Below are 105,291 nucleotides of genomic sequence, written 5' to 3'. Positions count from 1 at the left end.
GAATATGAAACTGTGCAGTAAAGTGTAGTTAATACATTTGCTAGCCTACAGACAAAATTAATGAGCTAAATAAAAACAAGTGACAAAATGTATGTTGAGCACCACTTTGAAAATTCAAAACAAGTCTGGGCAGTTTTATTTTGAATTTCTAATGTTTTATTGGCATTGCTGACTCTGTACTGTCAGTCCTGTTAAAGCATTTACCTGTATTGTACTCTTCTCAGGGACCAATCTTTCCTCATAAACTGAGTTTGTCATAGCAACACGTCCTCTCATTGGTTATGAGAGGACGTGTTGGATTTGAACTTATTCTGTTGCTCTTATTTAGTCCCCATGCAAAAGGCCAGAGGGGCCCACTTATTCTAGTCATACATTTTATCACAAGTGAGCGCACTGAAAGGAAGACATCAAGAGAAGACAATGGGTAATGTGCAGATGTATCTGACATGATGCTGTACTTTGTGGTTTATGGGGTGGAGTAAATATTTCCTACATAATTCAGTTGCTTTCTGGGTAAATTTCACATCCACAAATCTAAATGGACTGGCTCCAAACCCTGCTTTCACTATTAACCTACCCTGATCTTCCTGCTGAGGAAGTGGACTTTGCAGTGAGATTATTTTGTAAACTGCAGTTTCCAAGGTCAAGAATGAACTTTTAATCTCAAGTCTTAAGCCAACATGGAGGGAAAGTCCTTCGAGTGCTACAATTACAATTCCATGACAAATGTACAGCTCTATCTGCTGAGGAAGGTAGTGTGATATGATCAAAAGCTCTAGAACAGTTACAGAGTGGACCTTGTGGTGAGATTGTTGTCAACCTGCTTTCATCATTGTGTTGTTCAGCAGTTTGGCACCTTAATTAGATGTGAAGAAAGACTTTCAATTAGTCTTCATTTAATTTAGATTAATTTGGTTTAATCTGAATTTTAATGAATGGACCTCAATGCATTTAACACACCTCCGTGACTACAAAGTTTGCACTTTTTGTATGATAGTTGCCTGTAAATAAAAACAGTCTTCAAACAGAAGACAGTGTACTAATGTGCACCCCAGGTCATTTTTTTCAAATAATACACAGTGTAGATTGCATTAATTGACAGCATGTCAAGGTGCCAGATTAAGCCTCGTGGCCTTTTCATCTGATTTCCCTGGGCATGCCGACGTTGAAGCGGTGAAGTAGTTAAAGATAGTTATGATTCCTACAACACCTGAATGCATCATCGGTGCAGGTGGCTCAGGGCGTGGCTTCATCTCAGTGTGTCAGGGACTTGTCTGCGCATGCGTGATCCAGAAAAGTGCGTTTTAGAATGATTACTGGTGGCCAGAGGAGAGGCAGATTATACGGCTCCACACAACTGTTGTTTTAATCCCCTGGGCGAGGAGATTTAGCAAAGAAAAACACTGGTTTTAAACCCAGCAGCCATATTGTATGGAAAAACGACGGAAAGACTCTTTTCAGAAAAAGTCGTTTTCTCAGATACCTCTGTCAAGACTTTTGAGGAGTTTAATTGTTTTTCTTTCTGGCGGTGGGTTTCTGCCGGACAGCTAGCTTGCCAGCTGGCTGAGGAATTCAGAGATTGGGACTGGTTTTTGAGCCATTTTACACAATATTGTGGTTGTCTCTTTGGTTTAAAGGTGTTAAATTAACCGTCTAAAACATGAAGGACCGATTGGAGCAACTTAGAGCGGTAAGTAGTGTCCAGGAAATGTTAAGTTTCCTTACAGCGTCTTTTTTTCAGTTTTGTCTCTCTGTACACTTCAATGAACCTCTGAAAAACATTTTATATGGAAGAAATGAGAGGTTAAGATTAGTAAAAAAAAAAAAATCTTTTTAATATTTTCACTTTTACTTAAGCATTTACCTTAAATTCTTGACACATAACATACTAACCATTTGAACCAATAGTGTACCATGTGATGACATTCATATGATGGATGTAGTAACACTGCAGGCTGGAAAGTGATTTGAAATGGGGATGTTAGGTAAAAGTAATTCAGACATCATTTTCCGTTTCTTTATATGCAGCCATGTTGTATGGTGTGACTATTAAGTGTGAGAGCTCTAACTTATTGTAATGTTGTGTAATTAATAGTGTAATTGTTATTAGTTGAAATGTATTACCAGATTTCATTTTAAAAGGCGCATATTTAGGTTGGTGCTCCTATAATATGATGTAGATCTGTACAAATATTAATATATTTACTCAGCCTTACCATTGGGTGGTCTCAACTGAAAATGAGAAAAGCTAAATCAATCTGTTTTCATTTTCACTTATTACCAGTTGCCATTAAAGCTGAAAAGATTAGTCAGTTATTTGGTTAGTTGATCTGCGGAAATTTAATCGGCAAAGATTCTGATAACCGATTAATCGTTGAAGTAATTTCTCAAGCAAAAATGTCAAAATTCTCTGGTCCCAGTGTCTCAAATGTAAGGATTTGCTGCTTTTCTCTGTTTTATATCAACGTTTATTGAAAATCTTTTGGTTTTGGACTGTTTGCTGGACAAAACTAGCAGTTTCAAGATGTCACCTTGGACAAATGGATACAGTATCTACAGTTGGGATGGACTGAACAAAATCCTCTATACCTTTTTGGATTTAGCCGTCACAGTCAGATTACAAATCTAATACAGCAGCAACAGAGAAGTCATTCGCAACAGAAACATATATTGTATTTATTCATAATTTCCCCATTCAAAATTGAGTTAATTGAGTCTCTGCACTTTGGGTGTGAGGCCTTGATCCAATTGTAAACCAAGTCGGGATGTGTTGCCATAGCCACCTGAAACTGCTGGCCAAATATTTGCTGTGTTTAAGTTGCTGAACTGTGGTATTCCCCATGTCTGTATCTCACAGCTGGCTTCTTTTCAGGTAAAGGAAGTACAGATACCAAGTGAAGTGGGACAGTCATTTGTTAAGTTAAGATCTGTAAAACTATGTTCTCTTGTCCTGGTTGGCTCCATCCCACTATTTTCTTCCAATCTTTACTCCTCTCTTTCCTTATGTTTCTTCTTTATCCACACTCACACACTGCCTTTACTTTCCTCCTTGACTCTCCTAATCTAATGTTTAACTTGCTGGCAGTAATCTAGGCTGTATATTGGTGTGTGTTCATGTGAATGTGGGCTCATGCCACCACCGGTGTGATCACATCACCTGATGTACTGAATTGTGGGAAAGAAGAGCAACAAGAAAGGCCCACTTGTAGTTTAACCTGGAGCTATGGTCACATGTGATAGCTTACACTGCATGCTGTTTAGTAAGCTTCAAATACATTTTCTTGCTCAGAGCATTTAAAAATACCAAGAACATAAGTTGATACTGTAGCCATGTTTGCCATATTTCATTACCATGAGCCAGACTGAAGGCTGACTTTAACTCCGTAGCAGGTTTCTATAATTCAGGCTTTCTGTTCCAGTTCCCTCGTGGGATTTTCAAATGTGCTTTCAGTCAAAGCAATATTCTCTTCAGTTTTGTGTGTACAGTGTTTCCTCACACTGCACTACAGGTGGGGCAGCAAAGTAATGACGGTACCCCACCAGGCTCAGATATCAGCACAATGAATGGGGGAAATTGTAAAGGAGCTAACATGGCTTCTTCTGTGGCACATGGAGTTTTTAAATCCCTTGTCAGATTTCAGCATTGCATTAGTCCTGACAGAGTATTTTGGCTTCTGTCACCATGCTGCTGTTAAATCTGGCCCCAGGTCCCTGTCCTGCTGCTGTGATAACCAAGTGGCTCATTTTATAAATCATCCCGTGGGGAAATCTAGTGCATAAGGCTGCAACTAACAATAATTTTTATTATTGATAAATCTTCAGAATATTTTCTCGATTTATAGTCTATAAAATGTCAAAAAACAGTGGAAAATAACCATCACAATTTCCCAAAACCTAAGAAGATGTCTTCAAATTGCTTGTTTTGATATTCAGTTTATTGAAATGATTACATATAACTATGAGAAGCAACAAATGACTAGCTTAAACTCTGGAAAGTTTGGCATTTTTGATTGAAGAATGATTTAAATGATTCATTGTTTATCAAAATAGCTGCAGATTATTTTTCTGTCAATCGACTAATTGATTAATTGACTAATCGTTGCAGCTCTACAAGTGTTACTTCACATTATTTGTACTCTATATGACTGACTTTTTAGCTCAGTTTAGCCTTCAAACACCCTTGTCTTCTTTCTCAACCTCCAAGTAAAGTGTATTGTCCAGTACTGTTTCGTCATTTATGATCCTCAGAGACAAAGTCTGACAGTTAAACACTTCCCAGTTTCTTTTAAGATGAACAGGAGAGATAGTGAGGTAGAGGGTTGGATATTCAACATGGCCATGGCTGGAGTCAAACTTGCTGGATTGTGTGTACATTTTGTGCATGATAATAAGTCATACAGGTCATAGGTAGTTATTGTGCTTGTATGAATATATGCTCAACATATATTTTGACATAGTAGAGGCTGATAGGATGAGCTCAGTGTTTGTACTTGTCATTGCCTTGTTGAGGGGAATTATGCAACATGGCATATGGTACTTTGTATGCAGAGCAAGCATAATGAAGTGATTTGAATAAAAGTAACACGCTGGCATCCAAGCTAAGAAATCCATCATCACTCATGCACTGATGTTGTATTCTATTTTTCTAATCTTGATATCTAGTTGTTCGAATGTTATCCAGTGTGTCTTTAAGGTTTTGATGATTACACAATCTTCATATAAGTAAGCATGAGATTATAGCATTTTGGTTCATGGTTCCCTATGTCAGTCAACATTTTGGCACAGTTGCACAGAGTGGCATTAAATCTAGTTTGTTCACAATTTGTTTAAAAAATAATGATTAGAGGATGGGTGTTTTTTTTCCCCGTGGCATTAAATAATATTGCAGAAAATGCTGTAAAATACTGGTTAATGTCAATTTCTACCGTACATGCATTCACTAATCATGAAGGGTTGCACTGTGTATTAAAACAACTTCCAACCCACATGTAGTGGTTAGAAACAATAAAAGTATGTAATGTATTATGAATAATATTTTGATCCAAGTGATAGAGCAAGCCTCATGTCTTCTAACAGTAATAGGCGTCTCCAAGTTGAGTCACAAGATGAGCAAGTGAGTTTAACAAGGAATGTTGTAGCCATTTTCTTTACGACTTAGGTTAAAGTCACTCTCTGACCGTTCCTGTCAGTATCAAACTGTTGTTACATAGAAGCAAGAGCCTGTGTGTGGGGCCTTTGTCTGTTTGGCTTGTTAAAGCATTTGTTGCACACGTCAGTCTCTTTCCCCTTATTTTTGCTGAATGAGAGACACTGGAAGGAAGTGACTGCTTGTTCTTATCTCACTACTGCAGAAATGCTGTGTGAGGGAGCATAATGTTTGGGCCAGAGTGCTACAGCTGTAGCTCACTGAGAGGCCTAAAAACAAGCAGTGTGCCAGAGTGTGTGTGCCCAGGGAACTCTCTGTTCACAACTGTTGTTAGTTACAGCAGCCTGAACCAAATAGGCTACATTTGCAATTCAAATTTTAGGTGAGGGGTAGAAGGTTAAAGACCGTCTAAAACTCAGCATTTGAACAGAAAGAATGACGTGCTTGCAAGTGCTGATTATTTTCATTACTGATTAATCTGCTGAATATTTTCTCGAGTAATAATTTTCTTCATAAAATAAAAATAGTAAAAGAAACGCCCATTATGATTTCCACAGCCCAAGGTGATTTATTAAAATGGTTTGTTTTATTTGACCAACTGTCCACGACTAAAGAAAAAAAACAAAAGAAAAAAACCAGTTTATTATCAAATATGACAAAGAAAAGCAGAAAATGTTCACATTTAAGAAGCTGGAGCCATCAAATGTTTGGCAGTTTTGCTTGACAAATCAATTATCAGTAGATGGCGATTCATTTTCTGTCAACCGACTACTCGATTAATCGACTAATTGTTGCAGCTCTAGCTCCAAGTTCCTTTTAAACATTGTATTGTGCATAGTGTAACCCAACAAGCAACAGTGTAACTCCTGTAGTGGCAACTGAAATATCAGTTCTTGTCTAGTGCAGGTGAGAGTTGGCTGTCAAATACCAGGTAACACAATATTTGAATCTCAGTAGATCTTTATTGCTTGCAAACAAGAGCAGCATTACACAAAAAGACAGTCTCTCTTCAGCTATTATAGTACTTTGGAAAAATGCACATATATTCATTGTAACAGCAGGAAGCACATGATTTCACTCAAGGTGTTATTGACATTGTTCTCCTCCTATCTTCCATCCACCAGCTGCTCCTTAATTGTCCCACATATCTCTGTTATAGCTGTTATGCTAAGATACATTAATAACTTTCTCAGAGCACACTGACGCAGGGAGAAGGGGGCTCTCTACGCTAAACTCTTTTATAATGAGCTTTCTCGTATTCAGTTTCACAAAACCTTCAACATTGTAATGTTATAACATAAAGCACGTCTATGTGTGTATTGGAAACACATGATTATAACAGGAATTTCCCTCCCACTCCCTGTACAAGTTAAAGATTAATTATAGTTAGAGATATTCTAGTGCAGCATAAGTTAAGTGTAATATTGATATTTATTGAGATTACTAGTTTAGAGATTGAGGCCGCGTCAGGTGATATCAGAGAGCAGGGAAGTCGACAGGTGCGTTGGCTAACATTTTCCAAGCCTTGACTTTGATCCAGGCTGACTTTCTCCAGGAAAGTCAAGTGCCCAGACTTCAGAATCTCAGTCAGCCATTACAAAACAGAAACACAAACTACTGCGTGTTTAGTCGTCCAGCAACAGTCCTTAGGTGCTCAGTGAAAACACATTTGTACAAGTACTTAAAAGGAGGAACAAAGTGAGCTTAATGTCCCTTGTTGCTCATTACTTCTGTCTTTTTTTCATCCATCTAACACTGTCACAGCATGCCCCTATGATGTCTGTTTACACTGTACCTTAGCTGTGGTTTCTTAAAGTCAGTTGAAAACAGGTTGAGTTCCTGGAGCCCGGCCCTAGTCCCTCACCATGTAAATATTCACCGGCAATTCTGAGGTCTTTGTGGCCAACCTGCGGCACTGCCCTGTGTTTACTGACTGTCCCTTGTGACATATTTATGACTTCATCAGAGTGAAGCTTTCTGCCAAAAATGTAGTCGGTGTCGGTTGATCAGGGTCAGACCTATATTTCTGGCTGATGTATCATGCTGAGCTGCTAACCAGGAAGTAGGGCTGCACAATTAATCTAAATATTATCGAAATCACAATATGCCTAAGTGCAATATCCAAATCGCAAAAGCTGCAATTATTTTATAAAGGTAAAATGTGTGACAAAACTGCGTTATAATGAAGCACTGTAGTGCTGCAGAGATGCCCTGGCCTATCAATCTTGCTCTCCAGATGGAAGAAAACACGTTTGTTTGGTACAGACCCCAACAAATGAAGTGAAAATGAAAATTGTGATGAAAAATGATCATTCCCACTAATTGTGAATCATATCGCAATCGCAATATCTGTCATATCTTTTTACCATATCTTGCAGTTCTATTAGTAAGTGGTAGTTTATGGTCTAAATAACTGTTCTGTGAGGTTTCCACTATGACAAGAAACACATTTCTAGAGAATCACTCAGTATTTTTGGACATGATTAGAACACAGTATTTTCACGAAATATAAGTCTTCAGAATTCTGTCAGAAATATTGGTATTGGCTATAAAAACTCAGACTTTATTATTAGTTTGTGTTTATATGTTTTTTAAGACTTGGGAGTAAGGCTTTGGTATCAAATCTCAATACTTTATGCGAGTGCTGACTGAAATGTATCCATTTGGCATTGATTGCTTTCTCAGATTCCTATTTGTATTTACTTGGTCTTTGACTTATTCTTGTTCTTTGATTCTTTAATTTCCTGGTTTAAAACATAATTTTACTCATTTTTAACTGTATTTTAAATGGGCAAAGTTCTTATACAGCTGCTCAGTGTTGTGACAGAATTAAAGAAATAGTTCATTTTGGGAAATATGATTATTCACTTTCTTGTTGAAAGTGATATGAGGAGATTATTACCACTCTCATGTCCGTACGGTAAATATGAAGCTACAGCTAGCAGCCGGTTAAAGACTGGAAACGGGGGGAAACAGCTAGCCTGGCTCTGCCCATAGGTAACAAAATCTGCCAGCACCTCTAAAGCTGACTAGTTAACACCTTTGTTTAATCTGTACAAAGTACAAATGACAGGTTGTGGTTTTACGGGTAGCTATGTCCCAGACAATTTTTTTAGCTGGGACCAGTAACTTCCTGGAGTCTCTACTTTGCCTGGCAACCTCACTGTAACGACAAAACGACAAGAAAATGGTCCTGATGCATTTGAGAAGTTTGGCTTTTTTTTGTTGTTTTTATAAGTCAAAGTAACATATTAAAAAAGTATTTTTTTGGTATCACTACTGAAATTCAGGTTTTGTATTGGCATCGGTATCAAAACTTTAATCGATACCTAGCCTTATATAGGAAATGGAGCGTTCACAAAGCATCAAAACACAAAAACCATCAGGCATGCTGTCTGTTGTACAAAGGCAGGGTTGTGAATGAGTTTTAAACTGGAACCTTGTGTTGGCCTCAGGCTGATTTTGTTTAACTTCTTGTTGTAATTTCAGTACAACAGTTGGATTGTTATCTGCTTTTCTCCTAAAGGCAAGGCAAGTTTGTTTGTAGAGCACCTTTCAACAACCAGGCGATTTAAGTTCTTTTATATAAAACCTAAAAAGGCATTAAGGGAAGATACAAAAGAACTCAAGGTGATTTAAAAAAAGACACATATATTAAAAGGATTTTAGATGTGTTCAATAAAATAGAAGATGAATAATAAGTAGTGGACATACATTTCTATACAGGCACACAGAGGTGTCTCCTTTTCTGTTTTTACCCTGGTGAACACAATCTGAATGAATCTGTAATCCAGAGGTGTTGATGACATGCTTTATACTTTGGGCTTTAGACTAATATGCAATACCCTTCACACGTTCTCTCTGGCCAGCTGGGACTGTACTAGTACTACTTTGATACATCCTTTACTTTTATCCTGTTAGACGTGTGATCAAGATGACGACGAGGTGGAGATTGCTGTGGACAACGCAGCCTTCATGGACGAGTTCTTCGGTCAGGTCAGTGTCACTATATCAGTGTATCGGTGTGTGGGGGCTGTACTTCTCTTACTTCTTCACTTGTATGTATGACGGCATGCATGTTTGTGAATGTCTTTTTTGTCATTTGAATACATTTGAGATTTAAGGTGTGTGTATGTGTGTGTTTGTTTCAGATTGAGGACATCAGGAACAGTATTGATAAAATTGATAACAACGTGGCTGAAGTCAAAAAGCTTTACTCGGTCATCCTATCTGCCCCCACATCAGATCAGAGTAAGATACCTTACCACTACCAGCTTTTCTTCCTGGACCTGCCCTTTTTTTCTCTCTTCGGCCAATGTATTCACCTCACCTTTCTCACTTAGGGTCATATGGGATGTTTTTCTTACCTAACCCTAACTCCTTACTAATGTTTCCTTTTACAAACTGTGTTTACTTGCATTTTTTGCATTCCAAATTGAATTAAGTCTGACTTTTGCAAAGAGGAACTCCAAAGAAAAGCCACTGATGGTTTTCACTTAAAAGTGAATCAGTAATCTACATTTTGTTGTATGTGATTTTCTTAAAGGAGCTGTAAGCGACATTCACTGCCACTAAATGTCGCACTGGAGCACCAGCATCTCAGACCAAAACAAACGGGTGCTACAGACCACCAGACTCCATTGAGGAAAAACACTAATTTTACCTCGCAGCTCATCGTAAAACACACTTCATTCATCCTGGACAGAAACAAAATAAAACTCACTTTGACAGTCTTTCCACTTTTCCAACAGTCACCAACTCTGGTTTGGTCGAAATAAATCCTTAATTCACCGAAATATTCTGACTCTAAGCCTCAGCCGCAAAACGGGCTGCAGTGGCTGCTTTGGACAAATGTGCCAGTCGAAGTACGTCCACTAAAAGTGCTTGTTTTTGCCACTGACAGGCTCAGATTGTTAATTATAAGTGTCTGACAACATTATGCAAAGGATCCCTACAGAGAGAGACCTTTTGTTAAACAGTAAGATCCTTTTTGTATAACCAGAAAAGGCTGTTTTATCGCTCTTGCCTGCCACCAGACTCCATTGGGGGAAAAAACAATAATTTTACCTCACAGACCATCGTTAAACACACTTCATTCAAACTCGACTGAAACCGGCCATTAAATCGCTCTCCTCACATAGTTTCTTCTAACAGCTTCACAGGGAGAGACTCACATGCACTAACATGCACATGCGGCCGGACCGGCTATATGAACAAAGCACAGAGAAGCTCTGATAACAACACACACAGAGGGGGTGTGATATCATTCTCTGCTCAGGACACCATATCTTTACATAGCAAATAGTTGTTTGCTGCTATATTAATGTTCAGAATCTCATATACAGAACCCTTTAAAAGAACATTATAAAATATGTCAATAAATGCAGCTTTGCTGGTTTGAAAACTTAAGAGCGAGAGAACTTAAGATCTTTCCCTAGCATGATTTTAAATGTTAACTTGTTTTGAGACCATTGTCAGTTTATTTGTACTTGCAACAAGTGTGGCTCTCTCACCGCATTGCAAACATCCGTAGCTGTTTATTGCCACATGTCTCTTCCTTCCCAGAAACACAGGATGACTTGGAGGCAATCACCAATGACATAAAGAAGATGGCCAACAATGCAAGAAACAAACTCAAGAGTGAGTCTGCCTACCACTACCACAGCTTGTCAGTGAGAATAATGGGGATGTTTAATGTTAAATGTTACTAAAGAATTAAACAGTTATGTGTAGTTGATTTTAAGCTGAATCACAAATCAGTCATTTGGATTGCTTCCCAGCCATCGAGAGGAATCTGGAGTCAGAAGAGCAGGAGAGGGTGTCAGCTGACATGCGGATACGTAAATCACAGGTAAATGATGTCCATCTGAAGTTAACACTGGTCTCACAGGAACCCTCTTTTCTTATGTAGAATGTAAGCACTTTTGATATTGCATGTGAGGACTAATTACTTATTATTTTGAGATCTTATATTTTTCCTCAAATTCAACAGGCTTATTGGCATGACCATGTTCGTATACAGAACTGTATGGATACTAAAAATTTACAATATATTCAAAGCATTGTTGAGGTAAAGGAAAGGAGAAGAGAAGAAAAAGCAATAGGCCTATGTGTATGTATGTAAGATTTCAAAATTCACAAAATAGAACAGTGCTTTTAAAACCTGACAGCAACAAATTTAACTTTTTTTTAAACTAATTATCATTATTGTTATTTAAAACATTAGCAAAAGTTTGTTTCTAAAAAAAATATGTTTGACGTGTCTCATGGTTCATACGTTTATGCCTGACTTGAGACAAATTGTCGGTACATCCACCAATATTACTTATGTGCTGATTCATTTTTTTCCCTGTTGTCTCCCAGCATGCAGTGCTGTCCAGGAAGTTTGTGGAGGTAATGACAAAGTATAATGAAGCCCAGGTGGACTTCAGGGAGAGGAGTAAAGGACGTATTCAGAGACAGCTAGAGATCAGTGAGTGACACCCACAGACATGGCCATAAAGTCATGTGATGGTCCCACCGTCGTCTTTGTCATTAACTTTTTCCTTTCCTTTCCAGCTGGAAAAGCAACAACAGATGACGAACTAGAGGAGATGCTGGAGAGTGGCAATGCTGCTGTGTTTACTGCAGGGGTAAGTGTGTGTGTGTGTGTGTGTGTGTGTGTGTGTGTGTGTGTGTGCATTTCCACTATTTTTAACAGTAAGCTAACATTCACTTCTGCCATGACACTGATAATGATGTGGTTCAAAAGCCAAGCTGTCAGTTGCTCAGTAAAACTCAAAACACCTTATATCAACTGGTTAAAGATTAGCTGTGCTTGTGATTTGGGCTCAAAGTCAGTTTTCTTTCTTGTGCATTCTTGAGTGCTCCAAACCTCCTTTGACATACAATCTAACAGCCAATGGGTAATTCTTTAAAAAAAAAAAAAAGCAGACTGAGGACAAGTAAAGATCAGGAAAGTTGCATTGCGAACTGGCCAACAAGATCACATCAAATGCACAAAGACTGTCTGCAAGAATGACAGATGCCTACTTTGGTGAGAAGGTATGACTCGACTTGACATTCACAGATTTGATAACAATTTAATATCTCACATGCCTTTTAAAACCTGGCAAACCTGACCATAAATGTAAATAGAAAGGGTAACTCATACTAATGTTTTTAATAAAGACGGTACTAAATATATATATGATTGTCTTTCTTTTCCTACTACAGTAAAGTGATCAATAATGCTCAACACATCTCAAAGTTTCAAAACATCAATGCTGAAAGTGTGGAATTTTCAGACTGCATTGCGTGCTATAATAAAATCTAATTAGGGAGTGCACCCAAAAAATGTGTGAGATGCACCCATTTCTTCTTTTTTATGATACGTTATCTCATATAAACAAACTATAACAAAGCACAACGAATCCAAACTGCACAGCACACATTGTAAGTCAAACATTACATAAACGCAAACAGTAGCACAGTGACACAGCATTAATCAGTTATGATTTACATACAAAAATTGAATCTATACATTTAAACATTTCATTAGGTTTAGTTTTCCGAGGTGGAAGGTCCCCTGTGGTAAATGGACTGCAAGTGCTTTACAACGTCACGCATACGCTCACACATGATGACAAGCGACCATGCAATACACTGGCCGGACCATTGTGAGCAATTTGAGTTCAATGTCTTGCTCAAGGACACTTTGACATGTGGACAAGAGGAGCCAGGAGTCAAACCGCCAACCCTGCAAATATTGGATTCTACCTACTGAGCCACAGCCGCCCCCCTTATATCTAAAATGTTTTTTGGTCAGTGAGCTAACACTGGCTGCCAGGTTTTATTAAATGAACTGTCATTTCCTTTTAAAGCAGCAGTGACTGCGGATTTTATATATTTCTCTGTATCACTACGAGATGTTTTAGCTAGCTGCCTTTTCAGCTAAGATGCAAACTTAACCAGATCATGGCCAATCCCTGCCACACTGATCAGACGAAATAAAGACAAAATATTAAATGTGACCCAGGGACAAATCCTCATTTAGACTCAAATGTGTTTTTTTTGTGCATGTCTGTCTGTGCTGGTCCTGAGTGGTAACAATAAGCCTCTCCTCTCTGCAGATTGTGGACTCTGGGATTTCTAAACAAGCCCTGAGTGAGATTGAAGCCAGACACAAAGACATTGTCCGTCTTGAAAGTAGCATCAAGGAACTGCACGATATGTTTGTAGACATCGCCATGCTGGTGGAGAGCCAGGTATAGTCCTCGTCCACCTGTCAGTTACTTTAGGAACTTCTCATCTATTTCATTCATTTATTCACTCTCTTTGCGTTCATCCTTAACCTTTCCCCACGGCTTTGTCTTCAATCTGGACTGTATCCAACTCTTTTTCTCCTGTTTATATGTCTTCCTATCTGACTGTCAATCTGCATCTGTCTCTGTTTCCTCTTTTCCAGCTCCATGCCTTTCTTACACCTCTCTTTACCCTCCTCTGCCACTGCCACCTCCATCTCCTCACCCAACATTGATGGAACCAACATAAATGCGTTTAGTAAGATGCACGAATAAAGCATCATTGTACGCATCAGGGCAGATGTCACTAGAATGAATACAAACACATATTGTTGATCAGTCAGTCACTGTATGTATGCTCTATATGTGCGTACATAAGTCTAACCACATATTTCTTGCTGCTTGCGCCATGCTTTCTGAGGGAAAGGCTTGTTTGAGGTAAGGGCCACACTCCTGCTGTTTGTGTTTTTTTTCCCTGGAAACTTTTTTTTCTAAACCCTTTTTATTTCCAGTTTTTAGTTTGAAGTGGTTTGTTCCAAAAGAAATTCAACAGTAAAATAAATATGAATGCTTCTCCCATGAAATTGATCCTGGCATTAAAAACATTGTAGTCATTATTGAAGCTGTCCGAAGACCTTCACTTGAGTAACAGTGGAGGTTTTGACAATATGATCACCAGAAACTTCAAAATATTGATCTGTGAATTTCTAATAGATCTGAAACCAGATGTATTACTGTATGTATTTAAACCAGTGTACTATACTTCTGCTCGTTAAGTGTTGCTCTGTATTTTACTGATTGTTGTGTTGTGTTGTTTTTCAGGGTGACATAGTAGACAACATAGAGCAGAATGTATCTAAGTCAGTGGACCATATAACAGTGGCTAAGGAACAGACCAAGAAAGCTGTAAAGTACCAGACCAAAGCACGCAAGGTAATGTAATTTAGCCAACTGCTGCACCAGTTTGCTTGTGACCTCTTCCTGTTTTTATTCTGCTCATTTTCTAGAGAGTTACACTTTTTTTGACACATTTACACCACACAGTGTGCATAGAGATCACACTCCCTCGCCCTGCAGGCACATTGCCTATCACACACAACTGTGGAGTTCTGTGTGCTTTGCTTTTTGTTTCTCTCTCTCTCTCTCTCTCTCTCTCTCTCTGTTGTTTTATTTATTTTCTTTTGATGCTTTTCATCACTTCTGACGCCGTGCCCCATGTTAGGGTGGGATGATTGAAAGGATTGAGAGCAACATGGACCAGTCAGTGGGCTTCGTTGAGAGGGCTGTAGCAGACACTAAGAAAGCTGCAAAGTTTCAGCAAGAGGCTCGCCGTGTGAGTGACAACAGTCAGGAAGAGCGGTTTCCCAAAAGCAACGGAAATCGTTTTATTTTATCGTTTAAAATAGAACAATCTTAAGGGTTTACAAAGAAGTGAAAGATAGTAAAATTAAATGGACTAAATTGGACGCCACAGGACAAAGATTGAGTCAGATCAAGTTTACAAGCCTGGCCTTGTATTGATTAAATAATACAATCTATGTGGCTCAACTTTTGCCGCAACACAATGTGATGTGTTCCTCTTTAACGCAAAGATGCTTTTGGGAAACCTGCCTGAGAACATGAAGACCATCCACACCATCAAGACCCTGATCTTCACCTTGATCCTTACCCGTGATGACCCCTAACCCTCCTACCTGCTCTGCCCCTCAGCCTCCACCACACTGTGGCCTGTGGACCCCCTGTGCTTTGACTGACCTGCCTAGCACCAAGAACCACAACCACCACCACCCCCTCCCACCTACTTACACACACAAACACACACTCATTTACAGCTTCCACACTCTTTTCTCTCTGTCCTTTCTCTTAAGCTTTAACCTTAACTTTGTCTTTGTTTACAGATGGCTCATGACTGCTGCGTTATTCTTTGGTTTGATATTGCTTGTTAGCTTCAGGTTGTTACCGCATGTGTGTGAAAATAACTTTTGTATTGACAGGTTAACATAAAGTCAGCAGTGTTGTGCCAAGACATAACTGGTTTATCAGACTTAAGCAAGATTGATGCACTGAGTTTGTGTGGTTACCAAGCTACAAAGAGAATACATGATATTTGATATGGCCATTGTAGCCATACTGTACATATTCCCTCATACAAAACTAAAACAAATACTATATAACATATAGTAGTAGATTCCATAATTGTTGGTCCTGATGGTACTGTATATACTTGGTTGTTCTCAACAGAAAGTGGTGATAATAGTGGTGGTTGTGCTGGTCTTGCTGGCCTTACTAGCTCTCATAATCGGGTTGTCAGTTGGATTGAAGCGAAGCTGATGAGCTATTTGAATAAGAGGAGAGCTAAGGGTGAGTAACTCTAGAGCAAATACCCTCTGTACTGCCACAATGGGTGTGGGTATGAAGCATGCTTTGGAAAAGGGTTTGCACTCTCTTTCCCTCAGGCTGTGTGTGTGTGTGTGTGTGTGTGTGTGTGTGTGTGTGTGTGTGTGTGTGTGTTTTCTTTCTATCCATCCAGAGGGCTTACTTGAGGTGTGTTTGTGTGTATTTGAAGTTCTTGGGTGTGTGTTTTTTATCCTATTCTGCAGCACTTGCCTCTGGTTACTGCTTAATAAACGAAGCAGTGCTAGTAGTGAGCGATGTTGCTCATGTTCCCCGTCATTAACACTGTTCTCCCTTTGTCTGTCTCTCTTTCTCCCTCTCTGTAGAAGGTGATCATTATCGGTGCAGTCTGTGCTGTGGTTGTTGTCATCCTCCTCATCATCATCCTCACCCAGACACTATAGCAGGGCCGCTGTCTAGTCAGTTTATTCATCATCCACACTCCATCCTATCCTCTATCAGCTGGTGCGCCAAAGAAAAAACTGATAGTGATCTCTCCTGCAGATGTACAACTCATCAATTAAAAACAACAACTGAAAGACTAGTGCTACATTAGACCTCTGGGGAAAAGAACATCTACAAGACTTGTAATAGTTATAAAAACGTTTTGACTTTTGTCCAATCAGAACAGCCCTTCCTGGTCTGTGAGGGTCTGTTTGACTCTCTCAGGTGGTTCGGACAGTTTGAGGATGCTCTGCTGCAAATGAGGAAATGAGACTGAAGCTGACATGAGGTACAATACGTATTGTATCTCTGCCAAGGGGAACGGGAATTGAAAAATACCTGATCATAACGTCACTCCAGTGTCACTAAACATTTCATTGTTCAACATTCGATGCCAAAGAATCAGCCTGGCAATGTTTGTCATCTGAAATGCATTTTCAGTAAGTCCTTGTGAAGCTTTGTAGATCACCTCCCGTATCATTATTTCTTGCCTTTATGAGCCTTGACACATTTTGTGATTGAAAAGCTAGCTACTGTATGTTCACTGTATTGGGATTTTGTTGGTTTTGGGGAGTTCCAGCACTTTCACATTTCAAAATATGTCTTATTTCTGTAATTAAGCGCAGATGATCATGTAAATAATAGTTATTATTTTGTGTGTTGTCGATATCTAGCCCTGAATATGGCTCAGTTTTTAAACTTGAAGAGGATCCGTGTGCTCACTTATGATTCTTCAATTCAGAGAGCCCAGTGGTTCTGATTTTAAATGTGAAGGATGGTGCTTATGTTTCACGGATAGGTGGAGCTAAGATAAGCAAACACTGCAACATCTGGGAGAAAGGCATGAATATTTGTTTTGTACCTTTACTAACCTGGTAAAATGTTAGCCATCCAACATTAGAAACACCTCTCAGTATAAGAGTTTAGAGTTCACCAGCACCACTAAGTACAACCTCCAAAAAGACCATTAAAGTTAAATCAACACATATCTAAAACAGTTTCAACAAAAGCTGAACCTTTGTGTTTTTTCTAGTTTTAGTACATATTTTCAGAAAACGTTGACTTGATCTGTCCCTGACGAAGCCTGATTTGTTGTATTATATAAATATATGAGAATGTTGTCAGTAAACCAAACTAAATAAAGGTAGGGGTTATTGCAGGGCTGTTGTATTAGACTACATTAGTTTTAGCTAGGTGTATCTAATAAATTGGCAACTGAGTTTAAGTCTACTTGGTCACCATCATTTAATTTGGCCTTTTCTTGGTAGAGTTAATGTGCCTAACTGACAGTTTATTGAACCACAGTGCACATGTTGTTACCCAGTGGCTTTAATATGACAAATAAAGCAACGGGTATTGACCACATCTAGGGGATTTGTAGTGCAAAGACAATTTGTAAAAACATCATGTGCATTAAGTGGGCCATCACTGGTTGTATGGGGAGCACTTGAAAGTGCGAGCCCCCCCACCTTGGTCTTTGGACCATGCAGTCTGCTCTTTTGGCTTCTGTCCTAAAATGTTCAACCCTAATGCTTGTATTTAAGCTTTTTTTTCTTAACACCACTTTAGCCATCAGCACAGGCTGCAACAAGAGAAAGAAGACAAAACTGAAGCTGTTGTACACTGTTTTAAATTAAGGTTCCAGTGATTTTAAAGGAAATTAAAGATTTTATGTTTTTTAATGACTGGTTGAGTGTTTCCTTGGGATCTCATGCATGTCTTTCCCTGCTGCCCTTTGTGAGTGACAGGATGTAAATATGTAACTGAATTTTTACACTTTTTGATAACTATGTTATGGAAGAGCTATGTGAGTGTTTGTTTTTTATGGATCAGTCAGCAGATTGTTGACACAACATGTTAACCACTGTGTTGCAACGTACAAGTGCAAGTGTCAAAGAGGAGGTAAGATAGTTTTTAAAAAAAAAAATCACTTTTCCTCTACACACACACACACACACACTCTCTCTCTCTCTCTCTCTCTCAACCCTGTGTAACCCTTTGTTCTCCTTTTGCTCAATCATTTCTTCCATAAATGTGAATAATCGCATTGTGTTTGGCTGCGTTTGTGTAGACTTATGAATTAAAGCCTAATTCCAATGACAGCTTGTGTCTGACAACTGTCTATGTTTGATTAAATCTACAGAAAAAGATGATGATTACATTGTGCTGTGCCATCATTGGAATCGTTGTGTTCTCCTATCTCTACAGCTTCTTCTCATAAAAGGTTTTACACAGGTAAAACACCTGCATCAGCCTGTAGCTCAGTGACTTCTGTTCTTTTACACTACATGTTGAATTAATGTCCTTTTTTTTGTCTTTGTGTAGTCTGTCTAGGAAAGAGGGTTTCAAGAAAAAGAACATTTCCTGAGGTGCTCCCCCTATTTTTACCCTGACCATTATTTGAATCTTTTAAAATCTAATAAAATATCAAAAAAATAAATTGAACCATATCAGTCCTGTGCACTTGCCCTTCTATTAATCATTTGACTTTAAATAATGTTCTTGCTGTATGAAGTGTTTGAAAAACATGTTATAAATGTGTAGATTTTTCTCAGTCTGCCTGGCTCAGTCAGCCAGATAATTGTGGACCAATCTGGTCGACTGTAGTCTACCGCCTCCTGGTGGTGCATAGAGGGGACAGTCATATTTAGAGAAATTAGAGAAATAATCAGGAAGTTAAGTGACTGAAATGAAGGATTAATTTTCACTTTAAGTAAAAATGCATGAAGATGATTTTTGTGCTGCCTAGGCTCCAAAAGTCCATTCTTGCACATACTTTATGCCCTGGTCAAGAAAGATCCAATTAAGTAGTATTTTCTGACTTGTTTGTTGTCATAATTTTAATAAACTGTGGTTGATTTTGTTGTGTGTGTGTGTGCTCTGTCTGTATACGTCTGTGCTGCTGAAATGCTTGTACTGATGGTCTTTTCTGTAACAGCGGATGTCGCTGCGCTCACTGGCTGTGTGTCAACCCAGTAAAGCCTGTTATGTAATAAAATGTTTCTGTGCGTTGTACCAAGTGTTGGTGTATGCTTCGCTTCCTGTGTTGGGAGGTTTAAACATGGCTCAGCTGTTTACATGGAGGGACCCATTCTGACTGGTTTTCTACAATCTTACACATTTTACATGGTATTTGTCCCTCATGTACTTTGAGTGAAAGCTACAGCAAATGTATGGCGATGCGCGACATAACATCCGTGTATGAAAGGATTCCGTGACCTCATTTCATCCCCCATCTCGCTCTTCTTCCTAACCGGGGGGGAGAGACATACAAGGGTGCGTTCGTTTTCCTGCCTCGTGTTTGGAGGATAATCAGAATTGGGGAGCCGTGATAAGATGAGATAAAACTACGTGTATTGATCCCCCCCCCCAGGAGGGAAAATTGCAGCAGCACAGTAATAGAAGGATAGGTAGGATACAGGTTAGTAGGGAAAAAATAGATATATACAAATACACAAACCAAGTTAGAAAAGCGACATGGTACATAAACCGAGACCAGTGTGCAGAAATGAAATGTACATGCAAAACCAAAGGTGAGATAGTACATACAGTATATTTAATAAATATGTATCTATTTTACTATGCATTCATGCAAAAAAATTAATCAAGCATAATGTGAAAATAATTTAAATGTGAATAAATAAATACAGCAGATGTGTACTATTAGCCTATATCTATCATCTATGTAGCTGTATATAAAACAGCAGTTAGAGTAGCAATATAGGAATAACAGTATAGGAATGATAAGACATAAAGTGGCAGTATGGTACACTGTTACACGGTAGAGTGATTCTATATTGTATATAATATAATATAATAATAATTCTAATAATAATGTGCTGGCCTTACTATAGTGGTCCTAAAATGCGATTACAGTTTTGAGGTACTTGTACTTGTGTGAGTGTGACTTGTACTGAGTGTTTCCATTGTATAACACTATATGTCAACATTAAAATGCTGCGTACATGCTAATGCGTCATTAATATATATCCATTTACACAGACAGTTATGCATAATGAGTATTTTTGATACTTAGTGGATAAGTATAAGTACATTTTGTTGCTAAAAGTTCTGTACTAAGTAAAACTTTGAATGCAGGGCCTTGTGGTGGAGTATGTTTATAGTGTGGGGTTTACTACCTAAATGATTTATTTATTCACCTACTGGAATTAGAACTGATGTAAAGTCCGTCCTTCAACCGTCAAACCAGCGAAGACAAACCAAGTACACTTGCATGTTAACATATTTCTAATCTTGTTTAAATAGCACATGCTGTATCCAATGAGAGTGGCTCTATGCTAATTTATTGGAGCAGTGGGGTAAATAGGGGGTGGGTCATGAGCTTTCTTTTTTTTTTTTGGTTTGTGTGTATGTGTGTGTGTTTTTTGACCAGCTGAAAATGGCGGCTCGAAGCGTCGAATCGTTCTAACTTTATCGCACAATAATAAACATAACAATATACACAGCTTTTATCACATAACATGGGGAGAAACTTTACTGAGAGGCCTCAGACGCTCTAGTTGGGAAACATTACTTTGACCACTACGGCTAAAAGGAATTAAAACGCAGAGGTAATGATAAAGAAGCTTACAACTGCCGTATAGATGCTAATGTCAGCTAGCTAGCTAGCATCAACGCTAGCGTTACGACTTATGAAAGGGATTGTCAACTAAGCTAGTTTACGTTAGCCGATAATGCCAGCTAAATAACGCCAGTAAATAGACACATTGGTTCGGAATATTCCTATTAAAATGTAGTTGCTCTAGTCGGCACTTGTCTTCATCAAGGGACGCATATTCAACGTAATTGTTTTGGGTTGCTAACCTTAGCTTGCTGGCTAAAGCAACACTGTTGGCTAGCGTTAGCAGGGCTATCTAGCTAGGCTCTACTCAGAGAGAGCTGTGTGTTTCTGTCTGACAGAATGTAAAAACACGCCGAAACAGTTAAACACCGATTGGCTATTTAATTGTAACTTAACGCTACTCCCGAAACTTTGTTTCTCTTCTAGAGATTATGGAGGATCCTCATACACGGTACAGCAAACGCCTGGTGAGTAACTTAACCAATCAGTTAGCTCCACAGAACACTTGTTTTATGTTAACATTGCAACTGTTAGGTGTTTTTATCCAAGTTGTGTATGTGAAGTTAGCCTTTTTCATGCTCACGAAGCAGTCTAGTGACTGAGAATCATTGCATTTGATTGGAATGGCCCACTTTCTTGTAGCGCAGTGTGTCATGGCAGTGGTCCTTTCTGTTTTGTGTGCCACCCTATTAACGGTAATGAACCTGTCTAAAAGACTTTGGGTTCAAGAGAAGGTCAAGTTCACTGTCTAACCTTACGCCATTTGAGCGGTGACCTTGCTTCACCTCCTTACAATCTTATCCCCTTGCTGTAAAGTCATTAACTCAATGCTTTCAAACTTCCCAGTGTGTACTCTAGGAGAGAAATAATCTTGATACTAGTGGTTGGGGCAATGCGATCAAAAGATACATTTCTAAATATATATATGTAGTAAAGCTTTTTCTGCCATTGATAGGTTTTGGAAAGCATGTCTAGGCCTATTTGTTTAACACACCAAAACTTAATAAAAGCACCCAATACATTGTTGCTTAATTATAATTAATTGATTCCCTTTGTTGTTGTTTTTATTACTGACTATGAAAACAACAGCATGGGCTGCTTTCATAATATTAAATTGTTTTCAGTTGAAAATTAATAGGTACTATACAGCCCTCAATTATGAGAGCAAGGAGCATCAGAGTTTAGATAATACCACATTTGTGTTAAAGGGATGGGGGTGGGGAGATCTGAAAGCGGGGGTGTTGTGCTTGATCCATCTGTCTAGCCAAGCAGTTCTGCATAGGTTGAATGGCAGGAGGGGAGTAAAAGGGGGGGCAGTGTGTGGAAGATTAACCTCTGCTATTGTAATGCTGTATTGTTTGGTTCCCACATGAACTGATGTGGTAGCTGACTAACTGATCAGCTTGGATTGATTTATTATGATTTTATCCTTGTCTTGGGTGAAAGCATTAGGTTTGTCACTAATGGCAGTTTTTGTTCCTTTTTACCGCTGAGATATAAGGGACAGCTCCTGTGGGTGTCACTTCATGTCTTAGCAATTAGACTCCTCTAAGAACATTTTAAAAATACATTATGCAAAGTTGCAGAGGGTTCTTGGATTTTTGCATCTGTGTTAGATTCAAATGTGCTTTCTTTTGGTTATGTATCAGAACCAGTCACTCAGTAGCTGAGTTTTTCATAGCAAGGGTACTTTGGTGAAAAATTATTGATGTGATATTAGTTGTTGCTTTCATGTTTGTCTTCCCAAGCATATCCCTTGAAGGGCATCCCTTTTTATTATGTAACTTTTTACATATGTGATCTTGACATCAGCATTGCTGTCTGTCTGATAGGCTGCCATAAAACAGCTTTGTCATGGCACTGAAATATCTTCAGTGCAGTAAGACATCCCACATTTCTCACTGCCAGTCATTCTAGCCCTCTCCTCCTGTCCTCTTTCTGTTGCTCATTACAGATCATATTGTTCATGTCTGTGGTAGAGGTTAACAGAAAGTCTTTTATCCTCAGCGTACAGGTACGCGGCGTCGCTACCAGGACGATGGAATCTCAGATGACGAAATTGAAGGGAAACGAATGTTCGACCTGGACGAAAAGCTGCAGTGTGTCAGGTTTAGCTCTGAGTTGATCAAACACATGGAGGGTAAAGGTGAGAGGTTTCAACTAGTACATCGAAAGAGATTCATTTCAATGAAACCATACCTGAACATATGTAATGCCATGAAAAGGTGATTAAGGCTAGCTGTTTGTTCTACGTGCTGTGTTGCTTGATACTGCAAATTTTTAACACTGTGTTGATCGGATAAAAGTGTCTCTGCCAATTCATACTGGTTCATTTAAGTTTTGTTGTCGTAACTTTGGGTTATCTATACAAAGCAAGTTTAGATTTTTGATGACTGTGTCACTGTGTCTGTGTTTGTCTCCTTTCTAGATTTCACATTCGAATACATTCAGAGAGAAGGGCTCAGGGACCCCATTGTCTTTGAGACAGCTGATGGCCTTGGCATACAGTAAGTCGCATTCTTTTACTGTTTAATCACAGATTACTCTTTTTTTTACATGCTATCATTTTTTTAGTGAAGATATATTCTAGTTTAGTTTTAAAGAATTTCCATGCAAATGCAAACAAACCTTGTTTGACTGTGCGTCTGCAGAAAAAAATGTAAAAAAATTAGGAATTGCCTCTCTCTTGCAGAATGCCAGACTCTGATTTCAGTGTGAGTGATGTGAAGTTGTTTGTTGGTAAGTTTCTGTTTTTCAATCCTTCATGGTAAATGGATTTACTTTTTGTACACAAAATGTAACATACCAAATGCCTGTCGCTGGTAGAGCTAGACCGATGCATTGGATGATATTAACCTTAATGCAGATATATCATATCGGTGAATATGCCGGCCGATAAGTAACAAGGAATTGCAGGAGGGAAATGCTAAACTATGTCTGAAGTAATTTAGAAACAGTGTGTAGGGATGGGCTGATGAACGACGCCATCGTCCATCGCTGATGGCTGACAGCCTTCGACCACTGAGCCCTCAACCATCGTAACATCGTGATTTAAAAGCCCCCCCCCCCTTTTAGCGAGTAAAATCTTGGTACTGCAAGTGCAATAAATGCTTCCAGAGTTAAAAAGCTAATAAGAGCAGTTTATCACTATGACTAGTATTTTTAAAACGTTTTTTATAATCATATGATCTGCTTAATGAGGTAACTTAAGCATAGCATTAACCGTTCCCGCTGCAGCTTTCAGACCGTGGTCGGGAAGCACAGGGAGGACTTTGTTTTCCTCCAGGGCTGAACTTGATGCTCACTTTTACCTGGGAAGCAAGTCGCGGGAACGTCTTGGGTATTGAGGAGCTGCAGCGTTTATTCATGGGCCAACTGTAACCTACACTGTACATTTACTGCCACTAGGCAACTTCACTGCTAACCTGTCCCTCTGCTCCGATCACCAACACACCTGTTTGTTCTGAGTGCAGTCACCGTCACTCTATCTCTCTCACCCACACACTCATTACGCACAGCCCCGTTCAAAGCAGCCACACTACTCTTATAACAAATAGGGAGGAAAAATAAAAAGACTGGGTGAGTAGCCCCCACCCACCCACCCACCCACCCCACCCCCCACCCCACCCCACCCCGAACAACGATGTCGCCGTCCATCCCGATGTTTCACTGTGGACAAGGTCATATGCCAATTTGGTAGACATCGCCCAACCCCAACTGTCATCATTACATAGTATGTCCACCAGAGAGCACTGACAAGTTGATTTTTCAACTGTAAAATGTCCCGCTCAGTCTGTATCTCAATATGTATCTATCACAATTAAGAATAAAAACAAAAAAACAAATCTAAGGGATCTGTATCAAGATTTTTGTTTGTTTATGTTAGGTGTTCATGTTAAAAACATTACCATTGGCTGATATATTGTTATTGGATTTATTGAACTCCCAAATATCAATATTGATATCTAAAATCCAATGTCGTTGCTGGGCATTTTAATCAGTTATAATTACACACAATGAGTATATAGTGTATATTAGGACAATTAATTTGGATTTAATTACAATGGTCTCAGTTGTTGAACCCCTTTTTAATTCTCTTACAGGTAGTCGACGCATTGTAGACGTGATGGACGTGAATACCCAGAAGGGAATCGAGATGTCAATGGCTCAGTGGCGGCGCTACTATGAGACGCCACCGTCAGAAAGAGAAAAACTCTACAATGTCATCAGCCTGGAGTTCAGCCACACCAGGCTGGAGAATCTGGTCAAACGACCGGCTTCGGTGAGAATGCACACAATTTCACACCTCAGAGTTTTACTACAACCCAGATGTGCACATTGATAGTGCAATTTTAGAACTCTTACTGTCCATACCTGTAAGTTACAAAAAAGGTGAATAACCAGAAAATCCCTTTTTACGCAGTTAAGAAAGATGGGCTGGTTCTCTTAATAATTTGTCTGCTGCTATGATGGCTATAGAGCATTGGCTTGTCGCCAGTCGCAGTAATAACATTTTGTCTACACACAGAAAGTGGTGTTATTTATTAGAAACAGTCTTGGGTTTGGTGCAGACAGTTTGTTTTATACCATATTTTTCTCCTAATTATCCAGGTGGACCTTATTGACTGGGTGGACAACATGTGGCCCCGCCACCTCAAGGAGAGACAGAGAGACTCCACTAATGCCATCATAGACATGCATTATCCCAAAGTACAGAAGTAAGTAAACTAGAGGCCTCAGAAATGTATCATATTTGCTGTGCTGTAGTTTATGTATATGTTTATTTCACACATGTTTTGGCAATGTTAACGTCTGTTTCCCATGCCCATAAAGCTCCATTGAATTTGAATTTTAGTTAAGATACAGTATTTGTTTTTTTATTGTTTTTTTAATTTTCCATTTCAACCTTTTACCCTGTTTTTATCTACACCAAATCCACATTGTGTTTTCTGTCCTTCCTCTACTTCTCTCAGGTACTGTCTCATGAGTGTGCAGGGCTGCTTCACAGATTTCCATATTGACTTTGGAGGCACTTCAGTCTGGTACCACATCCTGCGAGGAGGAAAGGTCAGTCGAGCGCGAGCCACACAAGAACCATAGATTTTAAGGTTTGGCTGCCTGCAGTGACCCAGTGGAAACTTTTTAGTCTTAATGAGAGACAGCGTAATGTGATCGTGGGCGAACACTCCATCTTGCTTTTTAACTTTCTGTTAACGTCCTATAAATGCATATTAATGCCACGGACATTTCTTTATGTATTTGTTGACCAAAGACTATATTCATGACCTTTACCCGTGACCCCTGCAGGTGTTCTGGCTGATTCCACCCACACCACAGAACCTGGAGATGTATGAGAACTGGGTTTTATCAGGAAAACAGGGAGATATCTTCTTGGGGGACAAGTGTCATGACTGTCAGAGGATAGAGCTCAAGCAGGGCAACACCTTCATAATCCCATCAGGTCTGTTACTGTAATATGGCAGTGACACATACAGATGTAGTATACACTGTCTCTACCACTACATGCCTCCAGCATCCTGTGTCTTGTATGTTCTAGGGTGGATCCATGCCGTGTACACTCCAGAGGACACGTTGGTGTTTGGGGGGAATTTCCTCCACAGCTTTAACATCCCCATGCAGCTCAACATCTACAGCATTGAGGATCGCACACGGGTGAGCAGCACCTCACATTCACGTATGTGACGTGTGACTTTAAATCTGGGCTGGTGTGATTGGCCCGACTGAATCCAGGACGGGTGGAAATCTGTTTGAATGGGAGAGGGGCCAGGCGTATCTGCCAGAGCAAATGAAACATGAGCTTGGCAGATTAATCTGGTTCCCAGGCTAGTATAACAGTCCTCTTGACACACATTGATGATTGCTTCAGGTTTTGTGGTTATGCAAGGCATGATTCAGAGTCTTATTCTGTGTAATTACTCACAATGGAAAAAGTCTAGTGACAGAATAATTTCTCAACAATGTGACTTTTTAATTTTAAGAAACACCCATAAAGCTGGGGATGCACTGATTATCTAAACTCTGGGTATCTGCCGATACTGAGTAACAATTCGATACCTGTGCTCTTTTTCTCAAATTTAAAATCTGTAAAACTAAGTGACTGAATTAATTTAAAGTCCCCTTGAAACCGCTAGCAGGGTGATATTTGCTTCCGCATATTTACGTGTTTCCTGTAAAAACAGGCAGCTAAGGAGGGACTTGTAGCGGATATTGATTGGCGTTTACAGTAGCCAATAGCGCTGAATGTGCGTTATGCCAGCTCCCCCACCATGCAGCGATAACAGACAATAGCTGACTCTTCCTGGATTGGGAACTCCTAGTGAACACAGCTGGACCGGGACTAAACACACCCTCCGAGGCGGACGGAGGCCAAACCTAACAGTCCTTTGGGAGACAAAGCAAAGAATTTTTCTGAATTTTGCTATAACTCAAGTTTGATTGTGCTGACACTGTCACTGCTCGGCTACAAATGATCAGCTGGGCAACAAAGTTGTGACAAATGCTTCTCATCAAGAAGAACTGCTCGTAAAGGGACAGTTCATTCCAAAATCAAAAATACATATTTTCCTCTTACCTGTAGTGCTATTTATCCATCTTGATAGTTTTAGTGCGAGTTGCCGAGTTTTGCCGAGATCGGCTGTAGAGATGTCTGCCTTCTTTTGAATATAATAGAACCTCAGACCTTGTTGTAAGCAGTTTCATGTAGGAATGGTAGAAAAAAAATGTTCCTACATGAAACTGTTTACAACAAATTGGTGGATTTTTTTGAGTAACTGGGTCATGATTTCTGGAAAGAGACAATGCTGTTGAATTTATCAAATGTATTTTTGGGGTGCTTTGAGCATGCATTTATGTATGAAAAACTTAACTTAAAGCAACATACTACACGTTATAGTCTTACAGTGGACTAAGCAGGGTTTTTAACATTTCCTGATCTGTTTCCGTCCTCCTCCTCTAGGTGCCATCAAAGTTCCGCTACCCGTTCTACTATGAGATGTGCTGGTATGTCCTGGAGAGATACCTCTACTGTCTGACCAACGTCTCCAACCTCTCTCCTGAGTTCCAAAAATATTCCCTAGGCATAGGTGAGGATGGACGAACACAAGAAAACATTGCTGTCCTCATTTGTCCTCATTTGTTTCTCTTTTTCACACAGACACATAAATGAATCCATCACTGACATGAATTTCAACCATCATGTCCCCTCTCTTTTCAGGACTGACCCAGGCTGACCTTGAAACCAATGATCACACTGGGAATGGCACCTCCAATGGAGTTCACAGTAGTGCTGAAAACGAGGAGATAAAGTTCAAGGAAGAAGTCAAAGAAGAAGAAGAGGTAGCTCAAGTTACCACACCTCAGCAGGTGCTGACTCCCTTTGAGCTGGAGGGACTGTGGAACCTCTTAGGGAAGCTGGAGGAGCTGCCAGCTCACAAAAAGTGTGTCCCCGCAGGCATCAGGAACGCTGCAGCCCTGCTCGAAGACATGAGGGTGGGTGTCGCCTAAGTCCCTTGTGGTGTTCATCTCGCAATGAACCCACTGGCTACACGACATTCAAACACTGCTTGTACGGTGCTGTGTCCATATTTCGTAGTCCGTATTAAATATTTTTTGTCTTACTATTCCTTTTCTCTTCTCCACTTGTCCAGGCTCTTCTGAAGGAGCATGCCAATGATAACCCCAAACTGTCCTACACTGGAGAGCCCATAGTCAAGTGGCCCGAAAGGGTGAGTAGAGAACAGAGAATTTTTACACACTTCCACTTATCTGGGAGTACATAACAGCATACTTCTGTGTAGAGATGATGAGATATATTTGTGAGCAGATGTGGTGTATTTAAAATTAGTGCTTCAATTAGTTTTAACCTTCTTTTCTTACTGTAAAATTGTTATTAAAATACACTGTCAGTGCCAGTAAGTGAGATAAAATGTTTTTGTTTTTTTTTTACTTAGCTGCTATTTGATGACTTTGAAAATATTGCATATTTTTTCACATTATATTATTGGTATAAATTGTCATCAATTATTAAGCCCATCATTCTGGCTCATTAAACAAGGCTAATGTTTTCTTTGTCTTTCCTGCTGATGTCCCTTATACAGCCAGCATGGTACCAGCCCCCAACTCCCCCTCCCCCTGTCCTTTACCGTCCTCGCCTGGGCCCCACTCTTCACAAGCCTTTCGGTCAGAGGTCCACCAAACGCTCCTCCATCTCTGCCCTTAGGCGCAGACGGGTGAGGTGCAAGCGCTGTGCTGCCTGCTGCAGGAAAGAATGTGGCACCTGCCAATACTGCCACGACATGAGGAAGTTTGGTGGGCCTGGACGCATGAAGAAGAGCTGTATCATGAGACAGTGTCTAGCGGTGAGTCGTCATACCCGTCATTGTCTTTGTATGCGTGGAACCAAATAATGCTGCCAATATACAGTGTGTGTGTATATATACACAGTATGTGTAAATAATATTTATATATTCCCCCAGCCTGCCTTGCCGAACACAGCGCGATGTGCCATATGTGGAGAAGGGGAATCCGATGAATCAAATCCGAGCACTCACTCGCTCATGGAGTGCTCAGTCTGCTCGCAGATTGCCCATCGTCAATGCATTAATGTAATCTGCTTCAGACATAGTGAAGGCTATAAATGAATACATTACCCAATAATTGCATCGTTTGTTTTGCTGTCTGCAAAGCTGCATTTGTTGGTCAGATTTTAAACTTTTAACTTTTATGTTTCAGGAACCTGGTGAGGGGAAGATCAATAAGGATTTGCCCAGCTGCTGGGAATGTCCCAAATGTTACCAAGGCAAAGACTCAGCATCAGAGGTACCAAACACACATCTTCCCACTCTTATTTGAACTATGTTTCTCTCTCTGTGTTCTCAGTTCACACTTTTTCCTTTCTCAGCAAAGTTTCCTTTTTCAATAACTTATACCAGTTGCCATATGTTTGATGTTGATACTCAAATTAGCAATGACACCGTTTCTTCTTCAACCCCACCTTCCATCCCTTCCTGTTCATTCCACGCCAGTCTTGCAGCGATGAGGAAAGTGGAGAGTCAGAGGGCTCAACCTCCTTGCCATCGTCCAAACTTGCTTACCGGGAAGGCATCGGTGTAGGTGAAGGGGTGAGACGAGGGAGACGTAGCAGACCCCCATCCAGACCCACAGCGCCACCACCTTCCCAGAAACTGCTACTGCAGCATCAACAGAACCGCAAAAGAGCAAGTGCACTGGAGCTCAGACTTAAGAAGAGGGTAAAGTGGAGATCTTAACTGGATTTAGATGAATTTTCCAATGTCTTAATGATCAAAAGCAAGTAGTGACAAATACTTTTTCTTCTGTACCATGGGGAAACCATGGTACAGAAGCATTTGGACAATTCAGCATGTCTGCATGTCTTACTTTTAGAAGCCTTAAAAATCTTCCAAGATTTTAATGCACTGACAATTCAGCTGGCCCAAGAGTAAGAAATCTACAGAGAGCCCAATTTTTTCTCTTTTGACATTGATTTTCATCTATTTTAGTCACTGAAGATCTTAATTAAAAAGTGTCTTTAAACTTGCAGTCACCCTGAAACTGGTTTGACAGATGCCACAGATATGATTCTTGGCACCTCCTCAGACTTAAAATAGTTGATAAAAACTATGTGTGTGTTTTTCTTCTGTTTATTGCAGATAAAACTGGAGCGCAGCAAAATCTTAACGGTAAGCAATTCACTTATTTCGGGAATGATTTTATATTGCATTTGAATAATACTACAATGGATATGTTGTATTATTCCAGGAGGTAGTTTCATCCAAACAACTTGGTTTGTCAAAGATGCATTTCAACCATAATGGTGTTTTGTTTTTTTTTGGCAGTTAGTTGTGAAACTTATGACCTTTTCAAAACCTTTTTTAGGTGCTATATTTGAAGGTATTGTTAAAAAGAAACAATATTGCTCATAGCACACTGTAGCACTGGAGTTAGTGTTTAACGCATGCATTATCTTGTTCTCATTTGCCATCCTTTTTGCCCTTTCCCTCCTAACAGAAACCGTCGTCTCTAGATCGTTCTCCCAGGCTGCTGGGCTCCAGGGTGCTGTCCCGGCTACGCTCTCCAACCAGCAGACTATCTCAGGGCAGAGGCCGGGGCTCCACCTGGACGAGTGGCTCCCCTTACCACAGCTCTCCAGGAGGGACCGGGTCCTTTCAGCAGCAGCAGCAGCAGCAGCAGCAGCAGTCTTCCCTCAGTCTGGTACTTGAGCCCAAGGGAGAGCCCCGCAGAGGGAGGGGCAGAGGGGTGAGGCTGCGGGGAGGAGGAGCAGGAAGAGGAATCAGAAGTGGTAGAAGCCATGGAGAGCTGGAGGAGGAGGAGGGGAGTGAGGACAGCAGCAGCAGCAGCACCAACAGCAGCAGCAGCGACGACGACGAGGAAGAGGATACGGGGCAGAACAGTGGCAGGGGGTTGGATAAAGAGAACCAGCCACAGTCGAGGCGAGGAGGACGAGCAGCCAAAGACAGAGAGGAGGAAGGGAGTGAGGTGGCCAACCAAAACGGTGTGGTATTGGATGAGGAGGAGGAGGAGGTGGAGGAGCAGGACAGTCAAACGGGGAGCAAAGATGGCTCATATCTTAAAGTGACACTCCAAAAGCCAACCAGGGCCAAGCGGGACCCATCAGCCATTGTCCCCAAATTAGAGGCTGTTGCCCCTCAAACTGCCACTTCCACATTACACAACCAGACCAGAGCCCTTGTCAGACCCCCCATTAGAAATTGCGGCCCCTGTCCTGATCAACACTCCAATAAGCACACACCACCACAAACTCGCAGTGGACACGCATACACTCGTACCTCCCACCCAGAGAGGCCGGAGGCCTCTAAAAGAACAAAGCCGAGCAGGCCGGCTAAACTGAGCAATGGCGCCTCCTGTTCTTCATCCTCTGAGCTTCCCCATCTCCGTATCCCTCTGTCCGCCCTGCAGGAAGGAGGGAGCGAGGCAGACCGGGAGAGCAGTGGGAGCGGGCCGGGCTGTGAGAGGGAGGTGTGGGTGTCTGTCTTCCGCTACTTAAGTCGAGCAGATCTCTGCGTCTGCATGGCTGTCTGCAAGAACTGGTACAAATGGTAAGACCTCTTAGCTTTATTAAGGATGGATTCCATTTTGGATCTGGTTCCTAGTCAGAAAAATACCTGTATTCCTTAAGCTCCAAGTCTCTTATTAAACCTTTTATCTCTCCTCACTTTTATAGCTGTAGCTAATTATGATTAATTCCATAATGGCTAAAATGAAAGGTTTGGCTGTTCTCTGGTTAATGTGCTCTCTGCAGCTGCTGTCTGTATTCTGCCAAAGATTGATTGAGTGAAAAGACACATCATTCTGTAACACCACTGTACACCAGTGGACTGTGTTTGTGTAGTTCAACAGACCACTGCCACTAAAAGTAGTGTTTCCGCCTTCTCAGTCAACAAAAGGTGATTAGACATCTTTGAGTTGTAGTTATCTTTTCTTTTAGTTTCTTGCAAATGTTAAAAGGTAAACCTAATTCAAGAAGGGATTCAAAAGGATTTGATTTTGATAAAATGCTATCAAACTCCATGCCTAATTTTTCTATCAAACTCTATAATGTTTATCCATGTAAAGTAGTGCGTAGTGTCAGTGGGTCATATTGCTCTGCAAATAGAAAGATGGATGTGTTCGTCATGAGTGTGTGCTTGTTTGTAGGTGTTTAGACAAGCGGCTCTGGGCACGGATTGACCTGAGCATCAAACGCACCATTACTCCTCAGGCCCTAACAGGCATCATAAAGAGACAGCCGGTCACGCTCGATCTCTCTTGGACCAACATTTCTAAAAAGCAGCTGAACTGGCTTGTTGGCCGCCTGCCTGGTACGTAAACACACATATGCACTCTGTCTTTTTCTTTCACACAATTTTTATTGAATTCCAATATGGTTATAGGTATAACCATAATAAATATGACACTATGAAACAAAGGAATTGTATAAATAAATACAGATTTTCATTTATAATTATTTTATGTTCATATAATTATTTCATAATGTCATATTTACTTTATTGGCCATTTTGGCGTTTCAAATGAATTCTGAATTGGTCATGTTTGCAGCAGTAAGTTGTGTGCTCTAACACATACATTAAACACACTGTATTTAAATCTTCTTTTGATTTTTGCAGGGCTGAAGGATCTGATGCTGGCGGGTTGTTCCTGGTCATCTATTTCAGCTCTCTGCTCCTCTGGTTGCCCTCTCCTCCGTTCTCTGGACCTGCGGTATGCAGACGGGGTCAAAGACTCCCAGATCAGGGATCTAGTCACCCCTCCAGGTGAGGAAAGAGTAGCCTCAGATGATGTTGTGCATATCGAGCAATCAATCTGTAGACTCTGTTGTCAATTTATCCAGCAATTTTTCTCTACTTTAAATCCCTTTCCTTCTCATTTAACTTGTTTTTTGCCCCTTTTTCTCATCAAACTCTTTAAAAAACAACCCCTCTGTTCCAGGCTGTGACAATCGCAGTCAGTTGCGGACCATGCAGTGTTTGCGACTGGCAGGTCTGGACATCAGCGACTCCACTCTGCGCCTGGTAATCCGCCACATGCCCCATTTAACAAAACTGGACCTTTCCCACTGCAACAGCCTCACCGACCACTCCATCAACCTGCTGACTGCAGTGGGCTCGTCCACCCGAAACACGCTCACAGAACTCAACCTGGGAGGTGAGAGATTGATGGGAATAGCCAATATGCGAGACACAAGAAACAGAACATGCACACACACACACACACACACATTAGTTTTGTTTCACTAGTATTGATGTGTCTGTGTACCTGTTTCTTTCCAAGGCTGCAGTAAACTGACAGACACGTGTCTGAAGTATCTCCGCCGCCTCTCTTGCATCTCACTGCTCGACCTGCGAGGCTGCAAAGGTGTCTCCCGCATGGCCTGTGAGGCCTTCATCTCCGAGCTGTCAGTCAACACGCTCTACTGCCTATCAGATGAAAAACTGATCCAGAGGATATCCTAAGACCCTGCCTCCTCTGACTGCAGAGGTGATTTGTGGTGCAAAGACAAGAGTGGATCCTGATGTGAATCTATGTGACACAAAGGACACGGACAGGCAGGGACGTTCACGTGCACCTGTTTCACGTAAAAGGAGGGGTGGGGTCTGAACTGGGAGTGCTTACTCACTTAACTTGTGTTGGTGAAAGGGGTTGTCCCAGTTGGAACAATGTTTCTTTTCAACGTTATATACATTTTTTTCCCCCGTGTACCTAAAAAGAGACTCAGGAGCTTTTTTTGTTTTTCTTTTGGGAATTAATAAAGCAAAACATTTTTTTATTATTTTTTTTAATTGCCAGGAGTGGGAGATTAATTATCTGTATTAAACTACACATCCTTTTGAAGTGCTCAATTCTTCTTTGGACAGATGCCGACTCCCATCACAAACTTCTGCCTTGACAAAGAGATAAGCCAAGACTTTCAGTTTCATCCTTGGGGTATAACTGCATTGCTCTGTTTGGCTTAAAGTCTCATTTATCATCTGATTTGCTTTCAGCTACATTTGGGTGCTCCATATAGATGGTTATTTTTTTGTCATATTCAAGACAGCAAACTTTGAGTTGTTTGACGACTTATGCTTTATGCACAACAACTATGCGTTGAGAATTTTTTATTTTTTAAGATGACTAAAGGTGACAGGTCTTTCACATCATTGCTTATGAAGTGAGTGACTGGAATGGCTTGTATTTACCAGTTGTATGCTCAGCTTAATAAGGCATTTGAGTGCATATGGTATACTTGATAAGTATACATGGACATTGAGTGGGTGTGGTTGTGTAAAAGGGTAAAAAGACAATGTGAGAAGGCAATCGACATGGCAACGAGACCTCACCCCAACAAAGGGCAGGTTGCATTAAGTGTCAGATAAATGGTGCATCTTCAAACAACCGTTAGACTTCAGGTGCTATTGTTTCCAAACTCCTCTTGCTTTGTTTTTGTACAGAGACAACATTTAGAGCAAAAGTGTTAATATTCTAGATGAAACTGCTCCCAACACCTCTTTGATACACGTTTTTTTCTTTTCATGGATGAAAAAATGTGAGTATGTACTTTCACTGAATTTCATGACCTTGTCAGTTTCAATGTAGAGATGTATGATTTTGTTGCGGGGGTTGCTCATTTCTTTGTTCCCTTAAAAGTGTAGTGGTTCTGTATCAAAGGTCTGCTCCCAGACGGATCTCCTGGCCATATCCCTTCAAATGAATATAAGTATATAAAATATATACTTTTGTGTAAATGTTTTCCTCTTTTCGATTATCAAAACGGGAATCCTGTAGCATTGTAATTATTTTCAGAACCCTTTTTCACTTTATGTTATTTGTGTTATTTTTCAAGAAAAATAAAAATTATAAACAATGGGTGTCATATTCTCACTGAAAGTGGGAGCGATGTCAACTGCACTACTAGTATTTTTCCTGTTGAAACCATAGTTTATTTGCAGTGTAGGATCAGATGAAATATCAGCTCCTCCATGGCTCCACCCAGCTTCTCTCCATAACCTGGAAATAAAGCGACGCCTAAATAAATAAATAAGTACCGCTGCTGCAGCTGTGAATAAACCTGCGTTTTGCACAGTAACAGCAGACTTTGGCCGATGTGGTCTGGTTTAATGATCGTTAGCCAGGCAGGACTGAGTGGCATCGGCAGCAGCTGTCACCAGCGTCGTATCGGATGCTCCCAAATCGAGTGACCTGGATGTGAAACTGGATTAAAGGCCGTATCTCGCTTTATTTTAACAGACCATAACAACCCTGCGATATAAACAGGGATGGTTGCAGTAGCAGCGGGGTAGCTAGCTAACTTGATCAGCCGGTGATTTCACCCATATTGAATCTATCCATCGTATAAAAAAAATGAGACTTGGGAGGTGCGTTTTTGGCCGACTAAATTAGTTGTCTTGCATTGTGAATAATGGAAAACAGGTGCCAAGAGCAGCAGGAAACAATGTTATTAGCCAGTTAGCTAACGTTAGCTCAGCTAGCTGTTAGTTATCCAAATCAAGTTAGTGGGCTGAGTTAGCTCGGCTAACTCAGCCCACTAATTTAAATAGGCACGCATAATATTTCTTGTCTGTCTGCTGCCTAACGTTAGCTACATTGATAGATTTGCTTAGTGACAGGTTTTTCCAGTGAAACACTTCTGGCTTTCAGCGTTTACCCATTTTCTGCTGTTAACTAAGCTAGTAGCTAGCTAACAAGCTGTGGTGTCACTGCAATCTGTTGGCTGCAGAAGTCATATTACAAACATAGCTTTACTACTGCTGAACTGTCAAGCGGACGACAACCATGGCTCAAGAAGCGTTTCCTCTGCATTTTCTGGTCTGGAACAATCAGTACCTGGAGCTTGATCGAGAGCTGCAGAAGAAAGAGGTAAGTCAGGAGGTTTATTTGGGGTTTTACAGATGCGTTTGTTGGGTCGCACTGCATTGCGCTGATGCTGCTCGTGTGTTTGTTTCTGCAGCAGGATGTGGAGCGCCTGGATCCGAGGGGGCGCACCCCGCTGGAGCTGGCTGTGTGTCTGGGCCACTTGGAGTCAACCCGGGTGCTGCTCAGGCACTCTGTAGACCCGACACACTGCAGCGCACAGGGTTGGACCAGTGAGTGATCTGCTGTGGCTCCCAGTTTCATGCCCCGAGGCTGCTGAGGGAATAACATTTAATGTCATTAAATGTGGATGTATGTTTCAGTCTTGCAGGAGGCGGTGAGCACCGGGGACCCTGAGCTGGTCCAGCTGGTGCTTCAGTACAGAGACTTCAAGCGTGCCACTGAGAGACTGGCAGGCATCCCAGAGCTGCTCAGCAAACTAAGACAGGTAAAACAGTTCATAGTTGACCATTTGGTTAAAAGCTTTGAGCCTCCAGGTCTTAAACTCTACCTGTTGCCCAGAGCAACACATGCGATCCTCAACCACGCCTCAAAGCTTTGGTAAATATTTGTGGAAAATGTTTTTTTTCAGTGGGGAACAACAAAGTTTTAAGCTGCTGTGTAAATGCTTCTTTATGTATTGTGTATGTTCCCAACATGCTCACAAGTCTCAAGCTTGATCGAATCATGATGCACAAACGTAAGAAGACATGGATATTTTGCTTTTGTTTGAGTACAAAAAAAAAAGTTTCCTTTGTCTCTTCCAGGCGCGGGACTTCTATGTGGAGATGAAGTGGGAGTTCACCAGTTGGGGTGAGCGTGTTTCATTAATGTGTTTTCACAGAGGTTCACTTCAGCGCCACTGTATCTGGACAGCGCTCCCAGCAGCAGCTGCCACTCAGAGGAGTTTGAAACACGTGACTGTTTACTCCAGTCAGTTTGAAACAGTGGCCCACTGTAACCCACTACAAATGGCCGATACCCCGCCCTAAAGTTGCAGCGGTATACTGGATTCACGGTATAAAACGTGGTCTGAAAATCAATGGTTATCATACCATATACATTTGCTTATCTACGGTGTTGAATTCTACCGTGTTTATTAAAAAAAAATTTCAAGTTTATATCAGGTTTCATGTCTGTCATAAGACTGTTCAACCAAATTAACCCTTGTGTTTTCATTCCTTTAAGGGTCATTGTAACTGACGATGATGATAATAATAATTGTGTGATACCGTGATGTTTTCAGAGACAGTTATCGTACTGTGAAAATCCCATACCGTTACAACCCTACTAATGTATTTGACAGGACTACTCAGTAATGTAATGTGCTTTCCTGTGTTTGCATTACTTTGCCTTCTCAAATCTGCAGAAGATGCTCACGTGAACAGTTAATTACATTTTGCAGCTTTATATTTGTAGTATCATCATCAACCAGTATTTACAATAAAGATCACAACATATATAACCTCAATACGTTAATGTGTATTCTTTACAATAACTAACGAATTAGGGCAAGACATGTGTTATGGTCAGCCATTGTTACAAGACCAATGTCTACAATTTCACTTTATATAAGTCCCAGTCAGTTTTTTAATAAAGCAGTGTAGCACAGAAAGTAATTAGTAATTTCCTGTTGACTTATAAATTGAGTTACAGTTTGATCTTATCTGTTTTATATCATTATAAATGGGATACTTTGGGTATCTTAGCTGTTAGTCCTTAGCCCCTTCCCTGTTTGGTTACCTCATTCTGTTTACCGCTTGGATTCTAAAATGCTTCTCTTCTTTTTCAATCTACCTCTCAGTGCCCTTGGTGTCGAAGGTGTGTCCCAGTGACGTCTACCGGGTGTGGAAGAGCGGCTCCTGCCTCCGTGTGGACACCACCCTCCTGGGCTTCGAACACATGACCTGGCTGAAAGGACGACGCAGTTATATCTTCAAGGGCGGGGGTGCGTATGCTCCTAGAACAGCATCACATGCATACAACAGAACAGGGGGCGATGGATGGATGAGTTTGTCATGAAAACTTTACTTGGACCCTGAAAGACTTAGAAACGTCTAAGGACCTTAGTTGAGGTTAAAATGTCCTCTGCCTTTCCTTTTCACCTGTGCGCTCCTCTTCTTAGACGACGGGGCCGTGGTGATGGAGGTGGACCATGATAAGCAGGTGGTGTACACAGAGCCACTCGTGTTGTCTCCCCGTGATGCGCCCTCCCTCCTGGCAGCCATGCAGCCGTCGCAGGAGAACACAGCCCAGAGACTCACGTCGCCCATCGTCTCCACGCACCTCAACACGCGCAACATTGCCTTTGAACGGTAACAAGCACATACTGTGTACAGATATACAAACTGGAATCATTTCATCGAGATCACACTTGATTTGTTTGTGTTTGCAGATATCTTCCACACCTTGCTTGCTTGCTTGAAATACACAAACACTGCTCACAACCTCTGTGCCATGAGCCCTTACTTTGTTTCTTTGCTTGCTTAGGAACAAGTCGGGAATCTGGGGATGGCGATCCGAGAAGAGTGAGGTGGTCAGCGGGTACGAAGCCAAGGTAAGTGACCCGGAGCCAACCCAGTCCAGATGGATTTTCAGAAGTAGCAAAGCTGGCTGAAACATGTAGTTCACACCATTTGGAAGTTAGTTTAGTACAATTTTCTGTGATCCAGTTTGATCCAGTTATCTGCTACTAAGAATTTTCTAGAAAAAAAACAATATTTTTTAAAAAATGTTTAAAGAAATGAACACAAGTAAGAATGCGTCTGAATGCAAAGAGAACTTTCGCATAAGAGAATTTTATGGTGTTTTTGTTATTCAGGATTGTCCTTTTTGAGATTGAAAATAGATTTTACGAGGGAGATGCAGACAAGAAAATCAAGTTCCAGACAAAACACAGTGACAATATGCTGTTTGCTCTGTCAATAGACCAAGAGAGACTCTTAATCCTTACACTACACCACAGTTTTACTTACCGCTGTTTACAACAAAGAAATGTATTTGTAACCCAAACAAATGTGTTGACATGAGCTTTGCTAAAACAGTGAAGTGTAAGACAAAAAAGTGTGTGTTCAAGAGTGTGTGTTTTTGTTTTTGTTTTTATTTTTATTATTTGTGCGTCGTCGTATCCAGGTTTACAGTGCCACCAATGTGGAGCTGGTGACTCGGTCAAGGACAGAGCATCTATCAGACCAGGATAAGTCGAGGAGCAAAGGTAAATACACCGACACAACAACACCCACACAGTAAGTCCTTGTGCACTTATAACTGTAGGGGTGGGGAAGTATTAACATGTCAAAACCAGTGTTATTAGGCCAAAGAATAACTGTAGAGAGTCTCCATAAATATAAGATTACGGTGTGAAAAATTATATATAAACTAAACACAATCATTCACTATGTAGTTCTTGTTGACTCACAGTACAAAGTTATGTTCCCCTCAATGTATTTTAATGTTGTTTTTGCTCCAGATGTGTCTCTTGCCTTCCTTGTAGAGCAAAAAATAGAATGAATTTACAGACTGATGATGATGATCTCCCTACATTATTCCCACTCAGGCTCAAAGACTCCTCTGCAGTCCTTCCTGGGGATTGCTGAACAACACACAGCTCATAATGGGGTAAGAGTCTCCACAGTACCTATGCATCACATCCACACACACACACACACACTCACCTCCCACACCACCTGCAGCTTACTTTGAACACAGTCACTTATAGATTTCTCTCTCTCTGTGTCTCTCTTCTGTCAGAGTAATGTGTCCCAGTGTGCCAGTCCTCACAACCCCACAGCTATCACAGCAGAGGAGTACTTCAACCCAGAGTTCAACCTGAACAGCCGGGACATCGGACGTCCCGTCGAGCTTACTAGCAAAGTCCAGAAGTATGATGCAGCCATGGAAACGCACAGCGTTAATGTTCATCACTTAAAGCTTTCTTTATGGACCAGTTCGCTCAAAGCGAAGGTTTTGCATCTTGTGTCCTTCTCTCTGTGTCATCTCCAGGTTTAAAGCGACTCTGTGGTTGAGTGAGAGTCACCCTCTATCCCTGGCCGAGCAAGTGACGCCCATCATCGACCTCATGGCCATCTCAAATGCCCACTTTGCCAAGCTGCGTGACTTCATCACCCTGCGCCTGCCGCCAGGCTTCCCTGTTAAGATTGGTGGGTATGAGAGGTCACACAGTGTGGGTCATTTCCTATGTGTAGCAAGAGTTTATTCTTACTGTATGTTTTCATTCCCACTGGTGCCACAGGAATAATCACCTTTTTTAATCTTTCAAAAACTCACTTTCTGCCCTCCAGAGATTCCCCTGTTTCATGTGTTGAATGCCAGAGTGACGTTCAGTAATCTGTGTGGCTGCGACGAGCCGGTCAGCTCTGTGACGGTCCACCAACCAGAGGGCTCTGAGGAAGCTGGTGACTGTTGACTCACACATACACACCAGTTATGAACTCAATAAAAGGACATAATACCGTAATACCTGATATATATTTCACTGTCATAGAATTCAAATATCAGCTGGTCCTGAAACTCATATTTTTACAGTAGAACAGTAGAGTAGATAATCTATCATAATGCAGAATAGTGTAATTATAATACGGTTTTGTCAAAGTGTTTTGGTTTAAGAATGTAATTTAAGGCAGGTGTAGTTGTTTCCAAAACAGAACACCAGTTTAAAAGTAATGAAAATATATATCTGCAGGTACAGTAAAATTGTAACTCATCTTCACCCAGGTCAGTCTCTCCCTCCCTTCCAATGTGAGGTGGACCCCTCGGTGTTCGAGCCCCCCGCAGATTACACCACCCTCGGCCCAGGCCGCAGCGAGCCAATGAGGGACGAGGATGACAACCTGTTGCAGTTCGCCATCCAGCAGAGCCTGCTGGACGCCGGCACAGAGAGCGACCAGGTCAGAGTTACGCGTCAGACATGGGAATTGATTCTTCCCCTTTTTATCCTTTCTCGTCATCTTCCAAAGTGTAACACCTCTTAAGTTTTTTGGCTGGTTCATTGCATTCTGACTAGAACTGATTAATTTCACTCTTGCTTTCGAGCATAGAGAAATTGCAGTGACCCAGGTGACATGTCAGGAAAAGTAACAAACTGTACCGGTCCCAGACAGAAAATGCTATTTTTGGTTCTTGCTTTTCTTCTTTTTTCTGTTTTTTCCCTAAACATTTTTATAATTTGGGTAAAAAAAACAGGGTTCCCTTACATCTAAAGCCAGTTGTGACACTTACGTGTGGTTTTTAGGTGACCATCTGGGAGGCCCTGACCAACAGCCGCCCGGTGCCCCAGAGCCCACTGTACGAGGAAGACTCTCAGCTGGAGAGGTGAGCTGACCTTCAGACTTTACATCTCTTGTTTCCTTTACAGGCAGCTTCACACTGCTTAAACTGCAGAGAAGCTTCTAGATGAACTCTACTGTTAAGAGTATATTGGCAATTTTTTTAGGCCTTTAGCAATAAATCCTCCATGAATTGAATAAGTCAATGTCAAGCACAGAAACCAGAGATGTACAGATAAGTAGGTAAATATTCTATATTGATTTTTTTCAATTTTCTGATTATTTTGTCATTTCTTGTAAGTTTGTTTCTCTAAAAGCTTTACTTTATGAACAGAGAATAACAAAAATAAGGATGAAGAATCAAATCCTAAATTTAGCAGAGCTTGAAGCTGTCATATAGACCTGTCTGTCAGCTCAATACAGTCCACCTCAGCCAGATAGTTGTTGTTGTTGTTTTTTTAAACTAAAAGAACATTCTTTTGTAGTTGTTGTAAAACCATCATGAGGTTTAACCCATGCTTATTCATAATTCTTTCTTATTCAGGGAAACCTGTGGCTTGTGAAGTAATTTAATTAAGCATCTCTAAATAGACTTCAGTGATTAGCTTTTTCTTTCCTCCTTCTCATGGGAACAGCAACTCCCAGTCGTCCCATAATGAAGCTCAGCAGTGAAACTTTCCTGTTAAAATACCTTTCTTTGTCATCAGTTTAAGTCTTAATATCCTTATTTCTTTCTTTTCTCAGGGCAATCCAGGAGTCCCTGTCCATCTCACTGGTCAGCAGAGAGGGAGAAGACACAGCCGACCCCAGACAGACCTACTCTGTCTCCCCACTGGACCCTACTGCCAACTCCCCGCTCTCCTACAGCACGGTGACTGATCCGCGGTTGTCGGGACACTTTGGTGTGGCGTCGAGCTTCGACGAGCAGCTGCGTATGGCCATGGAGCTGTCGTGCCGGGAGCAGGAGGAAATGGACAGGTGAGGCGGGAGCCGTCTGACATGCATGAGCTTAGCTGAGACACAATCGTCATGTTGGAATCAACTCGACATTGTGGCTACTGCTCATCAACGAAAGCTTGTTTGAGTGGTCCAGAGAGGGTTTGACACAGAATTGGAGCTATTTCAGACATCCAGAGGTTAGAGGTTAGAAGACTCTCAAGGGAATCTTTACCTTTTTATCCTGTGCATTCCCAGCATGAACTGGGCTACTGTCTATCACAGGACTAATATATATGTGGACAGAAAATCATCCACACTCATATTCTCACCTGTGGACAATTTGTAGTTGCTAGTTCACCTGACCTGCATGAGGAAACCAGAGGAAACTCAAACACCAGCACCACTGCGCACATTTTTTGTTTTGGAATGTATTAGAAAGCGGTTTTGAGTGGACTGCATTGTGTGGGCTTTAGAAAACTTAGGCTGCCTCCCTCTATTCCTCTTCATTATTTTATTATTTTTTTATTTCAACTGAGTGTGCACACATAGGCAGTGTTGCAGTCTGCTCTTTCATCTCAAACTCTGCTTTGACACCGTAGTGTGACATACAACATCTGCGACACAGTGGTATGTCAAAATCTCCCAACATCCAGATCCAAGGAAAGAATCTCTTAGTTGTTGTCTGTTCCATGTTGTTAGTCGTGTGCATTAATACAGAGATGCTGCAATAAAGGCATGTTTCGGACAAGGTCGTGTAGTGTGAGTAGTCCTGGAATTTGTGATGTTTGACTGTCATGTAGTGGAGTCTCTGCTGACTAATAATTGACTGCTTGAGGAAAGCAGTCAGATTCACTTGTGAAGTTTTGGAAACTTGAAACATAAAATTGGAAAAACAAGGTATTACTAATTTTCTTTCCCCTCAGCTCAACTTTCAGGGACAGTTTTGCCCGCTGTAATCTGTCACAAGGGTTGAATACTGGGAAATTGAGATTACAGTATTTACAGATAGTTCTCCCTGAAATCTACTTCCTTTTCCTGGAAAAAATACCCGCAGGAACCTGCACGTTACAACTAAACGTCCAAGATCAATGCTCCTGTGCTTCAGTCACTATAATAACACAGCAGAATTGCTTTATGCAACAGATTTTCCTTCGCTGCTACTGCACACTGGTCAGCACTGTAAAGTTGGTCAGATGCACCCATATAACCGCTCAGAGGAATTAAAACTGATGAGGATGTGCTGATAAATCAAACCATTCCGTATAGTCAGCATTGTGTTTTTCAAGTAATTATTCTAAAGTCACAGGACTGCCATTGTTTTGACTGACAAGTTTTGTGTCTTATTTTTTTCGTAGGCAGCAGAAGGAGGAAGAGGAGGAGCTGGAGAGGATCCTGCAGCTGTCACTCACCGAGAAGTAATGTCACAACAGCAATGGAGCAACGGTCTTCATTGGGGAACAATCCTCTTAATTTATTCCGTTTGATTTTTATTTTTTAAATCCTGAGATGTTAAGTTATTACAGATATTTTATTTGTCTCTCTCACACGAAGGCTGCTACAACAGAGTGTAAAGGACCAGAATATAAGAAGTGTGAGTGAAACGCAGGTGGGGAGGGGGTTAAATAAGAGGTGGAAACAGGTACTCTGAAACACACTACAGTGAAAGAGGAGACAAAAGGGAGATCGTCTTTGTTTTTCTTTTTTTATTGAATATTTTTCACAGTCTTGCTGTCTTTGAGTGATGAATGATCCTTAAACTTTAAACCTATAACATGATCCGTGATAATGATGAAAAATCTTAATGGAATAACTTATAAAAATAATTATAACATTGTACACATTTATGTTGGCTTACTCCTATGTGTGAAAAATAAAGAATAATGATCATCCTGGATTGTTTTTTGTTTTTTTTTTTGAACAAAGGGACAAACATAAGATTCACGTGTATCTATGTAGTTTTGTATTTTACAGTTTGATCATTCTTTCATATCAAAAATAGACAATAATTCTGATCTGTACAATAATTGGCTCAGGCAATTTTGACGTAATGTTCATTTTTACACTTTTAAACCAGTCATTGAGCAAAAACAGAAAGCATTATAACCTTCCAAAGTGAGACAAAAAACATCGATATCACTTGTAGTTGAAACTAGCGCTGCAATGATTTGTCGTAAAAGTACTCAGATCTTTTACTTAAAAGTAAAAATACTACAGTGTAAATATACTTGGTTGCAAGTAAAATGCATGCATTCAAACTTTTACTGAAGTAAAAGTACAAAAGTATTAGCATCAAGCTATATTTTAAGTGTCAAAAGTAAAAGTACTCATGATACAGAATGGCCCCTTTCAGAATAATGTTTATATTATATATATATATATATATATATATATATATATATATATATAATAAATATATATATATGTATCAATTATTGATGCATTAATGTGTTCTTCACACAAGGTGGAGCTAACTACTAATTTCCCCTGGGGATCAATGAAGTCTTATAAACCTATAATAATACATCATACTGTTGATAATATTTTGTATTATTTATCTGAATCTGCAAAGTAATTAAAGCTGTCACATAAATTTAGTGCAGTACCTCAAAACTGTACTTAAGTACAGTACTTGAGTAAATGTAGTCTACTTTGTTACTTTCCACCACTGTCTGCAGCTACTTGGTAATCGATCAATCGTTTTGAGTCGTTTTTCAAGCAAAAATGCCAAACATTTGCTCAAATGTGAGGAATAGCAGTTTTTCCTTGTCGTATATAAGAAATTAATCATCTTTGGGTTGGGTTATCTTTTTTGCTTATATTGGGAAATGCTTGTTTTTTCTTGCAATACCTCCACAACTATAGGATGGATTGGCAAGACATTTGGTGCAGACATTCATGGTCCCCAAAGGATGAATTGAGGTCAAAATTTTAGATTGTCCAATACTTTCCAATACTTTGTGACAAAATACGTACAAAACTAATGACATTCCCATCAGCCGTTGCTGTGCTTTGTGTTTAGTGCTAATTAGCAAATGTTAGCATAACACGCTAAACTAAGATGGTGAACATGGTAAACACCCACATGTTAGCATTAGTGTGTTAGCATGCTGACATTAGCATTTAGCTCAAAGCACTGCTGTGCACACACACTCACAGTGCTGCTATCATGGCTTTAGACTTTTGGTCTTGTTATTTCACATTTAACATGTAGCAAGCTGTACCTAACTATGCAACTTGTCAACATAAACACAGACAGTTTCAAGAGAGGTGGATTATTTTTTTGTGGAGTTTAATATGAGTGCTACCTGTCACATCTGTGAAGAGTGTGTTAACGCGGCCCCTCTGAAGAGAGAACAACCTGGTCAGTGGCCCCCAGTTAATTTGAGTTAGAGACCCCTGCTTTAAGAAATTGAGAACCTCTTTCCTTTTAATTTAACCGCCACACATTATTAACCTTATCCTGTGCATTTTTTGGAAAGATTTTCACAACACTTATGGTGCACCATAATCTCTTAACTGATGTTAAAAGTTAAACATTAAATTAGCAGACTTGTGAGAATTTTTTACCAATTTTTTACAGCCAAACAGTACATATGCCTCACATTGCTGCATTCTTAGTCCATTGTGCTGTACTTGAGCAGGATTTTTCAGCGGTGGGATTCTCATAGGTGGCAACTTCCTCCTCATCAGTTGCAGTGTAGATGACTTCCTTCCTTAATTTTAAAACTTCCCGAAGCTCTCCATCCAACTGAACTAGATAGACAAAAACATACAAATGTCAGTCATTTAGCCTTTACTTTCTCATACGTACACCTTGATATACAAACCTAAAACAGCTCTGATAAGTACTAATGTTAAAATAAATATTCACACTCATTCTCACCTAGCTTTAGTTTGTGATCATCAGGACTGTGATCATCAGGAACCACGTATTCACCCTCCACTGGCTTGGTTGGAGGGGGCAGAGGCTCCTCTTTGGTCTGTGAGCGCAGCATAGGTGCCACTTTTGCCTTGGGTACTGTTTTAGATGCAGGTGAGGTGAAGGTGGAGGTGATGCTGATGCACTTTGGAGCCGGCGACACATCTGTTTAACACACACATAAACATTGTTAGGAGTTGTGTACTTGCTGCTGAACCTGAGACTATTTGTAACAGCAGTGTTCCTCTCACCGATGTGAGTGTCGTAGGGCTGAGATGCCATGTAGGGATGGAGACGGTACTCTGTCTTTTCAAGGAAGTATTTAAGTACATCGTTCAAGGAGGTGACCGTCACCTACAGAGGAGAGGACACATACAGAAAAGCAAAGATAAAGACTAGGTTTAATGATGATTCAGATTATTTCTACTTGCATATGTTTAGGTTTCCTATACTGTGGCCACTGAACACTGCCCTTCCCTACTATGTTGGTGATCAAGGTATCCCAGATAAAAATATTTGAAATTTGTATAATTATACAATATTTATTACCAGTCATAATAAATAGAAACATTATCTACTTAGCATAGCCTGAGCTGGCTTAAGATTCAGCCTACACACTTTTAGTTCAACTTTCCAACATTGTGGATAAACAGTGTGGGATTTTGTGTCATTCAGTGGTAATTTGCTAGTAACACTCATCCACATGAACCTTTCTCACCATGCAGGGTGGACGTTTCAAGCATAATAACTAATAACTAAGATAAAAGGAACCCGATCCACACTCTGCTTTGCAGGACATAAGTACATGAATGCAGTGTTGTTTTAACAGCTGACTCGGAAGGATCTTAATTCCTACAAGCACATGACAACATGTTGATCATGTTCATGTCAATGGGACTTACTGCTGTCTTCAGTTCAATGACAAACCCTGAGTTTGTGGAGGTCACTCTGTAGTTCTTCATGACAGGCCCACTGAAACACGAGGAAGAGGAGGATTATTTTCTTACTTCTGACTGGTCCTTTGATAAACAACAACACATTGATTTTTTTTGTACGTTTTTGATATGAAATGTAAACAAATTGGAATGAGCAAAAAACAACAAGCACCTATTCGCATGTTCATTTCTTTATCAACCGTAGCATCTCGTGGTTCCTGATTGTCATAATAATTACATTACACTGAATTGCAAATGATTTGTATGCTAATGATTCTACAGCAACACTTGTTATATTTGGGTTGAGAAAAAAAAAATCTGCGCTGTGTAATTCAGATTTTACACAACAATGTTCAAATTAAATTCCTGTCCTGGTTAACCAGATGCTTCAAACCAAACGAGTATATCTGTCTGTCTGGATTGTCAGACCTGGGCGTCAGTTGTCTGAGGGTCAGGGCGTAGTTGTTGGCTAGGGTGGACGGTCGGAGGATGATGCCTCCACACTCTGGGTTTGCCTCCAACATTCGCTCAGCCTCCTGCCGAGTCACATTGAAGAAACACCTGCAGAAATTAAAGGGAAAAAAACAAACACTTCCTCATTCCAAAGTAAATGCATTTATGTTGTTTCAGAGGGCAAGGAACGAGGCACACACAACACGTTCATTGATTTAGGATAACAGGAAGGGCTTAACTGTCACTGACATCAAAAATACTCAAAAACCCTGTCTAATAATCACTTAGTGTAACTGTATTTGTTATTAGACAGACAGAAATAGCAGGAAGTGCTTCCGTTTGTCAGAAAGAGGAAGTAACGAGGAGGAAGAATCTGAAAAAGATCATTTCTGGAGACAGACTAACTCACGCAGGAATCTCAGGGTCGCTGTGGTCAGGGTCATCATTAGGCGGTGGAGGGGAGGGGGAGGAGGAGGCCGAGAGTAGGAAGGATGGTCGGGGTGGGAGGGGTGGCAGTGGCGTGGGGGGATTTCTTCTCTTCTCCTGAAGTAGGACCTCCTGCAGCAGCAACATCTGTCCAGGCAGCAACTGCAGCTTACTGGGGATCTTTTTCTACAAGGAAACCACCAATTTTACACAGTTTGTCACAGGTTAGAAAATGCATCCTGGTATGTTGTTGGTAAATGATTCTCTGAATTCCTCTGGGAAATGATCAAATGTATCATCTCTTCCAGAAAATCTGTGATATTGTAAGAAAACAAAAAAATATACTGTTGTTGACATCCAATTTGAGTTCAGGTTTAGCCTTTAAGAGCCGTATCCACACGCTGAAAATAAACTCACAAATATTTACTGACGCAGTCTTTCTGTCACACACATAACAGATTATCTGGATCTTTCGTTTCAGTTTGCAGATATCCCTGCTTCCTTGTTTGTAACCTTGGACATTTTGCATCAGTCTTAAGGGGAGTTTGGTCATAGAAGCATCATGAACCAAATGATTGCCTAATTATTAACCAGGATATACTTCCTGTTGTTTGTTATTGCTTTTTTAAGAGCACTCTGCAATTTTCTGTACCATTCGTAGCAACTGTACCTAGAGTCTATTAGACAGGCTCCCACATTAACCCATCAGAGTGTGTCTTTAAGTTTACACGTGTGTGTTGTATGTGTGTGTTTGCTTACTTTGATCACAGTCAGAATGTAACCCCTCCACTCCTCTCCTGAGTCAGGATTGTCCATCTGTACAGTTACATAAACAGCAGACATTTTGGTTATGTGCTGCTCACAAGAAAATGGCATTTGGGGTCAACGTGATTTTAATTTGCTCAAATAAGGTTAGAACTTGAAACCACAGTCCACATAATATTTAGAATGTCATTGTAAATTGAATTTTCTTGTGTGAATTCCATTCAGTTTTTTGAGTAGCATGGACCCGAGGCTGACAGCACCCTGAAGAAGAGAGAAGAAATCACTGCAACGCACCTTTAGCTGCACCTCCTCTGTTTGCAGGGTGAGAGTGAAGATAGTTGGTGCTTTCCTCTGATATGGAGAATCTAGCTCCATGGACTTCAGCTGCTCCAGGTCCAGCTTCTCTGTGTACTGAAAAAGTAGCCAAACAAAACAAAATGTGAGAATTATCACTTACCAGACTTATGCAGTAAAACATGTATAAATTGATCTAACATAGAAATAATAAAAACGAATATATGTTTCTGTTCTTCAGTGCACTCTGGCCTCTGTGTCTCTTTCACCTACTTTCTTATAGCGCTTCAACAGTGTTGCCTTTGTTTATAAGGCTTAACACTGTACATCTATTCTTAGGGAAACACATGTTAAATCCATCCATCCATCCATCCATTTTCTACCGCTTGGTCCCCGTTAGGGGGTCGCGGGTGACTGGAGCCTATCCCAGTGACTTCGGGCCTTAGGCAGGGCACACCCTGGACAGTGGCCAACTCGTCGCAGGGCGAACACAGACACAGACAAGGACAGACAACCATTCACTCACACATTCATTCAATACGGGCAATTTAGAGTTATCAATTAACCTACACATGCATGTCTTTGGACGGTGGGAGGAAGCCGGAGAACCCGGAGAGAACCCACGGTAACACGGGGAGGACATGCAGACTCCACCCAGAGAGATTGTGTGATGTTGGTCCGGTCCGGGAATCGAACCCACGAACCCACGATCTCCTTATTGGGAGGCAGGAGCTGTAGCCGCTCTGCCACCGTGCACCCCTCATGTTAAATCCACTGTTTAATTAATTATGTAAAAATGTTATTTTCTACATCACAATTTTGCTAAAACTTAAGCTAGAAGAGCAAATGAAACTGTTCGCTTACTGTATCCTGCGTGTCATTTTCGTACAGAAAGAGCGTTGCTCCTCGGAGCTCTCCGTAGTACTTCTTGAAATCCTGAAAATCACAGCTCTCATTTTGAATGTCTCTTCACACAGCCTTCACATTCACAAATGAAACAGAATTTAATGCAGTTTTAAAACCATGTATTGTCAATGTCAAGTTGTCTTTTATTATCTTATACACACATTCAGAGTCTTTCCCATCTTTGTCCGCACCTTCTCTTTGGTCTTTTTCTTCAGCAGGTGTCCAGAGTAGTAGAGAGGCAGATCTGTGATAGTTGCCCTCCTCTTGTGAACGACTCTGGAGTGTGCAGACATCATCCAGCAAATCTGTGTGCTTCTTCTGGCCTGGTTTGGTTCAGCTTTGACTCAGTTTAGCAGTAAAGTCATTAACGTTGAATAAACAGTTCACTTCAGTTGGGTCCTGAGAAAGTTCCTTGTTATTTCCTCGTATAGCTCTCAAAGCAGTGATATGAAATTCTTGAGTCGTTAGTATATCTGATATGATTATTGGTGTATAAACCTACACTGATAAGCTACTCCCCCACTTTTCCTTACTTCTAAGTGCTAATTTGATTCTGAGAATGAGGAAACGCTGCAGTGATTTATAAAGAAGGAAGTAGTTTGTATGAAATATCCCAGATAAAAATCCACTTTTGTACTTTGAACCTGAGCATCAAGACAGCTTTACACCATTCACTAAGAAGCAATGAAGCATGCAAGCATGTGTCTGCACACACACACACACACACACACACACACACACACACACACACACACACACACACACACACACACACACACACACAGATCCTCAGCCAAAACACACTCTGCCAGATTAATTATTTACATTTAACACGTGGTGTGAGAGCGATAGCAAAATGCACTAAAACAGTTAACCTTTTTAAGTCAACATTCAATCACAGTTTAGACTTTTGAATTCATGCAGTTTATATCATTAAATTGAAAAAATGTATACACACCCAGTACACACACACATGGACTTAATCCACACTGGTCCAGGTAGGGGTTGTGAGTTCAGCAGCTGGATAAATGTAGATGAAATTCATTATAACATCAAAGAAATGTTAGTTTTATAATAGATCTGTTATTTATATGTGATATCATAAACAAACTTACCATCACATTAAATTACAACATGCATCATCAAAACCACACCTACAATATTTTAGCTAAGAAGTTGTGCTGTAAAAAGTGTCAATTTGTAAGAAGGAATGAAAGAAATGAATTGTTTAATAACATAAATAGAAATATTGAGAATATATACAAGTATATAAAGTCTTAATGCAGTATATAAAGCCTATAAATATGAAGCCTTCATGAATAATTTAACAGTCATGATTATTGTAAAGTTTCACTCTAAACCTTCGCAGATACAGTATTTATAAAAAGATGCTGTATTGTAAACACCTGATTAGTTCACTAGTTAATATTTCTCTATTTTAAAGGGAGACAATGTAACTTTTGCTGAATAGAGGCCACAGTGATCACAAGTGACAACAGTTATGTGAAATGCTAGAACTTGTGTGTAACAGTAGAGAAGAGTCATAAAGTTGGCAAACTGAGCAATATCCATCTAATGTTTGCTAACATTAGCCACCATAAGCTATTGGTCATACCAGGTTGGTGTAAGGCTGTAGCTGTAAAACATCTGAGTGCACTGAACTGAGCAAGGGTGAGTTTTTTTGCTTATAAATTCAACTTTCATCTGTAAGAGGAAGAATGTGTTATTTCTTCTTTCAAAATGTGCACAGCCTTGCTTTAAAGCTTATTAATGATATCAGAGATTTTACATGTGAAATGACCTATTTATTCTCCATATAACATAATTTATATTTATCTATATAAATATAAAATACAAACTTATTTCACATCTTTGCAAGGGAAAACGAGCAGTAAAATGCCAACACTGAGAAGCATGCCATAAGCGTACACAGGACTGGTGGTTGCAAAAAACACAGCGTCACACATGTAATGGAGCAGCAGCAGAACACAGGACAGAAGGAACGACAAACAGTGACACAGCGGGGCCGCAGAAATGGAGATGAGCCACAGCAGGCCATTGATCAACCAGAAGAACATCTGGAGGAGGTGCAGGAGCAACCAAACCGTCCAGAGCAGCAGAGATCCCAACAACCACAGAACCTTGGACGGGAGAACGACATCAGCATCCTAAAAGACAGGGAAAGAGAGAGGAAGTCTTTTTGTCTTGTATCAGGAAGCTGTGAATGTTTTACAGAGTGTTTATTTTAATGTGAACTTACATAGTGTTGTACATCATTGTCTTCCTTTCCAACTGATCCTACTTTAATAAGAAAAAGGCAAACACACTCATAAGCAATCTCGTCTAAAATATCACAACATCCAGCAGACCTTTATGTGACATAAAGGTGCTATTGGCCATACATTGTAAGTTCATACTGTAATGAGCCATAAAGAAAAAAACTGTTTAATAGAGAGAAAACATTGGTCGGCTTTTTCATGCATATTGAGCTCTTCAATAAGTTGCTGTACATTAAGGAAATTCAGCTGTGAACTTCTTTCATTTAGCACATCCCCGATAAACATCCAGTTTTGTCACTTACTGAGGAACGTGAATGCCGGGAGGGAAAATAGCACACAGATCATCAGCAGACAGTTCTCACGGGATCTGTTCCTTCTCTGTGGTTCAGCCTACAGTGCATTTATACCAAAAGAGATTAATTTTTTACAACTCAATAATAATGATAAGTGTGATCAAATCAGTGATGAAATAATTAATGTAATAAAATAGATAACTTGTGTACAGGATCTTTACTATGACAAAAAAAATCTTGATTAATTAAATACATTTTCAAAACATTTTTGCATAACTATAACGAGAGGCTGTGTGTGCAGGGGTGTAATTCAAGATCCAGTGATTTGAGCTTGTTTTGAAAGCTCTGGGTCAATTAAATTTATCAACATCATCAAGCGTTTCTTTTTATTAATATACTGACTGTTTGCCATGTTGTGGTTCCTGTTCAGCTTCTGTCAGTCACGTACAGTGCACTACTACAGATGCAAAACTACTGATTTTATGATGCAATGACAACAACCTAAAAACTTAAAATTAGTCTTTCAGAGATTTGTTTTTAGTTATATACTTTTATTTTTACTTGTGTTTTGAAAAGTCTGTTTATTATTATTATTATTATTATTATTAATATTAGTAGTAGTAGTATTATTAGTATGATTATTATATCCCTGTTGGATTTAATTTGCCACTAGTGTATGTTACAATATGAAGTGGTTCACATGTATCCTTGTGAAGCTGGAGTATTGAAATGTATTAATAGTAGCTGTACTGATATTGTGTAGCAACCGTAAAATTAGTAGACTGATATTAATAATGGTACAGGTATTATAATCCCTGCAGTAGTGTCAGAGGTATCCTCAGTGGTCATAACCTACTGTTGACAGTCGCCACCAAAAGGCCTGTTCTGATAATAACATCATTATGCTGTACTGTATCTATTAGTTGCAACACCACCTGCATAAGCCATAATACTATATTTGATCTACAAACAGTTGCATAAAGCATATAATAGACAGTAGCTACTAGTAATAATAGCAGCAGAAGACCTTTTGCTTGATCTTACCTGTGAAACATGTGAAAAGAACTCGCCCTCTGCTGTCTGTCCACACTCCCTGCAGATGCTAATGATGTGAGCCAGACGGTGGTGGTCTTTGAACTCATCACAGCTGCTGGGTGATCGACACTGTGGACAAAGATCATCATCACCACCATCACCGGAGCCCCTCAGCTCGTTGAGACAGCAGAGTGGATGGCAGCTGCACATTGTCACTGCTGTGCATGACCATGAAGTGAGTGACTAAGCAAGTTTATCCAGTTTCTCCTCTGTGTGCCAACAGGGCTGTGAAAGTGAAACTAACTGGCAGAGCTGTGCCACCCAACTGGTGCTTTTGTGCAAACTAAGTGCTCCACATAATTCCCTTTTTGTGTGTGTGTGTGTCTGTTTTTGTTCAATGCCGTGAACAAAAACAGAATTTAAATATGTCCTCTTCCTGCAATAGTGTTCAACAAAGGGCACCTGTGTGGAGGAATGACTCAGCACACACAACATTTGCTCAGTAATCAGCTGATACTGATAGCTGATCTGTCTGCGGTCCATACCCGGTGCTTTGTTGCCTTTAATCTTATTGTCCTTAAAGAAATAATTCATTTGGTTTCATATTCAGCATCTTCTGTAGCCATGTAAAATAAAAATAAAATAAATACACTGGCTAATTAAAAAACTTTAAATGCTTTTGACTGCCTGTGTATATACACAGGGTAACTGAAGTCATTTAGAAACAACATTTTCATGATTATTTCAGGAGGCTGCACTGCACAGCGTGCAGCAGACACCTGGGTTAGGATAAGAGAGAGCAGGTGAAAATGACTTATTTAAAGCTTGAACAACACAAACCAGGGATTTAAAAATACTTTAACAGTTTACATGTTAGTTTCAGATGAATTCACTTTTTTAAGATGTTGATAGGCCTGGCTCATGTTATATCACAGAACACAGCCTGAGGTTGTTGGTCAGGTCTCTGCTGTTTTTGTTCTGTATAGACCAAAAATAAGAGCTCCCTTTTGGGTTGCCTGGCTTTGCACTTGTGTGACTATTCTCCTAGCAACCTCCTTGTCTCTTAGGAGAATTGGCTGCACAGAACTAATGCCTAAAAACAACTCATTACTGGGAGATTGCTGGAGGGTGAGCAGCCAGTTCAGTTTTGGTGTGTGTAAAAATATTTTAACAGCTCTGTGCAAACTTGCTAATAGTGTTGCCTATAACCAACCAAAGTACTGACAACTACTGCCCCCCTACTGATGCGAGCTTCTACTAGATTTGTTAACTAGTGATGATCTGCAGGAAAACAGATAACAGCTAAGCTTCTTTTTACTGATACCATTAACACTTTTACACTCTGCCTGAAACTCAACTTATTACACTTAATATGATATGTCTGCACTTTATTTACGTAATAATTTACTACTAATAATTTATTCATTAAATTTACTTAATTGTCATTCTCTTTCTCATTACTGTAATTCTATCCCTGCTACTTCTATCTAGGCTACTCCGTATATAGGCCTACACCACCTGTTGTAGGTCTGTCCATCCTGGAAGAGGATTCCCTCCTCTGTTGCTCTTCTTGAAGTTTTTCTCTTTATTTTTTCTCTCTTTTTGGTTTGTGCATGTGCTTGTTATGCACTCCTAGAAATAAGGGTTAAAAAAGGGTTCTTCCTGAGAGGCTAGGGTTACACCGAGAACCATTTGCTTCTGAAGAACCCTTATTGGAAGAAAGAGTTCTTCAAGGATTGTTGAAAGCATGGGTGTTAGAAGATCCTCACTCTCAATAATCTGTGTGACGGCCCACATTTCCCATCATGCCTAGTGCTGGACTGAGTAGTTTGTTAAGTTTGCTGTTTATGTTAAGTTTATGTTCCAAAATGCCAGTGTCACTTGTTGGTGTTTGTAATGTGTCTGTTCAGAACATGGTGGTCTATGTTGTTAGCCTAATTGTAATTTTTGTGCAAGTTTATAGTTTTAACCATTAGTGAGGAGGTTAAATGGTGGATGTTGCAAAGAGATGTTATACGACAACTCAACTAGTTAGACTTATCAGAGGACATTAAAAATAAATGCCCACCTCTATTACAAGCCAGTTTCAAATAAAGGTGATAAAGTACATAAAAGACCTGGGTACTACTTGAGAACATACAGTATGCTTATCATCTAGATGAAATCCTTTGACTATAAAAGGGGTTCTTGGTAGAAATTGCTAGGTTGGTTCTACTTCTCACCTTTAGAAGGTGGAAAGGTTCAGATAAAACCCCCAGAGAGGGTTCTGTGTGGAACCATTACACCATCGAAGGGTTATCTGTTGAACCTCTGTGGTTCTGGGTGGAGCCTTTCAGAATCAGAAATACTTTATTGATCCCCGTAGGGAAACTCTTTGTTACAGTAGCTCGTCTTTACGTCAGTGCACACAGGAGAAAGTACTAGAAAAAATAAACACTATAAAACAGGTCAGAAATAAATTAAGTATCCTGTCGGTATAAGTATAAGATAAACTAAGTGTCAAGTACCAAGTGGGTTTACTGGTTGGTGATGAAAGTACAGTTTAAAATACAATGTAACTCCTTATGTAATAAATAATATTAATAATATTAATAAGCGGAGGTGCATGTACTGTCGAAGAGTAGTTGAGGTATATAGTTTCAGTAGCAATAAATAAGAAAAAACTAACAAGGGGAAAACTAATATTGCACGGAGGTATTACACAGAAAGAACTGTCTGAAAGGCTTTATAAATGGTTCTGCCAGGAACCAAAGTGGTTCTCCTATGGAGACAAGCTGGTTCTAATTAGCACATTTATTTCTGGGAGTGTTGATATACACAGTAAAAACATTTGCCACCTTGTGTCTCTTCCCTACAAGCCTCCTATAGACTGATGCCTACTGCCGGCCACAGATTTCTTTCTCAGCGGTGTTCTTTTGACCCTGCCGGTCCCACTGGTGTCTCCCATCTCATCCTTTAATCCCTCATGCTGGAGGGGAGGCCAGGGAGACGCACACTAAGGAGAGAAAACAGTCTCTGTTCTCCATCACAGGGCCCCTAATGATGCTCCCCCTCAACCACTGGCTGAGGAGAAAATGGCCGCAGGGGTGACAGGGATGGGGGATAATATGTTGGACTGATGAAGCCTCTGAAACAACAGCATGTCTATGTTCTTTGACTCCAAATTATGTAAATAAAACATGAAAGGTGAGGTATGTCATTTCACTTTTATTTGAACATCAGTCAGGTTAGACATGATGTAATAATTGCAGTCAATCCAGTGTTGACATCATCTTGTTTTTGGCACTAAGGGGTTGATATTCTTTCTTCTGAGGTCTTTTGCAGCCCTGTTCATCTGTAATGACACGGGGGCCCTAAACAAACAAACAAACACATTAAAGCTGAACTCATATTAGACATAAGTGATAATATTTTGATGCAGACTGACCTAAGAGGTTATGATTACCTGGCAGGCTGGGGTGAAAGGTCAGGCTGGAGATAGAGGTCAAGCAGGGGTTAGACCATCCCCAGGCGTCATTACAGGAACATGGCTGGTCGTGGTAGACGCTGCAGGAGACGTCCCCTCCTGGAAAACAAAGCAGCCTCTGTCCAGGTTCACTTTTATTTCTCTTCCTACCTCCAGCCCCCTTCTGCAATCGTCACTTGTTCTAATTAGTAGAATGACAAAATATACGAGCGTGTTCCCAGGTGTAAGTACGCATATATCTATGCAATCTCCTTTTCTAATGGTTGCAGTGATGGAGAAGTGGGGGTGTAAGCGGGCCGGTAATGAGAGGCTGAGGCGAGGGGGAGGCAGGGAGGAGCAGAGAGCCTGCTGGCTGAGAGGACAGAAGCCTGGGGCGGTGAGGTGGATCTCCTGCTGCGGAGGTTGTTTCAGCCAGAGTAATATTAACACAGGACCACCAGCTTTACTCATCAGTCTGCTGTGTGGTCTGGTACCACAGAGAATCCACTGTAATCTCTGTGTCTGCTCTGCAAATGCATCCATCTACACAACATGTTTAATCTAGCGTGGAGTCTTACATTTTGTTTTACATAATTATTTAAATAAAATAAAGTGTATTTGGATTTCTCTTTGTTAGGTTTCCAAATCTGAAAGAAGCAGTAGCAGTAAAGTCGCAGTTAGACTAACATCCATTAGCATCTTGTATGATTCCCTATTGGTACATAACAATAAAGCACATTGATTTATTGTATCCCAACTGCCAAAACAGTACACTATGAAGAAAAGCACACATACATACTGTAAAGTATCTGTAGTTGGCAATTGAGATACAACTTGTAACTGTATTTAAGACAATGGAAAGTAAGCTAAATGAAATTCAGCCATTATTATTTACACCTGTGCTTTTTCTACTGTGCTTGTCAAAATGTCTTCTGTGAAAAAGGCCTATCAAGCAGAAACATATATATTCATATACACTTTAAAACATAGACAAATCCACTGATCACACTCACAGACTATATTACCTTCCTTATGTTTGCTGCTGCATTTCCTGATTCCCAGAATTCCGCTGATGGAATAGGTGGACTCGGAGGAATAGGCTGTTCCCATGGCAACAGGTGATGCTGATGACACTGCAGGGGCAGAGGTCGGTCTCAGGAAACATTAGAGAGAGACAGATAGACCAAGAGAGAGTAGAAGGAACAGACAAACTTACCAACTTCACAAGACTCAGACTGGACTTTGTTCCTGATGATCCTGTAAAGACAAAGGGAACTCACGCAACGCTCATTTTTAATGATCCGTGTTGTCAAGCACACACTTAGGCCTACACACGAGGTCATCTATACCTGTTGATGGAGCTGATGCTGGGCACGCTGTCGTGGTCACACGCCCGCTCCAGCAGCAGCCTGTCTCGGATCTCCCAGGCGAACATGGTGGGGTTGGTGTGTTTCAGATGCAGGATCGTTTGCACAACTCTGGGAGTGGCCACTTTGGGCTTAGAGCCTCCAATCACTCCTGGTCTGATGCTTCCTGTCTCATTGTACCTGAATTCACAGCATTGATATCTGTCAGGAGGGATAACATTTTACCTGAGGAGAAGGTTTATAAGTAAATATAGATGCTGATGTGATTCATGTATCTATATAAGTTGGAATAAAGTGAGAAAGCGCACAGAGCAGCACTATAGATTCAAAGAGCAAGAAAACCATATGCTATTGAGATTAATTTATATTAAAAAGAAATAAATTTCTGAATAATGCATCCTGGAATGAACATACACAAGCCTGTATATTAAATAAAACTGGAGTTAATATACACACGAATAGTCAAATATTAGGTTTTGAAAGATTCTATACGAATACAGGCTATTATTATTACAGGCAACAATATTGTCACCCAAAATCTGCTTCATCACGAATACCTGTCTATGAATTCATAAATCAGCTAAATAAATGACCAAGCAGAGTTCCTTTACCTGCTCAGTATTTTGCTGACACAGCCGTGACTGACGCGCAGGCGGCGGGAGATCTCACAGGGACGCACGCCCCGTTGAGCGAGCTCCACGATGCGCTGTCTCACCACGTGCGGTAACGGGCGCCCGTTAATGAAGACGCCACCGAGCTGGTTCACCCCGCCGTGCCCTGAGCACCGGAGCGGATCAGAGAGAAAAAAACAATCAAAAGGCAAACATTCAAGCGTAATTTACCGCATGGACAGCCGCGCGCTCAACATACTTCAATGTTAAAAGAAGGGGTGTCACTTACTCTACGTACTTGTGGCTCATAACTTTAATTTAATAAGAAACATCGTTACTTACTGTGCGTAACGGTGAGCGGCACCTGTCCAAAGCGCACGTCCATCACAGACTGACTCTAAATAAGTCTGTAGTCCTGCTTAACTTAGACGTTCGTTGGTACAAAGTGGAGTTGGTTTGGAGCACCAAACATTTCTTATTTAAACATAAAACTGAAGAAAAGAACAAAAAGAGAAGTTTTTAAGAGAGCTCTGTTCAGTTTTGTCCCGTGTGTTTTTGTTTGCTATGCGGAGTGACAGCAGTCTGCCTTCAGCACCTGAGCGGGGGACAGCGGCACGAGCCTTTGATTGGACACCCACGCACGGGCGCACGCGCTCCATTATCGTGTTGCTTTTTGTAGTAAAGGCACTACAGTCAGTTCTTGTGATCAGAGCTGAGGCCAGGATTTTAGCAATACAGAAGTCATGCGTCCAAGTCCCCCTACGCACCCACAGACACCACAAGTCTCAAAATGTATACATTATTTGGATTTTGCATTCAGTTAACTGTTCAATTATACAGGCTATGCCTACATTTTATTTTCCAACATGATGGTCTAAACGGTTATCACTACACATAATGAAATGTGCCAAAAGTTGGGTGAGCATTCCTGTGGAAGCTCAGTATGAAATGCTGTTTCAAAGTCTACCAGGAATCAAATTCTGGTGAAGAAATAGCCTACTAGATGCATTTCATTTTGTTGGCCTATATTCAAATTTACGTATAGCCTATTTAGTCTAAAAATGTTGGAATCGGCCCATAAAATACCCACCATGTTTAAGTTTTTAAATAGTTGAATGTAACCCCCAGGTTACAACCCCTGAAATTACAATAACGAAAATCAAAGAAATGACCGCAGTGTCTCTAAATGGTAGCTACCTGAAAAACCACAATGCTTGTGATCCGAACATCAAAAGCATCACTCTTATTAAATAATGTATTCTTTAAGATTCAGCCTTCAAGACTTTGTAAAACAAGAAAGGTGTGAAATGCAATTCCTCTTGTTCCCATGCCATCCATCCATCCTAGTAGGCTAATTATGACATGCATATTTCGGCATTATGACGTTAGGATTTAGCTCAAAGGTGGAAGGTCTACACTTAAGTAGTATTCTTACTTTAATTGAGTACCTCCTTTTATTTATATTACCCTAGGATACATTTCAGATTAAATATCGTAGTTTTTACTCCACTACATTTATCTGACAGATATAGTTACTAATTCCTATGCAGACTGATTGGAAGTCGTTGCTATGGGAACAACCCTATGCTTGGAACTTTAAGTGGCTTGCTGCCACTGCCAGTTGTTGACAGCACTACAACAACAAATACACTTAGAGCCGTTTGTACTGTTTCTGTTATTAAATAATAATTTGACACGACTTTATGATTACTATATTATAAATGGTGATAAAAAAATGTACATTACCAAATCCACTCCAGGGCTTTCAGGAGTGAACTTGCAGCCAAACTCCGTGCTTTTTAAACGCTGGAGGCAGTTTTGGTTGTCCAACATTTTAACTCCCGGAAACGCCGGGTAAAGTGCTTCACACATGTAAACAAGGATGGAAGCAACAACTCTTTCAGTTGTATGGAGGGAAAATGAGTATTGTGTAATGCGTTAAGTCGCAACTGAGATATAGTGAACTAAAAATGGTAAGCGCCAGAAAAGTGCCAATATATACTTTATCTCACTCGGTTGTGTTCGGTAATTTAGCTATTTTAACTGCCTCGGCTACTACAGAGCTAATGTTAGCATAGCGCTGATTTGCCTGATGTTAACCCACGTGGCAATATATTTTGAATGTTTACATACCCACCTCATAATAGCACGTTTTAGACAGAAACCCCCTTTCCAGGCTATTCATTTCTGCCCGGTGCCAGTTATTAAGAAAAAGTTGTGGTACATGAGCCATTAGCCACCGCTGTTTGATAGCAATGCAGTGAGCCGTCGTTGGGTGGTGTTGTTCAGCTGCTGTTTTCAGGTTGTACTATGAACTATACTAAGGAAAATGCAGATGTTGAGGAAGGCGACAAAGACGATATCTTCTTTATTGAGGACTCCAGTAGTTCAGACGGCGAAGGAGAGATCAAGTTCAGTCACCAGAAACCTCACAGCAGCTGCAAAGAAGCTGCACTGCTCAGCAGGGAAAGCTCTCCTCCGCTCCTCCTGGCATTCAACATCAGCCCTGGGCGGGCGCTGCACAGCAGGACGAGTCCTACTTCCAGTTTGGACTTACAGGAGGAGCAGGGGGAGGAGGACAGTGACCAGCCCATCGAGGAGTGGATGATCCTGGGAAGAGAGGAGCAGGTGGGAGACTCAAGCATCCAGCTCAACCTGAGCTACTGGAACAGCTCTGAGGATGATTCTGGAGATGAAGGTTAGACTGTATTTGATCTCACTCTGGGTTAACATTGAATTACTGCCTATCATCCTGTTTCAACAGTCCTACTACTAGTGCAAGAAAATGTTTTTTATTGTAGTTAAGTTTGCATTGTAGGATTCTGAAATGTTTACCTGAAGGAAAAACACTTCGAACTTTTAGTGAAGTACAAGGGATGTGTCCACGAGTGTCCAGCTACATGTGCTGAAGGATCTTCTTTTGCCATATAATAAGAAAAATAACTATACAAGAGTCAAACATGAAACAATGAATTCCACTTCATCTCATAGATACAAGGTGATGTTGAATATACTTACAAACAAAACAGGCTACACTGATGTTGCTATTTAGGGTCTTTCAGTTGAAATAGTTTTTCCATTTACTCTTGACAACTCTTAGGATTAGCTTTTTTTCCTATCTAGCAAAAAAACGCCTTTCCAGCATAACAGATAGCTCTATGAGCAGTAATGCTTCATATTTCATGTACTCTGATTATACCCACTTGGTACTTCTGACCTGTATTATAGTGTATTATATTTTTTGCTTAGTACTTCTATTCCTGTGTGCACTGACGTGATAGTGAGCTGCTGTAACAAAAGAGTTTCCCCTTGGGGATCAATAAAGTATTTCTGATTCTGATTCTGATTTCTGATATACAGCGCAGCAGGGTAACCAGCTCAGACAGCTATTCTGTGTGTCAATTTTCCAATGTGGGATATTGACAGAAAAATTAAGATGAGTCCACATAGAAATACATTTCTGTAGATACATTTCATGCAAAACCAGTACATTGACTCAGAGAGTTACACAGATTTCTGTAAATCTATGGTAGTGCAATTTATTTTTAAACCTATACAGTTTGCTTAGCATGTACTGAGAAATGCTCTGCTTCACATTAATGAAGATACCAATACTCACACCAGGGAGCTGCCCTGCACAACCACTCCATCTTCATCTTATCTCGCCAGCCAGCAGCTCCACTGGAGCAGAGGGGTTTCAAGTTTTTCCTTACACCTCACCTCAGTGATAGTTATTGTGGGAAGGTCAAGTGTTTTTCATCAGTTTCCTAAGCCCTGAGAGAGCTACAGCTTTTATGAGACAGAATACCTGGGAAAGACTAAATTTACGAGGCTCAGGAAAAACTTGTGATTTGTAAAAAGCTTTTTTTGGAATTGTGTGTTGCATTTCAAGAGGTATCCTGCCGCAACTTTAATTGTGGAACACATTTATGTCTACAAAACATAATGATCTTCTTGGTCATTCTCTCCATCATAGATCAGAATGTGAAACCAGTTAAGGATACCTGGGCTGTATCAGAGAAAGATAAGGTAACTTTTAACATCTATTAATTTTCAGGAATACTATAGTAGAGCACATTTATTCAAGGAAATATGCATCTACTGTTATTATCCAGGTTTCTGTTAAGGGACACTTAAATATTTGTTGAGTAGCAGTTAGTGTTTTTTTCAACTCTTTTATTTATATTGTCAAAATTCAAAAGCAAATTTTGTTTGATTAAATTCAAATGTATGCATGTATAAAGTGTACATTTAAAAAATACATGCCAATGACTTTTAAGACGAAATTAAAATGAAGACGACTCTTACTTGTGCCGAGGATATTTATTGTAAAGACTTGTTAACAGTAAAGACGAGCTCTGGTTTTAGAAAACCATGGCAAAAGAAGGAAAGAAAATTGTTTTTGAAATAACAGTTGGCTGTGATCTACTATTGCAGCGTGTACTCAGTATTATGAACATACAAGACTAGCTTTTTAAATAATGTCTGTCATGTCTTTGTCCTCTCATATAATCTAGTGGGGTGCTGATCAGTCTCTGCCCAGCCGCTATTTTGTGCCTGGTCGTTCTCTGATCTGTAACGTCTGCAACAGGACGGGACACCTTGCCAAAAGCTGCTACTACCACAAGGTAAAGGAACACACTCATCCAGCCTTTTTCTTTTACATACACATAATATTCCTTCACACTGTCATTAAGTAGGTATAAAGCACATATTATGTATGGCCTTGTAGAAGAAATAGCCATTGCAGGAGTTTGATGTGGTTTTTGATTAATAACCCTGATTCAGGTTGAAATAGCTACCCAGCTGCTGAGATTTCTAGCTTACTAAAATAACTTTCAAGGGGTGTCCTGGTGTCCCAAGATGCTTACCAACATCTCTTGTTCGAGTCCAGCTGATATCCCCTTCTCCTTTCTTATGTTTCCTGGGGCTCAAGACTTTGAACTATCCAATTATGGCAAAATGCTGAAACGTACATCTTTTGTCGCGAGAAATTATGCTGTCAAGTTAAAAAATAGATGAAAAAACATTATACAACATTTATATTGTGAGGTGTAATACCTTATCTCTATATGTTTCTGTTGATTTCTGCTCTAACTGACTATCTTAGCCATTCTTTAATATTTCTGTCCCTTACAGACTGGTGTAAATTACACCAGACATATAAGTGTTGATGTAATTCCATGGTCACCTATAGAGGTTGACTGGAAAGATCATAACACCCATCCTAACACTTGCAAAATATGTTTGCAACATCTTCTGTCAACAGAAATGTCCCACCTGTGTACTCTGTGGGATCCAGGGCCACATCCAGAGGGACTGTACGGGTCGCCCCTGCCCCACCTGTGGCCTGCCTTCGCATGGCTTCACGCCCTGTGAAAGGCCCCCGGTGTGGAACCAACACTGCCAGCGCTGTGGGATGACAGGGCACCTCTCTGATGTGAGTTTGACCATTAGCCTCCAGGTCTGACCCCTGTGAGTGTTTGTGCTGGAGAGTGTGTTGCTGTGTTGAAAGAAACTTTGAAAGCATTTGTCAGTTGTGTGTTGACATATTTTGTAGCCTCAGGTGTGTGTGGGCCCCATTTATGAAGTGATATTTGATCTTGGCCAACAGTTCATCATCTTCAGTGCAGTTACACAATGCTTTTTTCTGTATTGCTCAAAAGAGTAATTTCCTCCTTTGTTTCCTGGGTTTTCCTCAGGCCTGCCCTGATACATGGAGACAATACCACTTGACAGTGAGTTAACATTTTACTGCACTTTTCTTATCAAAACTTCTTTTCTAAGCAAGATACATAATGCTTCTAAACATTAAAAGGTCTTTCTGGCTGACTGTATTAACGTCACCAATTTCCGTTTTTAATGATTTTGCTAAAATTTAGAGAATATAAATTATTATTATTATTGTTAAACAGGGAGGAGGTGTCAGATTAATCAGGTTAATCATGTTTTTTAATAGTCTGGTGAAATTTAAAGTTTGAATGCATGGATATGTATTGATGAAATGTCAAAGAAATCAACTGATGTCCTTTTTCCATGTTTAAAAATGTTTGTTTTACCTTTTTTCCAGATCCGGTTAGAGGTTCCCCTCAGGCCATGGACAGTCCACACCCTAAAACCTAAGAAATGCCCAGCTCATTGTTACAACTGCTCTGAGAGGGGACATTATGGTTATGTAAGTGGTCAATGAAAGGACTCATTCTCTTACTTTCACCATTTCTCCTTTCCTTCTTGACTTGTCTTTGCTTGCCTTAATCTGTTATCCCTTTCTTTCTCTGTCTTTTTCTTTACACTGTCTCATGTCTCTCTCTGCTTTTCTCTTCCCCTCTGTACAACATACTCTCCCTCTCTCTTTCTGTATCTTCTTGTGGATTGGACTTTACTGTACATGCCCTTCTTTGATCCTCTTGCTCACTTATTTTCAGTTGCATCTACTCTTTCTTCTGACTCCCTCAACCACTTTGTTTTTTGTAACAGCACAGTTCTTCACTGGATTGGATCCATCTTTCACCCTTTCTCTTATTCTCTGCCTGTCTCCCCATATTTGTGTCTCTGTCTCTCGGTCGGTATCAGGAGTGCACTAAGAGGAGGATGGTCAGTGGAACTTCTCCTTCACTGCCCTATGTTTGCCACTATGACACCATGGAGGACATCCTCCAACGTTGTACCAGGATGCAGAGAAGAGCCAAAGGTGACAAAACATATGTTATAGTATATACAGTATTATTGTACATACAGTGATGTAAACATTTGCATCAAAAAAGTTTGTTTTGACTGTGGGGGGATTTGGCATTTAGTCTTAGCTGACTGAAAAACACATCTAGTCTTCCAACGGTCCCCCATTTTTTTTTTGATTGTAGCATACACCAGTTGGTGCTCTCTCTAGTTACCTATTAATGAGGTAACTGTAGCCTTTAGTCAGGAGCAGATGTCCACACACTATGCACAACTTTCATATGGTGATTTGACTCTCAACTGTGACAACCTCCAGTTGGTGGGTCAGCGGTGGTGGTCAAATCACTGCTCATCTGCCCCTGACTTCCAGCTACTCTCCTCTCACCTACTCCGTATACAGCAAGATGCTTCTTCTTCTCTCTGCTTCCTGCCCCATTCACCGTCTTCCCCTTCCTCTTGACAAACCTCCTCCCATGGCACTGTAAGTTCCACCAGGATTATCCTCTTGTCTTCTGGGGACCACAACACAATGTCTGGATGTAGAGAGGTATGGACCACATCTGGAATGGAGGCCTCCGTCCAACATGAACCTTCCTCTCCCAAGACCTTGTCATTTGCAGTATGGTGGGTTTAGGCCTGTGGGACGTGTCTGGCTTGTTTCCCTTCTGAACAGTAGAGCTGGGTATCGCCACTGATTTCCAGAATCGATTCGATTCCGATTCATAAGGTCCCAATTCGATTCGATTCAATATCGATTCGGTTAGCAATATTTTAGTAACAATACCAATTTTGCTTGGATATAAAAGAGATTCTCAGAGAACTAATGCTGTAAATTGTACAAGGAGCCCTCTAACCTGGTGCATTATTAAAAATATTAATGTTTATATTAAGAATTGACCCTTTAAATCACCTATAACAGAGCTGATATTTCCACTCAAATACCCCAGTGTTTCCCCAACCATTATACTATAAATAAATATATAGATATTAAGAAAAACAACTTGACATTTAAGGTTGAAATAATGCCCCTTAATCATCAATCAATCATATTGCATTTCTAAATGTTGTGCTGTTATCTCCAGAAGAAATACTGGTAAACACCACTTTCTAACCTGGGTCTTTTTGACTTTTGGTTAATGTTAGCAGAGCTCTACACTTTTGACACCTTAAATTCTTCCACCACTGATGACTTGGGAGAACACCTAACCATCTCTGTAAGTGCGTGTCCTCTCAATTCTCTTAACAGTGGTCATGGGAAATGCGTACACTAAGAGCCACAGAAGCCTTGGTAAAAGACCATATTGGTAGGTAGACCTGCCAGGTCTTGAATTTCCCTGGGAGGCCAGTTTTGTTGATTATTTTCAGCCACAGCATTTAATTGGGCTGTGCTCAATAGATGGTACGGACTCTACTTGTACTTGAACAGTGACCGAGCTGGTGATTTTGCCCTTCCCAACCACCATGCACCTGAACTTCCTGGCCTTAAAGGTCATCCTGGCCCATGTTGAAACATTGTCTAGGGTTGCCAAAATCCATCTGGCTTGTTCGTGAGTCTCTGTGAGGTTCATGTCCATAATAAACAAGATGGGGGAGGTGGTGCAGCCAGTTGATAATCATGATAAACTGTCCAGTTGAGAAGCGTAGCTCCCAGGTAGCTGGAAACCATATCTTGAATGGGCTGCGGGATATGATAGTGGTCTAAACCTGCCTGCATGAGGTTGTGCAAAATTGACCCATAGGCGTTTGCCAAGTCTAACTAGAAAGACTTACAGAAGTTAGGTCCCGTTTCATCTGTCTGTTTGGCCTCATGGATCAGCTGGCTGATGATCAAAATGTGCTCTAGACATCCTGAAAAATTAAAAATATCTTGCACTATACATTGAACAGGGAGATCGTTCTGAACCGGGTGATTGTGGAAGAGTCCTCTTTCTTAGGTATAAAACAACGCTCAGCACTTTTCCAGCTTGGTGGTAGCCTTTGACCCAAACTCTCTTCATAAGCTTCCACAGTCGCCGAAGGAGCTTTGGGCACTTCTTGTATACTGCTGGGGCCTGGACCAGCAAATGATCTTTCTCTCCTAACTTTTTTTTATCTCCTGCCATGTTTGCTCCTTTGCATTGAGTTCAAGACACTGTTTTTCTGGTCTGCGAATTACTGAATTATTTCCCAGTCCATGCTTCCTGCAAGGGTTGCTATATTTTTCCTCCAAGAACTTCTCTACAACCTTGTTTGGGCTGGTCAGGGTGCCTCACAAGTCCTTAATAAACTGTGCTATCTTCCTTGCCTTCTCTTGTCTTTTCTGTCTTGAGTCTGCACAACTGTTCTCGCAGGGTACTTGTCAGGTTTTTGATGCAGGCTCTTTCTTCGACAGAGCTCATTTTAAATCTCCCATAACTCCCTTATTCAAAATCTTTATCTCTCTTCTCAAATACTGGATTTCCTGCTCTCTTCTATTTGGTTGCTGTGCTGCCTGAGGCTGTCCTCTCTTCTCCTCTATGCCAAATCTTTCGTTGGCTATATTGTACAATTGGATGTCACAGTACATTTTCCTGCAAAATGGCCCTGCTAGTTCACCCAACCTGGATGTGGTCGCAAGTGTGCTTTGTTGCACCTGTAACCACACCAAACAGTGATGTCACATTTGGAGTCATGTTTTTGTCCACTTAATGTAAAACTAAGAGTTGGTTACTAGAGAGTTGGTTGATAATTCTCTGTGGGGTTTTTTCAGCGAGCAACCCCTTTCACGTTACATTTGACCCATTGTTAATATAAAAATATTAATTTGTGCAGCTGTAAATAACAGCCTCTTTTCGGAAAACTATACAGGCTCATACTGATTATCAAGGGAATTTTCAATGCTGTGTTTTCAGAGCTTGTGAGTGCCGGATCACTGCCTCTCTCCGACCAGCAGCATTTGCCTGAACGAACAGGGGAGAGCGGTGAGGAGAATCAGCCAGTCCAGGGGAGGAGCAGGACAAAGGAGACATGTAGCCGAGCTGGCAGGAGGAAGACGTGGCCAGAGAGGCGCAGAGAGAGACGGGAGGTGAAGAGGCTGAGGAGAGAGGCTCAAGCCAGACGAGAGGGAGGACTACTGGGGAGATCCCAGGGGAATTTTGATGATGAAGTTTGCCCTGCTGACCCCTTCAGGTCCCTGCTCCACAGAGAGTCCACACCCCCTCCGCAGATGAGGAGGAGGGATGAGGCGGGTGGCAGAAGGAGCAGGAAGAGCAGAGAGGCAGAGAGGTGGAAGAAGAGAGGAGGGATAAAACATGGGGATTTATATCCCCATGGTGACGTAGACATTGGTAGTGAAAACCTTCTTTCCCCAAAACAAAGAGTACGCCACAGAAGAAGATAAAGTATTTATTTTAATTGTTTAATTGATAAAGGCGTAACAATTGTAATTGGATAACAAGAAAATTATGTTTATCTGTCTGTGATTGATTGATTTATGTATTGTCAACAGAAAACTGTAGAATTGCATGTACAGTTGAAGAATGCTCATCTTCAGTGTAACTAGTATGAATGTAGTTTAGCCTTGTTCTGCAAGTACATCTGCTACTATTACACTGGCTGTTTGATTTTTATGCATGTACAGTTTTCAAGATACAGTATTTTGGAATATGTTTTTACACACTGCCTGCTTCTTTGGCTGTATGTATGGTGTTATGGGGGGTGATTTGTTATGCTAGTTTTACAGTAACATATCATTGTCTGTCATTACACAATACTTGAAATCAGGTCAAAGGCACAGAACTTTGATTGGCATTTGTAAAGAGTATATTTATAATGTAAAGACAACGACAATAAATATGAATTTCCAGATATCCTCATGTATAATTTGTGTTCACTGAGAGGATTATTGTGTGACGTCTGATACGTGAAAACATGGGAGAACAGGGGTTTAGGTTTATATAGTATTTTATATAGTATATCGGAGAAGGCTTCAAGCATCAGTGTATGTAGAGCTCGTCTACCTGGAAAGCTGCATGAAACTAGTGGCTTCAAAAGCGTTGTCTTATAGTATTTCTGGTATGAAGCTGCTGAATTATTAATGAACTGAGCAGCTGCCCGGGGTTTGCCAGACTGAAGTAGTCAACTCTAATAACAAGCTGCTGCTTAAAATCGACCTTGACCTCTGCTAATTAAACAAATCTTGCTTTGATATGTGTTGCACGAATTTTAACGTTTCTTCGCTTTTGGGTTTGTGTGATTTACTTCCAAGCACGTCGGGTTTTAGGCCTGCAATGAGCTACATGTTTCTCTGTGATCGATTGGGGGTGACTTGGTAGAGATGTGAAACTCCCATTGATTGATCTCCACTACACTCCCCGCTGACCAGAGAAAACACTCGATAGCGAATGCGAGAGGGGATTTAAATTGGACAAATACTGTCTACCTCACTTGACGGATAAGGTAGCTATCTGTTTCTCATGCGGTCTGAGGTAATCCGCCATTAGCACTGTTTAACGACTAGTCTTACCGCGGTACAGTGCGACGTTAGCTAGCTTGTAATGTCGGCACTATTGGACTTGTTTTCCCCTCTTAGACTCCGCTTCCTGTTAGCCTTGGGCTAGCTGGAAAATTATGCTAATGAACGAGTAGCTATAGTTAGCCAACGCAAATGGGTGTAACTTTACTACTTACAGTAGGCTACCCGTTGAAATTTAGTTATAATTTATTCACGAACCTATGCTAATAACTTTGTTTCACAGCTAGCTATCAGGGCAGCTGGTATCCTTTAGTTTGCTGACGCTCGACAGCTAGCCATCTTGCTTGTGTTAAGGGATTTAAGTATTTAACTTGACAAGCTTTCGGTGGCAGAGAGCGAGCGATATCAACTTCAGTTGCAGTTGCTTGTTAATATATGCGTCGGCCATGGGCTCACTCGTATAGACTCAACTGCTTGCGACTAACGTTAATGCCTTTAAAAATACTTTATTTTACTGTAGGAAAGCCCGACTGTTCCAGTGTGACAAGACAATAGAGAACCTGAGACTTGCTCAGCTGTTGTTCTGGTAACGGAGAAAACCACTGATAACTAATATAGAAAAAATAGTATTTTGATTATTGTTTTGTTGTACCGCATTCTGATATAACTACAATATATTTTTTAAATACTTGTGTTCATTAGCTGTAAGAATAAACAAGCTGTTTCCGTTAAGTTGACCCTTACAGATAGCTAGGGAGACAGTGGATGGAGTCGATGCAGATGGTGCTTGTGCGACATTTGAAGGCTGTGCTTTCCTGAACCCGCTGCTTCCAGGTATCTCATCTCATTATACCGACACAACAGCTTTAAATGCCTCAGAAAACGCTCGCAGTAGCCGGTCGTCAACAAAGGTAACTAGGTGGATAGAGAGACGCGGAGAAGCGGTCTGAAGAGGGAGGCTCCTGCCCGTTTCTGGACGTCCATCTCTCCAGCCCACCCTCATCACGTCCATCCACCATCGCCCTCCTCATCCCCAGCCATGGACCCCCCGAGGACTCGGTCGCGGTCTCGGTCTGGCTTCTTTCATTTCGGCATGAACGGCAACGTTGGAAGCAACAGCAGTGGTAACGCTGTTGGTAACGGGAGCATGATGAACGCCAGCGGAGGAGGGGTGAGCTACCCGCAGCAGAGCAACCCCGGCTGGGCGCCGCACCACGGTGGTCGTAGCTACCCGGAGAGCCAGCAGCAGCACACCCAGGGGAGCTACCTGTCTGCAGGGGCACAGCGCCACTCTTCGCATGGAGCTCACAGACACCCCGGGGCCGGTAAGCAGGCTTCAGTAAACAGGGCCTGCAGCCCGGCTAGATGCATCATTACACACACACACACAGGATACACCCCCTGAGGGATGCAGGCAGACCACTAGCAGCTTAACAGGCTTTGAGACATTTAACTAAAAGGCTTGGTGCTTTCACTGCCAGCTGTTGCTTGAAAGGCCAGCTATATGTCATGTCAGGTGTTGTAGTGGTGGCTCTGCTTTAGAGGTTTGAATAGCATTTACTCAGGTAAATAGAGCCAACCAGTCTTCTGAACTTTGTCTTGTATGTCAATGTCTGGATTTATACTCACAGTGCAAATTATACTGGCCCTCTGTAGGAATTTAGTACTGCAGAATTTTCCTTTGGATAGTCCAGGCATGGTGCTGCTGAAGGCCTACAAGTCCTATTATATTACTCCTGTGGATGTAATCAAGACATAAGGAAAATAACACTAGGTAATCAGTTAAGTAATTAATTAAGAGTTATATCTACAGATATATTTAGTGATAATGTGGACATTGAATAAAACTTATCTATCTGCTTGTTCATATGCATTTGCCTAATGGTTTAGACCTCCTACACACTCTTCTTCACTGTGTATAAGAGGAGTCTGATTGAAAGAGCAGTTTGGAGCCTTGAAACAAGCCTTGAAATTGTTTGAAATGAAATCTTTCTTGATAGCGATTTTATCTTTTTGTTTCAGATTCCTCACTGCTGTGATGCAGGCTGGCATTGTACAGTCTTTCTTTCATCCATGAGCCTTAATGCTGTTCAACTTACATTTTAGCCCGTGCACAGCTCTATATTGTCCCAAAATAGTCAAACATATCTCTCATCTAGTGGTTCAGGGTAGAGTCAAAATTTATAAGGTGTTGCAGTTTCAGATCACTGTCCAAACACAAAGAAACAGAGGAATAGAGTTGTTGGTTTTTTCACTTGGTCAAGTCATACTTATTTGCATTGCCCAGTATCAATCAAACATTAATTCAATTGGCTTTTCATGCCCACAACAGCAACACTTCCTTACCCAATCCAAACTCACTAAGAAGACAATCAAAAACTCCCCAAAACAAACATTTAAGGAGAAAGAAACAAATGAAACTGCCAGAGAAATTCTAATTGAGACTACACACCAGCCTCCTTTCATTGTTTTCAACATTGACACCAGTCTTTTTAGTGTTCAGCAGGTTTCCATTGCTGACCATTGCAAAGTGACTGGAGAAACCTTCTGTAATACCAAATTGGAGTCCCTCAAAGGCAAAAAAAGTGCAGTGAATGAGTGAAAGCAGGCTTTTAATGGGCCTCTATCGTAATAGCAGCACTGTTGCCAAACACCCAAAATAACCCCCACACACAAAAACACATGCTTCCCAAATTGAGAGACTACAGAAGGGTTTGTGTGACTGACTTAAACAGTGAGTCTCCCAGCTGTGTGATCTGCCTCCTTCTTCTTAACAGCTGCACATGCTTCTTCTTAGATGGCTGGGGTTTGTGTGTACGCAAAATAAGAGTGTGTATTACAGATTTCCTGTTCCTGTCTGTGCTAGTTTGTTTACATGTCACTTTATTACGCCCCTTGGCATCCCTTAATGCAGAATGTGTCAGGGTTGGATTTGGGGGTGTTAAAAAATATGTCCCTCTGTCTTACTTCTGATTTTTTCCTCCTCCTTTTTTTCTTCTCTTTCACTCCCCCAGTGTCAAGCATGTTATCACCCAGTGTAGCTTTAATAGTGAGTGTTGCATCCCACAACCTGCCAGCATTGCAACTTAATAGCAATCAGTTTTTTCAGATTGTCTTCATTAATACTGTTTTCACCTGATATCTCTACAGATTATGTTGGTTAAAATAGATGGTTTCTCTATCTTTGGCTTGTCTCTTCTAAATAACAGGAGCAAATTTCTACTGATACTCTTAAGTTCACTATCCTGCCTGCCTGACTTGATTGTCAGAAAGAAATGGTGTCAGTCTTCCCCAGCAGCCATGCTCGGAGGCAACAAGGTCGTGTCTGCTAGCCAACATAACCCGTCGAGTCTGGCTCACCATCCCCTCTCCTCTGGTCCCCGGGGTGAATCAGCATTAACAGACCTAATTCTCCTCAAAAAGCATGGGCGGCTGAGGCACAGGACCCTCTGAGGTCTAAAGAAAAAGTGATGGTAAATGAATAGATGTAAGCCAGTGTGTTGGCCCTACTGTTGGCTAGTCAGTCAACAGACCATCCCTCTGTTCTCTGCAGCCACTAGCAGGGCGTCTTTGAGCTGTCACTATCGGCAGACTTCACATGGCTCTGGAGTGGCGTCGCAAAGACAAGAAAGGGGTGGGGGGTTGCTTTCAGATGTGTTGTTTCTGAGGAGACAGTCGGGGCTGTTTGGATGAGGGAGGAATAGTGGAAGAAAGAGATGAGGGGAGGCGAGTTTTGTTCCTTTTTTTTTTTTTTAGGTTTTTGGGGGACTGCTTAGAGGGAACTCTTGTCGGCTGAGTTCAAGGACATCCTTCTTAAGCTGCTGAAATGTCTGTGTGCACATGCTGCATCCAGATTGCACATGTGGACTGTCAGATAAACAGCTGGGAGAGCACTGTGGTCTTCAGAGATTATGTTTATGGTATTACCTATATTCAGTGATGTGATTTATTTTTTTTATTTTTTTGTATTTTTTTTTTTGGACATACTAATCTAATACATAAAAAGGATGTTTTGTAATGGTCTATTGATCTTTTGAGAGAGATTTTTATCACGTGTTCACCACAAGGAGGTTTAAAAAATGTCAAAGAAACATGGTACTGAGCTGTTGTTGCAGAGCTAATAATGGTTCACTGCCTTGCTCAGGGACCCTTCAGCATAGCAGATGCTTGCCAACACAGAGACTTGAAGCCAGGCTTTCTGGTAATGGTTAGTTTCCATAGGGCTTATTCTACAGTGTCATTCCAGTTTATGGTATAGTACAAGGGCTGCAACTAACGATTATGATCATTATTGATTAATCTGTCGTCCATTTTTTTGGATTAATCTATTAATAAAATGTCAGAAAACTGTAAAAAATGCAGTTAAAAAAAATTGTCTGACAAACAGTCCAAAACGAAAAGTTTCAATCTATAGTGATATAAAACAGAGAAAAGCAGCAAATGTTCACATTTAAGAAGCTGGAACCAGGTAATGCTTAATACCTAATTATTCTATTAATCATTTCACCTTTTGATACTACTCTATGGTAACTTGGAGAAAAGTGACGGTGAGCTGACGACTGGAGACAAGTCATTATTTGCATTCAAACAATGTTACATGTGCAAAGCCAACAAGACGCTCTGGTGTGTCGTATGCGTTTGATATGTGGATGTCTGTGTGTCTGTTTCTGTGAGTCTGCACAAGCTTTTCATGATTGATCAGAGGGAATCATTTGTCTGTGAGGGAGAGTCCAGTGTGACATCTTCCAGAGATGGCTTCCTCTCTTGTCTGCTTGTTTAAAGCAGGAAATTCAAAAGCCTGTTTGGAAGACAGACTCTCGCTGAGGACAGAGGACTGTAACTCTGTTTGTGAAGCAAAATGTTGGATGCACGTTTTTGTTATCACTGTTGGATTTTGTAGTTTTAGGTCTGTTTAAGCAAATCAACCAGGCTTCATCAAGATAACGACTTTTTTGGCATCCAGTGGGGTCTTGGAATGGAAAATAAAATCAAAGGCAACCAGCTGCCTGTGTGTAGTTGGTGGTTTTGTATTTCTGTTGGCTTCGCAGGCATATGTCCATGTGTCTTGTGATGTTGATGTTTTTCTCAGCCCTATCTTATCTGATTATGTTTTTTTCCTCTGTGGCCTGCAGGAGGAGTGCTACATTTTCATCCAGATAATGTGTGCAGCGAGGATCGGGACAAAGTAAGTATGAAACATGACCGCTGCCTGTTGCTTCTGCTTTGCTCCTGGTTTGAATAGGATTCATATGTCATTGTTTTATTTTTTTATTCATTCTCCCCTTTTGTCTGTCCTCCTTTTTTGTTTTTCCCTGACCAACCATCCCCCTGGTTCCCCCTCCTCCTTTGTGCAGATGGAAGACAGCCCAAGCCCGAAAAGGCAGCGTCTTTCCCAGCAGTCCATGTTGGATCTAAGCTCTGCCCCTCCCTCTACTCCTTCCTCTCCCATTCGCCCCTGGGAGCTGCCTCCCAGTCGCAGACCACACCCCCACTACATGCCAGAGAGATGCCACACGCCTCTTCGCAACCGACGCAGAGGTAAGTATGTGTATGTGTGACACAAATATATATATATATATATATATATATATATATATATATATATATATATATATATATATATATATATATATATATATATATATATATATATATATATATATATATATATATATATATATATATATATATATATATATATATATATATATATATATATATATATATATATATATATATATATATATATATATATATATCTATCTCTTCATTTTTATTTTGGTAATTGTTCAGCCTATCACATGTCAAAAATAATGACAAATTCCCATCATAATTTCCCAAATCACAATCACTATCCCAAATTTCTTTCTTCAAATAGCTTATTCTGTCTGACCAACATTCAAAAAACCCACGTGTTCAATTAACAATGATAGAAAACAAATCTTGTCTTTTATGTGATAGATTACTATAAGAATTAATCAGTCAGTCAGACTTTTTATTATGTTTTTTTTGTTGGCTGATAATTGGGCACTAGTGAAATCATTTAAATAGAGCTATATTTTGAGTCATGGTCTTAAACCAGATGGGCAAACACAAAAACAAAATGCTTGAAAATATCAAAGCATCAATACAATAACAGTACAATAGGTGTAGTAATGTTCAGTAGATTTTAGTTATAAAATCCCAATAACTTCAGTCCGTACCTTCCTGTTTTGATACACCCGTTTGTGGTTAAAGCATCCACGGCTTTAACTCCAGGGAATGATTATCTTCTCTCTCTCTCTAGCCTGCTATTGTTTTTCTTAGCACACACATAGTTTATGCATTGTCTTCCTCGTCTGTTTGGCTTTCTCTCAGTATTAAGTAAAATTTTAGTTAGGTTTTTATAGTCAAACTTAAAGGGGAACTCCACCGAGAAAAAAGCCTTTTGTGGCTCCAGAGGGAGCTGTGTGAAATCTGATAAATTGTCTCAAGTGATGTCACTTAAGTCAATGACGGTTGGGGCTGAAGACTACAAGTTTAACAGATCAAGGCTACATTAGCTGCTACTAGGAAAACACACCCGAATCTCCGACCAAACTGTTGGCTGTCGAGTTGCATTGTGGGTAATGTAGGCACCAGGTTTTGACAAGGATGATGAATGTGTTTGTTTTAAACTGTCCATGAGTCTGACAGTGTTATAGTAGTGCAATGCTAAATTGGTGGAGTACTCTATCAGCACTTCCTTGCTGACGGTGACAGCCCTAGTACTATATTTATAATGATGCAAATGACAACATAGCTCCTTTTGCCTTTTCTTTAGTTTTCCTTTCTTTCTTTCACCTCAGTCCTCCAATGAGACGCCAGCGTGGCCGAAGAGACCGCCTGACCCGTCACCACCACCACCACGCCCACAACAACCACCACCACTACAATAGCAACAACAACCACCACCACCACCATCACCACCCCAGCGCCCACCATCATCACCACCACCACCTGCACTCCCACCACGGGCCGTCGCCAGGCCACCAGGATGAGAACTACCGTCACTCAGCTCCGCCTCAGGGCTACCCACCCTACAGCCAGCAACCTCCCCGAGGGCTGGGGCCCGGGCCTGAAGAGCGCCCAGGACACCATCCCCCAAACCCCTCCCCGAGGCCCCTCCACCAGTCACCGAACCTGTCTCCCAGGCTGCTGCACCCTGCAGCCCATCCACAGCACCCACACCCCCACCCATCCCAGCAACAGAGCAGTTTGGTGCTGGACCTCCATGAGCAGGTGACTTGAAGATGATGTAGTGGGGGAAAAAAAAAAACAGTTCTTACAGTTGAGAAAGGAGTGAAATTATTCCAGTTGACTTCTGAAATGTGTAAACATGACTTGCTGTTTATGACTGATGGTGTAATTCTCAAAGGTAGTGTTCTTTTGCATTATTGTCTCCTTCTCATACTTTTAGACACTTTTTCCTAAAACAATGCAATGTGAACATTAAACACAGCTATTCATGGGCATATTAACTTATTTACAGTTGAAGACTACAGAGAGTATCACTAGTGTGATTTTACTTTAATGTATTACTGTGGTCTGTTCGATCTTGAAAGTAGTAACTACATTTCCTGTAATTTATCAAGGAAAACTAATTGTCACCTTGTAGGTGAAACATTCAGTTGGTTAATGTGGGCCAGACTATTGGCATGTCTGGCTTGTCTGCCTTTTTTCCAGTAGGGGATGATTTTTTATTTTTTTGGCTGGGGTGGAGGAAAGTTTATTGGCAAATGGAAACTTTACCCTTGAGAAATTGTGGTGTGTATCATTGATCTTTTCAGAAAGCCAAATACAAGCAAAAATTATTTATTTATTTTAAAGCCTCCTATCCAATATTTAACAAATAGTTTATAGCCATTACTAATTGGTGGTGTTACACTATGTACGTTTAACTTAAATAGAGTGAAACCCATTACACTACTAATTGGATTTGATGGGAACAATTAACAATAATAGATAAACTGTAAAGTCGGTCACAGGACTTCTTTTGCAGGTGAAAGAGTGAGTTGAGGTGTTTGACTTCAGTCAATTAAATGCCATTTAGATTTAAATAATAGTTCAACCAAGTTCATGTCAGAGTTCCTATCCACAAATTAGTGACAGTTACATCATGGAAAGGCATTGCTCCTTTCTTCAAAATACTACTGTAACTGCAAGACATCCTCCTGTGAGCATCATTAAATCACAAAGAGGTTTGTTAATCATAACCCCAAAGATAAATCTGTGGTGTCAGCACTGATGCATGAGGTTTTGATATGTGCTATCTAGCCAATGTGCACTAAGTCTTGTTACTCCAGCTGCTCAACTTTAAATCAGTCTGTGTGTGTAAAGTTGAGGACCTTGTCCCTTCTGATCTCCATATTTAGGGTTCAGCTCCAGTATCGTATGCTGTGTCTCCTCCGGGAGCGCCACCAGGCCTGCCTCCACGCTCTGCCCCTCAGCAGATCCCAGCATGCTCAGTAGTCTTCAGTGGACAGCACTATCCTGTCTGCAGTGTCCCTCCTACTGTGAGTGTGTTTGTGTTTCTGTAAGAGATTCATTCCAGCTGTCTAGATTGGTCAGAATGTTTCCACATAGTACTGTTGCAGATTTCCTGTTACTGATGAGTTTTCATTATTTCATAATACTGTTTGCAACATGTCTTACTAAATGAAATCTTGCTGTTTTCTTGCTGTCTCTCTGCTACTGCAGGTCCTTCAGACTTGTTCTGTGCAGCACTTACCCATGCCCTACCCGTTCCCATCACTGCTGTCCAGTGACCCGGCTTTCCTGCTCCCCCCTCCTCACCTCCCCCATCCCCCAACACACCTTTCCCATCACCCACCTCACCTGCCCCAGCCTGGACAGTTTGGACCCTATCCGACGCAGCAGGCCCGATCGGTGAGTAGGAATTCATATGTTATGCTCGTTTCAACCTCTGTTGATTTGGTATCAGCTTTTGTGAATATTATAAAATATGGCATTTAAGCTTAAGTTTGAATCAATTAGATTTGATTGTCCTGTTTATTTGATTATATCTAACTTTCTGTTCATCTCTAAAAAAACTACCTAAAGACAAAAACTAAGTTTTCAGGGAACCAGTGTGGCAGTCAGCATTTTTCAGGGAAGCTTTAAAGGTTCCACCTGCTGTATAAAAAATGCAGCAACAAAGGTGTTTTACAATGTAAAAACAAAATAGATTATGCATATTTTATACATTTGAGTTGAAGCAATTTGTGCTGTTCTCCTTTAGTGTTTGCATTTGGAAACAGTGTAGTGTTTAGTAATAAATCAGGACATGTACTGAAATAGGGTGTTTTTTAAGATGTATGCGTAAACAACACCAACGAAAACTAGGTAAATGATGGTATTGCAGTTAAAGAAGAAATGTCTGTGTCGTTCTTGGATAAAACGACAAAGAAAAAATCATGGTTCTCTCCAAAAATGTCAATATTGTGCATCAATGTTCAAATAAGCGTGTGCCAAAGTTTACAAGGGCCAAAGCTGATCCTGATAAAATGATTGTGTTGTAAAGTATTGTTGTTGTGGAACCTTGGTAAGTCTTTGCCAAAAGCTTCAGGCTGAAGTACATTAGTTCTTTTTGGAGGTTGCCCACATTTATGTTTTGTGTGGCTTTCATATTGATTAATAATTTACTGTTTAATTAAAGCAGCTTAAAAATTGCATACAAAGCAATGCCAGTACAACAGTTAGATTGATCCATGCAAAGGACTTTTAATTATATTTATGTACAGTATATTATTTTTCTATAATATGTCCTAAGCACCTACTCATTTACTGGATTTGTCACATTTGATCACATCAAATAATCTCAGATGGGAACAGTGTGTATGTGTCCCTTTTGATCTTCCACATATTTCTTCTCCTCCCACCCAGCCGTTACAGAGGATAGAGAATGACGTGGAGCTGCTTGGAGAACACCTGTCTTTGGGTGCTGGGATCCACTATCCTCCTGCCACCCACCCTGCCCTCGCGCCACACTCCACACAGCTTCACTTCCTCTCCCATGACCCCCTGCCACAGGAGTTCTTCGGAGTGGTGAGCAATAAGAATAATTCAATAGTGTTCAAAGGTGTAGGAGAAAATAAAAATCCATGTGAATGATTTGTCATGTATGTCTTGTCACTTGCCCCCTAGTCCTACCCAAATTTTATTCCTCGGCGTCTCCCGGGGCGACGGTACCGCTCACAACAGCCACTGCCACCTTCGCCTTACCACCCCAGCCTCCTGCCTTATTTCCTGTAAGTAGATCAGTACATTAACTTACTAAGATAAGACAGTTAAGAAGAAATGGTTATGTTTTTAATTTGTATTGGCCAATAGATCACCTGATATTTGTTTTTGAAATATGCAACCAATTGCAGGGTGTTGATGATTATGTTGGGTGACTAATATTACTTCAGATAGAACAGACAGACCAACCAAATCCACCTTATTAAGTCCTTATGAAAATGCGTAATATTTTCAGAGACTTAATTTGATTAGTTAGACCTGGAGAAGTCAAAAGAAGGCCATTAGAAAAGATTTCTTAAAATGTTATTTATAAACTGAGGATAAAATAGGGTCAGATCATTTTATTTTGTTGAAACATTCAATAATTAAATTTTTACATGGACAAGGATATTGAACGTCTTCTCCAAGATAAGGAATTTTTGAGAGGTCTTACTAATTTAGGCATTAGTTAAATCTGGAAAACAAAGATAAACGCGTGAATCAATAAAGGATTTATTACATAAAAGTTATGGCTACAAAAGGGCAGAATCGTACCTGTTCATTTTTATGCATGCTATCAGAGCTTCTTTTTGTAAAGTGTTGAGAAGAAAGTTAACTACTACTGCACAGCTTAGTTACTTAATTTCCTTCTTTGATAAATTGAACTTTTTCCCATTCCTCTCCTCCTGCAGTTCAATGCTGCCAGTCCAGCCTACAGGTCCTGCGATCAGTCTAGAGCTGGATGTAGACGATGGAGAAGTGGAAAATTATGAGGTTAGTCTTCATCTGCTTTCTTTTTATTCTTTTGTCTGTATGTTTGCCGGATGCAGACTCTGATTCTTCTGTTGTTGCTGATGGTTTTTTCCCCCACAGGCTCTCCTGAACCTCGCTGAGCGTCTGGGAGAGGCCAAACTCCGAGGACTGACCAAGGGAGACATCGAACAACTTCCTTCCTATCGGTTCAATCCAAATAACCATCAGTCTGAACAAACACTGTGAGTGCTGCCCATTTGCAACCACCTGGTCATCACTTGTTGGTCGGGTGAATTATTCTCCTGATTTTTTTGTGTTGGCTCCTCAGGATCACCAAAACTATGGATTTTGACAGAGGTTAATGTTTGTCAGTTGCAGATTTGTGCAGTTATGTAGCATATTTGTGGCTACAGAAAGCTTAAAACAACTTCAAAGCATATTGGAATTCAAAATTCAAATGACTTTACGTGCTAATACCTGTTGTGTTGCAGGTGTGTGGTGTGTATGAGTGATTTTGAGTCCCGCCAACTGCTGCGAGTCCTGCCCTGCAGCCATGAGTTCCACGGGAAGTGTGTCGACAAGTGGCTGAGAGTAAGTATCCACTCCATGGATAACACACATATATTTGAGTTCATCTAAGGGTTATCGCACATTGCTTGGTGATAGATTCAAGTCTATGAGCAAAAGTGTCACATAATAGCCTGCTGATGACTGTAAGTCTGGTTTTTGGCAAGTAATCCATAACTTACCTAGAGAAAACCTTATTTTTTGTTTAAAGACACAAATACACTCTCAGTCCAAATATACATTTATTAAGTGACACAGACACCTCGTAATTCTAGAGGTGTAGTGAGAGAATCTCACTCCTCAAGAGATCTGTTAGGTAACAGAAACATTGTTCCTAATTTCAGCACAGAACAGTCAGTAAAATCTGTAAACCTCACTAAACCCCAGGACAGGAACATCCGAAGAAGCTGTACACATATCGACACGTGATTTCCCACTCAAAATGCTAAAAAAGCTACTTGAACACGAAGTTCTTGTGTTAATCACACACACACAGTCTTATGATTTAGAGGCATGAGGCTTAGCCCAAAGCCTCAGTGTGAATTGGGTTATAGGAATTACAAATCAATACACAACAAATAAAGAAAATGTCGTCATCTGAAATTCATTGCAACAATCTTTTATGGAGGAGTGTAGTGGTGAGTTTAGTCACTGTCCAAATGTACAGTTTTAGGACTGGGCATTTTGTGTGACTGAAGATATGAACTGTCTCTAAAAACCTAACTGGATCATTTTTGTCTCCCCTCTCTGTCTTCAGGCTAATAGGACTTGTCCCATTTGTCGGGCCGACGCCTCAGAGGTCCAGAGAGACTCAGAGTGACCACATGAGGGAGCCAGACACTCCTAATTGTCTGTCAAACACGTTCAGCACTACCTGCTCCTGATATATTGATCCACATGTATGTGCTTACACGCACACACACACACACCACTTCCTTGTCATTTTGTGCAGCACTTCCTGCTCGTTTGTTATCCTTTCAATCTTTATCCCTTCTCCATACATTTATTTTACTCCCTGTCATTTCCCTTCTATGTGTCTTTCCTGTTCACATGAATGCAGGCCCTCACATCTTTTAGTGAATTACACCATGCCTGATCACTATTGTTGTGATGTGTGTGTGTGTGTGTGTGTGTACACGTGCATGCACCACCCTGTGCAAGCGTTGTTTGGTCAGCCCTGTAATGCAGACTGTGGTACATGACTGTGTGTTTTCAGTATGTGTGTGTGTATGTGTGTGGGAGAGGTTTTTAGATGACCAGGAGCACGCCTGAGTTTCTTTTGTGTATCAGACAAGAGTTAACAACATTTGGAGAGTTTTTGCTCTCATGAGTGTCTGACTTTACTTCCTGTTTGTACGTTTATGCACTGTCTGTCTGTATGCATACTATGTGTGTATGTATGTTATAGACTTAAATCCTTTTCTCTAGTTTGACACTAAGGGTCCATGTTGCCACTATACTTCTCGGTTGCCTATTTGAACCATTTGTTTCAGTAGATTATTATTATATTATTATACTTTATTATTCAACCATTATAAGTGATTGTTTTCCTGCCTGGCAGTTACCTCATCATTCCGGTTTTGGTCATCCTTCATTACAAGCGCTTCACAGCTCTACTTTGAAATTAAGCACATTATATATTTTTCTTTTCCTTTCTTTTCTTGGTAAAAATAAGTTTGTCTGTGACTTTGCAGTGGCACATGTGTTACATATATACATATATCTATATATACTGTATAAATCTATGAATATCTGTATACCAAATAAAAGGCTTGATATGAACTTTTTAAACTTAGCATTTTGTATATATTAGTTCTTTGTTTTTGTTTTTCTTCAGCAAATTAAGACCTGAAAAAAGTCAGGTTTGGTTGTGCTGGATTTCTCTGTGCTAGATTTGAAGTGGTGGTGGTATTATTAAAAATGTCACTGACTGCAGACTGCTGTTTTGGGTGGCCCCATCTTTTCAGATTTTGGTCTGGAGGTGCAACAGCGTCAAGCTGCCACTAGGAGGTGTTACTGCTCTTCTAGACTACCATCACTCCACATCTGCCCAATTTATGGTCCTTTTGTTATGTTTTGGTTCCCCTATTACACACATTCTTTGGTTTACAGGTAGACAGTATGTGATTAACATTCTTTCACTGCAGATTGAGCAAGGTAAATGTTACACACAAACAGTAATAATGGTTATAGACCTGTAAGTTACAAAGCAATATAGTGGAATTATTCCAACTAAAAATACAACATAACTGAGTGGGTAAGTTAAGATATCACAAGACGTAATGAGTGCAGTAACTAAAGTTAGAATTGTATATGAATGTGAAACTGAGAGAACAAACTTAAACTATTATTGTAACCAAGCATCTAAAGACCACAGTTGACAACTTCATGAATCAGTGAAATGCTCCTTAACTTTAAATCTACAAAGCAATTTAAATAAATGTCTGCATGCAGTTGGTGCACAGACAGGCAGCCAGGCCCTCCACCTCCCCATGCAGCACACGTCTGTTTCTCCACTGTCCATGTACATGTCAGTTTCCCTGACTGCACACAGCTGTTTCCCTAGCAGCACATGCCTGTTGTCTTGTGCCTTCTGTTGATTAACAAACTGTTACTGTACATACTAATACAGTATCTACAGTTGAATTCCAAAAGGCAGATGTCACCTCTGGGCTATGCAGCACAAATGGCTACATTTTTGCAAGCAACTGCTTGAGGCATAGAGAACACAAATGTCATTGTGTTTTGATGGAGATAATTCACAAAGCCTGTTTTACAAAGATTTTGACAAAGAGGGTGCAAGCACCTGTGGACAGTTTTTATAATCTTTATATTGTGCCATTCTTACTGAGTTTGTGGTGCCATTTCTGCTGACTTGCAGTGACTTCTGTAAGAGCTCATGGAGACATCTGTCCAAAGATAATAGTTCTGTGGTTCTAGTAGTAAGACCTGGTGTCAAATCTGGATTCACCCTTTGTGTCAGAAGGAGGCTGCAGGTACAAAATTGGTCAAAACTATAAAAAAAAAAGTCCTGTATTTATGTGGTCCTTTCATTCTTCTTCTGTCACCCTTATACAACTCAAATCTATTAACATTAAACTGTGTTTATGGTATACAGGGTGGGTTGAACAGACAGATACGTTAGTGGCAATATGCCAAGTAAAGATGACCAGTTTGAAAGAGAGACTGCAAACACAACATCTTAAAGAACGACTTGATCATGTCTGAGCACAGGTTTGGTCAGGTCGTCTTTAATCCTGATGGTGTTCATTTTGATTTCTACACTGAAAAACAGTAGTCAAACCACATAAGGTGATGCAGGTCTATGCCACCTAAAACTTATAAAAAGTCAGATACTTGTCTCCCTTTGAGAGACAGAGAGGATATGTATATATATTTTGAGTTCATGTTTAAGTAAATGAGAAACCTTGTGACCGAGGCCTGATGACGCACTGTCCTCCCGTCCTTGTCCTTCACCCTGTCCAACTATTTGCTTCCGCTCTCCTTTTTTTGTTCTTCATCTTTCATCTCTTCCAATTCTCTGCTTCACCCCCCTTCTATGCGTCTTTTACTCCACCGTCTTTCACTCTATCCCTCCCTCCCTTTTCTGCTTTTTCCCCTCATCCTCCACCACTTCTGTCCTTTCCTTCAGTGACTGTGCCTCTTCTTTCTTCTGTCCCCCTCATGCACTGTCCTCTGTTTACTCTTTCCTCTCTCTTTCTGTTCTTTAATGTCTCACCACTCTGTTCTTCCTCTCCTCTTGTCTTTTTACTTATGCTTCTCTTCCACCCTTCTCCTCTCCCTCTTTGCCTCTGCTGTGATCACCACCCACTCCTTTAACCCGCTTCCGCTGCAGAGCAGTGAAGTGGAAGGGATGGGGGATTTTGCCTAAAACTGTCTGCCGAGTTACTCAACTCAGGGAACAAACAATATTTGTCTTGTCTTGCTTTTTCTTTCCCACTCTCCCATCTCCCACTTCATGTCCAGGGTTGTATGAGGCCAGAAGTTTTCCAATTTTAGATGGCTGGTGAGCCCCTCTTGATGTAAAATTGCTTTTGTTCAAACATTTGAAACACTCACATTACCATGGACTGAAAAATGCAGAAATGAAGCTGCAGGGGCTTTTCATTTCACAGTACTGCAGTATCTTGATAATCTTATCACTGGGTATTATTTGATATTAATGCAGTCGTATACAGTTAGTTTGATCAGGATCTTGCCATCATATTCACATTTACATCCCTATTGCTGAGTAAAATCTGCATGGAAGGAACCCTTTATTTTTGCGAAGACTCAGCCAGACAATCTTTCCTTACAGTATCACTGTAGCTGCGACAGAGGGATCCCACTGGTAAAAGTTCTGGCTTGAATGTCCTCCTCTTTGGCTGGTTAGTTGCACTCCAATGGCTGAGGCTGTCCTGTCCTCAGGCTGTGCCCGGACTGGTGACATGTTCCAGGCAGCTTGTCCTTCAGTGGCTGTGAGGAAGAAGAACTTTATTCAAGTCTGTCAGTTGCAGGTCAAAGCGAGGGGAAGAAGATGAAAACTTGCAAGGACAAGATAAAGAAGAAGAATCACCTGAATTAATATTTTTGTACATGCAGCCGACTGTAAGCAATATATATTTTATAGAAGTGTGGATGAGGATAATTCTGTTTGTCTTTCTACATAAATATCTCACTGTTCAAGAAGAGTCAAGAGTTTCTACATTTCTAGCTGTGCTTTGCTAGTTTATGGCACGTTGTGTGTGTTTATATGTGTGCAATGCATGTGTAGTTGCATGTGAGTGTGCATTAAAGACTCAATTATATTTCAAGCAGGAGAGTTTAAATGGAAGGAGACGTTACTCTGGATGAATCACAGTGTGAAATAAAATGACATGACATCACTTGTGGCCTCAGAGCAAGCCTGAATGTGTGTTTGTATTTGTGTACTTTTTATGAGTGTCATTCTATCTATACTTGCAAGGACAAAGTCATTTATTGATTTATTTGTTAGATTATTTAACAGGGACACTACAGATAAACATTGTTACATAGGGAGAGCCAATGCAACAAATGTTTTAGCCTGTTCTTGCAGTGACTAAGCTGATTTGAGTTGTTACTGGTTAAGATACGAGGGTAGAATGAGGTTAAGGTCAGGGAAAGGGTTATGATAGAGCTAAACCTCAATGGAATGAATGTAAGTCAATACAATGTCCTCCAAATGCTGCAATATGTGTGTGTGTGAGCGTGTGTGTATGTGCATACAGTTGCAAATCGAACTTCACCAGCAAACAGCAAACACCTACAGGGATTTTGGGACAAAACAAAGCTGGTTTGATGGAAAAAAAATCAAGAGTTCTGAAATTGTTTTACAAAATGATAAACCACGATCAGGCACCACACCCTTTATTCTGCAATTTAAAAAAATGTCTAATCAAAGAGATTTTTTTTCTACCTTCATTCTTGCCTCTGATGCCTAAACGAAGAGACAAGAGGCTTTTCCACCTCTGCTGTCTGCACCGCTCTCCTCCAGGCAGCCCACACTTTCAATATGCAAATGCAAGCTTGTGTGTGTGTGTTGTGTAGACTGTCCCAAGCTGACAGGGTACATGGATTCTCCATCCTGCTTGTATATAAAAAGGCAAGGGCACTGAGCTCTGCCTGCTTCCCTTATTTTCACACTCATACACACACATGCTCACACACGCATATACACACACTTGTGTCTTTCGTTCTCCCTTTCCTCCCCCCTTCCTCCTCCTCTCTTGTATCGTTCACCCTCCACAGACATGCACTCAGCAGTGTGAGGGTTAAATATGAATGCATTAGCAGGGCAGGTTGCTCCCTGCCCATCTCCTTGAGTGAAGTGTGTGTGTGATATTTATTTCATAGGGATTTCCCCCTCTGCATGCTGGCCATGTCATCATGTTCTGAGCTGCCAACGGCCGTCACTGTCACTCGTGGGACATGACGTGTGTGTGTGTAAGAGAGCGACAGAATGAGGAAGAGAAAAAGACAAGACAGAAAGAGAGAGACGGACAGAACTGGGATGTGTGTGTGTGTGGATAGGTGGAGTGGAAATACAGGGGGCTCAGTGGGAGTGGCAGCGTCAGGCAAAGGCTTTCCATATGACACATTTAGTCGGTGTGGAGAGGCGAGTTCTGAGGCAGAGTGCATCACATGTGTTTGTGACATATACAGTATATACACTGTGTGATATACTGTCCCAGTCTGCTGGATAATTCCCTCTCCAGGGAGCTGGTGTGAGCCATGTAGCACAGCGCAAAGCTCATGAAGTCACTCATTAAAGTATAAATGCTGTCATTATTGTCAGTTGGCTTTTATGTTTTGCAAAAAATATTAAGAGTTTCAGTCCAAATCAAGTGCAACATGTTAAATAATAATCATTTGAAATTTAAGTAAAACCCACTGTATTAAACAATTACAATGTAGGTTATCTTAAGACTGTGTTTATGTATTTTTCAAGTATGGAAAAATGGAATTTGAGATATATTTTATTCTGAAAATGGATTATGAAAGCCAACAGTTCTCATGTTGCTATTTTGTCACATATCTTTCTAATCAGATGACCTAAGAGTGTCAGTTTTCCATGAAATGACTCAACAAAACCATGAAATATTCTGATGCACAAATGATCAAAAACTGGAATGGTTGTTCAGTTTTGATGTGGTTAAAATTGAAATCTAAAGGTTTTATTTATTTCTGAACTCTTTGTAGTTTTATATGAAAAGTATTCACAGCATTGTGGATCTTGATTATATTGTGGGGTCTTGTAAGACCATGTCATGTGGGCTGGGCATAGTTGTATGCATGACACAATAATAAAAACCTTCATTCATTCATTCATTCTTACAGACTCATAATCTTCTAAAGGTTTTCATAGATTCACATTCAGAATTATGGTTTTAGCCCAAATCCTAACCCAGTTCCAAACCTAAATCTAAACACTAAACCTCAATCCTGACAATGAACTTTCTACTTATGAGGACTAACAAAAACTGCAAAACTGTCCTGGTTCAGAAATTCTAAAAAATAAATAATTTTTGATAGATATTTCAATAGAAGTATAAGAACATGTGCACACGCAAATGCAGATGTGTCTGTGTGTACATCTGCATTTGCGTGTGGACTAAAAGTCCATTTTTAGTGCGGCAATGAACGTGACTGATGGTCTAATATTAGAATTATATTTTGATTTAAGCGACATCAGCCATATTTGCCATCTCTATATCTTTTTGTTCCCTTCTCTGTCCCTTTGGTTATCATTTTAAAGCCTCCCTGGTTATGGTGTTACATCAGTTTTCTCCACTGATTTGATATTATTTAAGAGTCTGAAAAGTGCTTCTGATGCCAGCTGGCTTGATGATTTGTCTGGGGGTCATTTTTTTGTTCTGGGGTTTATGTCGGCCCATGCCAGTATGGCAGATCAGGCCATAGAAATACAATTTATTGCTTAGCTTAAGTGATGGTTCCAAGGCGACTTTTTGAAACAATGAAAATTGAAAAGTATTAGTTTCTGTCTCAAGGAGCATTGGCAAATAGGTCAATATGAATCCCATAACTTCTGACAGTGATGTGGCTACATTTTGCGTCAAGACTTAACAGAGATCTGTGAGGCTCTGGTTGTTTTGGTGGAACACAGGGAGCAAGACATACTGCTATTTTGTATTGTCTGATGCAGTAAACACACAAAATGCACATCCACTATTACAGGGTGAGACGTGGGTCATGAAAAGTAACTTATTAAGACAAAGTGAAATAAAATAAAATTTGACATACCAATTTGAAAATGGTCAAGGCAATTTAGAATGCATATGTTTTTAACAAAAATCTCTTTGGGAACCATGTAAAACCAAATAGAAAAACCAAACCGATAAGGCGATTAATAAGGCATATATTCTTCTGTAATTTCCTTAAAGTAACTCTGACTGCTACCACTTAAAACCATTAAATGACAAAAGATGAGCTGACTGAGGACAACCTTCGGTTCATTTAGCTCAAAACAAAATATAACCAAACAAAAAGAACAATTTGAATGATACTTGAGTGAATGGACAAAGTCTGAGGTAAACCTCGGATGGCCCCTACAAGACTGTAAACAATGTCAAATTACCTGGCCTTTTCTTCACAAGATACAGACTCAGTGAGCACACTGCTTTAGAAACAAGCAGCACTAACTGGCCAGGTAGACACACATTATGAAACTATTAGAAAAACATACTTCAAGAGTAACTTAAAGGGACACTTCAACCCCAAATCAAAAATACATATTTTTCCTCTTACCTGTAGTGCTATTTATCCAACGACGACGATGATGTACTTCTGTCATAGGTAATATGTGTTTCAGCAATAAAACCGAAATAAATATATAAAATTATCTGTTGAAAAAACAAGAAAGTAGCTGGCTGTAGCTAGAGGCCACAGCATCTGCCATGTGCAGCTGTTGCCATAGTCAAAATCTCCTGTTCCAGTCGATTTGAACTACTTTTTCTGTTACAAATGATCTTGTATGTGTCTGTTGACACACCCCACCCTAACCGGCACGACTCCGAGGTCTATTATGTGTGTTGACCTGGATACGGCACCGCCGCTCAGCTTGCTTCCAATTTTTCCCAGTAGACACTCACAGTATTGCAATGAATTTTTATTGCCCCTGCGGCCCAAAAAATCTTTTCCCCATAGGCCACGATTATAAAAGAGACGTCTGTAAAACTGTTGACAGGACACCTCAAAATGCAAACAAGGTGAATTATGGCTCTTTCTATCATGAATTTTTGATCTATGGAGGGTTTTTTTTATCTAGAAAACTTTCCTTGAGCCGAGAAAAGCAATTTAAACACTACTGCGCATATTCAATGGGCCACATACCCCAGAAGTAAACTCAGAAGCTAGACTGAATAGGCGTCATCTTTGGGTCTGGCATACAGTTCTAATAACACATCGATGGTGTTGACAAGTAGCTGACAGTAGCTTTTCATGGCTGATTAGCGCTGACTACCAGCTCTGTATCGTACATGCTACACTGAGCTGTGGTCAGTCAGTTTCCCCTGTGTCCCCTGACCCACGGGTCACACACCTCCTACAGTCGTTGCTCCCTCACTCCTCTGTTGCATTTTTAAAATATGCTAGGAAAGAGGGCCCTAGTAGAATTTGAGGGTGTAGTTATCCTTTAAAGCGAGACTTTGTAACATTTGCTGAACAGTGGCCAGTGTGGCCAGAAATGTAGTGTAACAGTAGCACAAGTAGTAAGGAGTCATGAAGCCAGTGTACTGACTCAGTTATGTCACCACAGTAATATCTTCAAAAGCTAGTAAGTACAGTAGAGCTGAAACGAGGAGATTAATTGATTAGTCGATTGACATAAAATCAATCAGCAGCTATTTTAATATTCTATTAATTATTAAAGTCATTCTTTGAGCAAAATGCCAAACATTCTGTAGTTCCAGCTTCTAAATTGAGAGGATTTGCTGCTTTTCTGTATCTTATGTGAACGTAAACTTAATATCTTTGAGTTTTGTTTTAGTTGATTGTTGGGTGGCTAAACGTGATTTAAAGACTAACATTTTATATCCAAAGCAATTCTTGATTTCTCAGTTAGGCTTAATTGAGAAAATAATTGGCAGATTTACTGATAGTGAAAATAATGGTTAGTTGGAGTCCTAGTGCAGTTGCAACTTTCTTGCACAAAATTTGATTGTGATATTGTGTATCCCACCCAGGATATGAAGTGCTAGCATACGCCCGTCTGGAAAATCTGTTTGTGCGCGTGTTTGTGCATTTGCCTGCATGTTTGCCTGTGTGTGTTTGTGGACATGTCATTTCAGGACGAGGTGTTGGCTGCAGGCCATGCAGCAGCCTGAGTCAGGTGTGCTGAGGTCAGCCACTGACTGAGTCATGGTGACATAACACTGTACAGGGTGCAAACCTCTCAGTCAGAGCACTCACACATACACACACCCTCATTGAAGATCCTCACAAGTATAGAAAGACAAACGTGTGTGTAAGTTAAACATTTTTTGGGAGTATGTTGTCTCCTTGCTGTCTGTTCACTGACTTGATTTTGATTTGTGTGCAAAAAGAGAACTAATTTGCCCACAGTTGGTATTTCTTTCGAGGGTTAGAGCTCCATCTCTGCTTGATGCTGCTGTTTTTTTCTAAACTGTACAATGTTTGTCAGTGGTTCCTCGTAACTTAACTATATTCTTAGAAATAAAGTAGTTAAAGTAAATTAAAATTTTGATTGTGTTTTAGTAATTTGTTATTGAATTATTTACTTTATTTCTTACTTTATTTACTTTATTTTTTAAGCTACAACAGCTTTCTCCATTTAGGACTCTCCGTTCCACAAAGGTGAGCACTGTCAACGCCTGCTATTGGTGAACTGTGTGAATTTGTGGGTCAAAGTTCACCAAACTTTAACTTGATGCAGAAAATGCATCAAGTGCATGCTAGTGAATCCACTGATTCAATTAGAATGAATTGATTTCACTGCAAAATTTTGCCATGATGCTGGTGTGCTTTATATGTATCTGATCTTAAACACTGAACTGTTATATTGTGCTACGAGTATTTTATTTAAAGTTCACTACCATGACAATGAGGCAACAGCCAGCTGAGACTGTAAATATGAGATCATACAAAGGGATAACCTTTTTATGGATCATCAACATTCCTGGTATGATAAAACCCCCCAAAGCAAAGCACCATAAGCCTGGCCTGCTGCTTTTGGACTGCAGCAGCAACCTTTTCATGCTCCAGCTCTGACCTATTCCACGGGACTCATGTGTTCAACAACACATTGTATGTTCTGCCCCAGATAAATACTTCACATCTTGTTCTTTACACTGTGATGCAAGCCTCACAACCTATAAGAACTGTACCAATATGTTTACATATGTGGCTTGGATAACAGGAGGTTTGAACTAGGCCAGTTCTGTGCTTCTAGACTTGTGCTTTATGCACCTTCTGTTCAGTCAATCTGGGAAGACTGACTAATGATACAAAGCACAATATAAAACCTTAATTCAAACTGTTGACGCAGTGGATTGAAGTGAGTTCTGTTGAAGGTTGCAGCCAGTCCACTTACTTTTTTCTGCAGAAGCAAACACCAGAAACCACATTTGAATTTGACAAAGCAATCTCACCTCTTGGTCCATTAATAGTTGTTTTGGAGCTTTCAATCTTTACATGATCTTCCATGGCAGATCGCGTTTGCCCATTTATTATGGAATTCCATTATTTTCTAAGCCCTTCTCGTCCATGTTGGAAATTGAGGAGAGGTCAAGAATAAACTTTATAGCTCAACTTCTTTAGCCAACATGGATGAGAAGAAAACAGCTACTAAATGTACCGTGAGGTGAGATTGTTTGGTCAACTTCTGGACATTTTGAACTCTGAAAAAATCACAACTGATTTTCTGCACATGAATGCTGTTAAACTATATATCTAGTTACCATTCTTTAGCTTTGAAGGTCAGCGCTGTCAGAAATGTTATATGCTCATCTGAAGGATCTCTTTCCTCTCCTGAAGCTGACCAGCTGTTGCTCATTTACAATCCAAGCATTGAAAATGAAAGGTGAAAATGTTGCCTTAAGCCATTTGAATCCTATCATCTTCTATTGAATTCAATTACTAATGAGTGAGTAACCAATCCACTACTGGAGACAGACCCGCCAATAGCATACTTTGGTTCACTGCTATTGAAACAGTTGAGTGCTGAGAGGGACGAAGAGTCGTTCCAGGAGAAGAGCTACATTATGGAACACGTTATAATTCATGAGTGTTCATGTTCATGTGAGTGCACCTGGAAATATGAAATGTAAAACCACACCTACCTCTTAACCCAACTGTGAGTATTCAAACACACTCACAGCCAAAAATGTGTGCATGCAAACATATGCACACAGTTTTCAAGCTTTTGTGGGCCAATATTCAAATTGCATGCTAAAGTTTTTAAATTTTAAGTTATGTTTTTCCCCACTAATCTTATTTTGTGGCTCGTGATTGTTTATTATTTTAAACACACAGTATGTAATTTCTGCCGCTAGGGGTCTCTCACATCAAAAGAATAACAATAGACCTGGTTTGATGACGTCGTGAAGTAGTGTGGGATCATGGGAGTTGTTGTCTTCATTATTAACCAACGACCATTGCCGATGAATCTAACTCAGGCAGAAATCATGTAACCATGGACGTGGTAATGTATTAAAGTTTTACCGGGGACAGCTTCTGTGACAGAACGCGCAGCAAACGGCAATTCATAATTGTGCTCCATCACGAGTGAGCAATACAAACAATAGTAAATAATAGAGTGACTAGCTAGCTAGTTTGCTGACGTCCTTCCTCACTCTCTGACGTGTCATCTGGTGTTTCCCGTGTTTTCCTGGAAGTTATAGCAACTAGAGAAGCTAAAGGGGACCCACTGACAGGCGACCAAATGAAACACCCCGTTACATTGAATATAATTATTGATTTCTCTGGATTTGAACATTGTTGGATAATGTAAATACACAACTCAACAAAATATATAACATAGGTCTAGTCATTTTTAGACATTTTAATGCAGAAATGTTACATATTGTACCTTTAAGTGGACTCTTAAAAGTTCAGTCTGTAAATTGTATGTCTGTTTACCTTACATTGCATTTTCAGTTCAGAGTTCAGAGTTGAGGAGACCAAAGGTGACTTGAAGTTATGTGTGATGGGAACTTTCAACAAAATGCATAGTCATATTGTGATTCAGTTTACTGTCAGCCTATAAGTGATTTTTTCCTAAAATCAGTAAATGAAAAAAAGTTTGCTACCCACACATTAATATCTATGATAAAACACCAACTTTAAATGTATTATCTTTTTGTAAGATAATTGCAATTATACTTTTGTATGTTCTAAATACATTATCTTCAGTCGTTTCAACGTTCATCACCAACTGCTTTCCCCTCAGGTCTCTTCCTCTTCCTCGCTCGTCTCTGAGCAGGGAACGTGACTGTGTCACAGGAACATGCTGGATTGTGTAACGCTGTCATATTTCTTCAACAGTACATGTGTGTGGGGTCCAAGCCTGTCAGATTGTTGTTGCCTCTGGATTATGTGCAGAAGCGTCTTGGCCCACAGTAAAGATGACATGAGAGGCTTTATGGAGGGGGGCTGCCACAGAGACAGCACAGCCATGCATGTACACACCACCCTGCACACCCTGATCCCTATCAACCTACATACTTGCATTTGAACGGTTGAAATAATTTGCTCTGAGGTGGATTTTCCACATCAACAAAAGTTATGCAGAATCTAATTGCTTCAATACGAACACTTAACCCTTGAATAGTATTCAGATAAGGACAGTGTGCATACTGAATATGAAATCCTGAAAATTAGAACCCACTCACTGTTGGATTTTCTCACTTCCTAGACTTCCAAAAGTTTGGCGGGAAAACCTAGGGCTCTCACAGAAACCCACCTTCTTTTCTAATGTTACAGAAAACCAAATGAGCCAGGATGTAGCAGAGCAGCAGGGACACTCAGAAGCAGTATGGAGACATGCTCTGAAGCTGCGGGCTCCGTCAGAACATTTAATTGAGTTCAGCCGTGATAAGATTCCTGCAATTTTTCCAACATTTTTCTCTCACCCACTGGGAGCTCAGCAGGGGTTTATGTGCCTGTTTGGTTTAAGAGAGATGAGAGGAGAATGTTAGGGTATGTAGAGGACTTAAGAAGAAAGAGTAAAAGTAGGATGAGGAACACTGAGAGGAGATAAGAGGAGGTGAAAAAGGGAGCAGGCACATGAATGGAACAAAAGGACAAGAAGCAGAGTAAGAAGGAGAGCAAATAAGGGAGGCAAAGCACGAAGACAAGCGATGATGGCGAGGAGCATAGAGCAGCAACAGGAAGATTAGAAAGAGATAAAGATAGATGATGAGATGCGTTCATCACTACACATCCGGGAGGTCCCATCATACTGATTCTGCCGCACCGGAGCAGGACAATGACCAGCTGTGACAGGCTACCAGTCTGGAATTTAGAAAGCCCCATCTCCTACTGTCAGTCCAAGACACAAATGTCCCCTAGTGATATGAATTTATGATAACATTAATGCAGTGGGGGAATCGGCCACTTCACCGGGGCACACTGTCTCTGACTATGCTGCCTGGAGGCAAACAAACACATGGTTAGATGAGAGGGAGGCTGGTGAGGAGGCTCTTTGGAGCGGAGTAAACCAAACAAACTTAATCCGTTAAAATTATATACAATATGATGATGCAGCTGTTGGGAAATAAATGCAGATGTTGTGAGTTTGTGTGTGGAGGAGGAGACACAGGGTGTAGAGTGTGTGTTTGTGCATTAGCATTGAGAGGATACATCACATACACATATGGAGCTGTGTACAATATATGGTGATTTAGATTATGATAACAGAGCGCTTTGGTTCTGGTAGATATCAGATTATCATTGCTGTAGGAAGTAAATTGATGAATGATTATGCAAATGGTAAACACTTGAACACTTGAATCACAGCATGTTGACTACCAGACTGAACCAAAGGTATGCCTTTTATCTTGTGAGGAACAAATGTGACCAAATGACAAAAGTCCTCTGAAGTGAAGATTCTTGAGAGTTTTTATGTATCATACATTTTGGATTAAGGGTTAAAGGATTGTGGTTTAACTACAAATTGAGAGAATTTTTCATTTTCCTTATCATTTTATATGTTTTTATATGGATATTTTACCATTCTGGAGGCTATTGTTTTCAGTTGCTATGTATGTCTGTATGCCAGTATCTGAGTAAGATCCATTTGTAGAGACTTGAAACTTGGGTCTATGGATCGAGGGTGCTGTATGCTGTACAGATTGTAAAGCCCATTGAGGCAAATTTGTGATATTGGGCTACATAAATAAAATTGATTTGACTTGACTTAAAGGCCCTGCACACTCACACAGTTGTCTTCACTTACTTTGCCTTAGGCTGATTAGACTTCTGGTCAGGGGTTGAAGTTGGGTGGAGCTATGCTGGAAGTACCTGAGGTCTCTAACACTCTACCTACTGATGCTGCATTCATGTCATACTGGAATTTGTATGGGATTAAAATACTGTGCATTGACAATATAGCACTATATCCATTAAATTTGGGTTCAGTTACCTTGAATGACGGACATTGGCTGACGTGAGGCATGTATAGTAACCTTTTTCATGTTACTCAACAGATTTAGTATTGCACCTGTAACATTGTCGGATTCAAGATGGACAGTTTAAAAAAAAAAGGATCAAAATCGATACAGCAGAAACAGAGATATTGTTTTTTTTATTCCATGCATTCTTCTTCCTTGTCAAAACCTGGTGCCTACATCACCCACAATGCAACTCGACCACCGACAGTTCTGTAGGAGATTTGGGTGTGTTATGCTAGTAGCGTTTTTGTGTATCCGCCAGAAGCTTCGTCTTAAACCATCATAAATTGACATTTTATTGAGTTTTTAAGCCAAGTTTCTACGCTACGCTGTTTTCCTGGCCATTGTTTTACCTATATATTTTAACTTGGTAAAAGTTTTCAGTCATCGGATGTATGGATCTTTTTTATTGATTGATTTTAAGATGGCTGTCAACTTGACATAGTTTACCGGACTGTCTCCACTGATGCTAGCTCAGCTAGGTTTGTTTTTAGCCTGGCGGCTAGGCTAGCCGGTTGCTTTTACTAAGGATTTTAAGCTCTTTAGCACTTTTATGGACTTTACTGTGGATTTTAAGTCTTGGGCACTCTCACAGACTAACTGCAAGCCTGATGGCTGAGTGTGGCTCTTGTCACCTTACCGTCTCAAAGCTGAAGAAAAGTATCACCTGTCTGGAAGCCAAGCTCAGAGAAAAAGACAAGCTCATCCTGGAGTTCTCCACTGTCGCCTCGGCAAAACATCTTGCAGTCCTCAGCTCCTCTGGCTGCGGCAACCAGAATGTGACCACCCCTTCTCACTCCCCTGACTGCTCCACTCCAGATCACTGGCGCCCCTGAGCATGAAGCCGTTTCAGCTAAGCCTGAAGATCTGTGGCTCCCCATGGGTGCAAAGCCTAAAGCAATTGCCATTTCTACTCCTTGCCGAGCCCCAGGGATGCACGATCACTTGTCGGCTAGGGTTGGTGAGAAGGCTCCGGTGAGTTCGACTCCACGTCAACCGGAGCACTAGACGGTAGCCTGTAAGGACAGACATGGTGCAAAGCGCCTGCCTCCTCCACCTTCACATCGGGACCTCCCGCTGGCCAACAGGTTTGACATCCTGGATACGCAGGACTTTCCTCCACTGGAGGGACGCTCCCTTTTTTCAGCGGCCAAGTCTTCCTCCTCCTCTCACTGCAAGTTACTGAAAGAGGCTGTGATCAGGAGAAGCTCTGGAGGTCTCATTCGTCCTGAGACAGCAGAGAACACCTCTGCTAAGAAGGACGCCGCCCCCTTGCCGCAGCAGTCCCCGGCCACGACTATCCCAGGGACAGCTGATGGAACTGGGCGGTCTTTACGATCATCGACTCTGCCTCCTCTCATCCCCCCAACTACGCTGATAGTTGGAGATTCTGTAGTAAGGAATATCCGCTTTGTTAATGCGGTCACACACTGGTTTCCCGGAGCTACAACCCCCGACATCCTCGAAAAGCTCCCCAGACTTCAGGCTGCACTCCTGACGACTATCACGAAAATCATAGTCCATGTCGGCACCAATGACACCGCCCGTTAGCAATCTGAGTTGACGAAAGCAGATTTCATCCGCCTCTTTGACCTGCTCAACAGCAGTGGAAAGCATGCTTTCATTTCAGGTCCAATTCCTACACTGGGTCGTGGAATCGGCCGTTTTAGCAGGATCCTCAGCCTTCATACCTGGCTCCAGTCTGTTTACAGTACCCATGATGTTGGTTTTAATCACAATTTTAACTTATTCTGGGATCGTTCTGCCTTGTTTGCACGAGACGGTCTTCACCCAAACAAGTCAGGTAGTCGCATGCTGGCGGCTAACCTGCAGCATGCTGTGCTGTCCTCCTCCTCACGTAGTTGACTATTTACATCACCTGTTTCATGGCTCTTCTTCTTTCTCTTCTCTGCCCACCATGAACAACCACGCGTCCTCTGCTGTCACTAACTCCCCCTTGTGGACTGAACATAGTGCTGCTATTTGGAGCCCTGATCCCTCCAGTGCTACTTTTAAAATTCCTGTGGTAATTTTGCATAGGCAAAGATCTGGGCCAGAACCCTACCTTCAGTCTCAACTTCAGCTATGACCCAGGAAAGACTTTTTAAGATGGCTTTTCTCATTGTAAGATCCCTCTCTAACAAAACGTTTATTTTAAGTGACTCTTCTACTGATTTAGATTTTATGTTTTTAACTGAATCCTGGTTACGTCCCGGTGATCACAGTCAGCTGGCTGAATTGTGCCCTCCAGATTATGACTGCTATAGCCACCTCATAGCTTGTAAAGATTTTTCCTCCTTTGAAGTGCTCATGTTTGAACTTGGTGGCCCCCTCCCAGTCATATTTGCTATTATTTATCACCCCCCTAAACCAGCTGGCTCCTTCTTGTTGGAGTTTTTATCCAGTCTCTTAAAATATGATAGAATTGTTCTTTGTGGTGATTTTAATATTCATGTTGATGACTCCTCTAATGCCCTTGCTGCTGATTTTTTAAATATCACTAACTCTTTTAACTTACAACAACATGTGTCTGGCCAAACTCATTCCCGTGGCCACACATTAGACCTAGTCTTTAGTCTGGGCCTGAAAACTCCATCTGTGGAAATCAGGGACATGTTTGTATCTGATCACCTATGCATTGTTTTAAACTGTGAATTAGAGGCTGCTAGTACTGAATTATCCCACTCTAAGTACACACGCGTCCTTAATGAGCATAGTGCCTCAAAATTCTGTACACTGTTCAATTCTCCTGGGAATGTGTTTCCTGATTCCTCCAACACCAACAATTTGATTGATTCTTTTAACTACCTGTGTTCTTCAGCCTTAGATCTCATAGCATTTCCTTTTATGAAGCTGTAAAAGGAAATGCTGTAAAAGAGCAGAACGCAGATGGAAGAAATCTGGTCTCCAGGTCCACTTTGTGGCTATGAAAGAGTTATTACTCCTTTATAATAGGATGGTGAATGATGCAGACATCATGTCTCTTATGAGAGTATCCTCTAGCCCTCTGAACAAAATCCCAACTTGGTTTTTATTGGAAGTTATGGATTGTATTGCGTCCCTTTTACAAATTATTTTGTAATCTGTGTCCCAGATTACTTTAAAACTGCTTGTGTTGAGCCAGTCCTAAAAAACCTGGGCTTGATTCCACCCTGGATAACTATCGCCCAATCTCCAAATTGCCTTTTATTTCGAAGATTCTCGAAAAACTTGTATCTTAGCAGCTTCTTGCTGCTGTGGAAAACAATAATACCTTTGAAAAGTTGGCTTTCGTCAACACCACAGCACTGAGACAGCCCTCCTCAAAGTCACTAATGACCTTTTAATGAATGTAGACGCAGGCATGTGTTCAATTCTTGTGCTGTTGGACTTAAGTGCTGCCTTTGACACAATTGATCGTGGCATTCTTTTAGATAGACTTAGGCACTGGGTGGGCATATCGGGAACTGGACTAGACTGGTTATCATCTTATCTGTCCAATAGAAAATTCTGTGTCAGCATTAATAACTTCATGTCATCCTTCTCCCATATCAAGTACGGTGTGCCTCAAGGTTCAATTCTGGGACCAATACTGTTCTCCTCATACATGCTTCCCTTGGGCGATGTCATCCGCAGACATGGAATTTCTTTTCATTATTATGTGGATGACACACCGTTGTACCTCCCTGTCAAGTCCACTGACCTTGGTACACTTAGGACTGCCTGTCTGACATAAAAAATTGGATGTCGATACATTTTCTTCAGCTCAAATCAAATAAAACTATTATTGGGCCCCAACATATCAGTAAACAAATGCTGCCATCTACTGGTAACCTGTCAAAACATATCAAGCCTGTTGCAAGAAATCTTGGCTGTTTGATAGCAATTTATGTTTTGAGCAACATATCACTAAGCTTGTCCAATCATGTTTTTATCAGCTGAGAAACATTGCAAAAATCTGATCTATTTTAAATCTTACTGATGCAGAAACTGTTGTACATGCTTTTATCTACTCACACCTTGATTATTGTAACAGCCTGTTCACTTGTCTTAATCAAAAAACTTTGACATGACTGCAGTCTGCACATAACTCAATTGCTAGGCTGTTAACCAGGACCAAGAGGTACTATCACATCACACCTGTTTTAGCCTCTTTAAATTGGCTCCCTGTTTGTTTTAGGATTGATTTTAAGATCTCATTGATTACTTTTAAGGCTCTCCATGGCCTAGCTCCAGACTATATTTTAGACCTTGTAATCCCTTATGAACCTTCACGTACTTTGAGATCTTCGGCCAGGGGTCTTTTGTCTGTTCCTGAGTCCAGGATGAAAACTAAGGGGGACAGAGCTTTTGCCATCAGGGCCCTGAGGCTCTGGAAGAACTTGCCCCAAGAAATTAGGTTGTCTGAGTCAGTGTCTTCTTTTAAGTCTCTTCTCAAAACACATTTTTATCGGAAAGCATATGCTGATTTTACCTGAACTGGCTGTTTATTTTATTGCTTTTGTGTATTTTATTTCTTTATATTTCATCATTCACTGTGGTATTTTATTGCTCTTGTTGTGAAGCACTTTGTACTTTGTTTTGATAAGTGCTCTATAAATAAAGTTTTATTTTTATTTTTTTATAGTGGTTAATGTAGCCTTGAGATGAGGAGCGGGCTACTTTCTAACTCCACACCCCCAGATTTTTTTTCATTTTCAAACTTGTAGTCTTCAGACCAAACTGACGCTGACTCAAGTGACATCACTTGAGGCAATTTATATTCCATCTGGTGCCATAAAAGGCTTTATACAACATTTACGTTTGCAGTAGAACTCCCCAAGACCTGTAAACAGACTTTGATGAGTAAAAGTTTTGGAGTTCCCCTTAAAGCGCCAAGTCAGATGTATTGGAGCTTCCAGAAATATCTGAGTTTCCCATTCATAACTAAGTAAACTCTTTTTACAAGTTTTAAACTGGTAATTACAATGACTTCCCATATGAAATTGAGGTTGCAAGTTTAGTAATTAAGTACTAACCTTACAGCTAAGTAAGTAAAGGCTAGATAAATGAACATTTGTGCAGGTGTACCCATGAGTGTGTAGGTCTTTAATATATAACACTTGGTCATCTTTATGTTTTTTTTTCAAAGTTATGTTTGTTGATGTCATGCTTAATCAAAAAAAAAAAAAAGCAACAAACAACATAATGTTCATATTGTTTGGTAATTGTTTCCATGAATGCAATGTTATATACGTTATGTGTTATACATCTCTCATAACTTAGTGTCAGAGTTTCCTACAAGCACTAAATGCACCAACCAGAAAGAGTTTTTCAAACTATCCCTGCTTCCCTGCTATCACTGCTGTGTTATTATGTAGCAATAATGTAACTTATCCAAATACTCCAACAAAATACTTTTTCACTTTACAGACTTATCTCAGATAACTTTGTTGTCTCTGTAAGGTGTTTCCAGTATCACAGATAAATGAATAGAAAAAGCAATGGCTGTTTTGTTCTCAATGAGTTAAAACATCCAAAGTATGGGCTTTTAAAAGAACTCTTTTATGTTTGGACTATTGTTAAGATGTAAAGTCCTCTCACGTGCATCAATGTTTATGTGTGTGTCTGTTAGTGTGTTTATGTATATGTATGTGTATGCATGTAATATTGATAATCTTCCAGCCATCATTTACAAAACATGGGAACAAAGTGTTCATAGATTTTTATCCTTTAAGTGTGTGTGTGTGAGCTGGCTGGCTCTTCAGAGCCCCAGCAGACCCCACAGCGAGCTCTAAGTAGCTCTGATTAAATTTGGCCTCCCTCTGCTCCTCTCCATTGCTTTTAGGATGCAGAGATAATGTTCATTAGGAGAGACGGGCAGGGACTTTGGGAGGCGGATGCTCGCATGTTGCTAAAGTGTGGCTGTAATGGGGAGTGATGGGAGGGTAACACAATTTGGTTGCATTTGGAGCTGTTAGGGTAGGGGTTAATTTTATGGAGTGTGTGTGCATGAATGTATGAACCGTAAAATGCCTCTGTTGTATGAGGGAGGGAGTGAGGCCAAAGTTCAGGGGAGAGTTAGAGACTGTGTTCCTGCATCTTCTCTTGACTGCACATGTTTGAGGAGTCACATATTACACAGCATTTGTTCAGAAGTTGGTTGCTTTGCTCATTCCGCCAACTCTGAGGAACACTGTCTATGTGAGGCGTAAAGGAATAGTTTGACATTTTGGGAAATACGCTTTTTTGCCGAGAGTTAGATGAGTAGATTGATGCCACTCTCATGTCTGTACGCTAAATATGAAGCTACCATGGTGGAGACAGTTAGCTTAGCTTAGCATAAAGACTTGAAATAGGGGGAAACCGCTAGCCTGCCTCTATACAAAGGTAACAAAAGCCAACTACCAGCACCTCTATGTCCGAACAAAAACCAAAGAGAAGCAGTGACTTTGGAGAGACAGCAGTCCTCGTGAAAAGTTTTGATTCAAATTCATCCTCTCTCCCTTCTCCTCTTCATAAGCATTTTATTTCCCCTTTGTGCTTATTTTTTCATTTGCTTCCTTTTCTCCTCCTCCTCCTCATCATCTCTGTCCATGCAGTTAAAAATAATTAGCTGGAGTCATTTTGTGAAGCACATTTAAGGCCATGTCTTCCTCCTGCCCTCTCCTCTGCTCACATCACCAAAGGGACCTCTGAGGTAGTTATACCACATTGACGTGCGCAGACTGAGGAAGCCTGCAGCCTTTCCACACACACACACACACATGCACCCCTCTATTCCTCTTTGATGCCTGATCAGACCCATAACCCACCAGCTGAGGCTGCTTCACCACATCATGAGCAGTAAAAAGTATTGCTTGTCATGGCTCTTCTTATTGATCTATATTACAGTTTGACTCTCCGTAACCTGAAAGGCTTGAGTTAGCAAAGGCAGATTCCGTTAGCAGTTATTGTTTGTTCCCCTTTTATTGTTATTACCATGCCTGTCTTTGTGTTATGATGAATTTAAACAATTGATATGATGAACTGACAATGACTGATGAGTGTAGCTATCAGCTTTTGGTAGCCTATTGATTACAGCACTGTCTTCTGGGTCTATGCTGCGGAAGTATCCGTGTTGTCCTGTAGCTGACCCTGACCTTTGACCTCCCTGTGGTGAGATGGTGAGGAAACAGAGTGGACAATTGCCCCCTAGGGATCGATAAAATGTCACATTCACTGGATTATTTTTATTTCAAATGGTGGGCTGCCAGTAGGTAAGGGATTTCATGCTTCCTGGACGCCCACACCCTCACCCTTCCCAGCCTCAGTGAGGGAACAAACAACTGAACCACAATGTGCTTAATGCAGATAACAAGACCTTTACTGACTTGCTGCTAAAGACCTGCTTCTACACAACTTTAGTCTCGGGGTTTATGGATGGATTATAGATTTTTATTTTTTCACCAGTTAACAGATTGCAGAATTTAAAGAGATAAAGTTTTCTTTTTGTAGTTTTAGCGACTTAGGCTTCATGTAGCTGCTCCCTTCTTAGATTCATAAAAGTCAGATTTAATTAACTTAAAGTAAAATTTAAATGAAGGGATTCTCCTTTGATTGGAGAAGATAAGGTTGGTTTCAATGGCTGCTGGGTATTAAATGTCTTCCCTAGGGGGATTTCTGACTGTTGTCGCTTCCTGTTTGTTGTCATGTCAAACTGTGTCCATCAAGACGAGAGTGAAACTGACGCCCGACGGGGGAGCACACTGGGCGGGCAAGGCGATGTAAGGAACCGGGGCGCTTAAATCTTTTATCTGAAGAATGGCCGCTTCGGCGATATCAGGATTGGCGTGTCCCCACTAGCTCCTGCCAGATATTCTAGAGGAAAACGTTGTTTGCATCGCTCAATTAGAATTAAGGGGGACTCTGCTCTCTACAGCCGGTTTCCGCTGCGCGCAATCACAGCTCCAGGACCAGCGGTGGAGTCGGTGCGCTCTGGCAGAAAGCATCCAGCCTCCTCATTTCAGAGCTCAGACAGCAGTCAGTTCTTCTCTCCATGCCTCCGAGCCTCAGCTACCGGCCGATATTTGCGGAATCCCTCGCAATGAAACCGATATAATCCAGCCTGCCTTTTTCTTTTACTTCACATCGAGGGCAGAAAAGAGGAAAACCCACGCGAGAAACACTCTCTAAGTTTTAGCTTGTCTGTCGCACTGGAGGGGGGGAAGCGATGGCAGCCCCGGTGAAAGCAGCGTTTGCTCTCCTGGTTCTCACCGTGGCAAGTGAGTA

General features: G+C 40.7%; 8 protein-coding genes across 23 annotated transcripts in view; 6 read left to right on the top strand and 2 right to left on the bottom strand.

Annotated features, from left to right (window-relative positions):
• Nucleotides 1-1,280: 1,280 nt before the first annotated feature.
• Nucleotides 1,281-19,281, top strand: stx3a (syntaxin 3A). 6 transcript variants are annotated; one of them, XR_006378884.1, is made up of 12 exons: nt 1,284-1,690; nt 9,068-9,142; nt 9,298-9,397; nt 10,712-10,786; nt 10,927-10,997; nt 11,510-11,618; nt 11,705-11,778; nt 13,258-13,392; nt 14,251-14,361; nt 15,670-15,789; nt 16,149-18,501; nt 18,592-19,281. XR_006378884.1 is itself a non-coding variant. In XM_044205282.1 (11 exons), the coding sequence occupies exons 1-10, from the start codon at nt 1,661-1,663 to the stop codon at nt 18,485-18,487; spliced, it is 858 nt and encodes a 285-aa protein (XP_044061217.1). In that variant the 5' UTR covers nt 1,281-1,660; the 3' UTR covers nt 18,488-18,501; nt 18,592-19,281. The 6 variants fall into 6 exon arrangements, 4 of the variants coding, with proteins under 4 accessions (XP_044061217.1, XP_044061215.1, XP_044061216.1 ...); XM_044205282.1 differs by lacking the exons at nt 14,251-14,361; nt 15,670-15,789 and adding an exon at nt 14,651-14,761 and having other exon boundaries at nt 1,281-1,690; nt 18,410-18,501; XM_044205279.1 differs by having other exon boundaries at nt 16,149-19,281.
• A 1,327-nt stretch (nt 19,282-20,608) lies between these two features.
• On the top strand, nt 20,609-35,270 carry kdm2ab (lysine (K)-specific demethylase 2Ab). The gene is made up of 23 exons (XM_044205269.1): nt 20,609-20,837; nt 21,275-21,315; nt 22,856-22,994; nt 23,277-23,355; nt 23,541-23,587; nt 24,952-25,130; nt 25,460-25,566; nt 25,822-25,915; nt 26,156-26,309; nt 26,406-26,521; nt 27,825-27,951; nt 28,083-28,357; nt 28,516-28,593; nt 28,966-29,226; nt 29,344-29,472; nt 29,600-29,686; nt 29,893-30,117; nt 30,538-30,567; nt 30,896-31,965; nt 32,564-32,727; nt 33,034-33,180; nt 33,356-33,571; nt 33,698-35,270. Exons 2-23 carry the CDS (start codon nt 21,280-21,282, stop codon nt 33,877-33,879), a joined length of 3,942 nt encoding a protein of 1,313 aa, XP_044061204.1. The 5' UTR covers nt 20,609-20,837; nt 21,275-21,279; the 3' UTR covers nt 33,880-35,270.
• A 151-nt stretch (nt 35,271-35,421) lies between these two features.
• ankrd13d (ankyrin repeat domain 13 family, member D) lies at nt 35,422-44,393 on the top strand. Its single transcript, XM_044205270.1, has 16 exons — nt 35,422-36,283; nt 36,375-36,510; nt 36,601-36,725; nt 37,045-37,090; nt 38,082-38,225; nt 38,403-38,592; nt 38,768-38,834; nt 39,410-39,491; nt 39,834-39,895; nt 40,028-40,158; nt 40,280-40,437; nt 40,579-40,692; nt 41,012-41,184; nt 41,529-41,608; nt 42,307-42,540; nt 43,857-44,393. Exons 1-16 carry the CDS (start codon nt 36,200-36,202, stop codon nt 43,918-43,920), a joined length of 1,890 nt encoding a protein of 629 aa, XP_044061205.1. The 5' UTR covers nt 35,422-36,199; the 3' UTR covers nt 43,921-44,393.
• On the bottom strand, nt 44,190-54,007 carry LOC122880295 (signal-transducing adaptor protein 1-like). Of its 6 annotated transcripts, none has more exons than XM_044205274.1 (14): nt 53,816-54,007; nt 52,781-52,868; nt 52,460-52,500; nt 51,158-52,367; nt 50,361-50,598; nt 50,158-50,229; nt 49,294-49,410; nt 48,994-49,050; nt 48,218-48,420; nt 47,785-47,916; nt 47,323-47,392; nt 46,672-46,774; nt 46,385-46,585; nt 44,190-46,254 (listed from the first exon to the last, which is right to left on the bottom strand). In XM_044205274.1, exons 5-14 carry the CDS (start codon nt 50,493-50,495, stop codon nt 46,100-46,102), a joined length of 1,245 nt encoding a protein of 414 aa, XP_044061209.1. In that variant the 5' UTR covers nt 50,496-50,598; nt 51,158-52,367; nt 52,460-52,500; nt 52,781-52,868; nt 53,816-54,007; the 3' UTR covers nt 44,190-46,099. The 6 variants fall into 6 exon arrangements, with proteins under 6 accessions (XP_044061209.1, XP_044061210.1, XP_044061207.1 ...); XM_044205275.1 differs by having other exon boundaries at nt 50,361-50,522; XM_044205272.1 differs by having other exon boundaries at nt 50,361-52,367.
• Nucleotides 54,008-56,993: 2,986 nt separating this feature from the next.
• Nucleotides 56,994-61,051, bottom strand: LOC122880297 (paired box protein Pax-5-like). 5 transcript variants are annotated; one of them, XM_044205286.1, is made up of 8 exons: nt 60,976-61,051; nt 59,572-59,720; nt 59,230-59,395; nt 58,601-58,819; nt 58,468-58,508; nt 58,277-58,384; nt 57,252-57,371; nt 56,994-57,159 (listed from the first exon to the last, which is right to left on the bottom strand). In XM_044205286.1, exons 2-8 carry the CDS (start codon nt 59,612-59,614, stop codon nt 57,137-57,139), a joined length of 720 nt encoding a protein of 239 aa, XP_044061221.1. In that variant the 5' UTR covers nt 59,615-59,720; nt 60,976-61,051; the 3' UTR covers nt 56,994-57,136. The 5 variants fall into 5 exon arrangements, with proteins under 5 accessions (XP_044061221.1, XP_044061220.1, XP_044061219.1 ...); XM_044205285.1 differs by lacking the exon at nt 60,976-61,051 and adding an exon at nt 60,665-60,786; XM_044205284.1 differs by lacking the exon at nt 60,976-61,051 and adding an exon at nt 60,427-60,561.
• A 488-nt stretch (nt 61,052-61,539) lies between these two features.
• On the top strand, nt 61,540-69,731 carry LOC122880294 (zinc finger CCHC domain-containing protein 7-like). The gene is made up of 8 exons (XM_044205271.1): nt 61,540-61,927; nt 63,206-63,258; nt 63,747-63,857; nt 64,499-64,669; nt 64,932-64,967; nt 65,300-65,404; nt 65,803-65,920; nt 68,775-69,731. The coding sequence occupies exons 1-8, from the start codon at nt 61,540-61,542 to the stop codon at nt 69,260-69,262; spliced, it is 1,470 nt and encodes a 489-aa protein (XP_044061206.1). The 3' UTR covers nt 69,263-69,731.
• Nucleotides 69,732-70,222: 491 nt separating this feature from the next.
• On the top strand, nt 70,223-83,690 carry LOC122880291 (E3 ubiquitin-protein ligase RNF38-like). Of its 2 annotated transcripts, XM_044205268.1 has the most exons (13): nt 70,223-70,638; nt 71,171-71,661; nt 75,469-75,521; nt 75,691-75,872; nt 77,164-77,596; nt 78,730-78,870; nt 79,055-79,243; nt 80,240-80,401; nt 80,501-80,604; nt 81,268-81,349; nt 81,449-81,570; nt 81,820-81,919; nt 82,653-83,690. In XM_044205268.1, exons 2-13 carry the CDS (start codon nt 71,376-71,378, stop codon nt 82,713-82,715), a joined length of 1,917 nt encoding a protein of 638 aa, XP_044061203.1. In that variant the 5' UTR covers nt 70,223-70,638; nt 71,171-71,375; the 3' UTR covers nt 82,716-83,690. The 2 variants fall into 2 exon arrangements, with proteins under 2 accessions (XP_044061203.1, XP_044061202.1); XM_044205267.1 differs by having other exon boundaries at nt 70,223-71,661; nt 75,691-75,869; nt 77,161-77,596.
• A 20,927-nt stretch (nt 83,691-104,617) lies between these two features.
• Nucleotides 104,618-105,291, top strand: part of LOC122880290 (neuronal acetylcholine receptor subunit beta-2-like) — a 16,480-nt gene continuing 15,806 nt past the window's right edge. Inside the window, exon 1 of the mRNA XM_044205266.1 lies at nt 104,618-105,284. Coding sequence (XP_044061201.1) covers nt 105,233-105,284 — 52 coding nt within the window. The 5' untranslated portion in view covers nt 104,618-105,232. The remainder of the gene's footprint in view (nt 105,285-105,291) is intronic.

This window comes from Siniperca chuatsi, linkage group LG8 (genome assembly GCF_020085105.1).
Source record: "Siniperca chuatsi isolate FFG_IHB_CAS linkage group LG8, ASM2008510v1, whole genome shotgun sequence".
Taxonomy (NCBI): domain Eukaryota; kingdom Metazoa; phylum Chordata; class Actinopteri; order Centrarchiformes; family Sinipercidae; genus Siniperca; species Siniperca chuatsi.
Note: the sequence above shows the minus strand (reverse complement) of the source record. Positions and strands in the feature narration are given on the sequence as shown.

Coding starts and splice junctions, on each gene's coding strand:
- stx3a (XM_044205279.1), top strand. CDS start 1,661: ATGAAGGACCGATTGGAGCAACTTAGAGCG. Junction 10,998..11,509: donor TGCGGATACGTAAATCACAG/GTAAATGATGTC, acceptor GTTGTCTCCCAG/CATGCAGTGCTGTCCAGGAA. Junction 11,619..11,704: donor TCAGAGACAGCTAGAGATCA/GTGAGTGACACC, acceptor TTTCCTTTCCAG/CTGGAAAAGCAACAACAGAT.
- kdm2ab (XM_044205269.1), top strand. CDS start 21,280: ATGGAGGATCCTCATACACGGTACAGCAAACGCCTG. Junction 25,567..25,821: donor CATTATCCCAAAGTACAGAA/GTAAGTAAACTA, acceptor TACTTCTCTCAG/GTACTGTCTCATGAGTGTGC. Junction 25,916..26,155: donor ACATCCTGCGAGGAGGAAAG/GTCAGTCGAGCG, acceptor TGACCCCTGCAG/GTGTTCTGGCTGATTCCACC.
- ankrd13d (XM_044205270.1), top strand. CDS start 36,200: ATGGCTCAAGAAGCGTTTCCTCTGCATTTTCTGGTCTGGAACAATCAG. Junction 38,226..38,402: donor TTATATCTTCAAGGGCGGGG/GTGCGTATGCTC, acceptor TCCTCTTCTTAG/ACGACGGGGCCGTGGTGATG. Junction 40,159..40,279: donor CTTACTAGCAAAGTCCAGAA/GTATGATGCAGC, acceptor TGTCATCTCCAG/GTTTAAAGCGACTCTGTGGT.
- LOC122880295 (XM_044205272.1), bottom strand. CDS start 50,495: ATGATGTCTGCACACTCCAGAGTCGTTCACAAGAGGAGGGCAACTATC. Junction 49,051..49,293: donor CAGAGGAGGTGCAGCTAAAG/GTGCGTTGCAGT, acceptor GTAACTGTACAG/ATGGACAATCCTGACTCAGG. Junction 47,393..47,784: donor CTCAGACAACTGACGCCCAG/GTCTGACAATCC, acceptor CTCGTGTTTCAG/TGGGCCTGTCATGAAGAACT.
- LOC122880297 (XM_044205286.1), bottom strand. CDS start 59,614: ATGGACGTGCGCTTTGGACAGGTGCCGCTCACCGTTACGCACA. Junction 59,396..59,571: donor GCCGCTCACCGTTACGCACA/GTAAGTAACGAT, acceptor TCCGGTGCTCAG/GGCACGGCGGGGTGAACCAG. Junction 57,372..58,276: donor CAGCAGCAAACATAAGGAAG/GTAATATAGTCT, acceptor TTTGTTTTCCAG/GAGGGGACGTCTCCTGCAGC.
- LOC122880294 (XM_044205271.1), top strand. CDS start 61,540: ATGAACTATACTAAGGAAAATGCAGATGTTGAGGAAGGCGACAAAGAC. Junction 65,405..65,802: donor AGAGGGGACATTATGGTTAT/GTAAGTGGTCAA, acceptor GGTCGGTATCAG/GAGTGCACTAAGAGGAGGAT. Junction 65,921..68,774: donor GATGCAGAGAAGAGCCAAAG/GTGACAAAACAT, acceptor CTGTGTTTTCAG/AGCTTGTGAGTGCCGGATCA.
- LOC122880291 (XM_044205268.1), top strand. CDS start 71,376: ATGGACCCCCCGAGGACTCGGTCGCGGTCTCGGTCTGGCTTCTTTCAT. Junction 80,605..81,267: donor AGCCTCCTGCCTTATTTCCT/GTAAGTAGATCA, acceptor CTCCTCCTGCAG/TTCAATGCTGCCAGTCCAGC. Junction 81,920..82,652: donor GTGTCGACAAGTGGCTGAGA/GTAAGTATCCAC, acceptor CTCTGTCTTCAG/GCTAATAGGACTTGTCCCAT.